Source organism: Petromyzon marinus, chromosome 15 (assembly GCF_048934315.1).
Source record: "Petromyzon marinus isolate PM22_M1 ecotype Great Lakes invasive population chromosome 15, UKy_Petmar_22M1.pri1.0, whole genome shotgun sequence".
NCBI classification, from domain to species: Eukaryota; Metazoa; Chordata; class Hyperoartia; order Petromyzontiformes; family Petromyzontidae; genus Petromyzon; species Petromyzon marinus.
This window is the reverse complement of record NC_133681.1, coordinates 13,948,337-14,072,804: the sequence shown is the minus strand read 5'-3', so window position 1 is coordinate 14,072,804 and position 124,468 is coordinate 13,948,337. Positions and strand designations below refer to the sequence as shown.

Here is a 124,468-nt window from a genome sequence, read left to right as displayed (position 1 = left end):
ATTGACAGCTTGTGTTGCCACTCATTCACGTCAAACTGTCTGAAATATTTCCTTCAGTGTGCCTCAGACGCATTTGCAGATACTGCTGCATGGACAGTAACTGCTATGTATGTCCAGGATGAGTGATTGGTACCTAATGGAGTTCGACTCATCATGTTATTGGCTGATACTTACAAACGAGTTAGGTACCAGATGTCTGTTCGTAAGTCGATTTGTTCGTAAGTCCAACATTACTCCTGTCGATTCCAAACATGTTGTTCGGAATGTACACTAAACACGGGGATGGTTTAAAAGTTGTATAATCTCCTGTAGATGTAGATGTCACTGGTTCTTCACGTTCTGCAGATGTAGATGTCACTACCGCCATCTATTGCGCGGCGGTTAAACTTACGACTCTTGGTCCGAACAGGCAACTGGACATACAGACAGGTTTGTTCGTATCTCTGAAAGTTCGTAAGCCGAATTTTCGTACGTAGAGGAGTCGCCGCTGTACATTTATTCATATAACGCTGACTTAAAAGGGAAAAAAAACATACAATAGGTGACATTTAATGGACAATGGATATTTTTCACAGGGTATAAATGATTCCCTCATAGCACATTAATTATGCTTTATAAGCAGGGCCATTGGCTGAAGTGTCGTCTATAATATATTTTTCATTTTAAAGCAGTGTTATGGACGAATGCGTGGAAGTGTTTTGTTATTTGTGCGTGTGCATAGCTTGCCAACGCAGCAATCAGCACCAAAGCAGCATAACCAAACAATTCGTTCACTTGGTGATAGCAATGTGGATCACTTCCTGTCTTGGGCAGTAGATGGCAGTCCCTAGAACGAATTTCCTTGCCCACCTCTTGGACATTTGGAATAGCTTTATTTCCCCATCCCCCTCTTCCAGACACAAAACGACGGCAGCTCTCACATCAAATCAATAAATGCATAAAGGGGGTTGAACGGCCATACGCCCGAAGTGGAACTGCTGATACACCCCCCCCTGCTGTGCTACGCTGCTTGACGGCGTTGTGAAATCCCTTCGGCCAACGTGTGTCTCGCCACGTGCTGTGGGTCAAGCTGATTTCCTACTCGAATGCATATTGTTGCGGTCTCCCGTCTACAGCTGAGCCAGTGGTGGAATTTCTACATTCACGTGGGGTGGGGGAGGGGGGTGAGTCTATCCGCAGTACAACCACCGTTGACTTGCCAATTTTATCGACCCCCCGGTGTTATGATGGGCTGGAGAGAAACCCCCCCCCCATAACCAGGATTTGAACTCGCCAACCTTGCCACTGCCAAGCTGCTTGAGCTCTTACACCGAGACACGTGCTGGGAGCCGCGCGCTGATTAGAGGCGGGCGGGTGAGATAACGCCACTTTGGCGTTATCACAATGTGGCGGTTGAACTTTACACGAACAACTTTTGTCTTTCTTCATCCACTTCTTTATTTTCATCGTTTAACCACGTCCTCCACACTCCACCGTGTCCCGGACACCGCGGCTCGCTCGCCTTGCTTCGCCCGTCTCGCTCACCACCTTGGTTCCCAGTGTCACGTCGCTCTGCTCCGCACACACACACACCACACACACACCACACACACACACGTCTTCAACTCCTCTATCCCTACGCTCTCTCCACTGCTGGCTGTCCTCCTCAGCTCCTCCGCTATACAGCGTCGTCGCACGCAGCGAAACCCAATCTCACTTCTCTGTCTCCGCCACACCTCGTCTCCAGCTCCTCTATTACTACGCTCTCTCCACTGCTAACTGCTCCGTCTTGCTTCAGCGTCGCTATCACTATGCTCTCTCCACTGCTAACTGCTTCGTCTTCTTCGGCTTCGCTATCACCATGCTCCAACTCTCTTCTAAACTCTGTTTCCGAACTCCACGTCTTCACCGCACAGCTCCCAACTCCAATCTCCCTTTCTCTCTCTCTCTCCCCCCAATTTATCCCCATTCTCATTATCGCTAATTGGTCCGCGTGCCTCCGCACGCCTCGCGTCTTCAACCACCTGAACCTTTTTCCAGACACCTCGACGCCTCCTCGGCCCCAGCAACAGCACCGACCAATCACAGCAACTTCTGGCTTCATTGGCCCGACCGTTACCTCATCCACCCCAGCCTCTTCACCTGGCTGTCCTCACACGACCCCACTGTTTCCGCCGTCTCCTCAGGCTGACCCCAGATAACCCCCACACTGTCCCTGTGATCAATACACTCGCGCAGTTTCCCCAGCACACCTTCCTACTCCACTACAACAACAACCGCCGACCTTTCTCCACCAAGTGGCGGTGACGCCACTACGGTGCTCGCGCCAGGCTAGGTGCACCTTGTGAGCAGTGGCGGGCCGTGCATGTTACACCGAGGCCCGCAATTAAACCGCCTTCGAATAACCTCAACCATGACACTAGGGCTCTCGGCTATTGTCATTCGACGTAACCACCCCACATTCACAGTGACAGTAACCTTTATCGAGTGGAATAAAGTGATTTAACACGAGGCTCAACACCTGTGAGAGTTACAATACACTAATTGCAGAGACATGAAAACTGAAACCATCAAGGATGCACCACAATTACGCGGTATGACAGGATTCTGCATCATAAATACACATCGCATTGCCCAAATCAATGTCATTACCAATTAAACAAAATCAAACTCACAACAACCAGTCACATTTACTCGTACGACCACCAAGCAAGCAGAAATGCCGTGAAACACAAATAACACAATCAGGATTCAACAGGCTTCCCCACAGAAAAAAAAACATCTAAAGTACTATACTCTTTGGTTCTATTCGGTAAAGTCACGTAGGTAAAAAATAAAACAACAAAAAATCACGACGTTTCTACGTGACTTTACCGAATAGAACCAAAGAGTATGGATCCTTGCAGTCACGAAAGCTTCAAATCTAGAATCTAAAGTACTACATCTAAAAATCTAAACGACAGGAAAGAAAGTTTAAATAAATCTTAGATGACGCTAGCTAGTTTTACTTCAGTTAGCTAACTTGCCCTCCGATCACGCCACATGAAGAATGCTAACGGAGGCGGCGAGACCAGCTAGAAGCCTCCAACATGGCAAAGAATATGACAATCGACAACATCGTCCCCATTTGCTTCAACAGCAGAGGGGATTCACTCGACATTCTGAAGGCCTCAGGGAAGATTCTTCACCCGGAGAGGCGGAGACAGCACAGGTGGAAAATCCGATTTGATAAAAGCTCTCATTTATGAGCTGCTCTGGAAGCAGCGCAACTGAGGGAGAGAGTAGCAGTGAAATGACGTTAGTAGACTGGTGGGAACGAACTTTGTAAAATACATATAGCATTATTGAAAGTGTATTTTAAATTATTAAAAATACAATTTTCTGATTCTGAGAATCTCTAGGCCAGCAGAGAAGGCCTTGCTGGCCCTGACGGCCCGCCTCTGCTTGCGAGGCATTATCACAAACAACAACAAAATTTCGATTTAAAGCTTTCGTGACTGCAAGGATTCATATTCTTTGGTTCTTTCGGTAAAGTCACGTAGAATGAGAATAACGACGTTTCGGCCACAACACAAGCGGCCTTCATCAGGTGAAGGGACGAGACTGTCTGGAGCTCCAGCGCTGTCCTCCAGACAGTCTCGTCCCTTCACCTGATGAAGGCCGCTTGTGTTGTGGCCAAAACGTCGTGAGAATTTTATTGTGTTATTTTATCAATTTATTATTTTATTCTCATTCTACGTGACTTTACCGAAAGAACCAAAGAACAACAAAATTGCCCCGTGTAGCCTTAACATACTGTTGAGGCAAGTGCTGTTAGCGAGCACCTGTGAAGTCCGGCACGGTATACTAGGGGATGGATGGCGATGTTTACACACCGCACCAGGTACTTGTTTGCATCTGAGTCAACCGTGGGGAGGCCCATGACCGGTTCAGATAATCGCCACCCAGGGGGTATCGGTTCCTAGCGCAGCGCGCTACACTTACCGCTCCCCGTTGTTATCTCAGCCACAGTGGCACACCCAGCCCCAAATCCTCCCACACCCACGAACAGAGTCCACTGGTGTCCACTGACAGCTCCTTGTGCAAGGAAACAACACCCAAACGAGTTTGCAATGCCTCACCGCCCTTCCTCCCAGCCCTCACGCCGACACTTATGTCCCATGTAGGGTTTCCACCTCAAAGGTATAAAAAAATACACAATACCAGAAGAGGGAGAGAACTACACACACACACAAATGCACCATGTCGAGTGCGAGTGGTGTATTATTTACACAACACTGGGGCATTTCATGTTCCCCTGAAGACGTACATATTTGGCAGGACACTTACCGCAAAAAAAAGTTGACGATCCCGGAAAAAAACAGGACAAGTAGCAACCATAGTCGCATGAGGCCACCCTTCTTCCAGGTCACCTTCATTTCTCCCCACCCAATATCACCCCCCCACCCACCGCCCTACCCCCCCGGTATTGTTAGGATATTCTTCTTCCCATGCTATCTCCCGGTCCTTTTGTACCTCGGGTGGCATCCTTAACTGCCCCCCTTACCAACCTCGCATGGCGCAGCCTCTCTCTGTTGCTCGACTCCCCCCCCCCCCCCCCTAGGAAATGGGTCACAGGCCCATTCCAGCCCATTAATCCGGAGGAATTTTGGTTGGCAAATTAACAACAGCTGGCGATATATATATAAAACTCCCGCAGCTATATTTTTGCGGGTCTTTTCAGTTATAAATAACACGAAAAGAAAAAAAATCTACAAATGCAAGCCTTTTTTAGGGGGGAATGCGTAGCTAACAATTGCGGTATATGAACAACATGCGAGATGCATGATTAGTTAATTTGCTATCAAAACAACGCATGGCCTTTCAGAGAATTTCTTTAAAACCAATGATATAATGTTTGTGAAAAACATGTATTTTAAGTTAAAAATGATTGAAACCACAGATGGGGTGGAGTAATGTATACAAATTGTGCTTTTCAGTCATGTGAATAGTCGGTATATGGAAGATAACATTGTGACTATTGCACCTGGAATGTTTAATCACGTTCTAAATAGAGGGCTCCAGGGCAAAATGACCAATAACAGAGGCAACCAGATTTAGGATATTACGGTAAAAGTTGGACATAATTTTTATTTCGGTATAGCTAGGATTATGGTTAGATTAAAAGCGAATTCATTACTTTAAACATGGAGTTTATGTGACCACTAAAAACTTTACGAAGGTCGTAAAGCTGTTTTGAAGACAATTTACAAACAAAACGAACCTCATGTACAACTGGTTTGCTAATTAAAATAATTGACTGCCGGAGGGACACAACTGAAAACATATCAGAATACAGATATATACACACACGCACGCAAGACGAACGTGTGTGCGTCTAGCCCGGTGTTTCTCAAACTTGTTTTGGCCCGCGGACCACTCAGCACCTGGAGACAAAACGCATTCACTTCCCGCTCTCTATACCAGTCATACTAAATGATTCATATTACCAGAACATAAAAAGGTATTTTTTTTTCATAGAGGTTTGGGGGGGGGGGCATTTCGATCTCAGGATTAGGGTACTTTAATCAGGGCAGTTTACCCAACTTAACTTTTTTAATATAAAATATCATGAGTAAAATATCAATTAGTGCCCGAAACAAAAGGTAGAATAAACATTGTCATTAATTTCCGGATCAGATCAACCTGCCTTTGCATCACAGCCCCGCGGACCACCTCGAGGACTATCGCGAACCGCACCCTGAGAACCACTGCACTGGAGCAGTGCTTCTCAGGGTGCGGTCTCGGAATTCAAACGTATTAAATCAAAGAGGCGATCAAGAACAGGATGCTGCCTTTCGGGAGGGTGGGGGGGGTGTGTGGAGGAACTAATTTGGCGAAGAAAAGCAACGTACCATTGTGTCGAAAAAAAATATTTTTTTTAATCGGAGGAATGTCGCCAGATATTGCAAATGGATCAGAACACGAACAGAGAAAACAAAACCGGAACAAAAGCTGCAAAGTGCGCAAACAGGCACGTCGCTGTACACATGGTGAGAATTGCACCATGTGTCGCAAAGAGGAGCACTTGGATCAGGTGTACAAAATCATGCAGAAAACGATAGACGCCACACCGACTGCTCATCGAGTTACGTGGGCCAGGGGAGGACATGTCGCTGGAAGGAATGACGGCCGGTGCTACAGAGCACGATGGAGACTGCCAAAGGAGAGGACAACACCACTGTGGAGGAGCAGCAGCAGCAGCAACAAGATCGGCTCATGCGCATGAGTCGGATGGATCGTGGCAGAGCAGGTTCATGAAGCACGTTTGAAGGCGTTGGGGGGGGGGGGGCTTCATCCAGCAGTGGATAGACAATGTCTGCAGAAAAAACGAAATACTAATACGCATTAAAACTGGTTAAGGTAGTCTTTTTTTTTTTTACCAGGGCAGTTTACCAAATAATAATAGACATTAAAACTGCACTTAAACTGCAAGCGAGTTCAAACAAAAAAATGCATACGGCCTGCATGTATTCAAACATCGAATGTTGCAGATACACAAGAGGTTGTGTCTAATTTATGCTGGATTTTCAAATAAGCGGGGATTTAAAGGGATAAAAAAGTAAGATAAGCAACGGTAAAAAAGGTACAGGCTCCAATATTTTAATATCCCAAGGCACTAATTCACGACAATACAAAAGTTGCAATTTTGTCCACGAACAATTCAGGTGTTACGAACCCACGCACAGGTCTGGCAGCATTTGTGTTGCACGGGAAACCTGCACATAAGCATGGGACAACTGGTAAGGGTGAACTTTTGATTTAAAGCTTTCGTGACTGCAGGGATTCATTTTCTTGGTTCTTTCGGTAAAGTCACGTAGAAAAAAAACAATCAAATAATAAAAATATAAAACAATACAATTATCACGACATTTCGACTGCAACACAAGCAATCATCATCAGGTGTGAAAACCACAGCAAGAAATTTTGAAAAAAGTGGCGGTTTTTTAACGTTAGCACCACGGAGAGCGATTTGGCAGTTTGTTAAGATCGACGAGTCCATCTATGCTCGGAAAAGAGGAGGAAGGAGACGAAAATAATGGGTGCGGTCTGAAAGCCACGGTAAGCGTGAACAATCAATTAAGACCCGAAATTGTTTATCAAATTCTTCCAATGATTGCTAAGCCAGAATCCATCTTCTCATGGTAGCCATATGGCTTGCAAATAACCTCTGTCTTGGAGAAGTCAATGTCATGTGAGCCTACTGAATTATAACAGTGATCTGCCACGGCCGAGGTGTTGGTCCTACTGTGTTTTAGGTCCGATTCAACACATTACATAAAATCCGTGATCTGGTTCCGTCTGTAAAAGATGTGATTCCGGACATACAGTACCCTGGCGTCTACAAAATAAGTTGCCTCTGTGGTAATAGTTACATTGGAGAAACCAAACGACATGTCTCGGACCGCATTCGTGAACACAAAGCAGACCTAAAACACGGTAGGACCAACACCTCGGCCGTGGCAGATCACTGTTATAATTCAATAGGCTCACATGACATTGACTTCTCCAAGACAGAAGTTATTTGCAAGCCATCTGGCTACCATTAGCGATTCGTTCATGAGGCTAATCCACATATACAAACACAGAGACAATTTCAACCGAGAAGATGGATTCTGGCTTAGCAATCATTGGAAGGATTTGATGAACCATTTCGGGTCTTAATTGATTGTTCACGCTTACGGTGGCTTTCAGACCGCATCCATTATTTTCGTCTCCCCCCTCCTCTTTTCCGAACATAGATGGACTCGTCCATCTGAATAACTGCCAAATCGCTCTCCGTGGTGCTAATGTTAAAAAACCCCGCCACTTTTTTCAAATTATCTTGCTGTGGTTTTCACACCTGATGATTATTGCTTGTGTTGCAGTCGAAACGTCGTGAGAATTTTATTGTTTTATATTTTAATTATTTTATTGTTTCCCTTCTACGTGACTTTACCGAAAGAACCAAGAATAAGGGTGGACTTATTATTATATCTGACCAGCTCATCGTCAGAGGAGCGTGTCAATGCAGGAATGCCGTGCACGCTACAGCACCACGGGGGCTAGGCAGAATGCAAGATCTAATGTAAACAAGGAGGGCCAGTGTTGGCAGAATGGAGCGCAGAAGGCAGCAACAAGGCTGGAACACGTGGCATGAATGAAGCCAGGTTTGGCAGAGGCCCCCAAGTTCTCATATTTCACCGCTTGCACTGTGACGAGTGCCACCTGTTACCTATTTCACGTGATCTTTTTCTCCCCCCCCCCTACCCACCTCTAAATTTGAAATGCTTATCAACAGTGTGCTACAGTTATTGCACGTATGTTTAGCTCAGCGTGCGCAGCTAATAAGCATTTCAAATTGACAAGTGACAAATAGAGTAAGCGGAGGGGGTGTTGTAAATGCCCCCAAACAGGTGGCGACCCCGTGTAACCTTCGTCTCTCCGCCCGCCCCCCCCACCGCCACTCGTAGGGCGTGAATTCACAAAGCGCCGTTATTCCCCAAATGCCACGCAAGAGGGCCTCACAAAGTGTCCTGAAGCTGCAAGGTCCACGCAGGAACTAAGTTCTGCGTTGTGTTTTCGGGCCGTGTTGTCCAACGTTACGCTCCCAGCACTTGCAGCCAAAGGTTGGGCATCGTGCCATAACGCCGCACGATACAATTTAAATTTGAGGGGCCCTAAGACAAAGCTAATGATGGGGCACCCATCCACGACTGACAGCCTACAATTACATGTGATAGACACTACACTTGGATGTATCATGGCTGTTAGATGATATGGTCAGTCTCTGGGTTGGTAGGCAAAGGCCATATGATTTTAAAACATACTTGTTATTTTTTTCCCTCCGAGTGGTATCCCGCTTGCGCTATTGGTGCCACGTCATGAGATGAAGTGGCCCGATCGGATCTCTCGTAAGGCACTGCAATGCTTCGTGTGAAAATAATGGCCAACGGATTTCATAGATATATCTCTGAGATCCCTTCAAGTGACTTCTTGATCACACAGTCGGGGGGGGGGGGGGGGGGCAGGACTTTCCCACTCACCCTGCCGCTATGTATAATGCTGTAGCATGGAGTCCAACCTATATTTCGCACGTTCGATTAGAACTACGTACGGTGCAAAAGAAGTTCAACGTAACAATTTTTGTACCTCAAAGCTGAAATTTAACTAAATTGAGTACAGAACCAAATTTGATACAATGGGGTTTACTTTGTACCGGCATTGGTGACCAGTCCGAGACCATCGACATGCTGAACTTGCAAACTCGGTTTTAATCACGGATGGGCTGCCTGTATTGAACCCATGCTCTTGGGGGTGCCAGCTCAGCACTCCGTCCTCTGAGCCACTCAGCCACCTCCACTGCCTGGCCTGGCCTGGTATACAGGAGGTTGCGGGTTCAATCCCGACCCTGATGCTTGTATTTCTGGAGTTTGCGTGTCTCTCTCCCTGTGGTCGCGTGGATTTTCCTCTAGGTTCTCTGGTTTATTTCTCTCCACATTTAGAATGAGCATGCGCTTCCAGTATTTGGCTACTGCTATATATTTTCACATGATAAGCCACTTCATTGGGCTATCATTTGTGGCCAGGTCGCTTCTGAAAAAGAGCTATATAGCTCAGTGGCATTACCTGGGAAAATTAAAAAAAAAGTTTAGTTTGACATATGTTCGAGCAAACACAGCGATTCCTCCCTGGGATAAGATCTCCCAGTGCGCGATCAGTTACACTTGGTTGCGGCCGTGCAGGGAAACGGAAGCAGGTGTGGGGGCCGTCTTAACCGGGGCGTGGGATGAAGCTGCTTCGCCGAGTGTTGCCTGCAGTGGCGCACACGCCAATCTATCTGGAGCAGTGGAACGCCGGAGCCGGCGTGACGTCCAACACCGTGGACGGAGAGTGGAACACTGTGGCCATTGAGTCCGGCGTCGCGGCTGGCGCGCAGGACGACGCGGCTTGCGGGCGGTGAACTGCGCGAGGCCGCGGCGGGGTCGCATCTGGCGCGCGGGGCCCTGCGTTGGACGACCAGGGTGCCTCGGTCGGTGTGCGCGGTGGGAAAAGGGCAGCAGCAGCAGCAGCAGGGCTGCTTGGCTCTCTCCACGCTCTCATCGAGTGGATCTCCTTGCCCAGGTGCAGCAGGGATTTTGCCAGCTGGCAGTCCTGTTGCCGCATTTCTAACTGCACGGTGTACAACACACACACACGCGCGCGCGCGCACAATAGACAATAATACCCCCATTTAGTCATGCGAGAGCAGTAAGCGAACGCCTGTTAAGGACTCCCGTAGCACATAAAGGTGGGGGGGGGGGGGGGGGATGTGGCTCGCACTATGCCCAGCTGCCTTTGTCTCCCCAAATGTTGATGTTTTGTATACCACACCGTGTGCTTATGTAAGGCTCAGCTGACCTAGAGGAGACCCAGGGCAAGATGAGAGACCACTTCCCACTGACGTTAGCTCTGTGGCTAAAAAAATAAAATCAGGTCGCCAGGGTTTCCGCAGTGCGCTAAGTTTCAAACAGCAGACAAAACCACGTCAAAAGCATTCAGCCTTTGTGCAAAAGCCATGACCATTTGCCTCAAGAGGTGCATTGTGGTCCTCTTCGTCTTAAGCCACCAGACACGAGTGACCTGGCAACTAAAGACACGAGACACGAGTGTGACACGCTGCGGAGAACATTACACTTCATGCCTCCATTGTGTCTGCAACTCGGTTGGAATTTACAATATAACATACACGCTGTACGAATTCGTATCATATATATAAATGATGTAGCACAAATACGTTTGGAAATATTGTTAATTTGATGGAATGCACGGCTCTTTGTCAATAGATTGGTGAATGAAGACCCCCCCCCCCCCCATCACACCGTGTCAACCATGGGGTTGTTTGACCATACTTCACCGTGCTTGTGAAGATTGTTTAAATTATTCAGATGTTTTGGCTGCTACAAATTTACATATGATACGCCACTTCGTTTGTAGACCAGGTGACTTCTAAAAACGAAGCTAATCGGGGTTTTTCCTGATACAATAAATAATAGATTAGTTTTACTTTTTAAAAAAGTTATTTGCTTACCTCTTGCTACTTTGTACTCCTATCGTGTTTTGTCTTGTTTGTTGTTGTAACTTTCTGATCCGCCCCTACTGCACATACAGTGTGTGAAAAAGAGCTTTATAGCTCATCGGATTCCTCCAGTATAAATACATATTCTGATTCTGATGATTCTGATATGAGGGGGCAGGAAGGGGGGAGGACCAGCTCAGCTTTCACGATCCATGTTCGCCACGGCTGAAAATGTAACTCTGGGGTTTTATAGCGCGATGCGCCAACCACGATGCTTTGCACCAAATAATTGTATTTCATGTATGCACGTATGTTGAACTTATTTTGCACCATATGGAGCCAACTGTGCTCATCGTAGGTGCGGAGGAAGGACAACAAAGTAAACACAAAAAGCAGTTAGACTTAAATTAGTTTTCAATCTAGATTTAAAAGTGCATAGCTCCAGTGGCCTTCTAATATTGGAAAGAAGAGCGTTCCAGACGGCCGCAGAGGCGCATCTGAAAGCGCGCGATGTGGTGACCGTCTTTGTTCGATGGTTAGCCTAAAGCCGCTGCGAGGATGATCGGAGTTCGCGTGGTGGTCTATGCTCCTTTCAAAGTGTTGACAGCTCTATAATACAGGGTGTTCCAAACGAATGTTAACACTTACATGGGACTATCGGTTTTTTTTTAAAGGAAAAGAACTGATAATAGACTGTTACATGATAACAAATGTATGTTAATAGCTTCAAAAAGTGAAAGTCTCCACTTGTTCGCCATCATTGTCAACACGTGGCCTGGAATTATCTCCACGTGGCACATTTCTCGTGGTATTGTTGCAAATTCTCAGAAGTGTTCAAACAAATTTGAAGCACCCTGTATAATTATTTTGTTAAGTAAATGGTGAAATTAACGCTGATAACATAAAAAAGAATGTATTGTTACAAACACATATTGGACAAATAATGTAACAGAAGGTAATACATTAATTATGAATTTACTTAGTTTTAATTATCACCAATGTGTCTGAAATTGAAATGCCTACTCAATAGATGTTTTTTTTTTACATGCAGAGCTGCTTTGCTTCGTGTGCTAAGAAAGTGAAACACCTGGAGAAACCCCATCACGCGCATGAGGGGGCGACAGCCGAAGCTTCACGATGCAGATGCTCGCACGAACCAAGTTGCTGTACTGCCGTCTTTTGTTTGCGACCAACAACACGCCAGCTTCCGATATGTTCATACTTCTGAGGTTGAACGCATACGGAAGTTGTCCAGCGCAAATGTAAAATAGTCGAGGTCGAATCTCTGTTTCCCTGAATCCCTGATTCAACCGATGGCAACAGATGAGGAAATGTCAGGCACGAAGCAAAGTGAAGATGGTTGTCACGGCGACACTGGACCGATACTCTGAGATACAAAGCGACGATTCATCGGTTAGCATCAATACAAAAGATAATGCACACGTTGAATTGTGTGAGAACCATTTGCGTGCTGTTCATGGAAATTGTACACACAATACATGCCCATGTGTCATATAGATTAACAGCGGTGCAAAATACGGCACGGACATAAAAAAAATACAAAATGGCAAAAACGAGACAAAAAATGATGATAGATATTTGATTCAAACTAGGATATCCAAAATTTAAGAAATTCACCAAATAACTGGGGGGTGAATCGTTACATGCCATTGCATGACTACTATGGTAAAATAATGTTGTTTAAGAGGTTAGGGCTTTAAATAACACTTGGAAATGAGGCATTAATTTGCGAACTAGCCAATAAAGCAACCACACTGCAATTATTAATTTAAATATCCGAATAAAGAATGTCACAGTGTAATTATGCTAATTGGACATTATTAGCACGTACATTAATGACATGTTTAGCCAGGCACAGTTCAAGCGAATAACATCAGCACCTCTTGTCACTAGATACCGAACGTGACGAACTTTAACACGACTCAAGATAAACGTCAATGTGGAATCAACGTCGAAGCCTCACCAGTTCAGTTCTTATCCAGCTCAAGGCCCCCTCCATCTTGGCCCTCCTCAGCTCCTCGTCGGCCTCCCGGTGCGTCCCGTGTGGCCGGCCCTTCCCCTCTCGCGCCGCCGAGCCGCCACCCGGGTGCCCTTGTCCAGCCGCCGGATTCTGGAACGCGTCCCTAAGCCGGTGGCGGATGCTCCGCAGGACGAGCTCGGAGACGGAGTCCTCCAGGTCGCCGTGGCCGGCGTTCATCGCCGCTGTGACGGCGTTCTAGAGACGCCGTCGGGCTCCGCCGTGGATCGACGATGACCCAGCAGCACTCAACAAAGCTCCCTTTAGTATGCTAAACCTCAGAATGCCACGAGGTCCCACGCGTGAATTGAGGAGACAGCCCAGGGGGGGAAGGGGAGGCGAAAAAAAACAAAAACTTTCCTCGCTGATAATCAGGATGCAAAAAAAGTCTCCACACAGAGAGGGACGAACGTCGTCTCGGTCGACCGTTAATCGAGCCCCGCACAAGAGAAGTTGGTGTGGGAAGGGAACGTTTGACAAGCTTGACCGCACACCAATATGTAGCGGCGCGGTCCCATGCTGGTTGCGTTGCCTTGCGTGGGGCGGCCGCGGATGCATTTGCATACCGGCCACATTTTTACGGTGCCGTTTGCGCGTCGTTTCGCGTGTGTGTGTGTGTGGGGGGGTGGTTTTTTTCCCATCGGAAAGCAGAGCCGCTGGAAAACCAAAATTTACTTCGCCTCCTCGACGACGAGGCGTGTGTAGCCAAACCTGTTAATGTGCCACTTAACGCTGACGTGTGGATGGAACGGCAAAATAAATGGGGCGCCTTGGAAAGGGCCGCATAGATAGACGCCGCTTGTGCGGTGGGGCTCTTTAGCATTTATTGCCAACGAGTTGAAAATCCCAGCTCAACATGTATTTCATTTGGTTTAACACGTAGGCTTTCGCGACCAATAATATTCATAATAAAGGTTTTTTGGGTTAGATCGCGTTTATTTATAAATGTGTCGTAACCCTCCACCACCCGACACGGCCAATCAGCAAAAAAAGGTGTCACGTTGACAAAAGACAAATAATTCACTACTTTAGCCCACCGGTGTGTTGAAGAGTGAATCCACATTTACAGTTTGAGTAACACACCGGTGGGCTAAAGTAGTGAATTATTTGTCTTTTGTCAACGTGACACTTTTTTTGCTGATTGGCCGTGTCGGGTGGTGGAGGGTTACGACACATTTATAAATAAACGCGATCTAACCCAAAAACCTTTATTATGAATGTATTTCATTTATAAGCGGAATGGATTAATTATAGAAGTCCGGCTTTGCCAGAGGCCAGAGAGCTGGTCCCAAAACGTTTCAGCAGTCAGGGTGGATATTGTTTGGAACGCTGCATAATTGTCGTCGCTGAATATTGAACGTGGCTAAGAATTTGATGCCAATTGTCAGTTATCAGGTGTCTGTGACTGAATTGCACCATGGCTCACAGCAGTCAATTATTCTGTGGATTAAAAACAACATAGTTTAATTTAAAAAGTTGAAGCAATTATTATAAATGACGGTAATTGTAAGTAAATTTCATAATCGCAGTAAAACATTTTTTGTCAAAATTTTTCTTATTTTAGTGTAATTAATTCTAGGTTGCTGTATGAAATTTAGGAAATTACATTGGTAGCACGGTGAACCCGGTGATCTGAGTTTGATTCTGGGCCACGGCTAACATCAGTGGTGAGTGATATCTAAAACCCTTGCTGGGCACCTGCTACTTCACCAACTTACAAACCGACCAGTGTGGTGAAGTATAGTCAAACGTGTCATGGGGAGGAGGCCTTCATCCAGCAATGGATTTGGCAAAAGGCTGTAAATTATTTATTTTTGACTTTTTTTGTCCAAATCCCGGGAAGATAGTGAATTTAAAATACTGTGACCAATTGTAACTATTGGATGCAACTGGAGTGTATTATTTAAAGTAATATCATGGACAGAGCTCGACAGAAGAAGGCCACGATCGCCAACGCGTTTGAGAAAGGACATGGCGCACATAAAGAGAGAGGTCATTATTATTATTATGACACAGGTAAACCTCCCCTCGAAATGCTTCTTCGAGTCACGGTGCGTGCACAACTTTTACGGCAAACGAATCTTCTGCACTGGGCAGCATTGTCGTCTGATTTTTTTCGCTGTTGCCAGTTTCCACGCCGTAAATAATCGTGAAGAATGCCCGAGGACACCATCGCTGTCCCCGATCCCGCGGGGGGGTGGGGAGGTCGGGGTGGGGGGTGCCGGGGAGGGGCGGCCAGGCCTGGCGGTGGTTGCTGTGGGAGAGAACCGGGCGGTGGGCAGGGCACGGCGATCGTCTAAATCAGTCATTTGCATAATCAGAGCGCCACTGTGATGCCACACTTGTGAGAGTTTCAAAAAAATAAAAAAATAAATTAGCATATTTCGGATTGTCACTAGCTGGGAGATGTTAGCTTAAGTTTAGATTGTTGTCCGTGGCAATGGATGGATGGAAGCCTACGCGTTGAACCGATCGTAACTATTGCTAACACGGTCAAGCTTGTAACAAGGCGTCGTCCCGTTCACCGATTAAAACCGATACTCGTGCTCATTATACACGTGTCTCATTGTGCGCGCAAGAATAATTGACGTGCGACATACACAAATCACATGCTCTTGTGGCATTTATTCCAATGGGTAACCATTTCTATTACAAAAAATATAATGATGATGAAAAAAGATAAACTACAGTGAAAACGTCGCAGAAATACAATCAACACTCGAATCAAATCGCTAACCCCTGAAAATCGCGACAGTTCATCCAATCACCTAGGTGTTGAATAGCCACATGCCTCGTCGAAGCCAATGAGTTTGTGTGGGTCATGGACAATGTGTGTTGGTGTACGCTCACAGAATGTGCTACAATCTGATGTTCTTCAGTCCACAGTGCATCAGCCACTGAACCATACACTTGTATATATGTACATACACACATATAATGAGATCCTTAAGTCGCCCCTCCCCTCCACAACAACTCTGTCCACCCATTCGTATAAATGTGTACAACCAACGGTGAGTCAATCGACAGGTTACATGTATTTTGATGTAAAGCTTTCGTGACTGCAGGGATTCATATTCTTGGTTCTTTCGGTAAAGTCACGTGACTTTACCAAAAGAACCAAGAGTATAGGTTACATGTAGTTGGGTAGAGTGTGGGTACTCTCAACTTCTTCAAATATATCTACCCGGTGTGGAAGAGGAGCCCAAACTACTGCACCGTCTAGAGAAATCTCTCTCCCCTGGGAGTAAAAAAGCATGGAAGTGGCAAAAAACATTTAGCAGCGCTGCATATACATTAGAGCAGAAACACAATTTAGTTCGAACGTTCATCACGATCCTAAGCCGACTTAACACAATCCGTGTCGCGTCCGGTGGCCAACACAGCACGTGGCTGACATTCGCCGTCACTCGAATGAAAAGGCGGCGCGTCAAATGTCTCTCTCGCTGAGCGCCTGTGCTGGAGTCAAGGTCAAGGTCAAGATGATGCCCGCGTCCCGTCTTGCTCTGCGAGCCAGCGAACGAGCGAGCGAGCGAGCGAGTCAGCCATTCATCACGCAACATCACCGTGGCCAATTACAGCGATGCTTTTCGGACTTTGGGATTAGAGTAAGATCTCATTCCCGATGGGTGGAGAACATTGCCACAATTGTTATGGAATGTTTGCCCTCCGGAAGCCGCACAAGTTACAAACGTATGCCGAGCGTATACGCGTGCAGCGGTATTTCGATCGTATAACAAAGACTTGTGCATTATATTTACGAGTACAGTGTACGTATATTTTTTTCGTAAGATTATGTACACTTTCCTAAGTTAAAATGTTCACGTAGTGCCGGTGCTAATAATATAATTAGATAATTTATTACAGCCCCTTGTCAATCCCGCCGATGGATGAAGCCATGTCCACAGTGTGGTGGCTGTTTGACTTCACCGGGCAGATCGGTGCGAGTTGGTGAACTTGGGGAGGCCCAGGATCGGTTTTGATATTTAAATTGCCACTGATGTTAGCCGTGGCCGAGAATCAAACTTAAGCGGCCAGATTCATACCACAGAGCGTCAACTACTCGACCGGTACTCCACATTTCCTGCGGTTTGAAAAACATCACTTGCACTTTTATTTGATTGTCTTTCCTCTGTCTATGTGCTGGTGTTTCTCTGTCAACTCATGTGCTGGTGTTTCTCTTGTTATGCCGTTTTACTTTTTTTACGTAGTTTTTGCAACTTGATTTTCACCGAGATTTCACTTGAAATAGCCTTGTATTGTCAATAGTCGATCATCATCACCAGCCATTCTCTACCCACAAGGCCTTCCCAAGCCGTTATCATCCCTCGTGGTCCTGCAATGCTACAATCTATCTCATTCCTCCACAGTAAAACGTTTTGCGTATTCTCTCCTTCGGCTGCCATTCCTACACTAGTCTTGATATTTCAGATTGTCAACCTTTGCAAACATTCAATCATATTATGTGGAGCAGCGGTGCAGTGGTTCACGCACTGTGCTCTGAAACATGGATTCGATTCCTGGACGTGGCTAACATCAGTGGCGAGTGAGATCTGAAAAAAATCCAGGCGCTCCCTTCCGTAACCCGCAATGGCCGACGTGGTTATAAATGACAAAACAAAACCCCGTGAATGACATGGCATGGGGAGGCCTTCATCCAGCAGTGGATTGACCAAAAAAAGTAGTCAATTATTATTCTTAGGATTACAATTGTTTGAAATAACTAGTCAGTTAAAAACACGCAGAAAAATCATGCTTATTGCAAAAACGTAATTGTTAATGATGTTTCAATACCATTGGAACCTCCTTTGCCAATAGCAAAATATGATAATTGTTTTTTTTACCCTTTTATCTGCCAACAAAACTGACACCTTTTTTACAAGGAGTCATGTTTGCATTGACCACAATACCTGCAGTCAGAATGCAAACAAAAAACACAACTGTGATACAATGTATGCACTGTCCTTGAAATTGATTGGTCCACACCCAAGACAGCTTTCCTTAGAGCCTAGTCTCACATGGTGTTGGACCAGATGACCAGGTGTTGGACCAGATGGCGCCTTTTGGCGTCATCTGGTCCAACACCATGTGAGACTAGGCTCTAAGGAAAGCTGTCTCAGGTGTGGACAAATCAATTTCAAGGACAGTGCATATATTATCAGAGTTATGTTTTTTGTTTGCATTCTGACTGCAGGTATTGTGGTCAATGCAAACATGACTCCTTGTAAAAAAGGTGTCAGTTTTGTTGCCAGATAAAAGGGTAAAAAAAAACAATAATCGATGTTTCAATATGTTAACGTGTTGTACGGTTTATTGCTCGACTTGATTTCTCACATTTCGCTCCACTCGCTGGGAGCTTCCTGGGGAAACTGAAGTTTCTGCAGGAATGCAGAGGAAGCTCTCAGCACGAGCCTCGAAACGTCGGCTTTCCCGCCGAACAGCACACAGGCACAATCCGGACACAACAAAAAAAAAACCTCGTCCTAAAGAGCTGCCCGGAAACAGCCGTGAAAACCCTGCGCTGTTGGCATCTTCCGTAACCACCTTGGACATCTTCGTTCGAGGCAGCGCTGTCAAGAGCACAGGAGACCCCCGTTCGCCGCGACACCGCAATCCAACCGCGCAGCTTTCAACGGACCCAGCGAAAAAGCTATTTCAATGACATTTATTCAAACGGAAAAACGATGTACTGTATAGCGAAGCCCTTTAAAGGCTGTCTGACGCGTCGCCTCCGCGACAAAGGGCCTGGCCGTTTTGTTGCTGGCCTCCTCGTGCTCGTGAAATGTTCCATTTAATCCAACCATTGAGGGCAACCTCGAACCTCCCACCCCCCTGTCCTCGCCAGGCGATAAACCCCCACACACTCAACTTAACACATTCACACGTGAAGGCGCGGCAAGCAAGCAGGGGAGTCTGCCCCCCCCCCCACTCCCCACCCACAGATGCCCCCCAGGGCGGCAGTGAGGTTTCCCACAGCCCCGCATAAAGCGTTGTTGCTTGCCCCACAGTAAACCGCTACGGGGAAAACATTAAAAACAAAAAATCCATAGGTGCAGTAAATTGCTTTGTCAAAACCTAACGTTGCGGTGGGGTTTTTTTCGGTGGGGGGGGAGGGGGGGTTGGCGTTGTTTTTTTTTTTAATATTCTTTTGTAAGCTACATTACAGTAAAGATTAATAACGCTGCTGTTGCGTAAAGGTTAGCAACACTGGGATTTGGAAATCCAGAGGTCGCCGGTATGACTCCATCTCTGCGGCGAGGCAGCTGAAACAGTAGGGCAGGCCTCTGTCCGCTCAGCGGTATGAACGTGGACACCGCAGCAGGTCACGTGGGGTGAGGATAAAACGTGGTCACCGACACGACCTCGAAGACGTGTGAAAGAGCAGGCCACATTACACTCTGCAGGGCATCTCGAGAGCTCGCTCGAGTGGAGGAGGTTCCGCCAGCAGTGGCCTGAGTGATGTAATTACTGCCCCGCACCTTTACCTTTTAACAGCAAATCAGACGTGGACATGAAGCCCGTGGCCAGTGACAATTCTACGGGGCATTGATTTATTTTTAGCCAGGTATCCCTTGAGAGATCGTGCTTGGATGGGCAACCAATATGCATAACAGGTACAGTATTAGGTATATGCTGCTGGGCTATTCTATGGGCAACAGAGAACAGGGCAGAAGCATCTATTGCATGTCCTGACGCAGTGGTAACATTTGTGCCTCAACGGTCAGAAGCTTCCCGGGTTCAATACCCGCCTCAGGTGTCTATCTGTGTGGCGTTTGTATGTTTTTTCCATGCTCCACTGTTCTCTATGATGTTACTGCGGGTTCTCTACTTTCCTCTGGGCTTTCTGATTTAAAAAAGGACAATGTAACTGGTATTGGCCACGTATCACCATTGAGAAATTACCTGCAAATTTCTCAAGGTGGATTACACATAGCAAGATCTAACCCCCCCCCCCCCCCTCCACCTTGTGAAAAATCAAATACTGTACAAACGTGATTCAATGTTAAATAATAAATTCGCTGTAGCGCAAGTCGGCTCTGGCAGGTAACTTCTTGAAACTGACCATAGTACAATTACAATAAAGTTTCAGGAATGTTCAACGGATATCGGGTGACTGTCGTGCTAATGTTTGAAAAGACACGGGCGTACATGAGGGCATGTCAGCCGCAGCTCCTGCGTGATGTCACATCGTCGGCCTTGGCTCTGGTGGCCTCATTGAAATTACATTTTGCTGCTCCGCATCCTCCTTGGAAACTGCTTCTTAACGATAGTTTGGGGGGGTGGGGGTGGTGGGGGGGGCACACAGGGAGCAATGTTGTTTATTATGTGGCCATGTTCGTAACGCACCCCCAATGCCTCACCATTGAATGACCGCTGCTTGTAACTCGTCATTGTCGAGTGCTTTCATTTGCCCCGCCAGACCACAGCTCTTGAGAAAAGAAATCTCTAAATTAAGCCACAGCACAATGTCCATTGCCTGACTCGCATTCCGAGTGGATAGCTGCCTTCGTCCGTCCGCACAAATGAAAGGAAAGGACAGATTGGCTTCAAAATTCCTGGGATCATGGACAGGTTATGAGCCTCTCTTGCAGCCTATTGAGTCTTCAAACATGTGTGTAAGCCGAGAGAACATTTCTGGAATTCCATAGAACATTTCTTTTTTTTACAACAAAATGACCCGCATAGCTGACATGAACTCACTTCGGCTGAGCGTGCATTATCAACCAAGGACAGAGGGCCCACGGTACCCTGCAAAGAGTTCAGAGGTCAGAGAAAGCTATGACAGACAGGGCAATGGCCGTGCATCTATCCAAACACGACCAGACCTCATAACGATTCACTGTTTGCTGTGCAACGAGGTTGCAGTTTAGATATGGAGTTTATTATTTAAAAACAAAACCTCTTTACAAACCGTATAGATAATCTGTAACACTGCACGGCAAAATGTGTTAGCGTTTATTGCTAAACAGTTTCATATAGATAGGGGTTATAGCCATTGGCTGAAGTTATTTACATCTTTAAAAAAAAGTAGGTCTGCTTTACTGAACGTTCCACACAAAGTTGCATTGTCTCATGAAATACTGTTGACCTGAAAAAAAGTTGATTACATCGATTGTTGAAAGTGTGTTCAATGTGCACCAACGCAATAAAAGCAAGATTGCTAAGGTTTGCACAATCGGCCTTGGTGTCATTAGCACATTTTATAGCAGCAATCACTCAGTTGGTAGACTAAAAAACCGTCAAGTTATGACTTTATGAAGGCGACTGAACGAACGTTCCAAATTGACTGAGGTCAATGACTTGCTGGGATTCCATTGTGCGTGTGGTGTATGTGCACAGCAGTGGCGCAACGGTTTGAGCACTTGTGCTCGAACCTGAGCTGAGTTCGATTCCCAGCCATGGATAAACAGGATAGCAAAGGATTCTGGAATGAGACAAATATACAGAAATAAAAAAAAACTCATAGAAGAGTGGAAACATGTTAAGTTTGGCAATGGATGGATAACGGATACAAGAGGTGAGAGTTCAGGTATCTGGGAAGACATTTAGGATGAGAACTAAAATGACCATGGGAAGGGTGGCATTCAGCAGGAATAAGTTGCTGCTGATTGGACGGATGAGAACGCACTTCAGGAGGCTGATTGAAATCCCTCGTATGGAGCGTGGTGTTGTATCCGGCACACGTGGACATTAAGAGATCAAATCGTAAATATAAAATGTTTTTTATATGTGATTTGTGGAGTTGAATGGAGAACATCAACTGGGCAGGGAGGATAACGAGGAAGCGTGGAGTGGGTTCAGCAAGAGCGGAGTTTGATCTCAACAATTCAAGGAAGGAAAGCAACGTGGATTTGGCATATTGTGAGTGACCAACGGCCTTCTGAAGAAAGCTCGAGAGGGATGGTTTGAAATAAAAACAAAAGGCATAAAAGGGAAGGCATTGCTCAACGCGTTCAAAAATGAATGGTACGGAGGACAACTTGAGCTAAGAACCTGCCCTTAGGCAAATTAACTTGAAAAAAATAAGATAGACGAAGCAGTGTCAAGATAAAAGGAATGAAGTCACTTGAACGGCCTTGTCCGAAATCGACAAATGCTGATGCCATAAAATAGATGATTAAATAAATAGACCGTTATCGGTTGTGTCACAACCTAGCTTCAAGTACGTTGAACTCGTGTTTTGAGCACACACATACACGCACACACACACACGGAGAGGCCAGGATGACAAAGTTCCCTCTCTGGGGTTGTGAGCCGAGTGCGGGGGTATGGGGGAAGGCTGCTGCTATGCCGATGTCACCTCACGCATTGGGTGGCATGGGTTTTGTGGATTCATGTCGAGGTTTGTAAAACTCCCAATCCCACCTGGCTGTGAAGTGAGCCAGAGATGGGATTCACGAAAAAAAAAGGATTCATGAACCCATCCGTTAGAAAGTCTAATTGCCATCCTCTCATACGAATGGATTTTCTCAGACTACTCTGGTTTTATTTGAGGTACATTACACAACCATTCAGATGAAGGAGCATCCTAAAAATAATTATGATCCTCATTCAGGCTTTGCTGATTCAGTGAAGAGTATTATTACATTAGATTAAACGTTCCTTTGCTATATATGGATATTTTGGTCTTCGTAGCATCGACATGGACTATGCAGATCGGGCAGGCTTATCATTTTACGGCCTACGGTTGGTGTAAATTCATTAAAGAACCAGTGCTGTTGGGATTGCATTAAACGCAATCATCACTAATATACAAAGGCAAAGACAAAGATCGCCTTATAGACGTATCAGGCTGTTGGGGCAAGTGCTGTTAACGAACACCTATTGAGGCCGGCACGGTACACGAGAGGGTGGGTGGCCAGCACCACGCCCAACCTCCTTGGTCTAGCCAGTGATGATGTTTTACACACCGTACCGGATACTTTTTTGAGGCTGAGTTGACCTAGGCGAGGCCCAGGACCGGTTCAGATAATGGTCACTGGTGTTGGCCGTGAGCGGGAATCGAACTCGGGTCGCCAGTTTCGTAGCCACCGCTCCCCAAGATAATATACAGGGTGTTTGAAAATGATGGACCCGATTTGAAATCGCTATATCTCCGCAACCACGAACCGCCAATGAATGAAACTCTTACCACTTGAAAGGGCGGGGCATAGAGTTTCAAATGATTACCGCTAGATGCCTCTCCCAGCGCACAAACAGCCCCTCGCCTCAGTCATTCGCAAGATGGTGACCCCGCAACACAAGGGGCGTTTACATTCTGCAGTTCAGCAAGACTGAATCCGTAATTTAACACGTAGCCTTTCGCGACCAATATTATTCATAATAAAGTTTTTTGGATTAGATCGCGTTATTTATAAATGTGTCGTAACCCTCCACCACCCGACACGGCCAATCAGCAAAAAAAGTGTCACGTTGACAAAAGACAAATAATTCACTACTTTAGCCCACCGGTGTGTTGAAGAGTGAATCCACAACATTTACAGTTTGAGTACGACGTTTCGCTGGTAATTACATCCAGCATCATCAGGCAATTCGCCAGAATGGTAAAGCCTTCGCTTGCACCCGGTCTTAAGTAGAGCAGCAGGGTGACGTTATCATTTAACTCATTTCAGGTGCAGTGAATTGAGGTGGAGGGGTGGGGGGGAGTATTGTAATTATGTAATCGATTAGTAATCAGTCAATGGTTATGATTAGTAATGAGTTGTAGATTAGTAATTAGTTGTAATGTGTGTTAGTGACAGACGGGACATAACATCAGCGTAAGACTAAAAGAACATCAAAGAAATATTAAATTATCTCAAACACAACTGTCGGCAGTGGCAGAACATGCTTGTCAACAAGGACACTCAATTGATTTTGATAACGTTGAAGTGTTGTGTAAAACTAATTATTACTGGCAAAGACTAATTAGAGAATCCATTGAAATTGAGAGGAATAAAAATTACTTAAATCGCTCTGACAGCTACAGGCTTAGTGCGGCCTGGAAGCGTATTATAAAATAATACATATTACAATTCCTTATAGGGGAAACACATACTAATTAACGGATTACTAACATAGCATACAATCACTAACACACATTACAACTAATTACTAATCTACAACTCATTACTAATCATAACCATTGACTTATTACTAATCGATTACATAATTACAATACTCCCCCCCCCCTCCACCTCTAATCACTGCACCTGATATGAGTTAAATGATAACGTCACCCTGCTGCTCTACTTAAGACCGGGAGCAAGCGAGGGCTTTACCATTCTGGCGAATTGCCCGATGATGCTGGATGTAATTACCAGCGAAACGTCGTACTCAAACTGTAAATGTTGTGGATTCACTCTTCAACACACCGGTGGGCTAAAGTAGTGAATTATTTGTCTTTTGTCAACGTGACACTTTTTTTGCTGATTGGCCGTGTCGGGTGGTGGAGGGTTACGACACATTTATAAATAACGCGATCTAATCCAAAAACCTTTATTATGAATGAATCCATAATTGCGATGCAGCATGCGTTTCAACGGCGTTTTGGCATTGATCCGCCAATGTCAAAGAGCATTCGTCATTGGTTCCGACAATTTGAGGAAAAAGGTTGTTTATAATAAAGATTTTTGGGTTAGATCACGTTATTTATAAATGTGTCGTAACCCTCCACCACCCGACACGGCCAATCAGCAAAAAAAGTGTCACGTTGACAAAAGACAATGAGCTCACTACTTCAGCCTACCGGTGTGTTGGTGTTCTTTTAGTCTTATGCTGATGTTACGTCCCGTCTGTCCAATATAGCATTTGCCACATAAACAATTAATCCGATATACACCTTCTGTTGATAATTTAGGTAATTCGTCTTTAGTGCAAGATACTAGTTTTTGAATTTTGTGTACTGTACCAAATCATACTGTAATGTTTTGTTTTTGCAAAACACGGGCTAATTTGTCAGTTACTCCTGAGATATATGGAATTTTAATTGTTTTAAGAATCTGATCGCTTTCAGCAGTGTTGCTTTGCGATCGTGATTTGGCATTCAGTGCTCTGTTAATTTGAGTATTATTGCAGCCATACGACAGAATGACACCTGAAATAAGTTAAATGATGACGTCACCCTGCTCCTCTATTTAAGACCGGGAGAAAGTAACGGCTTTACCATTCTGGCGAATTGCCCGATGATGCTGGATGTAATTACCAGCGAAACGTCGTATTCAAACTGTAAATGTTGTGGATTCACCCTTCAACACACCGGTGGGCTAAAGTAGTGAACTAATTGTCTTTTGTCAACGTGACACTTATTTGCTGATTGGCCGTGTCGGGTGGTGGAGGGTTACGACACATTTATAAATAACGTGATCTAACCCAAAAACCTTTATTATGAATAATATTGGTCGCGAAAGCCCACTATGTGTTAAACTGAGGTTGTTTATGTAAGGGGAAGAGCACAGGGTGACCACGCACCTCAGAGGAAAACGTGAGAAGAATTCCGGAGAGTTCTCTGCGTAGCTCCCGCAAGTCCACTCGTCGTGCCAGCCGAGAACTTGCGATCCCGCATACGACTGTCTGGCGTGTGTTAAGGCGACGTTTAATCATGAGGCCATACCGGTTGCCAATGGTACAGGCTCTTCGTGCAGGTGTCAAAGGAAAGCGTGTAGTATTTTGTGATGCGATGTTACAGAACATGGAGGACGACAGCTTCTTGCCGCGTTTGATTTTTAGTGATGAAGCAACGTTTCATCTAAGCGGTAAAGTTAACCATCACAATGTGCGCATATGGGGATTAGAGAATCCACACGAAACTGTAGAGCATGAGCGTAATTCCCCGAAAGTGAACGTATCTTGTGCTATATTCTTGGTTCTTTTGGTAAAGTCACGTAGAAGGGAAACAATAAAATAATAAAAATATAAAACAATAAAATTCTCACGACGTTTCGACTGCAACACAAGCAATCATCATCAGGTGTGAAAACCACAGCAAGATAATTTGAAAAAAGTGGCGGGTTTTTTTTTACGTTAGCACCACGGAGAGCGATTTGGCAGTTATTCAGATGGACGAGTCCATCTATGTTCGGAAAAGAGGAGGGGGGAGACGAAAATAATGGATGCGGTCTGAAAGCCACCGTAAGCGTGAACAATCAATTAAGACCCGAAATGGTTTATCAAATCCTTCCAAATATTGCTAAGCCAAAATCCATCTTCTCGGTTGAAATTGTCTCTGTGTTTGTATATGTGGATTAGCCTCATGAACGAATCTCTCATGGTAGCCAGATGGCTTGCAATGAACCTCTGTCTTGGAGAAGTCAATGTCTTGTGAGCCTACTAAATTATAACAGTGATCTGCCACGGCCGAGGTGTTGGTCCTACCGTATTTTAGGTCTGCTTTGTGTTCACGGATGCGGTCCGAGACATGTCGTTTGGTTTCTCCAATGTAACTACTACCACAGAGGCAACTTAGTTTGTGGACACCAGGGTACTGTATGTCCGGAATCACATCTTTTACAGACAAAACCAGATCACGCAGTTTATGTAATGTGTTGAATCAGACGTGGATCTTGTGTTTATTCAAGATTTTGGAGATCTTTTTTGTCATCCCCGCAATATAGGGTAAAGTGATGGTTTTGAATGGCTCCTCAAGAGGGTCCTTCTTCATGGTTGGAGTGATAGCTTTGCGGATTGTGCAGTCGGAGTAACCATTAGCCTTAAGAGTTTGGTGTACGTGCTTGAGTTCACTGGTTTTGTGTTCCTGGTCGGATATGCATTGGGCTCTATGGTGCAGAGTCTTGATGAGGGAATTCTTCTGGGATGGATGGTGGTGGGAATCCGGTTTCAGGTAAGCATCCGTGTTGTGCTGTTTCTCAAAGAAATATTTATGGCCCTTTCTTTTTCGAGGGGAACACAATTACGGGGCAAGCGTATCTCGAAATGCTGCAGAAACGGAGCACCGCCACATTGGCACCTGCAGGTTCGACGTTTTATAAATGACGCACCGCCTCAACGTTGGAGAGGTCACACCAGACCCCAAGACTTGGAGCTACACTCTTGGCCCCCAAGATCTCCAGACATCACCACACCCTGCGACTTTTTTATTGTGGGGATACGTTAAAGACCGTGGTGTTTTTGTGCCACCATTAGCGACTAATCTGGATGACCTCAAAACAGAATCACGGCAGCGGTGACTTCAGTGGAAGAAGACACTTTGAGAGGCGTTTGGGACAAATTAAACTATCGCCTGGATGTTGTCCATACAGCAGGTGGAGGGCACATAGAGCATTTATAACATAATTAGTAAAACTTGATAACTCATTAAATCGTTTGCAACTTTTTGTGTAATTGTAACATGTTGCCATCGTGAAACATACTGCTTTGAAATTTGGTAAATCTGTTTTAATCGCCCTGTAACACACACTCATCAGCTCAAACACATGTACACAATTACATTAATACATTTATGAAAACACAAGGATATATGTTGATGAAACATTCAGATATTATAACGGCTCAGCTGAGAACATTTACCACTCGCACTGATATCAGCCGTGGCCTGGGAATCGAACTCAGGTCACTGGGTATGCAGTGCAATGTCTCTTTAACACATTCACGTGTGTAACACAATTATAGCCAAATATTATCCTTAAAAGATTGCCATATTGCAGGATATTGATTTCAAAAATAAAGCTACTCATTATATCATCTTCAAGTAATCCACTAACCCCATCATCTGCTAAATTGCCAAGGTTAATCATTCCACAGGTACCTTAATTCATCAAGAACACTGGAAACATTGGAACACTATCATATGCTGTAGTCTACACCTGTTCTCAATTTGGCTGCTCTGCAGTTGGGGAAGTTGCATTTGTGGGAAGGTGGCTTTATCCTGGACATCTGTGAAAAATAGCTTCATAGCTCATCGGATTTCTCCAGGATACATTAGGACTCTTATTCTGATATTGCAACATTCGTGTATGACCGAGGAAAACATAAACATAGCATCATGAAACATCTCACCGTTGTAGATCTCTCTCTGGTGTGCTTTCATGGATGTGCCACAAGTTGTCTGGCACGAAGTGCGACTCAAACAAATAACTCTGATTGGCCTACATCACACACCGGCAGCAGCCAGCAACGCCGCATAATCCAGCGAGAACCTGAGCTGCCCAAATTATTTCCCGAAGAAGCTCCCAGCTCGTAAAACGAAACGTCTGACATCGTGCCAAACACGCGATGCAATCATAATGCAACACGCAAGAGCTACGCGGTACAACCGTGTAAATCAGCGCAGTGGAATCTCGCCGTGATGTCTTAAATGCGCTTGGCTCAGTGGCAACTCTGTTGCAGACATCAAGTTCAGTTGAATGTTTACTACAGAACGATTGTCGGGTGTCCATAAATAACTTGAGGCCCCTTAAGGAATATAGGGGTGCAACATATAGCATTCATAAACTGCTAAACGGAGGCCTCCCCACCCCAATGCCACCCTTCATGATTCCAAAATCCAACTTCCTACTTGACATGAGCTCATCTCAAATCTCCACCTCTGTGGTGGTCACCCTCTCAGGCATCTTTTCTCCATTCCATTACCGGTCATATCTATTGCCCAAGCCTGTAAGGTCACACACTCATGACACAGAAAGTGCTTGCCACAAACGATCACGGAAACTGCGGTCATCCTCGCAGCGGCTTATGCATGTATGTTGAACTTCTTTCGCAACATACGTAACCCACAGTGCTCATCGCAGGTGCGGCGTATGGCTAACCATCGGACAAAGACTGCCGCTCCATCGCGTGCTGTTGGTTGAGCTTCTGCGGTCCGTTGTGGAACACTTTTCTGATATTAGGAAGCCACTGGAGCTATGCACTTTAAAGTCTAAATGTAAAACGTATTTCCTTCGAACTGATTTTTGTGTTTAGTTTATTGTCCTTTCCCCGCACCTCCAATTCGCGTGGCTGGCTACGTGTGGTGCAAAATAAGTTAGATATGCATAGAAGCTTGACACAAAGTAGGCTTTCGCTGTTCCCGCCAAAACGCCGTTCCCGCCAAAACGTCGTTCCCGCCATTTCGGTGTCTAGCGGTGGCGCCGTTCCCGCCAAAACGCCGTTCCCACCATTTCGGTGTCTAGCCGTGGCGCCGTTCCCGCCAAAACACCGTTCCCGCCATTTCGGTGTCTAGCCGTGGCGCCGTTCCCGCCAAAACGCCGTTCCCGCCATTTCGGTGTCTAGCCGTGGCGCCGTTCCCGCCAAAACGCCGTTCCCGCCATTTCGGTGTCTAGCCGTGGCGCCGTTCCCGCCAAAACGCCGTTCCCGCCATTTCGGTGTCTAGCCGTGGCGCCGTTCCCGCCAAAACGCCGTTCCCGCCATTTTGGTGTCTAGCCGTGGCGCCGTTCCCGCCAAAACGCCGTTCCCGCCATTTCGGTGTCTAGCCGTGGCGCCGTTCCTGCCAAAACGCCGTTCCCGCCATTTCGGTGTCTAGCCGTGGCGCCGTTCCCGCCAAAACGCCGTTCCCGCCATTTCGGTGTCTAGCCGTGGCGCCGTTCCCGCCAAAACGCCGTTCCCGCCAAAACGCCGTTCCCGCCAAAACGCCGTTGCCGCCAAAACGCCGTTGCCGCCAAAACGCCGTTGCCGCCAAAACGCCGTTGCCGCCAAAACGCCGTTGCCGCCAAAACGCCGTTGCCGCCAAAACGCCGTTGCCGCCAAAACGCCGTTGCCGCCAAAACGCCGTTGCCGCCAAAACGCCGTTCCCGCCATTTCGGTGTCTAGCCATGGGGCCGTTCCCACCGACATCACCGCCTGCGGAGGGGGAGTTCCACACGTTCGGGTGGCGCCCCCCGTCTTCTGCTCGAGTCCGAGTGGCGGCTGCGGTTCGCAAGAGAAGGCCGCGTTCACCATGCAAGATTCTTGGGGGCGTCCCAGCACTCCACCTTGCCGCCCTCCGCTCTTCACAGCTTGCCAGACGAGGCGTGTCACGACACGCACCGGCCCCTGTTAACACTTCATAACATCTTTGCGTGCGCCGGGTTGGGTGTTCGTGTTTTTATTTTTTTATTTTTTCTCACCGGGTTGCAGGGCGTCAATTTGCTTTCTATAAGTTGCGTCTGGCCGTGGCGTTTGTGTCAGGTGTCCGCGTGTAACATTGTTTGTTTAATTACAGCATCGGGATCGTTTATCTTGAGGGTCCAGTTAATGATTAATTTGGTTCTGTCGAGTGTCCCGAGCTCCGTTAATATCCCGTGGGTTGCCGTGTTAATGATTCGCGTTGTGACATTTTTTTGGTTGTTATTACGGAGTTAAGCTTGTTGACGATGTACGGAATCATGTACGAGCTGTATGGAGCATTGCTCGAGATGGTTGGCTATATGCGGACTGCATATACTGCATGTACTGTATTACTCAATTTGGCAAATCTTGGGTTTTGTGTATAGTTTTTTTGCTCTTTAAATTGGAATGCCCTGAGTCCCGTGGTTAATGTTGAAGGGGATTTTGAAATGACAGGTTCGGTGTGTTTCGAACTCACTGGTTGGTTCCTGCCCGTTGTTGCACAGATGATGTCTTTTGTGCGGTAATGCCCCTTGTGTTATACATGGATCGGGGTGCGTTTCTGTTAATTGCTGCCAAATTGCGTTGCTCTCTCACCTCGGTTGGTACAGCTGCATGCTGTTATGCGAGTCTTACAGATGATGTGAACAGATAAGGAATGTGAGGTGTATTGTTGGGACCATTGGGTATTCGGGATTGTCACAAATTGTGCGTACCAGTTTGGCATTGGATCAATTCAGTGGGGGATCCTAATTCAAATTATATGTGTTGTGATGGTGTGCAATTGCGATTGTGTGGGGATGACTGCCTTGGTTTGTGACTCTGCCGTCATTGGTATGGAGCATTTAAATTGAAATGATGACATGCTGTCAGTGATTTGGAATTGTGGTGCTGGCTGTCGCCTATCTTGGGGCGCAGATCCTGACCAGGATGGCCCGGTGAGTGTTACGTGTCTAACACGAGCGTTGTGGTCCCGTCATGCTGTGTCTGACAGCTTGACCTGACGGCCCGGAGATCTAGACACTCGGTGGCGTATCTAGCCTAGTGGGCTGTGCGCTCACATTGCTCAGAGTGTGGTCCCGTCATGCTATGGCTGACGGCTTGACCTGATGGCCCAGAGGTTGAGACCCTCCATGGTGCATCTGGAGCTGTAGGCACGCCCTGACGGCCCGGAGATCGAGACACTCCAAGGCACGTTGAAACAGTGGGCTGGAGATTCGTAGTGTTCAGGTGTAGTTGTCCCGTTACGTTGGGACTGTATCCCTCAGTTGTGGGTTTTTTCAGCTCGGTCGGTACAGCTATATGCTGCAATGCGAGTCTTGGAGAGAGGCTGGGTTAAAATTCCCCCTATACGGCCGATGCGTGCGCGTCGGAAAGGTGGAGGGTGATACCGAGTGGCATGAGTTGTCCGGGTTGGTCCTCAAGGGGGGGCTACTAAGTTGTGCGAGCGCGGGAAACCACGCGTACGGCCGCCATTTTTGTGCGAGCGCGAGAAACCGCGGGGATGCGGATCATGTGTGCGGCCGCCATTTAGGCCAATTTTCACACCGAACTATTTTCATTAACTAAAATGCAGATCCTGGGGGCATCCCTGAAGCGCGACTTCTTCGCCCCAGGACATGGGTTGGCTCTGACGCATGACGTCTCGATCCGGGATGTCGGAAGACGTCCGAATTGGGGTGTGTGAGTGCGTGAGCGCTTGGTTAGTTGGGGGTCGGGGAACCCTGCCATCCGTGTTATGTGGGTGAAGGTGTTTCATATTGGGTTTCATCGCGGTGTTGGTTGTACATCCAACGCATCTGAATCTGTTTATTATTATTTTTTCTCTTTTCTCGCGCCGGCCAGAATCCCCTCATCCCCACTACCCAGGGGCCGGGTGACTGCCGTGTCTGACGAGCCGAGGCGAGTGTTCGTGGAGTGATGCCTCCGGAGGGTTTGTGTGTCTTGTCACGGGAGGCAGTATCTACCTGGCACCTTGGAGTCGCCGGCTGTGCCAACCGGCTGTGGACTGGGGGGGAGGGAGTGGAGCATACGTCAGCTACTCCTGCTCCTTCTGTTCTTGACTGCTGGGGAGGTGCCGTGCCCTTTGGGCCGCTTATGGTTCCCTAGGGCCTCCAAGGGAGGTGTGCGTACCTCCCCTGGGGAACCCGGCCACATGGACTCATTGAAGACTGGCTGCTCTACATGGCTCTCACACGCCTTGCTCATTGCCTATGCCGTCGTTCCAACGGCCACACTCACGTGGCGGTGCATGCGTGATTCTCACATGGGGCGGTTGTGCTGGGGAGTAAGCGGGTTGGCCAGTTTTCATGTATATATTTGTTGTTGTTAATTCCCCGTTTTCCATGCGTCTCCCCTCCTTTTACCCTCGTCGATTCTGTGTATATTAGGTGATGTATTTGTTATCAGTCGCCGGTTATTTATTGTTGTTGCTGGTTCGGAGGCGCACACCTTTTAGATGTTTCACAGTTGTGTGTTTATACGGGGTGGGGGGGGGGGGTGATGTAGTGACATAGGACGTCACGACTGTGTCGGCCCATACGAGGGCTAGGAGCCCCAAGGGGATGCCTGGGGGGTCACGTGGTGGAGGACCCGGACCTTCCCAGAGGTGGGGGAAGGGAGGCGTGGCCTGAGCGGAGCCAGCTATGCCGGAGCGGTTATAAGCGGGGTGTGAACGCAGAGCGGGGCTGTTCAACCCCCAAGTGAAGACGCCATCATCGGTCCTCACGTCCCGGGTCGTCGTCCGTGACCAGGCAGCCCGTTGCCTGCCTGGGTCATGCTGTATAGTGTTCTAGAGTGTTAGTGAGATGAGGAAGGTGGTCACCACCTTATGTACAGTGTTATATTACTTACCGTGTGTGCACCTAATTCGAACCCACTACCCTAGCACAGCACACCTGTGTATTGGAGAGCCAAGCCATAACATTCACAATCTGAGTACGACGTTTCGCCAGTATTTACAACTAGCTTCATCAGGCAACCCTTACGAGTTGGCTGTGTCGGGTGGTGGCGGGTTTTAACGACATTTATATATTTACGTGATCTAACCCCAAAAAAAAAACCTTATGGATACATACAAGCTCACTTAATTTTCTAAACATTCAATATTAACATGATGTCTCGAACTGTTGGGTGTTCCCTGATCCAAATATTCATCCTTCTGCCTCTCTGGTAATTACAAGCATGTGCCTCACCATGTTTCTTTGTGCAGGTTTATTGTTTCGTGTTGTTTTCTTCGTGAGTATCCATGACTATTACACTTGTATCAGAGCAGGCATTACGCGGCAACTGAGAATGCCTTCTTGAGTCACATTGGCATGTTGCTCTTGAGTGTCGAATCGAATTTTCCAAAACCACTCCAACCTGCCCTTACTCACCTCTTACTATTCATCCAAATACCAAATTAGGCATTTGGCAGAATTTTGATTTCAAGTCAAAGTAGTAACTTTAAATCTATTTTTTTTAAGTGAGCAAACAGCCATGCTCCATGCATTACATCACTCCCTGCCCTCTCACTGAACTCACTTCCCGACCCCTGCTCTAACCACTCTAAACGTAGAGGGTCTCAAGGAGGAGGGGGTGGAGTGGGGGGGGGGTACCCCCATTGCCCCCAGTGCCGGATTAAGCTAGTGCGGGGCCTGTAGCATATGTTATAAAGGGGCCCTAAATTAAAACAAACACATAAATATTAAAACACTCATTTGTAACTTGCATAGTAGAGTAATTGTATTTTTTTTATTTGCTATACAGCCAGATGATACGACAAATCGCTAACCTTAAACACCCAGTCGTTCATAAAAGTTGAAGGCAGTATAGTACTATAGTGATAGAGCAAGTGCTGAATCACTGAACCGGAATCGATAGCTTGAAAGGCGTTTAGCGCGGGGCCCTTGAAAGTGCGGGGCCCGTAGCATATGTAGCTGCTTTTGCTACGAGTATCATCTGGCACCGATTACCCCCTCCCTTCTGTCACCTACATCACTGCCCTCATTCGCCTCATTACCTGCAATCCCCTCAAACTCACCTCCCTGTCCCAGTCGAAAAATAATTCGGCTCGAGCTGACTTACGCTAAAGGGAATTAATTTATAAATTAAAAAAAAACGATTTATGTTTGTATAATATTGTCGATTTCTCATGCGGTAGTATATTTTTCTGCTGATTTATCTTTGCTTCATTGCTGCTCTTTATTTTACTTGTTTTTTGTGTTGTTGCTTTTGTAACTTTAGTGACCCAGGTCACGTTTGCAAATGAAACTTATCCTGATCTCCTGATGTTCTCACCTGGTTAAACAAAATTTACTTGACAGAATGCAAATATCTGAAAAATATCTGGTTTTCAGTCGATTTCAAAGCAAAAAGAACATTCGGTTTGTACATTAATTGAAAATCAATTGCCCTGACCCAGTGGATATGTCCCAGGCTGTATACATTATGCTATTTTATATTTGCATAGAACTTTAAACCATGGCTACATTACAAAGTATTTTTTTTAAAATGCACACACACTATATAGCCTACACAGACTGTTGGGAGACATTCCGTTCGTGAGCAAGGCATATGAGCAGGTGCCATGGCCAGCACCGCGCCAGGGTTGCCTTTGTCTGGCCAGCACCGTTGTTTCCAAACCTCGCTCGGGCGTCACGGTGATCAGATGTTGACTCCCTCGCCCGCTATGGAGGAGTTTCGTGGATTCGATCCCGACCCTGACGTCCGCTGTATATTTTTGGAGTCCACATCAGCCACTTCGTTAATCTATCCTTTGTGGCCAGGTCGCTTAATTTTTATATATATATAACTCAGTGGACCTTGCCTGGTTTAATGGTTATGTTTGTAGTTTAATTGGAATCCGAGATTACGTAGGAGGTCCAAGACCGGTTCAGATGTCACTCGCCACTGATGTTAGCTGTGGCTCGGAATCACAATCCAGAGCGCTCGCGAACATTTTGCCCACCGGGGCCACCCGCCACCTACTGATGATGCTGAGGCGCCGGCTCCACCCCACCAAAGACTTGAGCCACCAGCCGTCACTGCTTATCCCTTTTGTTTTAACACTTCCGCCGCCCTCCGTGTCGCACTCATGCTGCTACGGCACTGTCGTAGTCACGTTGCCAGATTTGTAACACAGTTGCCCTAAACGACTTTAGCGTCGCTGCTCCGCCACACAAAGGCAAAGATCCCCTGTACAGCATTTAACAGACTGTTGGAGCAAGTGCTGTTAGCGAGCACCTGTGAAGGGATGGGTGGCCAACACCACTTCCCGGCAGCCTTTGTCTCTCCAGTGGTGATCTTTACACACCGCACAAGGTGCTCATTTGAGGCTGAGTCGACCTCGGGGAGGCCCGGGACCGGTTCAGAAAATCGTCACTGGTGTTGGCCGTGAGCGGGAATCGAACTCGGGTAACCGGGTTCGTAGCGCAGCGCGCTAAAGAGTTACACCACCGCTCCCAACACTCTCCACCACACACATACACGGACACGTGCAATGCACACACGCGCGCGCACACGCACACACACGCGTGTGCACACACACACGTGTATGAGCGGAGGAGGGCACGTACACGTTTACTGACCACACATTTTTCCATTCACCTTTGGCACCGCCCCTGCCCTCCTGAGACGTGAGCTATAAAAGGGCGGTGGAATCGGTGGTTGGAGCTGCAGCACTCAATAGACTCTCAGCCTCGTCACACTCTCTCCTCTGCCCTCTGCCATGGCGTTCAACGGCAAGTGGAAGCTGATCTCAACCGATAACTACGATGAATTCATGAAAATCTGCAGTGAGTATATATCATCGCCTCCAATTGCACTTCGTTCAAATTCCACTCCGGTGACTTTGATGTGAAGGCAAAATCAGAAGCGGTGGTTCAGTGCTGACAACCAGTGATTTAATAATGCTGCGGGAAATAAAGCTGCCTGTTGTAGGTTATTGCTGATCTCTCAAATGTCATTGTAACTGCCTTTCGGGTCAAAGTTCGCCAGTTGAAGCCACATATCGTGGTTTCTTCTAGGTGTTTTTTTTACATTAGTTTGCTAAATTCATTGATTGATGAACGCGACACCATGCCAGTCGTGGGGACTGTTTGGCCATACTTGACCGCACTGGTCAATGCGAGCCTGGTGAAAGAGGGATTCCAGGACCAGTTCAGATTTCCCTCGTCGCTGTTTTCTGTGGCCAGAAATCTAAATCAGGTTGTTGGGTTAATATTTAATCGCGCCACGCGGTGTTCTACCACGCCATGCATTATTCGTATGCGTGATTTCCTTAAATAAGGGAAATGTAAACTGGATATGAATAACCGACTTGTTACATAATTCGCAACAGGGGAGCCATTGTGTCCTGGGAACGCCAGGTTTTCCGTGCGTGGCTGAGAGGTGGCTAGAAGATGGCAATGCAGCAAACAAAGACAGGTCATTCTCTTTGCGGAGTTTTGAGCGTAAAATCAACTTGCATGTGCGTATTGTCTCTGGGTATTCCAGGTAACCTCTAAACACGTCAGCGCACCCATTGCAGGAACCGCCCAAACATCCTGAGACAGGGGAAATCATACAGAAATAGTCCTGACACTCGGTGAGGCGTTCCTGAGCAAATAAAAGATTAAAGGTGCGGCCTTACGATTGCTTTCTCAAGTCACTGCTGGCGGAAGGTGCCTCCAATCAACGGGCACTCCAGAGAGAGAGAGAGAGCCCCACACTAGAGGGTTAATTGACTTTACTCACCCACGCGCATTGGCAGAGAGGGGCAACCCAAACTTCACGCCACCACGCGCGGACCTGCCGACCAACCGTGGTTACAAATGGGAAAAATAAAATTGGCAAAATACCCATGACGTGCAAATCCGATCGTGCAAAAAAAGTCACCGTTCGTCCGCGCGTGGCCTTTTCTTTCTTCCGTGAACGCAGAATTCCCCGACGACGTCATCGCCAAGGGCCGAGACGCCGTCACGGAGACGACCATCGAGCAGACCGGAGATAAGTTCGTCGTGAAGGCGGTCACCAACGGCAAGGAGGTGGTGAACAGCTTCACGCTGGGCCAGGAGACCAGCCTCACTGGGACCCTCGGCACCAGTGCCAAGGTACGAGGAGACCGCCGACCCCTCGTTGGGACCACCCCTGGGCACGTGGGGGAATTCATCACGATGGTAGCAGCAGAGGGGTGGGGGGGGGGGAGTTGCTGCGGTAGGGGTGGACGTGAGGTGTCTGGGCAACCCCAATATTGTTTCTATATTTGGCCGATGCCCACAAAATGTTGTTACGCCTGGTCAACAAACGCACAGTCGTTAACCACGAGACCCGGCCAGTGCCGGATTAAGCTAGTGCGGGGCCTATAGCATACGTTATAAAGGGGCCCTAAATAAATAAATAAAACATTCAAACACATTTTTAACTTGTACAGTAAAGTAATTGTATTTTACGACAAATCGCTAACCTTAAAAACCCAGTCGTTCATAAAAGTTGAAGGCAGTATAGTACAATAGTAATAGAGCAAGTGCAGAATCACTGAACCGAAATTGATAGCTTGAAAGCATTTTGCGCGGGGCCCTTGAAAGTGCGGGACCCGTAGCTACTACTTATGTAGATACTTTTGCTACTAGGATGATCCGGCACTGGATCCGACCATGTCCGTCTGGTGCTCGCTGAGCTGCATTGGCTACCGGTTGCCGATCGAATACATTATGAGGTCGCACTGATTACATACAAAGTGCATAAACCATCACGCAGACTCCGGTCATCCTTGCAGTGGCTTTTGGCTAACGATCGAACAAAGACGGTCACTGCATCGCACGGTTTCAGATGCGTTTCTGCAGCCGTCAGGAACGCTCTTCCTACCAATATTATGAAATCACTGGAGCTGTGCACTTTTAAATCATCTATATTGCTTTTTGTGGTTAGTTTGTTGTCCTTCCCCCGAACCTCCGATTAGCACGGTTGGCTACGTGCGGTGCGAAAGAAGTTCAACAAACATACATATAACCCTTTGCGCAAATGCATGCTACTCCAGCCACGAGACACGTGGGGGTGCATCTGTAATAAATGTGACGATATTGACTTCATCGAACAGCAGTGTGAAATTCGCACAGGTTCCCAGAAAATAAACTGTTCTGGTGCCAGTCAAGCACTATTGCCATACACCTAAAATCTGACTTTTCATTCTCATGAATGCATGAGCGTCTTGGTTGTTAGACTGAGAATGCCTCACCGGTTGATGTCTCAGTGGTTAGATTTATGGGCTCATGATGTGCAATCATGTGTGAATCACCTTTCTCTGATGTATTATGTGTCCATTCAGTGCATAGCCGTGCTCGAGGGAGGCAAGCTGATCTACAAGGTGGACAAGCTGACGCACACCCAGGAGGTGAAGGGCGATGAGCTCATCGAGGTATGACATCATCCTAAGAGGCCCCCCCGTGTGTGAGACACTCTGCAGACAATACACGTAATAAAACGTTGGTGTGCTGGCTGGTCACATGACGTCATAAAATTCAAAGTGCCACGTGTACAATAATGATTAATCAGTGTCTCTTGTCTCTAGGTCTCTCATATACCTCTTATTTATCTCTCTTACGTCTCAATAATCTGTACTCTGTCTTAGCAGGCCATATCTCTCAGAGGGCATTAGCTGGGTGGGTTACTTCAAGAGCTTTTATGGGTCAGACCCGGCCCACAGGCGGATATAGTGCTCTATATTCGTATGTATGATTAACCAGTACCACTGGCTTACCGACAACAGTCTACAGGTGCCGCGGTGGCGAGATGTTAACTCCCTCGCCTGGCATGCAGGAGGTCGTGGGTTCGATCCCGATCCCGATCCCGACCCTGACTCCTGTATATTTAGAATTTGGATGTTTCCCCCGTGGTCAGGTGGATTTTTCTCTATTTCTTTCGTTGTTTCCCTCCATATTTATAAATATGCATTTAGAGGTTTTGGCTGCTATAAATGTCCACATAAGTCACTTCGTTGAGCTATCATTTGTGACCAGGTCACTTCTGAAAAATAGCTGAATCGCTCAGTGGGCCTTTCCCAGTAAAATAAATATAAGGTTTTTAGTTTTTTTCTATTATGACTTTGAGTTGGAAATGTGTTTCAATCTGGTATATCATGAGACCATTATGCATGTGAGATATCTACCTACCTGCAGAGGCAACAGAGTTCAAATATACGTCCGTGTAGCAAATAGGCTGCTTGACATCAAAATTGTTAAAAAGTGTCATCCCCATTTGTACCAGGGTGTCTTCCCGATGGTTTTGTTGACCACGTGTTTGGTTTTGTTGTGTTTGGTGTACCCACCCTGCAGAACGTGACGGCTGGAAATGTGACAATGATCAGAAAGCACAAGCGCGTCGCATAGACGCAACACTCCATCCTGTGTGCACGAGTCAAGAGCTCCCGAAGCCACGTCCATGTCACACATTTTGTCCACGAGTTTGTTTTAAACGAAAAAAATCGGTAATGGTGACATTTCATCCACAATCACGTTACAGCTCTACGCACATTACAAAGCTTGTTTGTTTTTCTATGGGTGGCTTTTGTCTGTTTAAATTTAAAGTTGCGAAATAAAGGTTTATAATTCCAATATCTTTCCACTGGATGCGCTGTTAATGAAGTGTGCTTGTTCGTGACTTTTAAAGAATGCTAAAAATAATTTCAAGTAGCACCGAGTACAGAGATTACTCTACTTACGAACGAGTTAGGTTCCAGAGGTCTGTTCGTAAGTCGATTTGTTCGCAAGTACAACTTTACTCCTGTCGATTCCAAACATGTTGTACATGTACACTAACCATGGGGAATGGCTTTAAAAGTTGTATAATCTCCTGCAAGTGCACGATTCTCAGTCCGAACAGCAACTGGACATACGGACAGGTTTGTTCTTATCTAGGAAAGTTCGCAAGTCGAATGTTCGCAAGTAGAGAAGTCTCTGTACTTTCGAGTGACAAAAAGTATGAAAAGTATTCCTTTATTGAGAATCATGCGCCACAGTCACAGTCGTCTTTTTCCCATGAGATCAGCTATCAAATTCTGGGAAACTCAATTACGACACGTGGTGAGCAGAAGGATCTCTCGGCCCCACCTACATTTGCAGAGCCGCACCCCACCCATTCACTAGCCCCCGCCACACAGCCAACGCGGCCTCTCCTCGTTATAACGCTGGCCACGCATTGTTATTCACAACAGGCTCCACCCTACGTTTTGTTGGTTTCACTGGACGTCTGTGAAAAAGAGCTTCATAGCTCGTCGTATTCGTCCAGTATGAACAGATTCTGATGGTGCCAGCACATTTTTAACCAAGGCAAAATTTTAATTTTTACAAATTCTCCCCCACACTCCTGATCAGCCTTTCTCAAATTAGGATTGTTGTTAAATCAGGACACTCGTAAGCTGTACCCCTGAGCCCCCATAGGCTACACCTAAACCCGTTTCCGTGTGTGATTGAAAGGTCTGACGTACGCAATATTTGTACACACTCGTACAAGTACACGCACATCTCTACAGACAAATATAAGTCGCAAGACAAAATCCCCCCCGAGAGCCTTAGACTGTTGGGGCAAGTGCTGTTAGCGACGACCTTTCAAGGCCAGCAACGGCACACGAGGGGGTGGGTTGCCAGCACCACGCCCAGCCGCCTTCGTCTCCCGAGTGCCAATATTTCCACACCGCACCACGTACTGTTTTAAGGCTGAGTCGAACTAGTGGAAGCCCAGGACTGGTTCAGATAATCGTCACTTTGCGTTGGCAGGAATCGAACCCGGATGGCCAGGTTCGTAGCGCAGCGCGCTGGCTGCTACACGACCGCTGCCCACATACACACAAACACAGATCCTCGCACACACCGATAAATAAGTTCTGCCACCAGCGGCGGCACAGGGCGTGTGCACCCATGGTTGGATCATCACTCCCGTGCATTTCCTGCAATGTGTGCATCACTAAGCAGCGCCGTATAGATCAGCGGTTCTTAAGCTGGGGTGCACGCTGCACCACCCTCTGGAGTGCGAGATGCCCTTGGTGGGGGTGAGAAGTATAACGACGTTGTTTCATTAAAGCCATGTATTTGTTAAAATTATACATTTTTTTTTTACGATTGACAAACAGAGTGAAAGGCTGCAGTAAAGGTTAAGAACTACTGCAAATCGATATTTACTATCACGGATCGTGATAATTTACATAAAATAAAATTATTAAGATGCTCCATTAATAAATAGAGTAAGGCAAGTTAGATGTAATACACATGTAATGGCTCGCAGACCTCGAGATTTCAATTTAGCTTCTGAACATATTGCCATGCGCAAGTTTAGAATTGACTGATCTTAACAAATAAAGGAACCGATTAATATTAAAACAGCAATGACAGCAAGCAATATTTATTGAAAAATAATTTCAGAATATTTTGGGACATTTCAAAGAACGTTATGGAGCAAAAAAAATCCCTACATTTATAATCTTCAGGAACCATTCTTATTTGCAATTTTTTACGCTTTTTGCATTTAGGTCCCTGGACCTAAATGCGTTTATTCATGAAGAGGGGGACAGGGTTCGCGTGACGATCATGCGTTGAACTTGGGGATGCGTTGGAAAAGTCAGCATTGTTGGGGAGAGGGACATTTGAAAAGGTGGATGCGACGGGTCGTGTAGCCTCTGCCTCTTAGCAAGATTGGAAACGATTTCATTTGTTGAGTAGAATCTCACGCAACCACGAAGCTAAACAATTCAATCACGGCGTAGGATGAATCACTACTCGGGTTGTTAAGATCGTTTGCTAATTATGCTTTATAACCGCATTTTTTTAAACCGGTTTTTACCGCACATGTAGAATATCTGGCAATAAACATGCATGGTATCCTTATTAATTTGAACACAAAGGGAGCAGCTGTGGCGTGATGGTTAGCACAGTGGATTTGTAATGAAAATGACATTGGTTATATTCCATGATGGGCCAAGTTTCGTAAATACCACCACATCCCCGCATGTCCACGCACCAGTATAAAGAGTCCACCACAGTCAAACGTGTGGTGGGGTTAAGTGTGGGTATGCCTACCTCTTCGAAGATGTCTGAGCAGCGTGGAGGAGCAGACTAAACGCCCTCTTGAGCTCCCTCTAGTGGAGGCCTTTCCGCCAGCATTGTTGCGAACAGGCAAGCAAAGCAATTGATAGAGTGTATATTTTTTGCCTTTCAACTGAGAAACGAGGGCGCATGTCCCATGCGGTGACTTAGGCCGACGTGCCGTTTGTACGTTAGCGCGTGGCCAATCAGCACAATCTTCCACTGGGAAGGATCACCGGTTCCCGACTCTTGAAACCAGTGATCGATTCTGATAATGGTTACCGGCTATCGTTTGTAACAACACTAATCTTTACACCGCTACCACATGATCAGCAATATAAAACAGCATTCGGGTTTAGATTTACTATCCCAACATTATAACATAACACTGGGAGTGCCATTTATTTACTTTACTTTGGGCCACCTCCAATGGCTCAATTTGCAAACAGAAGACACCAGCATAACTTCACTCCGATTTTTATTTGAGAACGCAGCAGCACATTCCATTCAGAGCTGATCCATCATGCGGTGCGACCTTGTGTGTAAACAGTTTGAAAAGGCGAGACTCTCTCAACATAAATCTATCTGCGTGATGTCAGCACACACCTGAGGACTGATGGCAAAGAATGTTAACACAGAAGGCTCTTCATACTGCCATTTAAAGAGGGCTAACATCCCATTACAGCACCATGGTGGATATGTTAAATAAGAGCTAATGCTTAAAGGTAGTCTCGATGAAGACAAAGAGAGGTTTGCTGCTCATGCAATGCGAATACTTACCAAGAGTATAATTAATTGCATACTAATTGGCACGAAATCAGTCTCAAAGATCTTCCGCCATATAAATAAAAATTAAACTCAATAATGCAACTGAAAAGCAATGGGAACGCCAGTATGTTGGGGAGTACATGTTTTTACAAAGGCATACCACCTTCGTCCCACTTTCTTTGTTATCATCACACAATTGTGGAGCTTGTGAAGACTAGATTTTAATCACGTGGCGGAGAAATAAACTGCAGCAGTTGGCCATAGCTGTGGATTGACGCGTCGGACATGCAACGAGTGCAGCTCTCCGAAACGAAAGAATATCTCCTCGCAGGGAAATTCACACGCAACCATAATCACACAGCCCTTTGAAGGCTTCCCCGTGCTGTTGGTCATGGGGGTTGTTTGACCGTGCTTCGCCATGTAGGCGTGTGGGCTGGTGAAAGCGGTGGTTACTGGAGGTTCTGATATCACTCACCGCTGATGTTGGCTGCTTACCAGATGTATAGGTGCAGTGCCCTACCCACTGCACCACGACTCTACCCCACACCGCTCTATATATATCTTAATATTATTCTGAGTGATATACTATGTTAATGCACTTTTTTTAAAATAATAATCATGATTCCAAAAAGAATACGTTAACAACTAAAATATAATATAGATTTGAAGTTCTCAAATATAACACTTTCTGTACCATTCTTTGGCAATATGACGTCTTGACAGGACTGCAATACAGAAAAGTCACTAAAGTGTCATTCATTATTTTCTGGACAAAAATATGTTCGAAGCTTAGATGTAAAATTTCACGTTATGAAGAGAAGTAAATAATTTGAGGCGTCAACAGATGCTACCATTCACAGCACAAACCCAACCTAAAGCGATGTTTGGCAAATGACATTGAAGCCAAAGGGCAGAATCCAGAGAACATTCAGACTCCCGTTGACTCATTTTCTCTTAAAATTAGTTGATCAAGCTGTGGGTTTTCTGAATAGCGCATGCTAGGGGGTGCTATTTTATCTTAAACCACAGCACGGTACCGCAGCCACTCCACATCTGTCTCTCCCAATCTACTCCCAGGGTTTATCCGGCAGAGGGCGACAAACATTGAGAGCACTGCCGGTATGGAGTTGAAGTTGGGCGAAATATGAGCGTGAGAAAAAAAACTGATCTGGAATTTTCTATGACCGGGTCAGTAGTGTAGGAGGTGATTATAACTGCAGCACAATGTTGGGTTCCAAGTCATCTCGAATGTCAACTTTTTAAACGAGACCAAAACAATGCAGGCAACGATAACTAATTGCAAAATTAATGTTTGCCGTTGCCAGATGTGTGCGCTAAATTGAGTCCATAGCTGATGCGATGAAAACTGATGCAGGAAGATGCACAAGAGCAAAGCCCTGGGAGAGCAACGACAGAGGAGGAGGCGGCGAGAGATCGGAAGAGGCGGAGGGAAACGCGTGTCGACAGCACATGAGGAATCGCACAATGCTACCGATGACGAATGAGTTCAATGTCTTACGCAGTGGTCAGCATTCGAGAGCGCGAGCTCGAGTAACGGAATCACAACTGCATTGCTGCCGCCAAATGACAACACTGTCGACCCCGGGGAATTAATGCGGCACCCTCACAACGCACCGCACTTCCACGTTCAGACGCAGGATTTGCTCATTTCACTAATTGAGCAAATGTTGCGTTCGTTTGATATCTTCCTTGCTTCAGCCACCCCAGTCCACCGATGTGGTTATACAGAACCCCTTGGCAACGTCGTACAGTTTAAGATGCCGTGTGCGTGAGCACGGAGTGTCTTCATCAAGGGAGCGCCGTTCATTCCTCCTTGTCGGTTACATTCAGCTGCACGCGCCACAAAGCCACACGTTAGACGCAGAGTCCGATTATCCTCGTAGCAAAAGTATCCACATATGTAGTAGCTACGGGCCACGCACTTTCAAGGGCCCCGCGCTAAATGCTTTCAAGCTATCAATACCGCTTCAGTGATTCTGCACTTGCTCTATTACTATAGTACTATTACCGCCTTCAACTTTTATGAACGACCGGGTGTTTAAGGTTAGCGATTTGTCATATTATCTGGCTGTATAACAAATGAAAAAATACAATTACTTTTCTATGCAAGTAAAACAAAAATGTGTTTTAATCTTTGTGTGTTCTTTTATTTACATATGCTACAGGCTCCGCATTAGCTTAATCCGGCACTGGTTAGACGTCGCTCACAAATACAAATATCCCCCGTGTAGCCTTGACATACTGTTGGGGCAAGTGCTGTTAGCGAGCACCCACGAAGACCGGCACGGCACACGAAGGGGTGGTTGGCCAGCACCACGCCCGACCGCCTTTGTCTCCCCAGTGGTGATGTTTTTACACACAGCACCAGGTACTCATTCGAGGCCTAAGACCGGTTCAGTTAATCGTCACCGATGCTATGAGCGGGAATCGAACTCGGGATACCGGGTTCGTAGCGCTGCATAGCGCTAACAGCTACACGACACACACACAGCCCAGCGATCCCTTTGTCCTCAATATCCAAGTGTTAGCCCCGTCTTGAAAAACAGCTTCATCAGGTCGGAGTAATACTGAATCGCACAATGAAGTATAGATGGGGCAGTGCTAGAGGAGACACCCATTCAAATCCCCCCCCCCCCTCTCTCATTAACGCTTTAATAAGCCCAATTGTGCTATTGATATTGTGTATTGAAACGAAGTATCAACTCGGAATTCTCGCAGGTCAGTGCGACTCTGTGAGAGGACGGCCCTTAATCCACAGTCGAGGTAGACTTTCACACATTGCCTGCGAGACAGAAATGTCCTTCACATAACAGTGCAATGGATAACTTGACATTTTCAGAGCTGGAATTTAGCAAAAATGACTTGAAGACAAAAGTTGTATGTAATATTTTTGTGCGCAGTCATCTATTGCTGGACTGAGACCATACATTCACTACATTTGAGGGTCCAGATTTGAATTCAGGGTCGCAGCAGTGCCAGCTCAGTGTTTTGACCTATGACATCTGAGTCACCCGGCCACCTCCAATGCTGTAGATTGTCTACGGCAGTTGGCTCAGATACGTAAACAAAAATGCCAATGTTCATTAGAGTGCCTGCCACTTGAACGAACATCCTAATAGCTATAGGCGCCTCAATGCCACGATTACTGCCGACTGTTATTGTGAGTGTTTATTTAATTATAAACCATGACGAGGGAGAGTTGTGGATTCACTCTTCAACACACCGGTAGGCTAAAGTAGTGAACTATTTGTCTTTTGTCAACGTGACACGTTTTTTACTGATTGGCCGTGTCGGGTGGTGGAGGGTCGCGACGCATTTATAAATAAGGCGATCTAACCCAAAAAACTTTCTTATGAAAACAAATGTAATTAATAAATACGTCCCATTGCTGTGTCTAACTTATCTGCAGTAATCGCTGCACCTGTGTTGACCCTAGAAGAAAAAAAACTGACAAAAAAGAGTCAATTTCAGTAAGTGGAAAGGCAAGTTAAAGCAATTGGTCAAAAAGGTAAAAATCAGTTTAACATCGTAATGTCTTCAATGATGATTTAAAAAAGAATGCTTCCTAGATCATAACTCAGGGCTGCTATTGTTACACGTATATATAGTAAGGGAAAAAAGTATTTCATCCCCTGATGATTTTGTACGTTTGCCCACTGACAAAGAAATGATCGGTCTATAATTTTAATAGTAGGTTTATTTGAACAGTGAGAGACAGAATAACAACAAAATCCAGAAAAACGCATACCAAAAATGTTATAAATTGATTGGCATTTTAATGAGGGAAATAACTATTTGACCCCTCTGCAAAACATGACTTAGTACTTGGTGGTAAAACACTTGTTGGCAATCATAGAGGTCAGACGTTTCTTGTAGTTGGCCACCAGGTTTGCACACATCTCAGGAGGGATTTTGTCCCACTCCTCTTTGCAGATCTTCTCCAAGTCATTAAGGTTTCGAGGCTGACGTTTGGAAACTAGAACCTCCAGCTCCCTCCACAGATTTTCTATGGGATTAAGGTCTGGAGACTGGCTAGGCCACTCCAGGACCTTAATGTGCTTCTTCTTGAGCCAATCCTTTGTTGCCTTGGCCGTGTGTTTTGGGTCATTGTCATGCTGGAATACCCATCCACGACCCATTTTCAATGCCCTGGCTGAAGGAAGGAGGTTCTCACCCAAAATTTGACGGTACATGGCCTCGTCCATCGTCCCTTTGATGCGGTGAAGTTGTCCTGTTCCCTTAGCAGAAAAACACCCCCAAAGCATGTTTCCACCTCCATGTTTCACGGTGGGGATGGTGTTCTTGGGGTCATAGGCAGCATTCCTCCTCCAAACACGGCGAGTTGAGTTGATGCCAAAGAGCTCCATTTTGGTCTCATCTGACCACAACACTTTCACCCAGTTGTCCTCTGAATCATTCAGATGTTCATTGGCAAACTTCAGACGGGCATGTATATGTGCTTTTTTGAGCAGGGGGACCTTGCGGGCGCTGCAGGATTTCAGTCCTTCACGGCGTAGTGTGTTACCAATTGTTTTCTTGGTGACTATGGTCCCAGCTGCCTTGAGATCATTGACAAGATCCTCCCGTGTAGTTCTGGGCTGATTCCTCACCGTTCTCATGATCATTGCAACTCCACGAGGTGAGATCTTGCATGGAGCCCCAGGCCGAGGGAGATTGACAGTTCTTTTGTGTTTCTTCCATTTGCGAATAATCGCACCAACTGTTGTCACCTTCTCACCAAGCTGCTTGGCAATGGTCTTGTAGCCCATTCCAGCCTTGTGTAGGTCTACAATCTTGTCCCTGACATCCTTGGAGAGCTCTTAGGTCTTGGCCATGGTGGAGAGTTTGGAATCTGATTGATTGCTTCTGTGGACAGGTGTCTTTTATACAGGTAACACGCTGAGATTAGGAGCACTCCTTTTAAGAGTGTGCTCCTAATCTCAGCTCGTTACCTGTATAAAAGACACCTGGGAGCCAGAAATCTTTCTGATTGAGAGGGGGTCAAATACTTATTTCCCTCATTAAAATGCAAATCAATTTATAACATTTTTGACATGCTTTTTTCTGGATTTTTTTGGTTGTTATTCTGTCTCTCACTGTTCAAATAAACCTATTAAAATTATAGACTGATCATTTCTTTGTCAGTGGGCAAACGTACAAAATCAGCAGGGGATCAAATACTTTTTTCCCTCACTGTACTTACAGAAGGCCAGCTGAACGCCATAAACCCTGGATCTCAGCTTTCCTATACTTTGTTAATACAATTTAGAAAAATATACTCCCATAACTTTACGTCTGCAGTAAACACATAATTTTTTACGTCGAATACAAACCATATTGACCATTCTACTCGCTCTCTCTCTCTCAATTACCGCTCTTTAAAACGAATTGCTCACAACCGATTCATCTGCTTTGAGTGAACTAGATTCATCCGTTTCCGCGGCGCTTACATGAGGACTGCTTTAACGATTTGCACCCCTTCGTAAAAAAAATAGAGAACGGTCTCATAAATCCCCACTTGGAAACATCCCTGAAGAGATTTGTAACAAGGATCTCAGGACTAAGACGAGGGGCTCCCAAGCCAGGTTTCGCCTCCGTCTCCTTGAGAACTGAATAAAAACAAAATGTAAATATCCCCACGGATGATGACTCTTCTGGGTGGATGGAATCTGCGCTCGCTACAAGACACGAGACCCGATGCTGTTTTGTTACAGTTGAACGCGTTAAAAGAGAGGCGGTGAGGTGATGCGTTCAACTGGGAAACAATTCAACATCCGAGGCCCCTTTTAGTCTCACAGAAGCTCGTCGCAAAGTAAGCAAGGCAAGGTTTTTGTGTGTGTGTGTGTGCTTAGTCACAAAAATGCCTGTACAGTATTGGCATTAATGAAACGACGTGGGAGTTAATGACAGCATTCGTAAGGAAAATGCAAGTTCACCAACAGACAAAAAACAATTAAACAAGAATTAAGAGGCGATGAGAAAAAATACAAATCATACAAAGGAAAGACAACAACATGTTTATGAAATACAACAAATTTAATGAGGACAACAAAACAGCATGCTACAAAGTTCACAATGTCATTTAGCACAAGAACCACATGCTCATTATGTTTTAAGTGTTGAGGAGGGTTATCACTTCAATTCCAACCAAAACGTAATCATAATTCCATCATGCTAACACATCATACTCTGAGGCAAAAAAAAATTACTTGAACGATGATACCCACTTGCCAATCGATGTTGCACAACAGTGGAATACTGTCGCAATGACACGTACATATCTGACATACAGTCGAGCACACAGAAGCCAATACGGTCATGCACACAAGCACGTTCGCACGTAGGATGGAAAATTCTGGACGGGCAAATACGTTGCACATGGAAGCGTGTACCGGTGTTATGATGATATCAGTCATTTTGGACTTAAGTGAGTGTGCTAAGTGTAAATATGGAGCAACGTCCAATGGAGGGAACTTTTAAATAAAATAAATGAGAGCAAGAATGCAGATAACTCCCGAAAAATAAATCAAGCAATGAATAAATGGAGCAATGAATTGATGAAATAATGAATTAATTTCATTACTGATTTTGCAACAAGGTAAAACAAACATTACCTTTACCATGCAGTGTTTTTTTTTTTCTAAATCAACCTAAGCGGAAGTAGAGGACATATTCTTTCTTGATAGCAACGGTCGGGTGGAAAGAATTTTAGTCAAAACGGAATTATCAGCTCCGATTTATCGGCTATAAAATTGCCAGGTTTTTTGTTTTGTTTATCAAGAAATAGCACAGCAAAATTCTACTAAATATCAAATTGAACAAAGAGAGCACAGGATCAGCTGAGAAAGATCCAGCTGAAAGAAGCCTTTTCTGAAGGCCTTGAGGGGCCACTTTGAGGAGCTACTTTCTGCTGTGCGAGTACTTGGGCTTTTTTGAAGTTTCCTCAATCTCCTTTCCCTCCTTGTAGACACTTACGGTGAAGTCGGCGGTGTCCTTGCCATACTTGTTCTTCACTACGATACCATACTTCCCCGTGTCGGCCATCGTGATGTTCTGGATGATGAGGTTCGCGAAACGCCCCTCTTCGAAATTGATGATGTAGTGCTCGCTCTTGGAGAGCACTTTGTCGTGTTTCAGCCACGTGGCCTCTGGCACCGGCTCCCCCGCCACGGAACAGGTCAGGTTCAACGTCTGCACCAAACGGCAAGGAGGCAGTTTCCACGATGGCAACGCTTGCAGTGGTGGGCGCAGGTGATGCAGTTTTAATTCAGACTTAAAGCTTTCGTGACTGCAGGAATTCATATTCTTTGGGTCTTTCGGTAAATTCTAGATTTGAAGCTTTCGCAACTGCAAGGATTCATACTCTTTGGTTTTATTCGGTAAAGTCACGTAGGTAAAACAAATGAAAATACATTGAAATAAAATAAAAGAAACAATGAAAACACGACGTTTTGGAGGCAAAGCAAGCTTCCGTCTTCAGGTGGGACCAGTCACAGCAAAATCGCTGCACTTGGTACAGCAAAATCGCTGCACTTGGTGCAGCGATTTTGCTGTGACTGGTCCCACCTGAAGAGGGAAGCTTGCTTTGCCTCCGAAACGTCGTGTTTTCATTGTTTCTTTTATTTCTTTCGGTAAAGTCACGTAGATAGGTTCAAAGAAAATAACAAAAAATATGACGTTTCGATCGCAACGCAAGCGGTCGTCATCAGGAAATGAATGACGACCGCGTGTGTTGTGATCGAAACGTCGTAGTTTTTGGTTATTTTATTTGAGCTTATCTACGTGACTTTACCGAAAGACCCAAAGAACATACAGTTTTAATTTAAGAAGTGGGGCACGGAATGTTGGTATACACGTTGAGCTTCTGTCGCACCATAAGTAGCCGACCCGTGTTAATCAGAGGTGCAGGGGAAGGACAAAAAAAAAGCTAAACACAAAAACATCTAAAGAATTGAGTTTTCATTCTAGATTTGAAAATGCATGGCTCCCATGGCTTCCAAAGATTGGAAAGAAATAGCGTTCCAGATGGCAGCAGAAGCGCATCTGAAAGCGCGCGATGTGGCGACCCTGTTTGTTTTATGGCTAGCCAGAAGCTGCTGCTGCTGCTTCTGCGAGGATGACTGGAGTTCACACGATGGCTTATGCTCCTTGGTTTATCCGCGTCAAATCCCTCCAACCCACCCACAGCTGCGCAGATATCCCAAACGCCTGCGTCATTCCCTCCAAGCCACCTACAGCTTCGCAGATATCCTAACGCCTGCCTAAGCCTAAATCCTTGACTTATTTACCCTGGAGTTAATCCTGATGATTTAGCTTTATCCTCGTCTTTATCCTTATCCCTTGGCCAAAACCCTGGCTCGAGTGTCAACTTTAACTGCAGTTTTAGTCCTAGCCCAAACTAATTCACATTTAGCCATTATAAAAATGTAAGGTTGTGCTTTATGTGGTTCAGCACCTCACAGCAAATAGAGAATATTTGAGTTTGCGGCCTTGTTCAAAAACGGTAGTAATTTCATAATTCTTTCTATTTATTTTTACAGGATATTTGAAATATTCAAACATCTCCACTTTATTTAATCTTTTACTAAAGAAAACAATGCAACAACAAAGACAAAAACAGATTTCAGAGGTTCCATTCCAATTTAAAGTTCAAACAGCAGCTGCTTTGGTGAATGTCCATCAATTCCTTACCTTTCCTTCCATAATGCTGACAACATCAGGCAACCCTCCTACGATCCTGGCATTGTCTGCAGGTACAGCATCGGGTATGGGTTACAAATCCGAGACTTTTGCTTACTTCTTTTGTTGAAGATTGCTCGTTAAAAAAAAAAAACACCCACGCTTCTGAGGCAGTTATCACGACAAGGCAATAATCTATTGCGTAAAGACAAACCTTCACACTTGCAGACGATCCAACACACAATACGCATGCAAGTGTATCATGACAACTGATGTCACTTTAAATAATCCGTGCCTCGATAGCGGCAACGTATGTCTGCGGGACATGCACGCGCACTCATGCGACTTTTGATTTTCGCGGATGCACTTATCATCTCCGAGGGCCTCAAAGATTATGACACGCAGCAGCGAGATATCAGCACAAACACGATCACCGACTCTTGTGTCAGACGACATCTCTTGACAGCGGGGATCACATCATGTCACAATATAGTGCTGAAGCCAAGCTCACGCTGCCTATATTGTCAACGTGCACAAAGAATGGCACGAATGCCTTTGCCATGAGTGGCTTGGATGAGGGTAAAAGATTGCCAGGCCGCAAATCATTCTGAGAGAACAATGCGCACAATGTTGTGACACAAAGACAAAGACCCCCCCCCCCCCCCCCGTGTAGCCTTAACAGACTGTTGGGGAAAGTGCTGTTTGCGAGCACCTATGAAGGCCGGCACACGAGGGGGTGTGGGTGGCCAGCACCACGCCCGGCCGACCTTTGTCTCCCCTATAGCGATGCTTACTACACACCGCACCAGCTACTCATTTGAGGCTGAGTCGAGCTAGGGGAGGCCCCCGGAACGGTACAGATAATCGTCACCGATGTTGGCCGTGAGCGGGAATCAAACCCGGGTCGATGGGTTCGTAGCGCAGCGTAGCGCTAACCGCTACACCACCGCTCCCCACGCGCGCACACACACACACACAGGCACTGTTGGTTAAGGGCATTAGTAAACACTACTCCCTCGCCTCACTATACTCACTTTTATCTGCATTAGCAGCAAGCCTGTCCAAAAATGAAGAACATTCGCAGTCAAATTTTAAACAAAGACACAAACTGGTAAACACGACACAATGAATACATGCACAGCCAGATTTGTCGACCCACTGCTGGACGACAGCCTTATCCACGCCTGGTTAGGCCCGTGAAGTATATCTGACCAAACTTCACGCTTGTCACTGTGGGTTTTTGGTGAACAGAACAAGGCGGATAGGTAGAGGGGAGGGGGGCCTTTTGCTGCCCTGCACCTCAACTGCGCACAGCGCCTGCTACACCGCGTTGTGGTGTTCACCCATCCGAGTGCTCTCCAGGGTTAACCCTGCTTAGCCGCCCAGATCAGACGGGATAGGGCGCGTCCCAGGCGATCCGGTCGTCGGGAGGAAGCCAAGGGCGCCACGCTTCCCGATTCAGAATGCACGCGCAGCGACGGCGCTCGCGGAACGGCAAGTGAGAAGCGCGACCGCTGTTTGTGGGTTTGACCCGGCGTGAGAGTGTTGTTGTAGCAGCACGCCGACTCACTCGAGCTTCTGGTACTCTTCCAGCAAGCCAGCGAAGGCTGCGAACGAAAGGAAGTGAAAGTCACGCAATTTTGAGCGAACAAACAAAAAGGCGGTTAAAGAAAATGCATTCAGGCGTTGTTATTTCATAACAATCCTGCAAGCTATGGCTGTAAAACGAGTGGGCGCTCCCTTATGCTGTACGTAGGAGTCTATCGGAAGATAAAAAAACAGCCAGACATCCACACAGGCAAAAGCAGATAAAACGCTGTTGATCCCGTAAAGCGCAAAGGGGGGCTGAACAGAACGAAAAAAAATACGCATCTAGAAAGCGCGCAGAGACGACAAGAGAGCTCGTCGAGACCAACATTCCATTTCTCAGGTTGCAGACGGCTACTCCACCAGCGTCCCGAATGCGTGGCAAGGTTACCTTTCCCGGAGAGGTCGATGGAGAGTTTGACCGTCTCGGTGTTGCCTGTGGCCTCCAGCCTGTACGTGCCCTTGTCCTTGTCGACGGGAGCTTTCATCTTCAGCCACAGCTCCGTGTCCGAGCTGCCGAACTCAAGCCGCTCCGACTTGGTGAGCTTGCTCTCCCTGCTCCGCCATCACGTCAGCGAGGACCAGTCACCCGCTGTGCATTCGGTTTGACTGCGCAAGAGCCACTTGCGCAATATTCGTGGCGTGCAAAATAATGTTCGCTTGAAGCAAAGGGTGTGAGATCTCCGTGGGTGCTCGCGAAATCGGTCTACAAGTGAAGCGCACACCATCTCACGAAGCAGATTCGTAAGAAACGTTTTCAAATCTGGACTGCAGGATGCGAGATGCGGGTTTTTGTGACGCTGTGAACGAATCACTTACGCGTGGAACCAGACGCTCTTCACCTCGGGGAGGCAGTGCTTGACGGTGGAATGAATGCGGACTCCCTCCTCTGTGGCCTGAGCTTTCAGTGGTGCGGCCGACTTGACTGGGAGGGATGCAGCCGAGCAGAGGGCAGTGGGAACAACGGTGGCAAGGACGGCATGGGTGGGCAGAGCACGGCAAGGCACAGCGCGCAAATGTCTACTACACACGTTGCCAATCACTGACCCTACATCCCTGAAGAAAGTTCAGTTTGTAATAAATGAGTTATGGGTAGTGGAATAAATTCCAGGTCTGATTTTTTGTTATATATTCCGTTAAATGTGTTTAATTCCACATCCTCCCTCGCATCGTACATTGCGACATCCTGGCGTTCTGGACGGCATTACCAGGGGCATCAACGATATCAGGCACACCAGACTCATCAGAGCAGGCGGGGTGGTTGGCCAGGGCATTGCCGTTCTGGGCGCAGATATATAAGACTGTTCTAAGGTAAATTAATGGACCTCATGAGCTTATTGCTGTGACTCTCCAGTGCTGAGATTGGGCTCAATATATGTTACTAGCATTTTGCCCGTCCAAGGACGGTTGTATAGCAGTAAATCTGAAACTTGCAAGCGAAAAGCACAGACCACGACGTGATATATTCATTGCATCAATTCGTGTGCAATTTGTAAGGGTGCGGTGACCCAGACCTATTTCATTTAAAGGTTATAATCCCTTGTACATCACGACGTCCTTTTTACTTCTATGTCTCAATAGCGTTACGGAGATCACGTGACGTGAGGGTTCTGCCTTTGTAGTGAGGGTTGTCAGTTGACGCCGAGGAGGGGGGAGGAGGAGGCGCCTCGCCCCCCCCCATGTGGAGTGACGTCACCCGCTAATTATTATGAATGAGGGGGGCTGTTCGATGTGGGGTTACGTCACCTGCTCATGATTATTAATGAGGGGGGAGGGTGCTTCATGTGGAGTGACGTCACCTTCTCAAGATTATTAATGAGGGAGGGTGCTCCATGTGGAGTGACGTCACCTGCTCATGATTATTAATGAGGGGGGCTGGTCGACGTGGAGTGACGTCAAGAGCGTTGCACACAGACATTCTTGGCTCATTATACTAGGCAATAATGGGGGGGGGGGTTCATTTGGAGGACGTCACCTGCTCATGATTATTAATGAGGGGGGCTGATCAATGTGGCGTGACGTCACGAGCGTTAAGGACAGACATTACTGGTTTACTGTAGTAGGTTTGTTATACGGCATGGGGCGATCTCAGTAGTTCTATGATATCTGCTTCTGTGGGACAGTCCACAACACTTAAGAGTGTTGGCACTGATCTACAGTGAAAAAGTAAAACGACAAGACAAATTAAATTGCGAGAGAGACAACATTGTTGATGCCGAGGTGCATTCTGGAGGAATGCGATGAGATATAAAGTTATTTTTCATAGATGTTCAGTAGGAGAGGGTAAAAACGTTACAACAACAAACAGTACAAACACAGGAAAGTAGTGCAAAGTAAAAAAAATGTTAGCAAATCACCCACACACATACAAATACAACTTAACCATCCCCATCCAACCAGGAAAAGGTTTTTGAGAGAAGCAACCTGGCCACAAATTATAGCTAAAAAATAGTGGCCCGTCATTTGGACATTTATAGCGCCAAATTAATCGAAATAATCTCAATGCCTGTTTCTAAATGTGGAGCGACAAAACCAGAGGACCCGGAGGAAAAAAAATCCACGCAGTGGAGCGAATGTACAGTGGGGAATGGATGACTCGTCGATTGCGGGTGTTTAGTGATTCATTCAAGAACAAAAAAGTGAGATGGGGAGCTAGAAACGGCAAGGGAGAGCCCACACCAACTCACCAATCATTTTGCAGACTTCCTTAATGGCTTGATCAAAAGCTGCCAAAACAAAACCACAACAACAGAACACATTTCGCTGACAATCCTGTCATCATCTGTATATAATATCTATGACTTTCAATATCAATGACTCCCAGTGGCTACGTTTCGTGAGGTGGTTGAATTATGAACAATCATCACGCCTTATACATATATAACATTTGAACTTATTCTCTGCAGTATAGATCGGTGTCCAAACATAGATTATGTTGTTAATTGCCCACGTGGGTTACAAATCAGAGTGTTGTTGACAAACACGGTGTCGCACCGTGAGAACGTGGATGATTGTAGGTTGGTATCGCTCCATAATTGTACCTAGAGCTGGGCAGTATTTAAAATCAATTTTACTGTTTTAAATCTTAATCATCATCATCATCACTATCAATAATGCATTGATAAGCATAGTATTGACAGTGCACTGCAAGTCGGTCAAACGGTTAGAAAGTAAGGGTGGTGAAAATTGTCCAAAGTAACATTGTACGTCTTATATCCCATGTACATTTGCAAGGGCATTATGTAATTAAAATATATTTTTATTGCAGTATTTTGCAGTTCTGCATCTTCAAAATACAATTCAAAATGCAGTACGTTTCTTCATGTGGCGGCTACTCCAATTATCAAGGAATTCAGCGTGTGCAGGGTAAACACAGACAGGTGACACGTACTCTTTGGTTCTATTGAGTAAAGTCACGTAGGTAAAAAATAAAATAACAAAAATCACGTGTATATGTGTGTCTATGTGCCTACATATGTCTTTGTCTCATCTTATCTAAATGAGATTCATATAGCGCCTTTGCAAGGCAGCAATTATACAATTGCACATAGCGGGACAATAATTTGAAATAAATAATTGGGCTATTGTACGTGGTGTAGTTTTGATGCAGCTAAAGCAAGATGGATCGATAAAGAGGGATTGGGATAGGCCTGGTCGTAGTTGAGTGGGCGACAGAAAACTGGGGGGGGGGCGGCGGGGGGGGGGCTGAAAGGTCATCAGCCAACATTGCATTGGGAAGACAAAGGGGGGAAGCGAGGGGCTGGAGCCAGGAGGGAGAACGGTACCACAGCGATGGGGTCCCCAGCACCGCCGCCGACAACGTCTGCGACCTCCGTGCAGCGCAGCAGCGGACAGTTTATGTGTCTGTATTTGCGTCTCTTGGTATCTTTAATTTCATGCGCATGTATATATTTGGGATATACAGGCGGCTTCAAGTGTTTGTTTTTTAAACACTTCTGAGAATGTGCAACAATGCCGACGTGTTGGCAATGATGGCGAACAAGTGGGAGACTATATTCTTGGTTCTTTCGGTAAAGTCACGTAGAAGGGGAACAATAAAATAATAAAAATATAAAACAATACAATTCTCACGACGTTTCGACTGCAACACAAGCGATCATCATCAGGTGTGAAAACCACAACGAGAAAATTTGAAAAAAGTGGCGGTTATTTTTAACGTTAGCACCACGGAGAGCGATTTGACAGTTTGTTCAGATGGACCAGTCCATCTGTGTTCGGAAAAGAGGAGGGGGGAGACGAAAAATAATGGATGCGGTCTGAAAGCCACCTTAAGCGTGATCAATCAATTAAGACCCGAAATGGTGTATCAAATCCTTCCAATGATTGCTAAGCCAGAATCCATCTTCTCGGTTCAAATTGTCTGTGTTTGTATATGTGGATAGCCTCCTGAACGAATCTCTCATGGTAGCCAGATGGCTTGCAGAGAACCTCTGTCTTGGAGAAAAAAAACCCGCCACTTTTTTGAAATTTTCTTGTTGTGGTTTTCACACGTGATGATGATTGCTTGTGTTGCATTCGAAACGTCGTGAGAATTTTATTGTTTTATATTTTTATTATTTTATTGTTTCCCTTCTACGTGGTGACTTTACCGAAAGAACCAATAATATTAATCCCTGCAGTCACGAAAGCTTTAAATAAAAATTTAAGTGGGAGACTCTTTGACTTTTTGCAGCTATTAACATTACATTTGTTATCATGTGACAGTGTATTGTCCGTTCTTTTCCCATTAAAAACGATAGTCACATTTCAGCGTTTACTTTTTTTGAAGCACCCTGGACAGTCTTTTCAGACACTTCTAAATGTGTTTGTAAACTTATATTATACAATATGTTGCTGGAGTGGTGGAACAGCGGTTAGTGCACCAGCGCATTTGGACCTGGCAACACCAGAGTTCAATTCCCGGCCACGACGAACATAAGCGGCGAGTGATGTCCGAAACAGTCCTGGGCCTCCTCCCTTCATCAACCCGCACTGACCAGCACGGTGAAGTATGGTCAAACAAACCTCTCGACTGGCATGGAAGGGCCTCCATCCACCCGAGGATTGAAACACAGGGCAGTAAATGCTTACAATCGTTGTACGTTATGTTTAGCTACCAATGAACGGTTCCTGTGACTTGTCAGCTGTACTAGGCACCGCACTACAATAACTGCGTTAGTGCACGAAGTTCAAATTAATTATTCTGCCATTTATCTTCGTCTTTTATGCACGAAATAAAATACATTACTCAGCCTATATTGGGTCTTAAAACGGTGTTTTAGGGGGGTTCTGATTTTTGTGATCGTTCGACCGATAAAATTTCGTCATTATCAATTTTGCATCGTATTTAGGCATTCCAAATAGACGTCACAACGGATGCTTTTCAACCTTCCGCTGGTGGCCAATGAGGGCTGGATCGTGGCGTGCGCCGAGCGAGCGAGCGAGCGAGCGAGCCGCGGGGAGCTTCACTCACTCTTGCCGGTGAACTGCAGGACGCTCGAGTCGTCCCCTCGCTCGTCCTTCAGCTGCAGCTTGTACACCCCCGCGTCTCGCTTGGTGATCTGCAAACAGGCCACCGCCGAGCGTCACTCGTCATCGTTCCACCCTCACCCCCCGGCGGCCGCGTCGTCGCTCGTTCGCCATTAATCACGCTCGCGAACTTCACGCGCGCGCGATGTGTGTGTGTGTGTGTGAAATTATCTGCAATCAATGGTGGTCCCCCCGTCGAGTGATGGCGATGTTTGCTTTTCCTTCGACCGCACGGCTCACTGCCAAACTTTTTTTTTCCCCTTCCCATTCGCCCGCGTGGATTATCACCTTTTGTTTAATTAAGCGGGGCCATGGGAGAAATAACAGAGCCCCTGCCCGTTGGAACTTCGTTCTCACTCCTGCCCCAGCAGACGAGGGCTTTCCGTCGAAGCCACCCCCAGGTGACCTTAGCTCACCGGAATGTGACTCCATCTCCTCTGTTTCCACTATCATCTGGAACTGCCTTCCCGCAGCTGTCCATGCCGTCGACTCCATAAAGTAAAACAAAGTTACGTCTCATACTTTACCCAGGATACCCACATTTCCACTTGCTTTGTGCAGCATCTTGAGATTAATGTTTCTTTTCTTCATAAAATCCAAATAGTAATTTATATTGATCACGTACTCTCAGCAGAGTCCACCAATCAGTTACCTGGCCTACAGGATGAGCACCACCACGCCTGGCCACTGCCGTACGCACCGACTTTTCAAAAGTCCTCAGGCTTCGTGTCCGCTGTTCGCACAAACCTTGGCGATGTGCAGAGAGATGATTCCATCCTTAAAGTCGTGCTTCTCATCCACCATGATCTGCTTTCCGTCCTTGAACCACACGGCGCTCGTCTGCTTCTTGATGTTCGACACCTGTGCACAGAACAGGAGCTGCGTCATTGTCTCCCTCGGAACGGACTGAGCCACACGGATGTCCCCGTGCCGAAGATCGCGCGTGCACAAGCGGATTGCTGCTCGCCCGTGTGTTCGAGCATTTTGATCGATTACGGCATTTTGTTTCACAATGACGCACGGTCGTGTTTGTCAACCCGCTGCTGGATGAAGGCTTCTTCCCACCCCACGCGTGCCTGTCGCGTGGGTTTGTTTGACCGTACTCAACCACGCTGGGCAGTGCGGGTTGGTGATGGGAGGGTGGGGAGGCCCAGGACCGGTTCAGATATCACTCGCCATCTATGTTAGCCTTGACGAAGAATCGAACTCAGGTTGGCAGGTTCATAGCGCAGTGCGCTAACCATGCCTCCACCACTCCATCCACTTAATGTGTTGATTGGATTAAAGGAGGTCTGGTTGCAAACAACGTGCTCAATCATTTAGCGCCTGCATATTTCTGTGGCCAGTTACTGTAGATATACAGAGGCTGTCAACAACTCTCCACTGAAACGATGCCTGAAGTTTGTGAGTCCAAGGCACGGAGATGTTTGCCAGTATTGCACCAAGGCTTTGGATCGCACTTGCCTGTGAACATCAGCGAGTCTACGAGTGTTGGCATCTGTAAAACAAATCCCAAGACTCGTTTTTTCACACTAGTTTCCTTTCAAGAAACAGTTTCATTTTACTGCAGGAGGCTTTTGTTTTTTGTGTGTCGTCGCTTAATGTCGTCTGTTTTTTGTTTGCATAATTGTTTGTGTTGTTTATCGTCATTCGATAATGCACACCTAGATTTTTGCAAAAATATTGGAGTGCATTACAAGAAAATATTTTCGTCATTATTATTATTATTATCTGTTGTATTTTTATTTAGGCTTGCACCGTGTGCTGTTTGGCACGATGTTCGACGTTTCACTCCACGTGCTGTGAGCTTCTTTAGGAATTAGATCTCCCAGCACGTGGAGCGAAATATGGGACCCCATAGCCAACATAATAAAAATATTTATTCATACTGGAGGAATCTGACGAGCTATGAAGCTCTTTAAAAAATAAGACACGGTAGAAACCGAAAATATATCGGGCAGTTATACAGCAGAACTGCAACAAAAAAAGAACCGAGGCAGTAGTAGGACTTGTCATGACTCTCTGGTAGAGAGCACAACATTGCACCTTGCAGATGAGACGCACGTTACAGTCCTCCATGACCTCCCAGTGAGCCTGCTCCACCACGTAAGGCCCTGGATGAGAATCAGAATATTTATTTATACTGGAGGAATCCGATGAAACAATCAAGCTCTTTTTCACAGATGGTCCAGCAGATACACGGACGGGCAATAGAGCTGAGTTATTAGTAATAATAATAATGATGCCCTTATTTACCCAGGGAGGCCTCACTGAGGCTCAACACTCTTTTGCAGATAAGTCCTGCATTTTGGGCAATTTGACCAATTCTGTAAACGGATGTCTGGCTCAACGTGGAAAGAAACCGGGGAGAAAAAAAAACAATAAAAAACGAGGGGATAACCCTAAAAGCTCTGCAAAGATAAATTAAAAAAATCCATTGCCAAACTACAATCTCCTGGCCACCTCGAAGCCCAAACCTACAAGACTTGTTATTCCCAGGCAGTCTCCCTTGCACGTACTGTATTAACCAGGCTCAACACTGTTTAGCTTTGGAGATCCGATAAGATCGCGCACATTCAGGATGATATTGTCATCGATCTTTTTTTTTGGCCAGTTGCATAAAACCACGTAAGCTATTTTTCGCGTGTTCTTTTACCTTAACCTTGTAACGTTTTATTTAAAATAAACCCATCCGAAACATTCTACTTAAATGGTTCTATGCAAAAGATTCACGACTATCACACGACACAAAGACAATGTTGTTGGTTGTGGATCAACTTAACAATAAATGTGATGAATGCAACATCACAATCATTGCTAAAATTGAAACGTCTTCAATACCACACGATGACTCAGTGAAGCTAGGTGTAACGGAAATTTGAGAACAAAACATATTTTTGTTTAAGCAGTTTTAATAACAAAAAAACTTAACACATTCACCAATAGCGCTGCCTTTAAGGCGTTTAAGGCAGTGTTACTGACAAATGCGTTGAGTTTTAGTTTGTTGTTACTTGTGCTTGGGCACCACTGTCAACGCAGCAGCAGCATCACCAAGCAATGTCTTTAAATTGTTCCAATTGTTCAAAAATTATACCGTTCTACTGTCCTTATTCCCAACTAGCTGTACTACCCGGCTTCGCCCGGGACTTGGATCCACCACGCCCGGCCGCCTTTGTCTCCCCAGTGGCTATGTTCACACACCACAGCAGTTACTCGTTTTAGGCTGTGTCGACCTAGAGGAGGCCCAGGAGCGGTTAAAATAATCGTCACCGGTGGTGGCCGTGAGCGGGAATCAAACTCGGGTCGCCGGGTTCGCAGCATAGCGCTAACCGCTACACTACAATGCGTTACGCTTCCACGTGTGCGGGTCACGTGACAGATTTGACGTCACAGCTCACTTGCCGTGCAAATAATATGCATTATTGAGTTCCCCCCCCAGACAAAAACAAAAGTGTATTTTTTTTAGAATTTTTGCATGGTGTAGAGTCTGGAAAGTACCCACATGGCAAATTTCAAGTTTGTTGAATGTCAGGAAGTACGCTAAACATTTTGAACAGACACACATATTCACAACTTTGCCTTTTATATATATGGAGATAACATTTACCAAGTATTTCTCAAACTCCAGTTTTATGCTGACCTCTGTGATTACCAGTGACGGGTGCATGCAGTGTGCAGAGACTTTGATTTGCGTACGAACGGAGAATATTGGTAAACTATGGGAAAGCCGCACCATGGAGGTTCATGAGGCCTGGGGTTTCAGGATCACTGCTTATATATGATATGCAGTAGTTGCCAATAACACGTGGTATCAGAGCAGCATTCGTTTAACAGGCCTGACCCTGCTGATGAGACCCAGAAGTTTGGAAGCGAGTCCAGAGTTTGTTCGCTTAAACATGTGCAGCTGTTTAATATTTGTCTGGAAACCAGACCGATCTGCTTATTGACGCTTTTATACACAACACCATTGTTCAGTGCTCATTCTTAACTAGGTGTCGAGTATCGATTTAAAGCTTTCGTGACTGCAATGATTCATCTTCTTTGGTTCTTTCGGTAAAGTCACGTAGAATGAGAATAAAATAATAAATTGATAAAATAAAATAACGTCGTGAGAATATTATTGTGTTATTTTATTTTATCAATTTATTATTTTATTCTCATTCTACGTGACTTTACCGAAAGAACCAAAGAAGATAGGTGTCGAGTATTCTTGGTTCTTTCGGTAAAGTCACGTAGAAGGGAAATAATAAAATAATGAACATAAAGCAAGAAAATTCTCACGACGTTTCGATTGCAACACAAGCAATCATCATCAGGTGTGAAAAACCAAGAATATGAATCCCTGCAGTCACGAAAGCTTTAAATCGAAATTTAAGTGTCGAGTATTGCAATGAATTGCAAACAGAATGCTCAGACGGCACACACTCACCTTGCTTCCTCTTCCAGTCTCTCTTTGCCTTCTCCGATTGCTCCAGAAGCTTTTTGAAATCTTCATGGACACAGCACAACAATGGCACACCCATTGCCTTACCACGTGAAAGCACTTCCAGAAAGTTTCCACAGTGAAAGGTCCATACAGAGACGATGGCTCATCTTAACAATTATGTTGAAAGTTATCATGAATGCTGCTGTTTTGATGATGATGATTATTATGATATCATTGTAAATTCTTGACAATTAAGTTGAGACGCTAATACTTTTGATGATGAGGACAATGACATCAAGATTAATTTACAGGAGTGACACAGGTAAGTGCGTAGAGGATGTGCTGAATGTATGTGTGTTGAACTTCTTTCACACTGTACATAGCCAACTGTGTGAATCGGAGGTGTGGGGGACGGGCAACAAACTAAACACGAAAATCAGTTCTAAAGAAATGAGTTTTCAATCTAGATTGAAAGTCCATAGCTCCAGTGGCTTCCTAATATCGGAAAGCTGACCATCGCCCTCCTAACCCTGACACCCATGGATGGATTGTTACATGTACATTCTTAGCAACACCAATACAGCCAGTTATTGGTAATCCCTGCATCATGGAGCACACTGTGAACCCGGCAGCCACGATCGACTGCATCGCTCCAAACGCTGTCGAGCTCACCATCGCCCAGCAGCGGTAAGTTGCTCGCATTCTCCTTGCCGTCGTCCTCCTTGAAGACGACGCTGTAGGAGCCCTCATCCTCGGCAGTGATGGTCTCCACGAGGACCTCCACCAGCCCCGTGGCCACGTCCACCTTGATGTCATACTTCTGCTCGGCCAGTGAAACATCCAGAGAGGAGATTTTTTTTTTAATTTAAACTATTTTTATTTTACGAGGTAAGGCCCGCTGAGCTACGTAGCTCTTTTCCAGAAGCGACCTGTCCATAAATGATAGCTCAACGAAGTAGCTTATCATGTGGAAATTTAGAGCAGCCAAATACTCTAAACGAACGATTCTAAAGTGTAAAACCTATTCCTATATTTTGATACTGGCAATAGAGGTCCCATGATGGGACAGAGTGTGTGGAGCCACCTCATTCTTCTCAATCTCTTTGTCGTCGAAGATACACTTGACGTCGGCGGACGCGGACAGGTCTTCCAACTGAGCCGAGAACCGCACGGTCCCGTTGTCCTGAACCTCCACGGCAAGAGGGGACTTCAGCGAGGTAGCTGCACCCACCGGGAGACGAAACGAGAACAGAGATCCTCCACTTAACCCGAGAGAATCTTAGGGTAAGTGCTATTGGTGAGCACCTCCCTGCACTGTAGGTCAGAGAGGTTGTCGGGCCATACTTCACCATGCTGGTGAAGGAGGAGGGGGGGGAGGTGGGCAGGACAATCTCAGATATCACTCGCCAGCGATGTTTGCCACGGCTGAAAATCGAACGCAGGTTGCCGGGTCAACGACGCAGTGCGCTACCCACCGCACCGCTGCACAAGTTCTCAATGGTAACACAGATCGCTACATCAATGCGTGATTATTAATGTCTTTAAAGAGCTGCCAACTGTGTGCCCTACATGGCCATACAGCATAGGGAATCTTGATTCTGACCCCTGCAAGTTTATGGTCATATATGTCCACCGTAGTGTACCGTTTGTGGCTCAGACGCAGAGGGCAGATGCTACCGCCAGGGCCAGTTTAAGGCACGGGGGCTTTAGGGGCGGCAGCCCAGGGGCCTCCACCAGCTGGAGGGCCTCCAGAGATGAAGTGAAAAGTTATTCCATTTGTGAAAGCTGAATTTTATTTGTTAGCCTCGTAAAAATACATTTTTTTAATTTAACTTTGTTTTCCTTTTGAAAATATTACTGGTGGCCTCACAGTAAGTACTTGTAGCCCAGGAGCCTAAACAAATCTTAATTCGGCCCTGGCTACCGCTGCATGATAAGGGCGCATAACCACATTATCAGCTCAGGGGTGGTGGCAATCGGTCAAGTGGGGCCCCAATATTTGATGTGTCTCGCATGGTCGCACCTCGGCTGTTATATATCGCGACTCCTCGTGCCTAATCACATCGTTACGCTCACGGTCTCGAACATTTAACGCTGTAGGGGCGCTCCGTATTTGCAAAATGCAGCCACTACAGCTCCGTAGTATGGTGGTTGTCAAGGGGGCCCCAACTCGTAGCTATGGCCACCAGGGGGACCAAGGCACCCCCCCCCCCCCGCTCCCCCCGCTCGTTTCGCTACTGCGAAGACTGAATACCAATCTCTTCTTTTTATGCTTTACAGCCCCTTTCTCAATCTACCGCCAGATGAATGCCTCCCCATGCCGTGATCGGTCATGTGGTTTAACTTGACTATACTTCACCACGCCGGTCAGTGTGGGTTAGTGAAGGAGAGGGCAGAGGACTGGTTCAGAAATCACCCGCCACTGATGTTTGCCGTGGCTCGGGAACTGAATCCAGGTGGTCGGGTTCGCAGCACGGAGCACAAACCGTTGCGGCACCGCTCTCCGCCTCGATCTCTCGCGTGTTGCTTTTAAAATAGAGGAGGCATCTTGTGGGCTGTAAACTCGCCGTAAAGAAAAGTATTATTACTCACGTTTGCCCTTCTTACTCTTCTGCTCCTTAGGCTTGCTGGCCTCTGGACGTACTGGTCATGAAAATAAACACAAATAACTGAATTGGCAAGAAGTAAGTATGTATGTTGAGCTTCTTTTGCACCGTACGTAGCCAACCGTGCTAATCGGAGGAGCGAAATTGTAAACAAGTGGGAGGAGACCCTTTCTGGCAGCACAATCTCTCCATGCGGCAGCTCCTCGCAGGTGAATAATAACGTCGAAAAAGCACCCATAAAATAGCCAATTCACCCAGTCACGTGAGACGTGAATCACATTTCCGTACCTACGATTAGCACGGTTGGCTACGTACAGTACGAAATAAGTTCAACGTACGTACATAGACACTCGTAAGCAGCAGCATGCGGTTTGGGGACTCAGAAGAGGTGACGAAATAACACGTCTAATAGTATACAGGCCTTTGTTAATCCACTGCTGGATGAATATCTCCTCATGCTGGGTCCCCAATGGCGGTTGATTGACCAGAGGAGGGACCGGTGGTTTAGATATAATGCGCCACCGACATTAGCCTTAGGTGAGAGTCGAGCTTAGGTGACTGAGTCTGCTGTAGCGCGGTGCGATAACCACGCCACCACCATTGTGCGAAAGCAAAAAAATATAAGCCCGATGACATTTCGAGTGGTGTGAAAACGCAGGCTGGGCATGCCACAGGTGTAGGTGTGCAGCGATCGTGAGCCAACGTGGGCTATACCTGCCAAGCCACGAGCCACCACGGGCCCATACTCTTCCGACATCTTCCCACGGCCTCCCGCGTTCTCCGCAAACACACGGAAGAGGTACGGTTGTCCGTCCTTGAGGCCTCCCACCTGCACACACAAAATCACACACAGGCACCCATGTGGAATCATAATCAGAAAATTTATTTACACTGCAGTAGGAATTCGATTAGCTATTAAGCTCTTTTTCACAGATGTCCAGTACGGGGCGGGTCAGAACGTTACAACAACAAACATTACAAAAACACGATAGGAGTGCAAAGTATAGGAAATGTAAGCAAACCACGTAAAAATATGTACAAATGAAACTAAACTTTTTTTTCCTTTGCAGGTAAAGCCCACCGAGCTATTAGTTGATTTTTCAGAAGCCTCCTGGGCAAGTGCCATTCATCGGCGCATATCGCAACTTTTTCCTGATGACGACCGCTTGTGTTGCGATCGAAACGTCGTGGTTTTTATTTTATTTTTCTTTCTACGTGACTTTACCGAAAGAACCAAAGAAAATATCACAACCTGCATGGCACACGAATGGGGGTGGTGTCGCCAGCACCACACCCAGGTACCTTTGTGCTGATGTTCACACGCTACAACAGGTACTCATTTATGGCCGAGTTTACCTAGGGCAGGCCAAGGAATGGGTCAGATAATCACCACTGATGTAAGCAGATGCTGGGAATCAAGCTCGGTCCACTGGGTTCCTCATGCAGTGTGTTACCCACGATTTCAAAATACACACGCAAACACAAAATAACAAAGATAAAAGATTTCTGTTACCCACGATTCCAAAATATACACGCAAACACAAAATAACAAAGATAAAAGATGTCCCGTCTATCTTTAACAGACTGCTGGGGCAAGTGCTGTTAGTGAGCACCTATGAAGTCCGGCACGGTATACTCGTTCATGGATGGTCAGCACCATTCCCGACCGCTTTTGTCTCCCCAGTGGCGATGTTTACACACCGCACCGGGTACTTATTTGCACCTGAGTCGACCTAGGGGAGGTCCAGGACCGGTTCAGATATTCCTCGCTGGTGTTGGGCGTGAGCGGGAATCGAACTCACCGCTACACCCCCGCTCGACAAGTAAACACACACGTGCACAGAAACGCAAACACGCGCAGGTCCACGTGTCCACGTGTTCCTCCGCCGATTTAAATTGCTTAAGAGCCCTCCTCTCGCGTGGCCTCGCCTTGACGTGCGTGCTGGCGGAGGGCTTCTCGTCCGAGCGTCTCCAGCTGACGGCGTCGGCCTCCGTGAGCTCCACGTGGTAGAGGGACACGGCCGAGGTCCCGGCGTACAGCGGAGGCTTCCACGACACCACCATCGCGCCGTCCTTTATGTCCGAGAAGGCCAGGCCAAACGGGGGACCTGCAGCACCCCGGGGAGCGAGGCCGCCAGCGACGTTACTTTAATCCTAGATTTGAAGCTTTTGTGACTGCAAGGATCCATACTCTTTGGTTCTATTCGATAAAGTCACGTAGGTAAAAAATAAAACAAGAAAAATCACGACGTTTCGGCCACAACACAAGCGGCCTTCATCAGGTGAAGGGACCAGGCTGTCACTCCAGCGCTGTCCTCGGGACAGCCTGGTCCCTTCACCTGATGAAGGCCGCTTGTGTTGTGGCCGAAACGTCGTGATTTTTCTTGTTTTATTTTTTACGTACGTGACTTTACCGAATAGAACCAAAGAGTAAGGCGTTACTTTAGTTTAGCACGAAGGTGGAAGGCTTTCGCGACCAATGTTATCCATAATAAAGGGTTGGCTTTTTTGGGGGGGGTAGAGGTTAGATCGTGTAAATATGTGTCGTTAAACCCACCATCGCCCGGTGCAGCCAGTAAGTAAGGTTTGTTACGTAAACAAAACGTGCCAATTAGTTAGTACTTCGGCACACTGGTCTGTTGTAAATATTGTGGGTTTACTCTATGACACAAAGGTGTGCTGAAGTAGTAACGAATTGGCCACGTTCTGTTTACGTGACAAACCTTACTAATTGGCTGTGTCGGGTGGTGGCGGGTTTACCGACACATGGTGTATTATGGAGTGTTACTATAGTCAGCAGTCTTCTCACTTTAGTCGACGTCGAGCTGATGCAACATTTGGAATATTTACGGCCCCCTTTTTTGCCACGATCAAAAAAGTCCCGTAAATGTAGCTGCGGGGGGGGGGGGGGTGCCCTTACCGGGCTCGGGGAAGGTCCACTTCTCGCACGGGAAGGTCTGGCTGGGCTCCGACGGACAGCCCAACCCCCCCGGGTTCTCCGCACTCACGCGGAACTGGTAGCTGCTGTGCTCCGCCAGGCCCTGAACCTGCACGCGGTGGGGAAACGCGAGCAGTGTGGTGTCAGCGAGCTCTGGGTCTGCGCCGCCACGCACGTTCCGCCTTTGCGCAGTAACAGTTTCACTGTTTGACCGCTACGGTGAGGATTTATTGCTCCTGGGAACAGCCCTTTGTCAATCCACTGCTGGATGAGGGCCTCCCAACGGGAGCGCGGGGATCACGGGAGTTACTCGATCATCGTGCTTCACCGTGCCGGCCGGTGCGGGTTGGTGAAGGTGGGGATAGGGTTACCCCCTATTCGGCTATAAATCAAAACCCGGGCATATTTCTCAGTCAGCCTAGGTCAGGGGTCAGCAACTTGTGGCTCTGGAGCCAGATGCAGCTCTTTAACGACTGCTTCGCGACGTTATTTATTACGGAGCACCGTCTCCTAGTCACACGCATTGCAGCTCTTGAAATATCGACTGTTTTTTTTGTATTACCGAAGTCTAAAAAAATGGCTCTTCTTGTTATTTTGGTTGCCCAACCCCTGGCGTAGGTCTATCGAGCTGTGCAGTGCGACTGTAATAAAGTTCAACACAACGCCGGTACCAGATCTCGGCACAAATCAATTCCTGGCGCCCGAAGACAGATGCCAGCACCAGGGCTGTCCAGGTCAACCTGGATAGGTGGCAACCCATGATGGGCAGCGGGGCCAACATTAACCCCCTCTGGTCTTGGCACCTGATAGACCCACAGTGATGACATCACCTTGACTCCCTCGATTTAAGTCCGAAACAGAAGGACTTCTTCACAAATCTGGCAAATCGCCTGATGAAGCTGCCTGTTGCAATCACCAGCGAAAAGTCACAGTACTCGAATTGTAAATGTTGTGGGTTTTACTCTCCAACACACCGGTATGCTGAAGTAGTGACTAATTGGCACGTTTTGTTTACGGGACAAACCTGACGAATCGGCTGTGTCGGATGGTGGCGGGTTTAATGACACATTTATATTTACATTTATATTTACGTGATCTAAACCAATTTTTCAAAATGTTAAAAAGTACAATACAGCAATGGATTTAGCTGCATTGTACTGCTGCCCACCATGCAATCCTTTGGATTTTTTTAAATATTATCTAGGATGTTATATAGCGCTTTTATCAAAGCACTTTTATCAATCTAGATTTGAAGCTTTCGTGGCTGTAGGAATCCACACTCTTTGGTACGTTCGGTAAAGTCACGTGGGTAGAAAAACAATAGATCACGACGTTTCGATCGCAACACAAGCGACCTTCATCAGGTGGGACAACCACAGCTGAAGTAGGCCTACTGATGACGACTGCTCGTGTTGCGATCGAAACGTCGTGATCTATTATTTTTCTACCAACGTGACTTCACCGAAAGAACCAAAGAGAACGCTTTTATCAAAGCGCTTTTATGAAAGCGCTTTCCGAGAATTATAATTTGTACATTAGCATTGGCTGATGGGGAAAAGTGATGGGATTTGAGTGCTGGGGAGCGGAGTGGAAGGGATGGCAAGGAAGGGTGATGATAGGAACAGCTGAGGGGATGACTTTAGGAAGGATTTCAATCTGAAAGCGTGTCTGTGTGTGTCAAAATGCAATGGATTATTGAACCTACACGTACAGGGAAGTGTTACCCCTCGTGTGTATGTGTGACGCGTTGTCTCCAGGTACACATTGGTTTCCCTCCGACTCGCCAAACCTCATCAAGTGCAATTCGCCGAACACCCTCATGCTTTGTTGGATAAATAAAGGCAATCATTGTTATTAATTTTAATTCAACAACTTCTGAATCTCGCTCAAACAGGCGGAATGGTTTAATATTCATCCGCTCCTTACAGTCCTAAGCCTGTGGCATGCACTCCACATTCCAATGTATCCATTTCAGCAGTGAATTCTGGCAGGAGCTACAGTGAGGGAAAAAAGTATTTGATCCCCTGCTGATTTTGTACGTTTGCCTACTGACAAAGAAATGATCAGTCTATCATTTTAATGGTAGATTTATTTGAACAGTGAGAGACAGAATAACAACAACAAAATCGAGAAAAACGCATGCCAAAAATGTTATAACTGATTTGCATTTTAATGAGGGAGATAAGTATTTGACCCCTCTGCAAAACATGACTTAGTACTTCGTGGCAAAACCCTTGTTGGCAATCACAGAGGTTATACGTTTCTTGTAGTTGGCCACCAGGTTTGCACACATCTCAGGAGGGATTTTGTCCCACTCCTCTTTGCAGATCTTCTCCAAGTCATTAAGGTTTCGAGGCTTACGTTTGGCAACTCGAACCTTCAGCTCCCTCCACAGATTTTCTATGGGATTAAGGTCTGGAGACTGGCTAGGCCACTCCAGGACCTTAATGTGCTTCTTCTTGGGCCACTCCTTTGTTGCCTTGGCCATGTGTTTTGGGTCATTGTCATGGTGGAATACCCATCCACGACCCATTTTTAATGCCCTGGCTGAGGAAAGGAGGTTCTCACCCAAGATTTGACGGTACATGGCCCCGTCCATCGTCCCTTTGATGAGGTGAAGTTGTCCTGTTCCCTTAGCAGAAAAACACCCCCAAAGCATAATGTTTCCACCTCCATGTTTGACGGTGGGGATGGTGTTCTTGGGGTCATAGGCAGCATTCCTCCTCCTCCAAACACGGTGAGTTGAGTTGATGCCAAAGAGCTCCATTTTGGTCTCATCTTACCACAACACTTTCACCCAGTTGTCCTCTGAATCATTCAGATGTTTATTGGCAAACTTCAGACGGGCATGTATATGTGCTTTCTTGAGCAGGGGGACCTTGCGGGCGCTGCAGGATTTCAGTCCTTCACGGCGTAGTGTGTTAACAATTGTTTTCTTGGTGACTATGGTCCCAGCTGCCTTGAGATCATTGACAAGATCCTCCCGTGTAGTTCTGGGCTGATTCCTCACCGTTCTTATGATCATTACAACTCCACGACGGGAGATCTTGCATGGAGCCCCAGACCGAGGGAGATTGACAGTTCTTTTGTGTTTCTTCCATTTGCGAATAATCGCACCAACTGTTGTCACCTTCTCACCAAGCTGCTTGGCAATGGTCTTGTAGCCCATTCCAGCCTTGTGTAGGTCTACAATCTTGTCCCTGACATCCTTTGTGAGCTCTTTGGTCTTGGTCATGGTGGAGAGTTTGGAATCTGATTGATTGATTGCTTCTGTGGACAGGTGTCTTTTATACAGGTAACAAGCTGAGATTAGGAGCACTCCCTTTAAGAGTGTGCTTCTAATCTCAGCTCGTTACCTGTATAAAATACACCTGGGAGCCAGAAAGATTTAATTAAAATGCAAATCAATTTATAACATTTTTGGCATGCGTTTTTCTGGATTTTTTTGTTGTTATTCTGTCTCTCACTATTCAAACAAACCTACTATTAAAATTATAGACTGATCATTTCTTTGTCAGTGGGCAAACGTACAAAATCAGCAGAGGATCAATACTTTTATCCCTCGCTGTATCAGTGATGAATATCAGCAGAGGATGACTGCAATGGCAGATACTGGTGAGTACTTCCTGATATTATAAGATTTTACCAATTATCAATGAGATGATACTGGATACCCTTACAAACGAGATCTTCCATCGCAAGGAAGTGTCAAGGTGTGATATCGTAATAAATCGATTTAACATAAAGGACATGCTGGCCAAACAATGTTGTTTCCATTAGACATGAAAATTCCGCAAACTAAACAAAAAATAATCTTTTTATTTCACCAGGTAAGGCTCACTGAGCTATATAGCTCGTTTTCAGAAGCTCGCCACAAATGATAGCTCAACTAAATGGATTGTCATGTGAAATTTATAACAGCCAAACACTCTAAACGAATGATTTTAAATAAGGAGAGAAAAAACCGGAGGACCGGGAGAAATAACCATTATGACCACAACGACAGAGAACACACACACTCCAAATATACAGGCGTCATGGTCGAGATCGAACCCACGACCCCCGGTATACCAGGCGAGGTAGTCAACATGCCGCCATCGCGGCACCTGGTGACGTGTAGACCGCAAAGAAAGAGGAAGATGAGGAAGATGAGGATGAGGCGTGCGCTTGCCTCATACACCGTGTCCTCGATCCGTCTCGCCTTGGCATCGTGCCATTCGTCCGGGGAATCACTCCCTCCCTCGGGCACGGCACGCGCCTCCACGCGGTAGCCCGTGGCGAGCGGAGCCTTGCCAGGGGCGGGCGGTTGCCAGTGCAGCACCATGCCGACGCCGGAGCAGTTCAGCAGCGAGATCTTGCTCGGCGGCGGAGCGGTGGCTGGAGGATCAAGGGGTGGCCGCGCGGGTTATAACAAGCGCGGGAGAACGATGACACGAGGGAGCCGAGTGAGGGCTTCTCGCGACACGCACGAGCCCATCCATCGTCAAGAACGATGGACGGCTAGTTAGATCGCGCAAATATTTACGTGTGAAAATATAAATACAGTATATCGATATTTACGCGATCACTTATGCCACCTAACCCACAAAAACCTCTATTATGGATAATATTGGTCGCGAACGCCTACACATTCATGGGCAATCTTATTCAGTTTTTGACCTAGGCCAGTGTTGGAAATTCCACCACTCCGCATTGCTATGTATTGATGTTGAACTGCTTTCGCACCATACCTCGCCAACTGTGCTAATCAGAGGTGCGGGGTAAGGACAATAAACCAAACACAAAATCAGTTCTACAGCTGTAAGCTGGCATGTGATTCTGTGAGGCAGGACGGTTCTCAACTCCACAATAAAAGCTAGAGGGGGCCTTCATCTAGCAGTGGATTGACAGAGGGCTATGAATTTATTATCAAATATAATTGCACGTGGTTTTCTTTGTAATTTGATCCTCATGGCGGTACCACGGGGTACCAAATAATAAAAAATCAGCCGAGGCAATTAGAAATTTTATTTCTGGGACACTATTTTCTTCCAGGGGTGTTACTGAACTCCGCGACTGAGGTACCAATCAATCCGAAATCAGTGCCACACTCCGCGATGTCGAAACGCAGCGAGGACGATTGTGCTGAAACCCTGAACGCTCGCGGTACGCACCACAGTGGTGGTGGTGCATCGTGAGTACAGCTCGTCGAGATGAGTCGATTGCCGCATCGCCGACCATCAACAGACTAAAAACGACTGCATCACGGACATTATGCGAGAGCCGGGGTACTATGTGACCCCGGGGTACCGCCATAAGGTAAAATTCTTCTAACACAGGCATTCTAATGTAATAGTAAGGTCGTGTTTGCAAGTCACACAAAGTCTGTAATTTCTCACACGTCCTTAGAATGCGATGGCACAAAGATAAGGTGGAATAGGTCAATTGCTCGAGTGCCTTTGGAGGAGGCGAAGGCATCCGGGTGGGATCACGAATCCATAGAGAGACACAAATCATTGTCCCCTGGCCCATCTGAACGTTAATGGCCTCAAAACATCGGCGGAAAAAACACATGGATACAAATTCACGGTGGTGCCCTCCCGTCCACATCCTTGCGTGTGTGTGTGTTGTGCAAATTCACGGTGGTGCCCTCCCGTCCACATCCTTGCGTGTGTGGGTGTTGTGCGCTTGTACGCGCATCACAAAAATACCGCTATTGCTTTTAAAATTAGATCGTGATGAATGTGGTTGACACTATATTTCTGTACTCTATTGATCATTTCCATCTTCGCAATGGTAAACATACAGGACATGCAATACCGCCATGTAACTTAGCTCAATGTCATGTATAGCTGTCTCTGATGCGAATTGTCGAGTTGTCCGGAATGATTTCGGACAATTTGCCCGACGTGCCGGCAGCGTCTTCAGGACACCACGTGTGTGTGTGCGTGTGTGTATATGTTGACCTTCTTTCGCACCGCGCGTAGCCAACTGTGCCAATCGGAGGTGCAACAAGTTGCAACGGCCCGGAGAACACCGCAGAGGGCTCTAAAGCGCGGCCGCGAAAAACCGACGTGGCAAAGCCATATCGTTTACGGGCGCACCTCCCTCCGTATTTCGATCCCTCGTCACGCCTGCATTGGAAGGGCTCCGTGCTTGACACCGCCCGATCTGTATTATTCTCCGGAGTCAGAAACCGTGCACTGTTTGACAACGAAGCGTTGGAAAAGCGACGCGATGGAATGCGAGCAGCCGAAGCTTTTTTTTTGTTGTTGTTGCGGAGGACGGCGCTGCCACTTACGGTGCGGGGAGCCGGCGCGGACACTCGCAGCCGCAGGTTGACCAACGCTCTTCCCGGCGGCAGGAGCAGATTTAGCAGCCTCATGCAAACTCACTCGTGAAGCCGGCTCAGGGGTCGGCGGCTGATGCCCACTCGTGGGCAAGTCTTGGCAACACAATTATATATTTGGATCTCAGTTACGTCGCTTGCCACACACACACACGGTGATAAAAGCAGCAAAACAAGCATATGAAATGCGTTGCACAAATCGCAACTATGAATATGGGGAGTTACACATTGAGAGCTTACGGTGCAGTGGGTAAGCACACTGCGCTATGCACACAGTGACGACCAGAGTTCAATTATGTGCTTAGGTTTTCATCAGCGGTGGATGATTCCTGAATTGGCCCTGGGTCCATTCTATACCGCTCTGCACTGACCAGCGTGGTTAGGTATAGTGAAACCATCCCCGCATTAAATCAACAAACACCATTACTGTTCACGTCACCACATTCTATCCGAGCCTGATGAAACTGGCAGCTTATACCGCATCAATCTTATCACATTAAAAACACATGGAACACATTTACAATACGCTGGGAGGGAGGGTACAGGGATTTCCCTGCAACCGATCGCCACCATTTAGTACCGGCAAATACCTGTCAAGTTAAACGACCTTGTAATCAACCATTTCATTTCTGCATAATTTGTATCTTCTACATTTGAGCGTGCTCCAGTTTTCATCGGTCAATATTGACGTGATCGATACTTCAACGGTCAATATTGACATTGTTAATACTTAATCATTGTTATTGGTGGCAAAGGGCGAAGCATTTTAGTTCACGTTCTCCGCCGACTGACCGACCGCGCACGAGCGGCTTCAGGCGGCGGGAGTCGGGGGTAGAGAGGTGGGGGGGGGGAGTTGCCGTGCGGTGCTCTCGTGTTTCACCACGGGGTCCGACCACCCGTGCCGTGAGCGATGGGGACAGTGAGGGGTTGCGATGGTGCCGGTGTGAGTGGTGAGTGAATCTGTGTGTGCCCGCCACACCTCCCTCCCCACCACCACCCTAACTCTCACACGTGTATTCCGTTCTGCCGAGTACTAAATGTCCTCCACCTTCGCAAACCGATATTCACGAACGTTGGTCACCCTTCCGAACATCTGTGCCGTCTTTGGTTTTGTCTCTTCACGAAAAAGTTATTTTGCGTGCGACCTCATTTCCGCCCATTGGCAACTAAAACCGTAACTTTAAGGACACTTTCCAAATGTGTTTGGATCGTTTCAGTATTTTATACTCACCAATTTGTTTGCCTTTCTAAGGGAGAATTTATCTCGACCCAAACTAAACGTAATTAACAAGCCCTAACCCTAGCTGTAATGCAACAAAACTATTTCGCTGATTGGAACAAAAAATGTTGTTGGTCTGGGGGGTTCAAATAAGTAGGGGTGGGGAAGTTCTGGTGGGAACAAATATTGTTCCTTCTCAATATATTCGTTTAAGATAATAGGGTTTTCCCCTTTATGGCAATAAAACAGGTGTTCAGATGTTAAAACACCAAACTGAAACCTCTGCAAGAAATCATGTCTGCATTAACCACAATACTTGTGGTGAACATGCAAACAAAAAAAACATGCTCTGACAGTATGTGCATTGTCTTTGAAACTGATTAGTCCACACCAGAGACGGCTTTCTTGAGAGCCTCGTCTCAAACGGTGTCAGACCAGAGGACGCCAAAAGGCGAACAGCACAAAGACAATGCCACTATCAGGGCATTGAGAGCTCGCGGTTGAGCAGCTACATCATGGGACCTCCTCCTTTGCCAGTATTTGTTGAGACCAGGAAAGGTGTGATCTTGGGCAGTGCATTATTTCTCCTGTGCTTTTACGAGTATATTTGTCATTTCTCGGAATTGACATTTCACGTTGAATTTCCAAAGTGCGTAAAGACTGCGTGCATGAGTTTCGCAAAACAACAGTAATTAGGTGCGACTGTACCGATTTGTTTTTTTCAACACCCTACACTTCGTGTTGAAACAAAACAAGACACCGGGTTAATTTCTTGTTGTTGTGAAACTGACAAAAAGAAGCAGTAAACAACAGGAAGAGTAGTGAGGACGTTCCTTTAGAAACAAAAGTTTAAACTCACGGACATTACCTCACGATAGATTAGAATTGCACATTTTGTGAACAGGAATCCACATACAAAACAAACGCCACCACCAAAAGTCAACCAACATAGAAACCGTCAGGAAACATTATCATCTCGGGATCTTCAAAGTCAAAAGTTAAACGTTTAAGCAAAAAAAAAAAGTTAACAACGTTTGTGTAACCTCAAAGTGCAATCTTTAGCCCACGTGTGCGACGAGAGGAGCCAGCTTGAGTTTTCCAGAAAGCTCGTACCATCTGTGTCCAATACGGTTATTGTTGGCTGAATGCAAAGTTATTCATCATTCAATTACCGTTCCTTGACACATCGGACACATTGTGCCATCATCCAGGACACTGCGGGAGCTCAGCTGACTTCATCTCGGCCCCACAACTCGGTGGGGTCTGTTGACTGGTGACTTTACACTACGCACAGTCATGATGGCATGTAGATATGTACAAATGAGAGCGGCTTTAAATATGATGTTTTTATAACATTACAATTTTTTTAGTCTTCTGCCAAATAATATGTCTTTGGTCCGAACTGCCTCCATCATGTGCGATATTGAGCTTTCTCAACACTAGAAGGAATACAATGTATGTTTTATGTTGTTAACGTGCACTCAAAAGTTTTGCCTCTTTTTATATGTAAACAATTTTGCGCACAGGGAAATATATGAACACATTGGCGCAGTGAACAGTTCTCTTGTGCAATTACCAGACAACAAAACACTCACACACAGCTATCATGTCATGACGGTACATAATCCACAGTGGATAGAAAACTAAACTATATTTGTACAAAAAAAATCCCATTACGGGAGAATGGGATTGTCACGACTTTAGAAGCTCAACCAAGGTCTACACTTTACATATAGTTTCAGGCTGATCTGACTTGAGGCTCACGCAGGACACACAAACTACCCTATTTCTAGGAGGTTCGGCCAGAACACGTGGTTGAGCTGGCCGTCCCCATCGCTACTTCATCCACAATTAATGTGACATAACCGAAGTCCGCTCACCCTCAACTGTTGCTCACAGGCTCTCCCGTGCCAACTGCGCCCACTGCTCAGGTAGCCCCGCTCATGTCACGCGTGGATCGTGAGGCCAGAACAATTTTCAACGGTGGTTACTAAATTGCAATAAGCCCCAATGTTTCGAGACGCCGGGGGGGTGGGGGGGGGGGTTAAAAACTGTCTGAAACCACCAGCGGACCGTCCTGGCCAAACCAGGACATTTTGGTAGCTGTAGCCTCAAAGTCAACACATTTATTTTTTTCTTGGCGAACACGCAGTCGCCTTTCCGGCACAAAATCTGCCAATCCAAACTGCGCCATCCCGCCATTACACACGCGTGAGGAATACAATAATTACGTGCGGTTAACGAAATCATTCGAGGCAAGGTTCTGTCTCCGAGAGAGACCGTCTCGTTCATTGGCGGAGGCACTGGCTGCGCCTTTGCGCGCAGGACTCACCCACAGGTGCCTCCACCTTGAAGGGTGCCGACTCCTTGGAGAAGCTGCTGAAACCGGCGGCGTTGACGCCCCGGACGCGGAACACGTACTCGCCGCCCGTCTTCAGCCCGTGCACCACAAAGCTGCCGGGTCAAAAGCGCGCATCGCCGCCCAAATTAATCGCGACGCGTTCGAGGTAGCGGTTTCTGGCCACAATTCACCCGTTGGTGAAAGTTAATCAGAATCAGAATATTCCTTTAACAATTGATGGACAGTTGGGGCAGGTCAGAACGTTACAACAAAACAATACAAAAAACACGATCGGAGTGCAAAGTATAGGAAAAGTAAACAAATAACGTTCCAAAAAAAAATCTAGAAATGAAACTAAACTATTTGTATCTTACCAGGTAAAGCTCACTGAGATATTGGCTTCTTTGTCAGAAGCAACCTGGCCACAAATGATAGCTCAACAAAGTGACTTATCAAGTGGAAATTTATAGCAGCAAAATCGTCTAAATAATCTAAACGCATGTTTCTAAAGGCGCAGCCCTGTAATTGCCTGCTCGCACTACTGCTGAAGGGTCTCCATTAGAGGACGCTCTAGAGAGCCCCTCTAGAGAGGGTGACTGTGTGATCTACTTTCCCACGTTGGCCGGACATTTAGGAAGAAGTTGGCAGTACTCACACTTTACCCTACCACACGCAAACCTGCCGATCGACGAACTGCGGTGCAACCGTTCATAACGCTGGGTGGACAGAGGTGGTGGTGGTGGGGTGGGTGGATTTAAAAAACGTGTCCATCGTTTCAACCGCTGCGCTGGGAGATTGAAGCGGCAACCACCGGATTGCAGGTCCTGTGTGCCAACCATTCCACTACAGTGGGCAGCGTTGCCAACGGACTCATTATGAAACCCTGGGGGCATGAGCTGCTTTTAGAATAAGCCCGTTTCGTGGGCCAGCACACATGGAAATAGGTGTGGAGCGTTCACGTTTATTTTTCCTTTTTGTCAAGTCCAAGTGCTCACAGCACGGACTGTTCTCAGCTTTGCACAAAATCTCAGAGTTGAGCTTCTATATTTAACACAGGAGATTTAATGAGGTGCATTGTATACAGTCCTTTGTCAATCCACGACTGGGTGATGGCCTCCCGATGCTATATGGAGGTTGTTTGACCATACTTCACCATGCTGAGCAGTGCATGTTGGTAAAGGGAGGGAGGGGGGGGGGACCCAGGAACGGTTCAGATGTCACTCTCAACTGATGTTCGTCTCAACCAGGAGTCGAACTGGGGTGACCAGGTTCTGAGCTCAGAGCATTGACCGCTGCGCCACCGCTTCACACCAAAACACAAACGCTGTCGAGACTCAAGTAAACAGGTGCACGGAGCGATAAAGCGTCACGTTAACGGTCGGTGAAGTTCCAGATCAACGCCATGGCCTGATGTAACCAACAGCCAGGGCAGGCCACAGGCAGGGCAGGCGATGGGGCCGAGACGATGAGGGACATATCCCTGGACGATGAAACATGAATGGAACCGTGGAACGGCGAGCAAGCCTCCGCATCCTTAACGGCCAATCATTTATCTCCTCCGGGGATCAGGGTGCCCTGTGAGGACGCAAAGAGCAACAACAACAACGACGACAACAACAACAACAACGACAACAACAACGACGAGCAGGGTGTGGTGGTGCCATGTCGCCAGGCCGTTTTGGTCCCCCCCCCCCCCCCCCCCCCGGACGGATCGCACTCACTTGTTGCGCTTGACAGGGTTGTTGTTGCTGATTTGCCACTCCTTGGAGTCGCAGGCGCGAGACTCCGTGTAGTATCCCAGCAGCCCCTGGGTGTCGGCCACCTCCTTCCAGTTCAGCAGCACCGAGGTGGCCGAGTCCTTCTCAGGGGTCACGCTCTCCGGGGCCGAGGGCGGAACTTGGGGGAGAACGACAAAGAGGCGCGATTGGTGAGCGCCAACTATGGGGGAGGGGGGCAGGGGGGCAGGGGGGGGGTCCAGCCGGCCACAAGGAGGGCCCTCCGAATGAACAGATAAACAAGTAGAAACAAAACTAAATTTTGAATAAAAATTTGTCAACAAAAAATTGATTCCAGCAATTGGCCATGAATGCCAAAAAAAAAAAACATCGGTACAAATGAAGATTATTATTTCCGAAAAAGTACTCACTGACATGCAAGTGAAAGCAAGACGCACAGAAACTTAATTGTGAGTATTGTACCTTTAAATCGTTTAATTAAGACTGTCACTGCGAGACTGTCTTCCTCTGAACCCGATACACTGTGCAACTAAAATAATACATACGGTATTATCTAGATTTGAAGATTTTCGTGACTGCAGGGATCCATATTCTTTGCTTCTTTCGGTAAAGTCACGTAGGTATAAAAATAAAATATATTAAATCACGACGTTTCGATTGCAACACAACAACACAAGCAATCATCATCAGGTGGGAAAACCACAGCAATATTTTTTTTTTCTGCAGTGGGAGAGAGATACCGTGGTAAGAGGTTATATTGGTAAGAGAGGTCCATGATTTGAATATCCCTCTCCCACTTCAGGAAAACAAATTATTGCTGTGGTTTTCCCACCTGATGATGATTGCTTGTGTTTCGATCAAAACGTCGTGATTTAATTTATTTTATTTTTATACCTACGTGACTTTACCGAAAGAGCCAAAGAGTACACATACAGTATACATAGTTATAGCCAACGTAATATTGTATACGGGGTTAAAACCATCCGTAGATATTTCAGTAAAAGTGGGTCGGGAGAAAGGAGGGGGGGCCACAGTCGCATCGTGTATAGCCCCCCCCCGCCCCGCTGAAATAATTAGTCGCGTCCCTGGGCACGAGTATCGCGAGCCCCCTTGCTGCACACACGTCACCACGCTGTGTCATCCATCACGTACCGTACTTGTGATTATTTTTTTTATTAATAATACATAGTTACACATTCAAAGAAGGTGCTGTCACGCCCAAACAAGTCGACCGTGCTGAGCAGCTTCCAAGGTAGCAGGTGGAGCTTCTGGGTCACGATCGAAGTCACCCTTTCTCCTCCACTTCAGTGGCAGCGACTTCCGACCGACGGGTCCACCGACTGAGATCTGTCTGCTTAACACGTAGGCTTTCGCGACCAATATTATTCATAATAAAGGTTTTTGGGTTAGATCGCGTTTTTTTATAAATGTGAAGTAGTGAATTATTTGTCTTTTGTCAACGTGACACTTTTTTTTTGCTGATTGGCCGTGTCGGGTGGTGGAGGGTTATGACACATTTATAAATAACGCGATCTAACCCAAAAACCTTTATTATGAGATCTGTCTATTTGCCTAGATGTGTCCACCTATTCCAACACGTTTGGCCAACTTGGAAGAGCAGGCCAAATAGCCTCCAGAGGGCCTCTCTAAAGCTCCCTCTCATAAAGGCCATTCTGCCAGTGGCATGAGCAGGCAATCGAAGGGCTTTCAATGGTTCATTAACATATATGTGCAAATTTGCTCGGTGAGGTTACACAATGAAGTGTGTGTTGTCAAATAGAAAGAGGCTAATGATGATGATGACGATGATGGATAAGAATGAGAATTATGATGATGAATCGGAATGATGGATGAATTAACAATGATCATATTTGATGTCGATCATAATGGTCCAGAACGATGGCCGGTTGAAAATGATGGATGATGGTTGAATGACGACAACGACGGTGGATAAGAATAATGGATTCAGAATGATAAATAATGAACAATGAAGAATGAGCACGATAGTCGGATGATGATGATGATGATGATTAAGTGGTTTTTTTTTTCATATTAAACACCAAAGAGCCATACTCAGTTTGTCGTGGGCCGTGACGGGCAGCGTCTCCTCGGAGGGCTCGCTCAGGCCGGTGGAGTTGCAGGCCAGCACGCGGAACTGGTAGCTCTTCCCCTCCACCAGCCCGAGTGCCGCAAAGTGCGTCGACTTGACCGCGACGCCTCCATTGAGCCGCTCCCACGACTCCCCTCCGTCCGTCGACTGCACACACGGCACCGTCGGCACAGACCTGCGTGAACGCCGGCCTAGAATCCACAGTGACTTCGCTTGTCGAGTTCTCGCGTTTTCATAATTCAGCTCATCGTGAAGACAGACGAGTAGCAATTTGAAACCGTCTCTTCGTAGTGTCCTCGGGGCATAATTTTTATTCGTTTAGACTATATGAAAAAATTTGTAAGTGTGAAATACTGCTGCTCTGACAAAATTAATTCAGGAGCCACTCAGCAGCTGTAACCCTTTTCCTAACCCCAAATCTTGTTCATCGCCTCTCTCCCATACTTGATTAGTGCACACCGATTCATCTTTCGTATGGCGGGAAGTCCTTCACCCGCGTTTGTATGTTCATGTTGAGGTTGGTAAGCTGATTGGACAGCCTCAAGAGCAACCTGGTGAACATCTGAATGCTGCTGGAAAATGACCCAAGCAGGCATTGGCGTGCTATGTGGTCCATGATTTGATATTGATGACGACAATTGCACTGTGGGTGCACCCATTAACATTCCTAATGTTATACCACCTGGGGTAAATACACAATTGTGATTGGAGGCAGTTGTATTTTTCTTAACGGTGGCATTCTCCACCACAGCGCTAATCGAGGCTAAGCATTTCACATGTGTGCCTTTAAATGCTGTGCTATTAATAGGCATGTAATAATTCGTCAAATCGGTGGTTAAAATGTTTTATTCTGCTCACAATTCCTGCACCAAACTGTGCATGTAAGATTCAATTATCCGTGATTTGTGAAGATTATATAACATTTTAGGCTCATGTTGTGTTTAGGCTGATGAAGAGGACAAAATATGTACAAATGAGACCAAAATAAGCAAGATACATTAAAAAAAAGAATGAATTCTTGAATGGAATCTGGACCCCAACATAGTGACAATTGAATTGGTGCCACAGGGAATTGTTGAATACCTGGCTATTAAAAGAGACCGAAGCGACAGCCAGTAATAAAGTCGGTGTTGCGTTTTGTTTATTGCCGGTGTAATGGAAAGATATTCCCAGAGGGAAGGTTAAGTGAAAGGGGGGTGAGATTACTTCAGCCCTAATTGCCAGGACCGTTTGTCTGCCTAACCGATCTACCCATGTCACAGTGGGCCGCGTGGAAGACTTTAGCGAAGGACCTCGTGCTGTCTACCGGTTTGTCTGCCAACTCGTTCCCAAATGAACATCAACATTAACGATTGCTCCACCACACACCCTTGCCTCTCTTGCTACCCTAACCACAGGTTGTGCTAACGTACGCAAAGGAACCATAAATAAACTCGCACGCGCACACCATACACGCACGCTGGGGGGGTGCCCTAAATAAACGTGACAGAGTCCATGGAGGGAAGGTGTGAGTGAGCTGGGGAACAGGACGACCTATGTACAAATTAGGGCCTTGTTGAAAGACGGTACTGGTCCTGAGGGAGCGCCTCTCACGCCCACACTCGACAGCCTCCTGGCATCGTGATCCAATCGATGCTCTTAACCAATTATGATCCACAGCAATGCATATTGTTTCATGTTGCGTCCAACTTGGCCCATTTTCGTTCAGACCGAGTGTCCTTCTTGCCAACGGTATCTGCCAACCCAGCAGTATTTGTTTAACAAGCCAGGCCCTGATGATGAGAACCCAGAAGGTGGAAACCAGTCCAGAGATTGCTTGCTGAAACAAATGCCGCTGGATAATATCGGTCTGGAAAGCCAGTAGTCCGATGGACAAGAAAATAACACAGTATTCGTGTGTGGGCATACACAACGGAGTCCTGCTGATATTTGCATTTAGCCATAAATGCTCCACACCAACGCGGTGTTTGCTTCCTATCAATGTTGAATACATTTGTAAAAAAAAAATGCTATCATTTAGGGTGGAGAAAGCAGCGAGTACCGCCCCATACGATGACTATTGCGCCGGCGTGGACCAGCTGCCTTCGCTGTGAGATGACACCGCTTCTGTAAGTGGGGAACGCAGCAAGTGCTCATCATGCGTGCCACTGCAGCGCGATTGGCGGCTGGCCGCACTTTAATTGCACGTAATCTGACCACGCGAAACCTTTGAAAAGTGCTTTAGAAGTGTCGTCATTGAGAAACGAGTCCACGCCTCCCACCACGATGCCAATTCATGTCGGCTACAAGCCATCGTCTTGTTATGTGCAAGACAGTTGCCCGTTGTCCGCCGTTAGCTGCCCTATGCCCGACTGATTGGCTTCTACGTACTGGGGTGGTGCGATGTCGTGACTTGGGTGATCCTCCCGCGTCGGCCTTTCGCGGTGGCACTCCCGGTGAGTTTTACGGTCGTGCCACGTGTCGCACGGCCCGATGCCCAACGTTTCGCTCCACGTGCCGGGGGCTTCTTCAGCAATTGACCGTTTACACGCCAGTGCACAATTACTTTTCTAAGTAAGGTCAGTGTGATTGGACACACATATACGAAAGTTTAGGTTATCTCGATTACTTGTCTGCGAGAAATGTCCACGTGATAAGCCACTTCGTTCAGCTTTCATTAGTGACCAGATTGCTTCTGAAAAATAAACTAATAGCTCAGTGGGCTTTACCTGGTAAAATAAAAAAAATGTAAAGACCTTTATAGCTCATCGGATTCTGCAAGTATAAATAAAAGATTCTGATTCTGGTCACGGCGTGTTGTTTTATTGTGGGACAACGTCATGCCATTTTTGACAATGGATAGCGAAATTACAGTACTCGCTCGTGTCGAGCCGAGCACCAGCCCGCGAACTCTGCGAACCGCGTGAACCGAGAACCGCGGCGTACCTTCTCCACATAGTAGGTGACGGCCTCGGAGCCGGGGGAGACCGGCACCTTCCAGCCGAGCACCGCGTAGCTGCGGCTGATCTCGGTGACCGCCACCTCCTGCGGGCAGCTCGGCACCATCGCGTCTGCAGGGCGGCACGCGCCGGGTTTAACACGCCGACGAAGATCCATTGAATTCGTATAGACTGTTGGGCCAAGTGCTGCTAGCGAGCACTGAAGAGGGCCAGCGCAGCAGACGAGGGGGCTGTGTGTGGCCGGCACTGACGTCCAGCCACCTTTGTCTCCCCAGTTCTGGTGTTGCACGCACCAAACCGGCTGCTTATTTGAGGCTGAGCGGAACTAGGGTAGGCCCGGGAACGGTTCAGACATTCGCTGTCAATTTTAACCGTGGGCACGAAGTGAACTCCGGCCACTGGGTTTTGCAGTACAGTGCGCCAACCACTACACTACTGCTCCCCGCACACGTGCATGCACAGACACAGCAGTGTAATATATGTGCGCAGCGGTATTATACACAAACAGAGGTGTAATACACATGCACGGCAGTGTAATTCACTATAACCTATCAAAGCCGTATTTGATAAAGTTGGAATTCAGGTATGCCGCAAAGGCTACCTATTCCACGTGTTACTGGGAATGTGGTAGACTGATGCAATCAGTAAGCCGGTGTGCTTTGAAGCCTCGGTGGACCAAGTTTTCTGATAGTGCTCTCATGTTTTCCACGTTAGTTTGACAGGTACTTTACAAATTAATAAAATCTTCAGGCCTGTCACAAAATCTTCAGCCATTCCCATTATAATGCAGGGGAAGGTAAACAAACTAAGCTAGAGCAGTGGTAATGGGAATGTTGTGTGTTCGTATTGTTTGCCATTTGATAACTTCAGCAAAAAGTAATTGCGGGAGGCCAGTAACGACGACGATGATGATGCTGATGATGATGAAAGCAAAACAACAGCTGCAGTTCAGAACATTCCTCTTACCGGTCGGCTCCTCTTCGGTCACAAAGATTTGTCCAGTCCATGGGGCAGCAGGGGTTCCTAATGCGTAAACAGCAACAGCAACATCAACAACACGCCGACGCTCGCATGACACATTCACACCCGCGGGATACGCGCGCGTGTAAATATATCCGCCGTGTCCTTGCAGCCGACACGGGGACGGGCACCCTTGAGCTTGGCGGCCTCGTCCGGGTGCAGAGCGATGACGGGCTCCGAGGGCCGCGACGGGAGACTCAGGCCGGCCGAGTTGACGGCGCGCACGCGGAACTGGTACGAGTGGCACTCGACGAGACCGGCCGCCACCCAGCGCGCGTACAGCACCGGCGCGTCGTTGCAGCTCACCCACTTTTCCGTGTTCACCTCGCGCCTGCCGGGCACAAAGGGCCGTCACGTTGCGTCACTCTCCGCGCAGGAGTTGCCAGGAGCTCCATTCGCACTCTGTTTGTTGTTGTTTGTTGTTGTTGTTATTGTTCGCGAAGGTTTTATGAGTTTAGAACTTGATTTGGAGCTTTCGTGACTGCAGGAATTACTCTTTGGTTCTTTCGGTAAAGTCACGTAGAGATAACATGGTTTCTTTATAATTGTTTTTTTCTTTCTACGTGACTTTACCGAAAGAACCAAAGAGTAATTTATGACTCGTAAAAAAACTTTGAGTAACAAAAAACCATTGAGAAATTTATGCAGTCACGAAAGCTTTAATTCTTTATAAGTAATTTATGAGTTAGATCGCGTAACTATAAATGTGTCGTGAACCCACCACCACCCGACACGGCCAATTAACATGAGGGTTTGTAACAGAAACAAAACGTGCCAATTCGTTACTACTTGAGCACAACCGGTGAATTGGAGCGTAAACCCACAACATTTACAATGTGAGTACGACGTTTCGCTGACGATTACAACCAGCTTCATCAGGCGATTTTCCAGATTTGTGAAGAGGAAAACTATCCTCCCCATAGAGATTAGTTAGTTTAACATGTAGGCTTTCGCGACCAATATTATTCATTGAAAACCGTTGTTGATGTTGTTGTCATTTCCCACAGCTGGGCAATGGCCTCTCTTCCCACGTCTTCCATTCCTTCGCTTTGCTGATGTTTAAAGCGACCACATTTCTGGGAGGCTCAGCCTGGACACGTGGTGAGCCGACAGACCCTCTCTCTCCATCGGCCCCATCATCCACTTGCATAACTCTACACCAACTTGATCACGAGCTCTGCCCCACAGCGAGTGCTCTTCCGACATTGGCCCCGTCTAGTACTCACAGGGCTCTGGCTTCCATCTTTGCCAACTGTGCCCAAAGCTCAAGGAGGGAGCCCTCCGTCCGCATCGTGAGTCAAGTTTGAGCCAAGAACATTTTCAACTTTGGGACAAAAATAGCATTTTTCGCAAATGCTTGGATGACACTGGAACAGCCCCTGTGAAACAGGGAGTGTTGTCCGCCAAACCAGTACATTTGGTATCTTTATTTATATGATGTGTGAAAATACGAGCACAGAAACCGTTCCAGGCACATGTGAGAAATATTTGCGAATGCCTCAGAAGCCAACAATGCGCTTTACTTGTTAGAAAAAAAAAACTCAGTGAAAGTGATTCTAGATTTGAAGCTTTCGTGACTGCAAGGATCCATACTCTTTGGTTCTATTCTATACGTGACTTTACCGAATAGAACCAAAAATTCAGTGAAAGTGGTTTTCCATTCCAACTTGCTCAGGACGGCTATTATATCCCATTTATAGCCTTGAGTCAGCGGTTGAACTTACACATTCCTAAGACGGAGGTAAGCTAGTCAATAGGACAAAGGCTGTTGCCTTAGCACAAAGTGGAACATATCTGATTGACTCCAAATAGATGAAAAGCTAATTTGACCTCTGACCTAACTTTGCCCTCACGACCTTCTGGTCGCGATATGCAATGCCCTAACCACGTAGACACGGGACTCATTCCCCCTACGCTGGGATGTTAAACAGATTGCAGGGAACAAATGAATGAGAACCATCTCGTGTTGCACAAGAGAGGTCTATTGCAGTGACTTAATAAGTAGTTCTGTGGTGCCATCCTCTAGAGAAATCTCATGATACAATACGGGCGCCATGGTGACGAGATGTTAACTACCTCGCCTGCTTTACACGGAGGTCGTCGGTTCGATCCCCACCCTGACACATGCATATTTGGAGTTTGCGTGTCTCTCTCCCCGTGGTTTTCCCCTCCACATTGAGAAACGTGCCTTGAGAGTGTTGGGCTGCTCTTAATTGCCACGTGACAAGCCACTTCATTGGGCTACCATTTGCAGCCAGGTCGCTTCTGAAAAAGCGCTATATAGTTCAGCGGGCCTTCCCTGGTAAAATAAAAAAATAGTTTATAGTTTTATTGAATTAATTTCAAGAGTATTTTTTTTTATTCTTTTTGCCAATGTTATTCGAAACGTGTCAAAGATGCGATGGAGTCGGGCAGAGCAGTGCATCATCCCGTGTGAGAGAACGGCCCACTGAGACAACTATCGCGAACTACATCCGAGGTCTCTTCAAGCAAACATTCTATCTACGCACGGGAGGGTGCATTTTTCGTGCGATGGGGTTTTTGGTGCGCAGTCGTTGGCGACCAGACTGAGACCATCAACTCACTGCACTTGAAGGGCTCTCGTTTATCACCAATTGCTAAAACCCATGGTTTGAACGCAGAATCTCAGCAGTGTTGGCTCAGTGCTCTTGACTTCTGGGCCAACTGCTCACCTCCCTCCGAGAGGACACATACACATCATGACTTGGCCCTGATGGGATAATTTGGAGAGAGAGAAGAATAGTCTGCTTGCAGCACTGACCTTTCCACAAAGTAGCCGGTGATGGGGCTGCCTCCTTGGCCACTGGGAGGCTTCCATGAGACGATGACGTAGTTGCGGTTCGGGTCGTGGATCTCCACGCCAAGCGGAGCAGGAGGTGCACCAGCAATTTCAGCTGCCGCATCTGTAACGCCGCCGGTGGGGTGGCGGGGAGGGGATGTGTGTGTGCGCACACACAGGCACATGGGAAACCTTACAGGCACGAGTGAGTACGTGTAGACAAAGATTCCCTATCACGTGTAGTGGGCGTACAGACAGGACGTTCACATTGGTTGTTATAATGGCAAAAGTCGTAAGCAAAGATGAGCTGGCTGATTTCCCTCTCTCTGCCGATATTTACGCATTCATTTCTCCTGTCCAATTTGTGGCAAAATGTATTCTCGTGTCGGTGTGAATAACGTTGGTGAAAAGTGTGTCGCCTTGTCCTCGATACTATGGAGCATAATATATTATGTTACCAAGTTAATTGTGTTATTAAACTCTTACAAACTTCACCCCTTTGCTAAGCAAGGGCCATAATCGAATAGAGAGTCCTTCAAAGAGGTCAGCAACAAATTGAGCTCGAGTGAGGGCAAGCCAGCAAGAGCTGACAAGCCTCTTGAAACATTTTTTGTAGTTGCTATTAGACGCCATATCAATCAAATTCGTGTTTTATACAAGATAGGAAAGACAGGCGAAACAAAGCAAGATCCATAGACCGAGATGTGTGCAGGACAGGTTATTCAGTAAACCCGTGTGCACGGTGGGGTCCCATAGTGAAGTGCCCCATGGCATGGCCTTTGACGGTCTTGTTAATCTCGGTTTGGTGTTTAGGTGGCGGGGTGGCTTAGGGGTCAGGGTATCGAGCCAGTACCACAAAGAACCTTGGGTTAAAATCCGGGTTTCAGTCACCTGTGATAAAACAAAGTTCTCAAGTCTAGCGAGATGATGATGGTCTCAGCATTGTGATCAATAACTGAACACACAAAAAAAACATTACATGCGATTTGGCTTTTCACTTAGTTTGGCACGAAAGAAAAATGCACCTCTGAAAGTAAAACAAATTGGGTTGCAACATGTGTTGCCCAGCACGATAAATTCAGATCCACTAACAAGCTGCCGGCGCGGGCGGAGATGAAACGTCGGGCCAGCGTGCCGAACAACATGCGCTTTGCTCCCCGGCGAAGACGTCGGGGAGCAAAGCGCGCTGAGCCACCGCGTACCGCGCACGAAGACGTAGGCGGAGTGCCGAGCGGCGCCTCCGGTGGTGACGACTCGCACCGTGTAGAGCCCCTCGTCCTCCTTGTTGAGGTGGGCCAGCACCAGCGTGGCCTTCTCCCCACTCCAGTACAGCTGCACCCACTTGGACTCCTCCAGCCGCACATCTGCGCGAGCACAGCGCACACGGCCGTTGGGTTGGTGGGGGGGGGGGCAAGTAATAACTTTCAAAAGGTAAAGGCGCATCCCTGCAATGTCCTGCTTAAGCCACTGCTGGCGGAAGGGCCTCGACTACACGGGTTTTTTGGCCTACTCTTCCTCGCTGGCCAGGCGTCTTGGAAGAAGCCGTAGTACCCACACTTTGCCCCACCACACGTGACCTGCCGATCGATTAACTCTGGTGCACCGATTTATACTGCTGGCTGGACAGAGGCGGGGAGATTAGCGAAAGCTGCACCGCCGCTTCGTCTGCCACGTCGGGATAACGAGCCGGCTAACCGCTGTGCTAACCATTGCACCAACAACAGCAATTCACAGCCCTTTGTCAATACACACTTGGGTGAAGGCCTCTCCACACCAAGTCATACGCCAACACGCTGGTCAGCGTGCATTGGGTGGCAGGAGGGGAGTCCCTGGACCAGTTCAGGGTCTCGCTCACCGCTGATGTTAACCCTGGCCAGGGATTGAATTTAGAAAGCAGAGCTCGTAGAGCAATGTGCTAACCACTGCACCGCTGCTCTACCCAAAGGTAAAACCCTCCATGATCAGGATACAAAACCTTGAGATTTGCATCTCACTTACGAGGGACACCCTGCTGGCAAAAAGGCAGAAATCCATTAGTTCCATAAAAAAAAATGTACAACATCAGCAGACATCGTGCGTTAATAATGCACGCCAGAGTAATACATGATATTAAACAGTCTAACTGTGATACATTAAAATAAAATACTGAAGCAAAGAATGGCCTAGAATGGTATCAAATGTCATAAAAGGTACCACTTTGATTTAAGAGTAAGCATTGTACGCCAAGGGGAGTTACGTGGCATATGTTATACATTGCTCCGCATAATGTTACAATTATGTATTCGTTCCTGCGGCCGAGGTTGGCATTGCGAGTGTACAGAGAGTGCAGTGAGGATGGGTGGCCGATTAGAGCTGGGGTTAGGGCAATAAGCCAGCTTCACGGTCTCAGTGAAGTCACCAGTAACTGCAAACATAAAAAATCCCCCTTATCGCCTATAAACAGACTGTTGGGGCAAGTGCTGTTCGCGAGTAGCACCTATGAAGGCCGGCACGGCACACGAGGGGGGTGGGTGGCCAACACCACGCCCAGCCGCCTTTGTCTCCCCTAGTGGCGATGTTTACACATCTCACAGGTACTAATTTGAGGCTGAGTCGATCTAGGGGAGGCCCAGGACCGGTTCAGATAATGGTCACTGGCTTTTGGCTGTGAGCGGGAATCGAACTCGGTTCACCGAGTCCGTAGCGCAGAGCGCTAACCACTGGAGGATTCCAGGCGTGCGTTGACAACGATGGCGAACAAGTGGAGACTCTTTGACTTTTTGAAGCTATTAACATTACATTTGTTATCATGTTACAGTGTGCTATCCTTTCTTCTTCGATTAAAAGCGATAGTCCCATTTAAGTGTTAACATCTTTTTGAAGCACCCTGTATCTTAGCGTGCAGGTGGCTGGGTCATTATACCGTGGCCCGATGGCTGTTTCCCCATCAAATATCCGTCGTATGAGGATTACAACGGTTGTACAAACACAAACCGTTATCATGGCCACAAAGACAGTGGCCAAAAAAATGCCTGGGCACGAATCTGACATCTGTTTATTCTGTAAGTAATTTTTTTTTGTCATCCAAGCGTAATGCGTGGCGTGCGTTGAATTTAAATTATTTTCACATCGTGTTCATGCAAGTGCTGCAAAACGAGGTACGATATGGCAACAAAAAAAACATGAATAATTTAAAGGGGGGGAAAAAACACAACTCGTGGGATTAATGGAAATCATTCGTGATGGAATGAACTATCTGGATGTAATTGGTCACAATGGGGAGCGAGCATGGATTTCACCGAGCTTCTCAGCCGCTGTCCCAGGCGATTTCCTTTCTTAGTGACAGTCACTTTTTTTTCTCTCTCTTCGCCATCACATCCGGTCGTTCTCTCCGTGTCGTGTCATGAAACAAAAACACTCTTGCAGCTTATCATTGAGTCCACAGCACTCTCTGCGGCAGCCACATCAATAGGCCTCTGTATCCATACTCGCGACAGACACCTTTTACATGTGGTGGGGATATGTTAACTACCTCGGTTGGTATATGGGAGGTCGTGGGTTCGATCCTGAGCCTGACCCTCACGCCTGTATATTTGGGGTTTGCATGTTCTCCCCGTGGTCGCGTGGATTTTTATCCGGGTCTTTCGGTTTTTCCCTCCACCATTTATAAACATGCGCTTCGAGTATTTGGCTGCTACGAATTTACACGTGACAAGCCAATTTCGTTGGGCTATCACTTGTGGCCAGGTCACTTCTAAAAAAAAGATCTTCATAGCTCAGTGGGCCTCACCTAGTAAAACAAAAAAATAGAGCTTTTTACATGACCTTGAAAAAGAGTACAGGCGGTCCCCGCTTTTTACGACGTCACAACGTGTTCCACGAAACCCCGTCGGAAATCGAACCCTACTTCCCCATTGACTGTAGAAACAGTGAAAACATCACTTTCCGATGTTGTTTTTTATCCTTTTATCAGACATATTTAACAAGGTTTAATGGGTAAAAATCCACACAAAAAACACTTGAGGATAACAAAAGCTACACGCCAAATCACATCGGAAACCAGAGTGACTGTTCAAATGTGTTCAGAGCCATGTATGAAGATGCGTCGTAAATAATACATTTGCATCGTAAATGGATTCTTGGTTGAATTATATAAACGTCGCAAATGTGGACCATCATAAATCGGACAGTGGTAAAGTGGAGACCATCTGTCTTTTTCCCGTGTGAATAAAACTGCAACATATAATTACTGGAACCACAATACATTCAACTAGTAAACAATAAAATGACTACGGGTGCTTTTTTTTTATACAGTCAATGGTAACCAGGTTTAGACCCTAGTACTCATTGGTGTGGGGCCTTGTGCCCCTGCCACTCCCTCCTTAGGCTGCCCTGGGAATCGTTTGTGCTGCCCCGGCTGCCCCTCGGGATCGTTGTTGTTGTTGTTGTTGCTCGGCCCAGGTTGCTTCATCCCGGGCTGTGCCCGTGGTGCTGCTGCCTCTTCCCTCTCCGATGTTTCCTCGCCCTGATCTCCCCCCTTGTCACCTTGTTCCACAACGTAGTCCCCGCTTTTGTAAAACTTCTTCTGACGTAGTTGACTTTAGACGCTATATATATTCAATTTGGTCTTTCTTCTTGTTATACTTTAATTCTAACCTAGCATTTCAAGGGTGCCAGTTCATTGCTCTAACACAGAACTCGCCACCTGAGTCACACGGGCCCTTCCACGTGTGTGCGTGTGTAATGCACTTTCATTATAATTAACGAGAGACCCCTACCATCACGGAACCACTGAATTTCCACGCGAGCCTTGTGCAAGTTTGGCACGACCACGACGGTGCAGCACAGGGACAGCGTCTCTCCCTCCCGGCCGAACGTGACGCCAAACTTCTCCATGATGCGCACGTCCAACTCCAGCCCTGACACCGTGGGCAGGAGCGGCACTGCAGCGGAGAGGGTGAGATGGGGAGAAAAGTGGGTCGGAGAGCGAAGGAGAGAGATGAGCAAGAAGGAGACAACAAGACATTTCATCCGCAAATGTCCCTCCGTATATTTTAATCAGCTGCTGAAATGGGGACCTCTTCACGCCGTGCGGCTCATGAGGGTTATTTGACCATACTTCACCACGCTGATTCCAAGTGCACCCGCATCATATCCCACAATGACCTGTGAAGATTGCCGGGGCAAAAACGACTACTATTACAAAGATTAATGCATTCTCCAAGGGTATAGAAATTTGATATTTGCATCACGATTTATCACAGCCATTCTCAGAATGAGATTTTAAAAATCGCCCTCATTAAGTTTATCATGAAGTTTATCTCAACGAACTTAAACCGAGCAACATTACTTCGATTCCTCTCCATGGCCAACATCAGCGGCGAGTTATATTGGAGCCCCGTTCTGGCCATCTCCTACACCAAACTGTGGTGACCAGCACGTTAAAGTGTGGTCAAACAACCCTAAATGACCGATACGGCATGAGGAGGCCTTTAAGCTATCAGCGGATTGACAAAGGACTGATTATAATTATTTTATGTAATGGGCGCAGTTCACGCAATTCAAAAGCTGAATATATGTATATATCTGTGTATACAATACACACTTACAACTTTGCAATGGCGTCGGTAACATTTGCCCAGTTCTCGTAGGTCACATTACTCGTGCTAATTTACATTTTATTAACACTCTTCAGTGTGCTCGGTGTCAAGGGTGCAACCATTCCACAGTGGCAATATTTTCCATTCCATTATCTCCGACTTTCAAGTGGCCGCGCGGTGAATTATTCTGCGCAGGAGCCAAACTATTTTTAAAAGGCATCTCCGTTGATATAGTGCTGCAAGCAAATTGTGTGGCATTAGTCAGGGACTGACATACGTATCATACTTCTAGCTCCCATACCTTCTCCTACTGTGACCGCATGCCCGACATTTATAACAGATTCGCATTGAAAAGAAATTCTATTACACTGCAAAGCTATAAATATGCTAATTCGTCTGGTTATATAAAGAGAGAGCTATTTTCACGAGATTTGGAAACAAATTAAATCCTGTGACAGGTCTGTACTGAAGAACTAAGGAGAGACAAGTACACTTAAATGCATGCACAATATGTTACACGTAATTTTTTTTGATAGATTATTTTACTGTTCATTTCTCGTCTTTCTTTTTCCGTATCACTTTAAAGTGGTTGTGTCGGTGGTGCGTGCCTGTGAGCCGCCACTTTCGAGGCACGGGTTGGCGTATCACGCGGGTTTTGTGAAAACCCCCAAACCCACAGGGTTGAGAGGCGGTCAGCGGACGGCAGTAGAGCGAATGAGCTGTTGAACCCATCTGTGTGGACCTTATGAGTTTTATTTCCTAATATGCATGGGGTTTCTGCAGGTACTCTGGTTTACTTACGAATGCAAAAGGCTGTTCATAATATTTAACGTACCTAATATTGCACTTATTTATCCAGGAGAGGCACATTGGGTCACGTAACTCTTTATCAGGAGGATCATGCCCCTTTTGGGTTTTCATCTTAATATGTTTTCAGCCAATTAAATGATGAGTGTTTATTATACAAGTGTGGGAGTGAACCGGAGAAAACCCGCGTGCGTCAGAGGTGCAACACTCTATCCCCATACAGACGGAAACAGAGGGCGATGAGTCCACGTGCTGAACTGCCCTCTCCTGGCGAGACAGGGCAGAGGCACGGCGACGCCCACGGGATCACAGGCCACGTGCGGAGCCACCGACCGCACGCTTAAATGAACACAACCAAACACCCTAATGCGGGACAGCTGCGGATAAACCACTGTGGCTTGTATATCATCATGAATGACGCTATCGTAACTCTAAAGGGAGTCGCACGTATTTTTTTGCGGGGATTTTGACACTTAACGAAGGGGCTCATCGGAGACGAATTCCAAGCACGCACGAGACACACAACGTCTCGAGAAAGAATATTGAAATCAGCGCTTCTGAGCAATTTGTACGAGAGCCCACGCGCTCGTCCTCAAAGCAATCGCTCGCAACAAGTACCACGCTGGCTTTACGAGTCAGCTTGAAGAAGGCCTTCGTCAGCTCCCGAATGCGCGTTCTTCGCAAGAGGCACTCTCGGGTATGGACGGCATTTAAATCAATCCCCGGAGCAGACGCCAAGGGCTCAGTTCGCAATAAAAAAAAATCCGCCATCTGGCACGACCGTCCAGGAATCTGTGAGAACATCTTGAAGCACGTTCTTAAATTTGTAATTTTTTTACATATTTATATAATGTGATTCATGGAGTTACTTACACTTTTTTTATTTATATGCTATCGAGAAGGTGCAAAGGTAATAGTGCAACCCTGCTCTTTCTTTCCTGTGCCACTGGTGGCTGAGCTCTGGCATGGGAACCCCTCTAGCGGGTACTTGGCCTGCTGTTCCACATTGGCTAGACATCTCGGAAGGAGTGGGAGTACCCACACTTTACCCCACCAAACGAGGCCTGCCAAGGAAATATCTGCGGTGAACCAAATGACAGTGTTAGTTGGACGGAAGCAGAGGGGGGGGGGTGGTTTAGGAGACTTGGCTATCCCCTTGAAAATGAGTTTCTCTTAAAAATTGCTATCATAACCGTGATAAACATTCTTCAATAAAACCCATGCATACAGAGACATTAAAAGATCTGCAGTAAATAATGCATGAATGATGGTGATTGACTAGAGAAGGAGGCTGATGGATAGAAGTTATGGCGGTGGTGGTAGTGGTAATGGCGATGATTATCTACACTAATGTGTTTTAGGGTTGTTGGAATGATGTCCGACGTTTCGATCCATGTACCAGGAACTTATTCGTGCCAAGCAACATGCGGTATGGTCCAAAAACAACATATGCAGAGCCTTGCAGCACAACCGCAAAAAGAAACCTACGCAGTAGATTCATGTGTACTCATGGTCAGAGAACAGAAACTTTCTTTTAGGTTTGCAAATCACCCCAGGCTAATACATTAAAAATTAGGAAACCAAAAAAACATACTTTTCTTATCCATATATATGTAAGTAAAATAAATGCAATGGGAAGCATTGCGCCTCCAATTTCCCACATCGGAAGATTTGCAAACCCAGGCCAAATTGTTTTTGTTAACTGCCTCTGAGCAAAGAGGAGGTTCTCCGAGCTCAAACGACTCACAGTCGAAGGGGAAAGTGGAGATCCCGGAGTAGAAGCTGGTCTCGTCAAACTCGCTCCTGAATCCTGCCGCAACACAAAACACCGGAGTTGAGCTCCGACCAAAGGGAGAAATGCCCGAAACTGCTTCGCTCGTTCGTTCGTTTATCCCCCCCCCCCTCCGCCGCGATCACTCCCTTCAGCGATCCGAGGTTACAAAGCCGAGCGGGACAAAAAGTTGGATGTTCCCCATTGATTTGTGGAAATGGTGAACGTGAGGCCTGGAACAAACCCACAACGCTAGCCGTTTGATTGAATTGTCACAAATATTTATGGTGGCGATACGATTCAAGACCAAATAGGTTTTTCGTTTCATTGTTTTACCGTCTCTCTCTCTCTCTATTTTGTACTCGCATCTCACGTTTTGTCATGTTCGTATTGCTTTTGTACACTCAGTTAGCTCGTCATATGATTTACATATAATTTGCATAAATCGTCAACAATCAGTTCGCACGTGCACAATTTGATCGATGTAACGTGAGCGCAGTAATAAATTCAAGTCAATATATCGATGTATGAGTATACGCCTACCCCGACATCGTACCTAATGTAACTGCAATTACACAAATGATCATGAACCTTCATTTTGAGTACCACGTCTGAGCGGTAAGATTAATTCGACTGAAGGCGAGAGGAGGGTGGTGTGGTGAGGTGGGTACTCACTTTTCACAACCAGAGTGGCAAAGCAGGACGTTTCTCCTCTGGTGCTAATGGCCGAGACGCGGTACTGAGCCGTGTCATCCTCGCTGCACCTGCAATTTCATGAGACGTTAACTGAGCAGCCGCCCATGGGCAACACTGTACAGTGATAGGCAAAATAATTTTCATGGCGTGGCGGTTGGTGGCTGGGACAAAACACTCAGCCCTGCTGCGGCTACTCCTTTCGCATTGTTGATGGTTCCATTGGTGTGAATGACCTGCGGACTGAACCTATTTGCTGTACGGACATCTCCTGGCCATCTCGCAGCCAAGTATGCACTGATGGTTGCCCATGCAAGTACTAGTCACAGTCAACCCTATTTAGCTTCTAAGAGCCCAGAGAGATTGGGCACATCAACGGTGAATTGGTCACGGGCAAACACACATCAGATGGGCTGTGAAGAATGGGATTACCTACACGTTACCATAACACGATCAAATAATCAGTATCCAGAATTTGCCAATGGATAGAAGAGACAGAGGATGATTTATACCTCAATTTAAAATGTGGTAATTACAAACCCTACGTGGTGAACTCTGACACCCTGTGCATTGTTATTGGCGAAGTGATGCAGACAAGAAAATAAATAATAAGAGAAAACTAAATCAACGTTATCGTATATTGTCCTTTGCAATGCAGAGTTATGTAACACAGTTTTACTGTTTAGGACTAAGCGCCAGCCACCGACTAAGCTGTTGGGGAATTGGAGTGGGCGTTTTTCTACTTGTCTCGCATTCATCTAATATTACAGATCATCCATCGTATCTAATATTACAGATCATCCATCGCAAGGCCTGTGGACATCCCTTCAGCCTGGCCTGCTGATGACTGCGGAGCAGGCGCCCCCCTTTACACAGGACACGGACAACGCCGATGGAGCTGTGAATTCAGCTCCAGGTGCGGGTACTAGATGGATCGTTAAATCGCAGGACCCTGACGCATGGCGGCAACTTGGGGACGTCTTCATCCAGCAGGGAATTGATCATGCCCAGGAGACCTACGTCTCCGGAGCCGCATGCGGCTGTTTAAGGATGATAAGTGACGTTATTTATTAAGGACCCACCGTCTCGTATTCACATGCATTGCGGCTCTTGAAATATAAACGTTTTTTTGTTTTTAAGAATTCGAAAAAAATGTCTCTCCTCGTTACTTTGGTTGCCGACCTATGATCACGGCTGATGATTATGATGACGATCATGATGACGATCATGAACTTGACAACAGAATCCCTCCTCGATACGAGCATCGGACTCCTCGACTGGAGTCAGGATGTCCGAGTGCGTGGCTTCTGGGCTCTTGGCCTCGAGGAGCTGGGGGCCCCTACCAGTTGATCTCCAGCGCGTGGACGCCGTAGTTGCTGCTGATGCGGAACTTTCCCGGCTCGCGGTGCACATCGATGGGCTTGTTGTTCTTGAACCTGCAGCGCGACAGAGACGCAACCGCGCACGTTAAAGACGCAACCGACAAGACTAAACTAAACTATTTCTTTTTTACTGGGTAAGGCTCACTGAGCTGTATAGCTCTTTTTCAGAAGTGACCTGTCCACAAACGATAGTTAAACGAAGGAGCTTATCGCGTGGAAAATGATATCAGGCAAATACTCTCAACGCGTGTTCATAAATGTGAAGGGAAAATCCGAAGGACCCGGAGGAAAAATCCACGTGACGACGGGACGAAATGCAAACTCCAAATATGCAGGCGTCAGCATCGAGATTAAACCCACGACCTCCTGCATACCAGGCGAGGAAGTTAACATCTTGCCATCGACAAAACAAACGGTCCTTACCTCGTAGAGCTCTAAATAAAGAAAACATTCCGGCCGTTTGCGAATCCACTCGTGGGTAAAGGCCTCCCCTCGCCGCGTTGGAGCATGGGGATAGTGTGACCATACTTCAACGCGGTGCATTAGGCCGTTGGTCACATTCTGCAGGTTCCATCTATTTTCATGGTTTGGCAGATTGGGCAAACGGGACACCGCAGCAGCCCCGCGGCAGGCAACACTCTAAGGCCTCACCACTTGACGTGGGGTGTGGGCCTGCCCTGCACCGTGCAGTTGAAGCGCGCGGTCGACTTCTCCCAGACGACGTGCGACCGCGGCTTCATGAGAAACTCGGGCGAGTGCTGCACCTTGTCATCCCGCACGCGCTCCTGGTACTCCTCGCTGTCCAGGATCTGCACAGTACCCATCGGGAGTCATCGTCAAGCAGGGCCACGTCAACAGGGAGACATCAACAGGGAGACATCAACAGGGAGACATCAACAGGGAGACATCAACAGGGAGACATCGACAGGGCCACATCAACAGGGTCACATCAACAGGGAAACATCAACAGGGAGACATCAACAGGGGGACATCAACAGGGAGACATCAACAGGGATACATCAACAGGGGGACATCAACAAGGCCACATCAACAGGGAGACATCAACAGGGCTACATCAACAGGGTCACATCAACAGGGAGACATCAACAGGGAGACATCAACAGGGAGACATTGACAGGGTCACATCAACAGGGAAACATCAACAGGGAGACATCAACAGGGAAACATCAATAGGGAGACATCAACAGGGAGACATCAACAGGGAAACATCAACAGGGAAACATCAACAGAGAAACATCAACAGGGAGACATCAACAGGGAAACATCAACAAGGAGACATCAACAGGGCAACATCAACAGGGAGACATCGACAGGGAGACATCAACAGGGCTACATCAACAGGGATACATCAACAGGGAGACATCAACAGGGAAACATCAACAGGGCTACATCAACAGGGATACATCAACAGGGAGACATCAACAGGGAAACATCAACAGGGCTACATCAACAGGGAAACATCAACAGGGAGACATCAACAGGGAAACATCAAGAGGGATACATCAACAGGGCTACATCAACAGGGAAACATCAACAGGGAGACATCAACAGGGAGACATCAACAGGGCTACATCAACAGGGCTACATCAACAGGGAGACGTCAACAGGGATACATTTACAGGGCTACATCAACAGGGCTACATCAACAGGGTCACATCAACAGGGCTACATCAACAGGGAGACATCAACAGGGAAACATCAAGAGGGAGACATCAAAAGGGATACATCAACAGGGAAACATCAAGAGGGAGACATCAAAAGGGAGGCATCAACAGGGAGACATCAACAGGGCTACATCAACAGGGGGACACGTTAAGAGGAGACATGCCGATGTATTTATTTATTTAAATCACACTTGCTAAGCCACAGTTCCGAATGCCCAAAATGTCAAGTGTCCAGCAACAAGCAGTCCTATTAAAGTTGTAGCAGATGAGAGTTTATAGGTTTTCTAGAATTGAGTAAGGTTATTAGAATATGTTTGAAACAACAACCAACAAAGATGATGGGAGGGAATTCCAAAGTCGAGCGGTGCGAGGGAATTTGCAAAGAGAGAAGGGAAGTGAGAATAGGTTTTCCCCTCTTTTCTGGCAACAAAACAGGTGTTGAGATGTTAAAACACCAAACTGAAACCTTTTACAAGGAATCATGTCTGCATTAACCACAAGGCTTGTAGTCAGAATGCAAACAAAAAACATACTCTGATCATATATGCATTGTCTTTGAAACTGATTGGTCCACACCATAGACAGCTTTATTTGGAGCCTAGTCTCAAAGAGGTGTTTGGCGTTCTCTGGTCTAACACCTGTTTTGTTATTCATATTCTTGGTTCTTTCGGTAAAGTCACGTCGAAGGGAAACAATAAAATAATAAAAATATAAAACAATAAAATTCTCACGACGTTTCGACTGCAACACAAACAATCATCATTAGGTGTTCATCATCATCATCACACCTGATGATGATTGCTTGTGTTGCAGTCGAAACGTCGTGAGAATTTTATTGTTTTATATTTTTATTATTTTATTGTTTCCCTTCTACGTGACTTTACCGAAAAAAACAAAAATATGAATCCCTGCAGTCACAAACGCTTTAAATTAAAACCTGTTTTGTTGCCAAAAAAAGGGGAAAACCTATTCTCATATTTTGGTACTGGCAAAGGAGGTCCCATGCTGTTAGAGAAGGGAAGTGTTTTGACCTCCGGCACAGCGGTGACTGAACACGGATTGGATGAGACAGAACACTCGTACAGGGATGGCCTAAGCAACTCAAAAAGCGCCTGACATCACGTCTAGCCAAGGGGACCCCAGTGGCAGCTGTCCCTGTGTGGCGCAGGACGAATGTAGCACCGGCCAGCACATAGACATCGGTCCTCCCGGCAGGGGACGATGTTCCTCTGCACGAGTAATTTAAGTATAACCAAAATACATTATGGACCCAAGCTGGTGACACACATTTCCTTCCTCTTTCTTACTGAATAACTATTCATGGGATTTTTTTTTAAATAACGTCCACGGTGAAGCTGATGGCGGTTATGTATGGTCAATACACGCGCAGCATTAACCGGGGCGGCCACTGGCCTCGAACTGGGAATCCTCCGTAGCGAGCGGCAAATGTACGCCAACGCAGACCCACGTCACCACTCCAGGTGTCATTGCTCCTAGGACACCTGAAGAGCAGATACTATGTTCCTTCCCTTATTCGCTCGCTCTCTCTCTCTCTCTCTTGGTTGCATCGCTTGACTTACGGGTTCTCTGGTTGTGGAGGATTGCAAGCTGTGCGCACTTACTACAAAATGACCAAACAGGGTATTGTAGTATGACGGGGCGGTTAACTCACAGCAGTAGTAGTTAGCGGTTGCAGTTAGGCAAAGGCACGCTCCAGTCTCAAAGTGTCATCAATGTGCCCCGACGCACCTTCCTGCGCAGAGCGAGCTGGGCGGCTTTCTTGCGGATCTCCTTGCGGGACGATCTGACGGTGCGGGCGATCTCCTCCAGCTCCTCGTCCTCCACAGCGTCATCCACGCACCACGCGTGGACGCCCTGTTGCTTCCCGTACCCCTGCGCGTCCCCCACCTTGTACCCCTGCGCGACCCCCAGCCCGTTCCCGATCACCTCTTGCTGCTGCTCACGCAGCTTCTTCTCATGACAATCAAGACACACCTCCACCACATGGTGCTGCTGATGATGCTGATGATGATACTGCTGCTGCTGCTGGTGATGATGATACTGATGCTGCTGCTGCTGCTGATACTGCTGCTGCTGAAGATGATGATGCTGCTGCTGCTGAAGATGATGATGCTGATGGCTGCTATCATCATGGACCAAGTGGCTCCCGCTGTCGAGCTGCCGATGCAACCCTTTCACCTGCTGCTGCTGCTGGTGCTGCAGGTGCATCCCCTCGACTTCCCGGTGCTTCAAGCTGCTCTTGATGTGCTGCTGCTGCTGTTGGCTGCTGGAGACTTGCAGCTGCTGCTGCTTGTGGCTGCTCGTCAAGTGGAGGCTCTCCCGGTGCTTCTGGCTGACCTCCTGCTCCTGGCGACTCAGGACGCTGCTCCGCTGCACGAAGCCGCCTTTGGACTCGGCGTCATCTTCAAGGCTGCTCGCAAAGTTGAGAGAAGCGGACGCGGAGCACGGACGCAAGCAGCGGTAAAGTCGTGTGTTGAGAACCGCACGTGAAATGTGTTCGCAGTTGCAGGCACACTACGACGTCGCACATCTGGCCACATACATCCCACCCAGATGACACACCAATGCAGTGTTTGTGCATGGCGTAGGTGTCCAGTTTCAGGTGTATTTCATCTTAATCAAATGAGAACGGAAGAGGCCGGGATAGTTACGGATAAAGTTCACGTACCTGACCTTTTCACCTATTCGCCTGTTCCTCAGCGCCCAGGTTGTGGGGCCAATGGCTTGTGTAAACATTATTTTTTTTACTTTTGTATGTGGTGTGCTTCGCACGCCTGTAATCCAGCGATTTGAGGGCGAGGGTTGGTGAATCGCACAAATATTGTGAAACTCCCTTCCTGCTGGCATCGACGAGGTGCCATACCCTTGCTCCACCAGGAGATGGCAGGACAGCAAGCGGGCTAATCACCATCTGTGTCCATCTGTATGCGTGATTTTTTTTTTCCTTCCGGACTCTCCGGTTTCCCTCCCACGTGCACAAGCACTCGTGCATCGGCTTAAAACAACGCAAAAATAAAATAAAAAAAACTCAATGCCGGAGCATCCTGAAAAACGATTCTAATGATTTAGTGTGGCTCTCATGGGTAAATTAGTTTAAAAAAAAAAAACAACAACAACCACCACAATTTTATATAACACAGCCTCACAAAAAGACTCGGAACGGCTCCACGATGCCGAAGCGCTCGTGACACCACGCCCTGTGTCAGTGCGCACATGGCCCTGTGGGCCTCCCCCACGTCCGCCCGCTCACCGCTTCTTGTCCTTTCGCAGGTACTTCTGCATGATGCTGCGCGTCTCCGCGTAGCGGTAGCTCCGGTCGAAGTGCTCGTGCCGTTTCTGGTAGAAGGGAAGAGCGGCGGTGGTCTCCATCCTGAGCCCGGCGGTCGTTGCAGTCCCCCTCTGAAATCCCAAACTCCACGGCGCTGCAAATCGACGTTTCACGCAACGGCCATGATTTTTGGGAACGCGATTTGACTGAGTCACCGTGTCCGTCGCACGCCCGACCATCCCGCACGCACGTTCTTATCGCATTCGTTTTGTCTCGTTTGTGTCGGCTCCTGTTTTCTCCCCTGGCCTAAACGTAACACGGGGGGGGGGGGGGTATCGTCTCGCGTGCTATTTTCATGCATCGCTTCAAAAGGGTTCTCGCAAGCGTTATTTGTTGAGTTTATCTCGACCGTAGGACTCAATTGCAGTTGATGAACTACTGCACCGTTTCACGCCGACTGTACATTTCATCACAATTTATTGATAGGGGATGTCAGTCAGCCCGTCAAACCCTTTATTTATACGGTCTGTTCGCCTATAAAGCGTGTTGTCTTCACGACGCGAATTGGATATAACGCGATTAATGTATTAGAGAACATTTTTGGTTCATAACGCAAGATGCGAATCGGATATAACGCGACCGATTGAGCGAACGGAACAACGTTGCGCGAGGAGGAATAAGCGGCTGTGCGGCTGCCTCGGCGTAGCAGCGTCGCACGAGGCAGCGGGATGCTGCTGGATGCTTCTATACGCATCTCACGTGTTATCACGGACTGTGATGTACCCCTGCGTTATATTTTTTGTTTTATTTTAACGCGATTTTTTTTCCATGAGAACAGACTTTCTCGGTTTTGCCCGTTGTCATGAGTGAGGATTACACCCCGAGGTTCTCAATGTTGGCACAATGTCACCGAGCAGGTGGTGGCCCACTTCTGAGAGAACGCACTCGGTCGTTCCGCGGCTCGCAGGTCCATGGCTCAGATCAACCGGCGAAGGACGCCGACACATCTAAGTGGTTCTTTGTGCTGACCTCGCCAGCGCAACGCCTGTGGCAGGGGACTTCGCCGGGAGGCAATTCAACCGAGACGAGGGGCAGTGCCGGCTTAAGCTAGTGCGGGGCCCTGTAGCACATGTTATCAAGGGGCCCGACATTTTCTTAAAAAAAAACGTAAATATTTAAACACATACATTTTTTTTTACCTGCATAGTAGAATAATTATGTTTTAATTTGCTACACAGCCAGATAATACGACAAATCGCTAACCTTAAACACCCAGTCGTTCATTAAAGTGGAAGGCGGTATAGTACTATAGTGATAGAGCAAGTGCAGAATCACCGAACCGGAATTGATAGCTTGAAAGCGTTTAGCGCGGGGCCCTTGAAAGTGCGGGGCCCGTAGCTTATGCAGCTACTTTTGCTACGAGGATAATCCGGCACTGACGAGGGGTCAGCACGCTCCGATACCCCCTAAGCCACACCCGAGGCTGGGCACGGTCTATATATGGGGGCCGTTACAGCGGCCACGTTTCTAAAGCCCTCCGTTCACCAGGCGTCCGGAGACAGCTCCTAAAACGATACCGTCCCAGCCCAGCAAACACCCCGCGGGGAGTGACGATTGCGCGCCGGCTTTAGGTCGCATCACAGCTGCCGAGTGCGAATTGATGGTGGTGGTGGTGGGCGGGGGTAGGGGGTGGATCCTATCCGAATCGCTCGTGAGAATGGGGCACAGCTGTAATGTGAATGTATTAAGTAAGTCAAAAAAATACCCCCCACTGCATTTAATAATAGTACTTTTATTTTACACAGCGTCATTTATGCTACCGGCATCCCATAACGAAGTACATTCATGAAACATACATTTATATTTCCCGCACCTCCAATTAGCACGGTTCGCTACGTACGGTGCGAAAGAAGTGCAACATACATCTATATGCACCAAATCCCACATATAGCCACTACCGAGCAAATGTAAACCCCTACTAATACCAAGCAAATTTATAAATCAATATACAAATAAAGAATCGGCACCAAAAAACTAAAAGTACCAACAACAACAAAAAGTTAAGACAAAGAAATGAGTCCACGAGGTCGAACTACTTACACAACCCCAGGCCACAGTCCAACTTTCCCAACTAAGCCTGGAAACCTTCAAGGGAGGGCCAGTGATGGAGTCCCCAAAAGTCACCATTCATGTCAATCGCTCCATGGCAATTGCAGTACCTGTCACAAGCACCACCCTTCTGGTGAGCCCCCCCCCCTCCCCCAAGCCCACGCCGTGCAGATCGTGAAGGTTGACTGACGAGACTGCGCCACGCCTGGTTAGTGTGGGTTGGTAAAGGCGGTGAGGAGCATAGACCTGGGAGCGTACAGGTACAGTACAATAATAGATGATGCTGGACTGCCCTCTGCTGCCTACCGCCCAGTACAGCAACCCTATGGGACCTACACGTGTGTGGTGATCACCTCTCGGTGCACTATCCAGACTCTCACCCGGCTTAGCTTCCCAGATGAGACGAGATCGGGTGGATTCTGGACGATTTGGTCAAAGGCATTAATACTTGCATGCTGCGAGCACCGACTGAAAACACCACATGCTCTTTGATAATTTAAAAAAACAAGTGCGTGCATAAGCTAATAGGCCTCTGCTGAATGCCTGCAAAGTCGTTTAAATGTTTCAAGGTTATTTTCTCAAGCATATACTCTAACAGCTGTTCAACTGGGATACAGATTGACTCCGTTGAAATATGCACACACACAGAATTGAAATATGATTATCCATAGGCCAGGCACTGCAACTAAATAACATTGCAATTTATAGATCATTGCCATTTGCTTTGGGTAATATTATTGTCGTTCATAGTGTGTATAATATTACAAATTGAAATTAATAGATTTCAAGAATACACCTGCAGTGAAGTCATTTAAGTGGATGGGACGCCTTCTTTGAAGAAAGGGGTGTTCTTGAGATCATGTCCATAATGTATGATAAATGTGGCTCTTAAGCATAATTATGAATGTTTTAAAACATAAGTTCAAGCTGTTTAGCTAAGGACCACTGAAGAAGGGAGCAAAGTGGATCCAGATTGCTATTTCTCAGGTTCCAAAGTGCTCTACTGAGAAAACATGTGTTTTGGAAAGACAATATCCAATGGTGCTAACGTAAGCCATCAACATTTACCGTAATGCGGAATATTGCGGGAAGCCAAACCGTGAGTAAAAATCGATAGAAAATCTGTAAACGCACTCAACTTTCCTTGAGAATGTGTTGTGGCATCTTGGGTTAATTAAAAACAATACAATAATTAGTAAGTGGAAAATTTCAACTGCCATAAATTAACGAAAACGAGAAATTCCTCATATTTTCCCAAATATCATTCTAAATGTTCTGCCAGTGTCGTATCATGAGGTGAAGCATTCATTCGAAAAGCTGTTGTAGGAGTGCGCATCACCACATGTATTCTTAGAAAACATCCCACGGTCATTTACGTCCGTGAAATATTGTGCGCGTTTTAAATTGCATTACCGCTAAAGAACGACTTCTGAGATTTCTTCATTTAACCTCTATAGGGGGCGCACTTTCCCACGCACCCTTCTACAGAAGTGTTTAATGTCATATAGCATTACAACCCATATTTTATATTCCCGCAGCTGAAATTTTTGTCAAGGTCAGTGAAAATCCAAATGTGTGTTGTCACTGGTGCCCAGACTTACATCATTGACTTGCGATGTGTTAACAACTTGGTTTATCGAGTGACTGCCTGAATTCAAACCCAGGGTGTCAGTGGTGCCTGGTCACGGCTCAGCGCTCTGACCTCTGAGCCAAAAGGCCACCTCAAATACATTTGTATCCTATAGGAACACCTAACATAACACTCAAACCACCGTGGTCTCTCGAACCACCAACACAACACGACAGACTTCACTTTCTGTATCCTGTCCTCCCAATGCACATGTAAATCAGGTGGATATGTTTTCACAAGTCAGAAGAAAAAAAACGTGCACTGCACGCATTTATCGATTTACAAACATGAAATCGGTCCCGAGAGGCTGGGGATGGAGGAAGCATGTTGAAGGTTGTTTTGAAAGCCCATTATCCGCACTGTGCATCCTTGATAGAATTACTGCCGTGTCAACAAATGAACCAACAACTCTTGTATAGTTCCAACATCACCCGACTTGACTTTGGTTCCACTCTCTTTTTGATTTCCCATTAATGTGCGGGATTTATTACAGCTACTGCAAGACCGTCTGTAAAATAATAATCCTACCAAAAATCCTCACTGGTGTTTCACGTAACCATTAGTTAATGCGCTATAACGACCATTTAAAGCCCGAGGTAATCCACTGCTTGAGGAAGGCCACCCCATTCCGTGGCAGTATATGAGGGTTGTTTGACCATACTTCACCACGCTGGTTCAGTCGAGGTTGGTAAAGGCAAGGGGGCGGGCGGGGACGGGGGACAGCTTGGTGGACCAGTTGCGATATCACTCGCCACTCAAAGACTCAAACAAAAGGTTAATCGCGCAGTGTGCTAACCACTGCGCCACCACTCCACCCCAACCATTGCATGTTGCTACGAAATTTGGAATATATCTAAAAATAAAACTCAGGGCCATCAGGGGAATTGCATTTGAGCCACAGTAAATATGTATTCAGCAAAATGCACGCGGGATGTATTTCATGTGGGAGCATCGGCACATTTTTAGTTTTTTTTTAATCGGGACCACTGACATCTCTTCCCAAGTGAGTTGGCAGCTACAAAGTCCGATCCCTGTGCTGACGTGACCAATCGCAAGTTCGCCGATTCACACCGCCTCCTAATCAAGCGAATCCCATTCACGTCATCTCCTAATCAAGCCTGCGAGAGATGAACACTCACTCAAGCGGCCCCATCAATGCATCATTTAACAACAGGGGTCACTATTCATCGCCCTTCTCACGATTAATTCCATTAATTAGTGCGCTCCTCGGGTCAATTGTCTTAAAATGCATTACTAATTACGTAACCACCTGACTCACCCTAATTACAACCACAGGTCTTTGTTTTACGAACAAACACATCTAATTAAATAAATAAAGTGTCACATTACCGGTTAATTATGCTCGGATAACTTTGACGAACTATTCATTAAGCCTGCCGATTGCATTCCATGTAGGGTTGAATTTCAATTCCCCCCCCCGCACAAAAAAAACTCATTATCACATACAATTAATATCGTACAATTACTCTCTAACGCACGAAGATAAGCGATTGGTGGGAGCATTCACGATGTGCCAATTTAACTGATTCGTCACGAGTTGCGGCCAAGGTTCAATTCAAGGGTAGAGGATTTCGCCTCGTTTGTGTCCGTCTCGTTTGTTACGGTTATGTGCGCCATCCCGCCTCAATGCAAATAATTGGCTTACAATGAACAACGTAATCGATTCTTACGCAGCTGAATTGATGCATTGCACCGCGAGCAATTAGAATCTCGATCAATTAATGACTCGATGCGCGGTTCGTTTACGCCGTCATCCGCATACCCGTGAATGTATAAAGTCAAAAAAGTTTGGAGATGAAGTCATCGAAGTGCAAAGTTTAATGACCGTTTTGAAGTTTTCAAATGTAGCAATCATTCAAAGAAATATAATACTATATCCTATTGTAGTTTGTCAATACAACACAGTGCCGCATATAGAGTAGTCCATAGGGATAGTTAGGAAGACAATATAACTCTAATAATGCATTGAGCAACTATTCTATTTTGATACCTCGGTCAAAAAACTTCGACTGCTCCTGCATTGTAGACAATTCCAATACGCTGACGAATACTACTTCAGCTATTTTCAGATATCTTAAAATACCCAAATACCTATGTGTAAAAACTAATATTTAACTTTCATACAAACGAATACTGTATCCGATACGACTCGATGCACACAACAACACTGTGCTGTTTTTTAAATCTGAAATTCGAAGTCTTGGAGGTAAACATCGGCACGACAGGTTACATTACCGTCGACAGGATATACGAAGATTCCACGCCGACGCAAACTCGTTGAAGGTTTGGGAACAGGCTCTGAACAGCCCCCACTCACTATTAACATGGAATCCCTTTTATCACCCTGCAATGACGCATTCGCTTTTACCATCAATGCACTTTTTAATTCTGTTGTTACGTAGGATGTCAAATACACAAACAACAGACGGATTAGCAAGTCTCTCATTTGATAGCGACTAATATAAGCATGATCATTGTTAACACGAATCTCATTGAATTGTACACATGCGTTTGCTATTATGTAACGTCTATGTACGCTACATGAATTATATATGAACAATTGGAAAAAAAACAGTCATTATTATACCAACACACATGTAGTAAATGTGTACTGTCTACACTTCGCAGTTTTCTAATATTCTTTATTTGCTGCTTGAGTTGCCTTGTACATCATGGATTGATAGAAGTAAAAATTAGTTTTTTTTATACTGTCACATGAAATGACTAGGTCGTCGTTTCGGCCGACTAGCCTTCTTCAGGAAATGCTGACACTGAAGTTTACCGCTGATGAACCAATCAATGTGTGAAAAACAGTTTCAAGACGCATTATTGTAATGAACCGCTTAGCATCGCTGACGGTAACAACTATCAAGTTTTGCGACGCGCACAGCTTTGTCTGTGTTGATGTGCAACAGGTACACGATTCACACCTCGACCCCAGCCATCAGCAACCGCTCGAAACGTGCCGAGAGTGGCCGGGCGGCTCAGCGGGAGAGCGAGCAGCTCGCAATCGGAAAGGTTGCGAGTTCAAGACCTGGTCGAGGGGGTGGATTGACAACCCATCATCTCTCTGCGATAGATAAAATAATTCCCCACTTCGTGGGAAAGTCAACTGCGGTTGTCCTATGGATAGACTCGCCCCTGGCACAGGAACTGGGCATTTCCACCACCGACTCAGGGCTGTTAACGTGTGACGAACAGCGCCCCAATGCACAGTTGTGTTTAGCTTGTTGTCCTCTGCCCTCCAATTTAGCACGGTCGGTTACGTGCGGCGCGAACGAATTTCAACACGCGTGCGTTTGGGCCGGAGATCGCTTTGACTTGCCCGACCAAACTTTGCCTTCTTGAGTGCACGCAGAGCGATTGATGTCGCTGCTCGCGAATGCTCGAGCGTGAAACTCACCGGACGCGAAGAGCAGCTCGCGGTCCAGGACTCGGCGATGGTGGTTGTGGCACCCGAGCAGGCGCGCGTTAGGTCTCAGCAGTTGAAGGGCAAGGGCTGTGGCTTTCGGATGGGGGCGACGAGGGCGATGATGCTGCGATGGGATGAAGTGGTGTTGGTACTGCTGATCGTGCTAGTGGTGACAGGTGGGTGGGGTGCCTGCGGATGGTTGGTTGGCCGGTAGACATGCACTCCAAGCTGGCACCAGCAAAGCGGGCTGGAGAGGCAGGAGTGATAGTAGTAGTAATAATAATAAACACTGTAATACCTCTGGGTCGCATCTCGGGCATGCGAAGACTTTCACGGCCTTGTATGGTGGCGCGCGGCGGAGGAGGTTAAAATATAGCCCGCAGAGCTCCCTGGATAATAACGAAGAAACTCTGCGTCTGCGCAAGGCTGGTTTGGAATGGGAGAGCGAAAAGGGTTCCCAGAGCCATGTGTGGTCTCCGTTTCGTCCGAGCTCAGCTCTTTGTGCATAACTTAAACTGTTTTCGCACAGGCCCATCCAGAGCGAGAAGCTTACAATTTAGGAACTTTGCTGGCAAGCATAAAAGGGCACCGGCACAATTTATATGAATTTGTTATCAACATTACCATAAACCGCGTCTTAATTGTTAGCCGTCAATCATGTCCCGGCAAATTTAGGGATGACCTCCCAGACTAATTCCCAATTGCCAGCTCGGATTATCTTCCCATAGGCGCAGTGGTAAATCAGGCGGCTCCATTAGTGGCCATCATATGAGCCCTTTTAAGAGGCTGCAGCAGTATTTTAGGTCCAGGCATGTCAAAACGACGAGACTTTCGTAAAGAGTAAAGCCCATATAGCATTTTAGCATAAAGGTTATAAAGCCCCATCTTCATCTATACACAAAAAAATGCTTTACATTTTTTAAATAAAAACGTATGCATGAAATCCTGCAAGTGGATCAGAATCTGCATCGTTATATCTATCGGAGTAATCCGATGAGAAAAAAACATCTCTTTTTAAAGATGGTCCAGTAGGAGCAGGTCAGCAGCAAGTGACAGTATTGAAAATGTCTGAACACAGGTATCTATCTATTGACAGACCCTGAAAAATACAGTGATAAAATTATTACATCAGAATTGAATACCAATGCACACAGGGGCGCTGCCCTGAAAATGAATGTAATATTTTAATTTTTATGGAATTAAGATACGTGAAGACCCCCCCCCCCCCCGCCCCCGCCTAACGTTATGCAGCAGCCCTTTGTTCTTGTGTGCAGCAAAAGTCTAATGGAAATATTTTTGTTCGAAGTAACGTGAACACTTTTTTTTTTAATGCTTAATAGCATTTTCCAGGCCTTCAATAAACCCTCCCGCAAACGGCTACGAGGTGACACAAAGACAAATGTGCAGGTGACCTTTTTTTGCTTTAGCGTGTGTGGCATATGGTGACCTCCGCTGCAACAGATGGAGAACATCCTTGATCGCGAGCTTTACACAATCACTGCTGTCGAAAAAAATAGGTCAGCCGAGGCAAAACAGCAAGCACTGCAGTGCAGCAGCAGAGCCGACAGCTAACGAACAGCAATGTTCGCAATTCATAACGCGGCTTGGGGAAAATGCGATTGCGTGATAACCAGTTTATTGCCGCACATTGCCTTCGGGGAGAGAGTCAAACCTGACAGCAATTTGTGGCAGTGTTTAACCGCTCTCGCAGCGGAAGTGCTTTATTACAACTCTTGTTATTAAAGTATTATGTTTGCAATACACGTTGGTCACCAGCGGGAGCAATGAGCAGTGCAATCTATGCCAATATTCTCGCCAGCTAAACGCAGAGCGACATTTTGCGAATTGGTGATCACGCCTTCTGTCTGATAACAAGAATGTAATGTTATTATTACATCTAGGAAATAATTACTGAAAAACCATTATCACAGTGTATGGTGTATATACAAATATAACATAACCTTTTGATTTAAAGCTTTCGTGACTGCAGTAATTCATATTCTTAGTTTTTTCGGTAAAGTCACGTTGAAGAGAAACAACAAAATAATAATATATATTTTTATTGTTTTATATATATTTTATTATTTTGTTGTTTCTCTTCAACGTGACTTTACCGAAAAAACTAAGAATATAATAACATAACCTGTTAGATCGCAAATAATTTGCAAATAAATGGCTATTGCATTGAGCAACAAAAAAAACAATTCAATTGTACAAATTATTGGTTCTTTCGGTAAAGTCACGTAGAAGGGAAACAATAAAATAAAAATAGAAAACAATAAAATTCTCACAACGTTTCGACTGCAACACAAGCAATCATCATCAGGTGTGAAAACCACAGCAATATTTTTTTTTTTAAATGGCGTTTTTTCCCACTTTTTTCAAATTTTCTTGCTGTGGGTTTCACACCTGATGATGATTGCTTGTGTTGCAGTCGAAACGTCGTGAGAATTTTATTGTTTTATATTTTTATTATTTTATTGTTTCCCTTCTACGTGACTTTACCGAAAGAACCAAGAATATTAATCTCTGTAGTCACGAAAGCTTTAAATCAAAAATCAATTGTACAAGTGGAAAAAAAAACTCAGACAAGAGAAATCAAGTTCAAAACTTTATTTAAACAAATGAATGATGGCGAATGTGGCCTTTATGGCAACAACTAGTACTCAAATGTACTGCATAGAAGGCAACAACATACAAGGACATTTACATATGCCATTCTAACATTCAGAAAGCCACAACTGTGCACTTCTAGGTTAAGCTATTGTTACTTGTAGCAAAACATATTTTATACTGCACAACCAGTTAAATTACATGTAAGTGCCTTAACAATTAAGCCAATATAGTAACAATTGGAACCTGTACACAAATTTGTGTACAATGCTCTATTTCACATTTAGTTTCACATAGCTTTGGATCCAACTGTGCAGCGCAAAAAATACTGCTCTCAAAAGTATGTATCCTTTCTGCAACATGCAAGTAACTTCAGGTGACACCAGTTAAGGTTACCTACAGCTCAAAACAATATTTACTTGGTTCACCAAAAAAGTGTTGTTTTGAAGTTAATTCTCCGTTAACAATACGGCGCTTCGAAAGTTACAAGGGTCGTGATGTGCATTACCCATTCAATGCTTATTGTGGCCTTGCCAACCAGCTACACTACCACCAAATGATTACAATGTAAGTTACAGAACTATTTTGAGCTGTATTGCACCACCCTGTTATTCTGGCAGACAGGAAAGCTTCTGATCAGGAATGTGGTTATTATCTGGAGATTGTAGCAAAATAAACAACTACATAAAACCAAACAAAATAGTACAAATAACAAATACCAACACAAGTGAGGAAATACATAACTTTTACTTGTACATTAACAACAGGCTCAAATAGCAGGCAATAACATTACTATTTTTTTCAAGTTTATTGTCAAACCCTATTCAGTGAGGCAACGATATATGCAGATGTTTGGCAATTTGAACATGTAACTCAAAATTCACAAACCTTTCATGGAAACCACCCAAAAGCCCAATGATAAAATGCTGTTCACATTAAAGAAGCGTGTGTATCACTGTATCCAGTTCCATTCAGTACAGAATACAGATTGACTTGCCCTTCATCCCACCAGCTCCTCCTTCAGCTCCTTATTTTTGCGGACCTCTGCAGCATGCTTCTCCTGCACATCACACAACCAGAGACACATTTTCAGACAAAGATGTCTAATTTTAGTTGGCTACATTTAAAAGGTGATGGTTAAAGCACTGCGCTATGGACCGGGCTAACTTGGGTTTGTTTCTAGGGCCACAGCTAACATCGGTGGTGAGTGATATCCAAACTGGTACTGAGTGCACCCCCCCCCCCCCCCTTCACTAACCTGAACCTGCATTGACCAGGATAGTGAAGTATGGTCAAACAACCTCAATGTCTCACACAGCAAGGAGAGGCCTTTACACAACAGTGGACTGACGAAGGAATGTATACCATTCCATTATTATTATTAAAAACTGCACTCGACCAGACCTTAGTCTTGTTGCCTGGACAGTCCCAGCTCTGTGACGGGTGTGATTTTAACAGATCTCTGCTCTGAATCTATCATTCCAAGCTTGCACCAACACAAATAAGTCAAAGCCCATTTTTGCAAACAAAATATACCCCAAAGCCAGCTGAAATGTTTTGGTCAAATGCTAACATACGACGTTCAAGGGCTACCGTTCACACCAACTGGAACAGATATATATGTATTGGGTTGCAATGGAGCGCTGCGATGGTGACGGACGTGGCCGGGCAGCGCAGGGCTGTGGTGGTGCATTCACCTTCTCCTTCAGCCGCTCCATGAGTGCGGCTATTTGGGCTTCCCGCTTCTCCTTGGTCACCTCCATCTTCTGGGACAGCTTCTCCTCGGCCATCTTGCTGAAGTTGTTGTTCTCCTCCATCACCTTCTGCTGCACCTCCCGCTCGTGCTCGCGCTTCTCGGCCAGCTGCTTCAGCACCTGGGCCTCCTGCGACTACGCACACAAATTGTTCGCCCATTGATCGCCGGTGCCGTCGGCATTCCGAGTGTGCCCAGTGCTTTAACGGGTCTAGAGTTCTGTGCTGTACTATTGGTCAAATGCATTTTAAGATATTGCTCGGATCCACTACCATTGTGGCATAGAATTTGTTTTTCATATCAAGACTGCCCTGTCAATATATACCATTTCTGCATATCAACCAAGTATTAATCAATCTATGAGCATATTTTTTCTTGAACGTAAAAAAATCATACAAAAATAAAGCTCAGTGAGCTTGGACAACCAAAACTCAAATATCTTACGGATGTGAGGTTTGTCTGCCCATTAGTCAAATTAAGAGATACAAATACAACTCTTAGCTATGGGTTTACAAAATTATAGTTCACTTCAAATATTTACTGTAACACCCAACGGTCTTGTAAATATATTCCACCACAAAGTATACATCGTCTGCGGTTCTGTTGAAACCCTAGGAACCGTACTGCATGAACTCTTCATGTGAATGTTCTATGCCAGTCTCATGTGCCTCCGGGTTAAAGGGCAACTTGGGAATGTTTCCAACTCCCCCAACGGTTAAAAACATGTCCTTCGTGCCAGTCATATCGAATTTGTTCAGCCATACCTTCCTTCTCTCTTCAGCAGCCTCCAACTTCTTGAGGATCTCCTCCAGAGAAAGATCCTTCTTTCTTGGGGGAGACAGTGGGATTTCCGCATTGCTAGCAGATGGAGGTTTCAGGATAACTTCAAAAGCATGGCCCGAAGCTCTCTTGCTCAGCTCCTTCACCTCCATGTCTGCAGGCAGTTGAAGTTAAATGTTAGCATGAATACATACATCCAATTTGCTGGAATATAGTGAATGTACATGTAAAAAAACGATGGGGTTTTTTTTTTTATACAGCCATGAAAATAAGCATGCATATTCAACATTCAGAAACTTAACAGAAACACAATTACAAAACCAAAACGGACTCACAGTCGATTGTCAAATGAACAATAAGTTAATCCATGCATTACAATACGAAGAGCATGCATGAAACGTACATTAGCTGCACTCGTAATTCAATCCATGACTGCAATCCTATTAAAAATGTTTTGTGGTGATTATGGGAAAGATTACATCTGCTCATATTTATCGTATGTTTGTAGATATAGCATTGATGTGATATGCAGCATATCCATGTCAGCAATAAACAGCCTCAGCTGAATGTTAAGCAGCTTGATTGCTTTATGCATTTAAAACCAATCTCTGCTGTTGGTATTTGGGAATAAATGCAATTGTGCACATTTCAAGTACAGTATGTGCAGACTCATGCAGGCTCGTGTTGACTGTACAGGTCTCGTGTAAATCGCCAGAAAACAAAAATGTCTCCGGTCCTAGAGATTTCGTGGAAATACTTTTGGTTCACAGAAGCAGATAGGGGTCAGTTATGGCATTACAGGGACCTCACCAATAAAACATGTCAAGCAGCATCCTTCCAAATCACTTTACCCTACAATGGGACAGATGTATTACATCTAGGGTGGTGCAGTACTGTATTATGAAATACCAAATCTTCAGCCAAAACATGACTACAGCTGTTTAACATATTAAGCCATATTTATAACAGCAAATCAACTAAAACTCGCTGTATGCGCCAAGGGCCACATTCAATGATATCTCCAAACATACATTTAGACCAATCTCTTGGAAATGTGTTTATAAAATATGAAAAGGACAACACATTACCCGCAGAAACATGCAAACAGCATGCACACAAGAATGTATGACGTTTGGAAGTTACTGACCACCATATTTATATACAGACCCCGGCCGAGGTTCAGAATAAAAACAAGAACACAGAACCGAAAGCATGGAAAGTTCCTTCATTTTGTCCTTGTAAGCTAGACGAAGAGGAAGCAAGAGACGGAGGTGTTAAGGATATTACAATCAAGTCCACAATATACACTATCGAATCTTTAGACGTGCAGTAAGAAGAGATAAGGGAAGGCTGTGGGGAGGCCCAGATTCGTAAGAGACCTGCAATGGGAGACCACGCCCAGCATGTGACAATGAAATCACGACAGCTTTTACGAATTCAATCATGACAATCATTACCATCAACTGCATTTTTACACCTTAGAAATTATACTGCACACACTACCGAGGCTAATAATACCACAGCCTCGCGAAATCGGTAACAAAAATACGTTATCTATTGCATTCAAAGTCAATTATATACTGCCTCAGAAAAATAATCATCTAGAAATCTCTTTGGATATTTTAGACACCTGGTAAACAATCACTACAAATATACCTCCACTGTATCTATACACATTTATTTAAAAAAAAAAAAAGCATTGCGTAGGTGAAATTGTCGATCGGTTACCATTTAAGGCAAGCAGCATGGAAGAGTATTAACCATTAATCTATACAGTATATATGGGAAATGTCGTGTGTATAACGCATGTGGCCGCTCTTGTGCCATTGCGGTGGCAATTAAACAGCATAATCAGACAATGCGTTGTTTATACCCCCGCTACACCCGAGCAAACACATTTTAATCGCGAGACATTTTCAATACGGTACCAAAACCATTTTACGAAGCCGAGCTCCTGCACCATTAAAAGAACCGATACATAGCAATTACACCGTACCAACGATTACATCTCTTGTAACGTAGTTTAACACTCACAATTATACAATTTATGCATCTAAAAGCTTAACGGGGGGGGGGGGGGGTTTCTAGTTTTATGGGTTACACAAATCGGTATAAATTACAATCGCTTTAACACATGCGACTGCGATTGGCATCGCTCTTTGCTCCAGGGTGTGGCAACAGCCCCAATGAGAGGAAGCTGCTGTCCATGGTGCTGACTGCAGTGCACGCATCAGACATTTCGTTCCGACAAAACACCCCCCCCCCCACTCCCACGGTACGCAATTCGGGTTTTTTTCTCACACGCTTAATATTATCCCGACTGTATTTTGTTAACATTGATGTAGCATGATTTTTAAAACCATCTAAAAATGTAAAGGTATTAAATAAAATCCCGCATGTAATCTCGTGATATTATGTACAATAGCAGCTTGGTTGGAGACAACACAGCGCTAAGGAGCCGCTCCTATCCCTGTTGAATCTTACCTGCGGTCTTGGAGATGGTAGCCATGTCGGATAACGGTGGGATGAAGGCTGAGAGTTCTCAACACTGCAGTAAGGAATGCCTGTCTTTATTCAGACACTGACTCAGCAGCTCTGGGCTGATACACTGCAGTGGGGGAGAAACCATCAGAAGCAAACCATCACAAGGTCATTATAAAAATACCAAATCAACATCTTCCACCACTATTCATTATAAGCTATTTAGCTTACAATTTGTATACACGTGTTACAATTTGCGCCGACTTTCATTTATAAAATAAGTGTATTGTATTGGTGTTGTGTGACTCCCCCTGAACATAATGGTATGGTCCTACACGTAGCATTTGCTGTCTTGAGCTTTTTTTTCCTTTTTTTCTGCAGAGGCAGTTGATCAGATATTGCCCTTTGTGTATTCGTAAAACTGATTCAATATTGTGCCACTTCATTCTATACTTTTAAGAGTTTGTTTGACCCCATGTTCGGGAAAAAAAACTATTACTAGATACTATTACGAATGGAAATGTTAATGCCACACCCATGCATCTTGCAGATGTATTAATGCAAGTGTAAAGTACACCCAAATCTGCATTGTAATGCAACACCTTGAACATTAATACGTATTATTCTGCAAACTATCGAAGTTGCAATAACATGTGCTTATATATATATAAACAGATTAGCCATTTGTGCTTTATAATCTCAACAAACAATTAATCTGGCAAGTACTGCTGCTTTTAACACCGATTTAAAATATGCAATATTCTTAGTATAAAAATAGCTGGGGAAAAAAATACGTATTAATGTATTAGATATCATTACAAGATGTCTGTTAGTATACATACAGGTGCAACGATAACATTAAAACAGAGGTACACAATTAAGACGTGAATATAACCCCCCCCCAAAAAATCTCAGTAAACTGCAGTATGGAGAACACTAAGCAGGTGTAGTGCAACATGTGAAATGCAACCGCAGTACTAATATTACAATAACCTTCAAACACCAGAGGCGTTTTAAAGTACAAACATGAATGGATCACAGTAGACCTGCGTACACAACCATACATATTGGGTGTGCATCCGAATATTTTATACTGGAGGAATCGGATGAGCTATAAAGCTCTTTTTCACATATTGTCCAGGAGATGAACATCTGTGGACATATCACCAAAATGCACAGGTGGTATTATTATGTAGTCTGTAGTTTACATAAATGCCAAAAATATTGAATGCCACAACAAGCACTCCCCTCTTAAAATGCAAACTAAAATATTGGTTAGGGGACATTTTCTGAAATTGTAAATGTTGTGGATTTACTCTCCAAGACACGGGTGGGCTTAAGTAGTAACTATTTGACGCTCTGTTTACATGACAAATCCCTTACTAATTGGCTGTCGGGTGGTTGAGGGTTTCGACACATTTATACTTGCGGGATCAAACCCAAGGACCTTTATATTGGTCGCGAACGTGTTAAACTGCATCTGATTTATCCAAGCATAATAAGCCAAGTGTAATCTATTGTTGTGAGGCTTGAATCGCTTTTCACTTTTGGTAGAATGGCCAGCAAGTGCCAACTGATAAACACGAATTACGAATACAGTATTTTATTTAAAAAAAAACACTGCTGTTGACCGATACTAATCATTATAATTAGTAATGTAATATAAGTGAAGCCATTTTGTCAATTCACTGCTGCGGGATGAGGGCCTACCCACGCCGCATGGGTTTACGTGACCATACTTCACCACGCCGGTCAGTGTGGGTAGCAGTGCAGGACATCCACGGTAGCATAACACAGTAGAAGATTGTTCAGCAATGTCCTCTGGGCTACCGACAACACAGCCTCGCAGCAGCCTGTAGCGCCTGTTTTTTTCAACAAATCACTATCCACGTTCCAACCTGCGTGGCTTCTAAGAGCGGGATTTAGTCACAGGTACAGTACTGTACTGTATATGAAAGCTAAAATGTGTATTGTTTAAAATGTACTTAATTTTGTATAATTTTAAAAACCAGCATGTAAAGTGTTTATTCAATAACAAGTCATCGATAACCCTGGCCGATTGAATATTTGGTTAGGGGACATTTTATTTCACTGAAAAGGGCGTCTTAATTGTATTCTATGACAATGTTAATGACACTTATACAGCGAACCATTCATCATCGGCCACGGCGAATCCACTGCTGGATGGAGCACTCGATTTGTTCGCACACGATGGGATTTGTTCGCTTTATTCACGGTGGGAAAAGCCTTGTATAGTTTCGGTTTAAAAAAAAAACTGGAGGATACGTCTAATTAAAACTAAAATAACAGATTTTTTTTTTAAATGGCTCAAAAACCCAAGAAGCCTAGTAAAAATCGGGGCCTTCTCAAACGCCAACCTCGAAAAGTAGCTTTTTTTTAAACCAACAAATATATATATTTTAGCGTACAGTTTTTAAACGTTAGCTACGCTATTGTGCTTGGAAGTAAACAGATGCGCCGTGCTAGTTTAAACTCAGCAACAGTGATAACGAGGGACAATAAGGGTGGGTGCATCATTTAAAACTCCCACGACGTTTGGCCCTGAAGCCCTCTCTGGTTCAGAGCGCGCTCCGACTCAACGCCTCAACATAACCCCCAACCCCCCTCCCCCCAACCACAGTGTACGGCCGCGAAGATTTAAAATAAAACGCCTGAATAACGCCGGTGATTTCACAATTGCGACGATTTTTGGTAAGGGTATACGCAGTATATATTTATATTTTTTTAAAGGCTAAATATTGACCAGTTTTGCGCAACGCGGGACTCTACAGCAGCGACGCCACAGCAAACGGTTTTTTTTTTGGGTCACGCGACGTCCGACACGCCGCCTCATTGGTTGGGCGTACAGGCGGAAGGGGAGGGGTAACGTGGGGGGGGTGAGGGGAGGGGGCTGGTGGGGGTGGAGGGGGGAAAGGTGGGGGTGGAGGGGGGAAAGGCGGGGGTGGAGGGGGGAAAGGTGGGGGTGGAGGGGGGAAAGGTGGGGGTGGAGGGGGGGAAAGGTGGGGGTGGAGGGGGGAAAGGTGGGGGTGGAGGGGGGAAAGGTGGGGGTGGAGGGGGGGAAAGGTGGGGGTGGAGGGGGGAAAGGTGGGGGTGGAGGGGGGAAAGGTGGGGGTGGAGGGGGGAAAGGTGGGGGTGGAGGGGGGGAAAGGTGGGAGTAGAGGGGGGAAAGGTGGGGGTGGAGGGGGGAAAGGTGCGGGTGGAGGGGGGAAAGGTGGGGGTGGAGGGGGAAGGTGGGGGTGGAGGGGGGGAAAGGTGGGGTGGAGGGGGGGAAAGGTGGGGGTGGAGGGGGGAAAGGTGGGGGTGGAGGGGGGGAAAGGTGGGGGTGGAGGGGGGAAAGGTGGGGGTGGAGGGGGGGAAGGTGGAGGTGGAGGGGGGAAAGGTGGGGGTGGAGGGGGGGAAAGGTGGGAGTGGAGGGGGGAAAGGTGGGGGTGGAGGGGGGGAAAGGTGGGGGTGGAGGGGGGAAAGGTGGGGGTGGAGGGGGAAGGTGGGGGTGGAGGGGGGGAAAGGTGGGGTGGAGGGGGTCAAAGGTGGGGGTGGAGGGGGAAGGTGGGGTGGATGGGGACAAAGGTGGGGGTGGAGGGGGGAAAGGTGGGGGTGGAGGGGGGGAAAGGTGGGGGTGGAGGGGGGAAAGGTGGGGGTGGAGGGGGGAAAGGTGGGGGTGGATGGGGACAAAGGTGGGGGTGGAGGGGGGGAAAGGCGGGGGTGGAGGGGGGAAAGGTGGGGTGGAGGGAGACAAAGGTGGGGGTGGAGGGGGGGAAAGGTGGGGGTGAAGGGGGGGAAAGGTGGGGTGGATGGGGACAAAGGTGGGGGTGTAAAAGGTGGAGCGGGGAATGGTGGAGGTGAGATGTGGTGGAGAAGGTGGAATGTGGAGGAGGGAGAATGTGAGAGGGGGTTAGTTGAGGTGAACCGATAACCGGATTAATATTGATTCATAAACTCAACAATACACGCATCGAATATTGTTTAAAATGTTTTTTTTTAATTCGTGGCACGCAGTGGGTCTGTGGATTGTCCATGGCTAGAGGCCGCTACAATCAATCAGCAGGCGCGATATATCCACTGCTGGATGAGGGCCTCCCCAGTCCGTCTCCATCTCCTGCGACGTTACCGATCCACGTTGGACGCGAGCTAAATGGATCGCTCAAATTCCCACCCTGGACGCGTTTTCGGGGATGTTTGTCTCAACCTGGAGAGTTCAATCCAAATGCTCACCAGCCCATTCCTTTACTTCGTCGTCCGCTCTTCCCATCCCCTCTTGCAGACTCATCTCCGTCGTGTCACCCAGCTGTGATCCTCTTAGGATACGACCTTCATATGCCACAACAACAGCAGCAGAAGCGTCCAACAAATGCAAAAGGACAGACTGCCATATACAGCAACGCACCATCCATTACATTGCTACAGGGTGAAGTCATCCAATCCATAGATAATGCCACCAGACAGGCAAGATATATCATTGCCAATTATATCGATACTTCTTCATAATTAGCTTCGCAGATTCCATCATACGCAGCAACACACCATGCCTTATTCTCTTACGGACACCATCACCGCTACATGGACGACTCACGCGATCCATGTGACGAGATAGAGAGGGAGACACTAATGTAGTCAATCCAATGGACATTTGCGTTCATAATGAGACTCATAGACACCACCACACACAACAGCAGCCCATCTCTCACACTCTGCCAGGCACAGACGCATCACAATTGCAGGTGCAGGTCGCATGATCCATACCTAATGCCGCCACACACAAACACGAGACACTAATGCATTCTAAGGACATTGCACCACATCGATACGTATGTTTGCATTGCGATTCACTCAGACGCTCGCACAGTAGTTAATTTAATTTAGAATGAACGAAAACAGTAATTTCCATCATCTGGTGGCATGTGGGAGCGCACGCATTAACAAAGTGCTCAGATGTACTTTACAGACCTGCACGCAGTCAAAATAAAACAAGGATCTGTGCCTATCCCATGTCAACATCCATGCGGCTTTGGCAATGAAAAATAAAACGTATGGCTTCTGTTGCCCTGTATTAAGGGCACAATGCCCAGAGACATTGCCCTGTGTCATCGCCGCCCCTTGAGCAAATGCCTAAGCGTACATAGACACCGTGTAAAGTAGGGACTACGTACGCCAGTGATACTGTAATACTGCAGTAATATTCGACTGTGCCTATTTATGCCCACAACTTGCAATCCAGAAGCAATAAATCCGATCTCCGGGCAAAGGCTGTTA

General features: G+C 46.4%; 3 protein-coding genes across 6 annotated transcripts; 1 reads left to right on the top strand and 2 right to left on the bottom strand.

Moving 5' to 3' along the window:
* Window positions 1-35,734: 35,734 nt before the first annotated feature.
* On the top strand, window positions 35,735-39,682 carry LOC116942705 (fatty acid-binding protein, liver-like). The gene is made up of 4 exons (XM_032954965.2): window positions 35,735-35,887; window positions 37,011-37,183; window positions 38,398-38,487; window positions 39,404-39,682. Exons 1-4 carry the CDS (start codon window positions 35,821-35,823, stop codon window positions 39,455-39,457), a joined length of 384 nt encoding a protein of 127 aa, XP_032810856.1. The 5' UTR covers window positions 35,735-35,820; the 3' UTR covers window positions 39,458-39,682.
* A 2,926-nt stretch (window positions 39,683-42,608) lies between these two features.
* On the bottom strand, window positions 42,609-111,866 carry LOC116942703 (myomesin-1-like). 4 transcript variants are annotated; one of them, XM_032954962.2, is made up of 36 exons: window positions 111,562-111,857; window positions 104,381-104,552; window positions 102,859-103,540; window positions 100,076-100,233; window positions 99,386-99,478; window positions 98,025-98,113; window positions 97,326-97,388; window positions 93,950-94,114; window positions 90,395-90,556; window positions 89,175-89,316; window positions 86,524-86,723; window positions 86,339-86,395; window positions 85,359-85,483; window positions 82,397-82,580; window positions 80,309-80,483; window positions 78,579-78,700; window positions 74,980-75,123; window positions 72,871-73,076; window positions 68,682-68,808; window positions 67,691-67,869; window positions 66,476-66,590; window positions 65,748-65,798; window positions 64,240-64,376; window positions 63,828-63,975; window positions 63,159-63,218; window positions 60,776-60,843; window positions 59,477-59,590; window positions 58,674-58,761; window positions 55,888-55,926; window positions 54,020-54,125; window positions 53,592-53,755; window positions 53,184-53,220; window positions 52,648-52,670; window positions 51,626-51,681; window positions 49,910-50,125; window positions 42,609-44,764 (listed from the first exon to the last, which is right to left on the bottom strand). In XM_032954962.2, exons 2-36 carry the CDS (start codon window positions 104,497-104,499, stop codon window positions 44,738-44,740), a joined length of 4,641 nt encoding a protein of 1,546 aa, XP_032810853.2. In that variant the 5' UTR covers window positions 104,500-104,552; window positions 111,562-111,857; the 3' UTR covers window positions 42,609-44,737. The 4 variants fall into 4 exon arrangements, with proteins under 4 accessions (XP_032810853.2, XP_032810855.2, XP_032810852.2 ...); XM_032954964.2 differs by lacking the exon at window positions 49,910-50,125 and having other exon boundaries at window positions 111,562-111,866; XM_032954961.2 differs by lacking the exon at window positions 42,609-44,764 and having other exon boundaries at window positions 48,952-50,125; window positions 111,562-111,851.
* A 2,302-nt stretch (window positions 111,867-114,168) lies between these two features.
* On the bottom strand, window positions 114,169-119,330 carry LOC116942702 (stathmin-2-like). Its single transcript, XM_032954960.2, has 5 exons — window positions 119,201-119,330; window positions 117,864-117,959; window positions 116,701-116,870; window positions 115,881-116,072; window positions 114,169-115,243 (listed from the first exon to the last, which is right to left on the bottom strand). Exons 1-5 carry the CDS (start codon window positions 119,223-119,225, stop codon window positions 115,184-115,186), a joined length of 543 nt encoding a protein of 180 aa, XP_032810851.1. The 5' UTR covers window positions 119,226-119,330; the 3' UTR covers window positions 114,169-115,183.
* Between the last annotated feature and the right edge of the window lie 5,138 nt (window positions 119,331-124,468).

Excerpts from the sequence above, each read along its gene's own strand:
- LOC116942703 (XM_032954961.2), bottom strand. The coding sequence starts at position 104,499 with ATGGAGACCACCGCCGCTCTTCCCTTCTACCAGAAACGGCACGAGCAC. Across the intron at positions 85,484-86,338 it reads GACCGAAGAGGAGCCGACCG|ACGCGATGGTGCCGAGCTGC; the intron begins GTAAGAGGAATG and ends GCCGCCCTGCAG. Across the intron at positions 65,799-66,475 it reads GGTGGCTCGTGGCTTGGCAG|TACGTCCAGAGGCCAGCAAG; the intron begins GTATAGCCCACG and ends TTTCATGACCAG.
- LOC116942702 (XM_032954960.2), bottom strand. The coding sequence starts at position 119,225 with ATGGCTACCATCTCCAAGACCGCAG. Across the intron at positions 116,871-117,863 it reads GTCTGTATATAAATATGGTG|ACATGGAGGTGAAGGAGCTG; the intron begins GTCAGTAACTTC and ends AACTGCCTGCAG. Across the intron at positions 115,244-115,880 it reads TGGAGCGGCTGAAGGAGAAG|GAGAAGCATGCTGCAGAGGT; the intron begins GTGAATGCACCA and ends TGTGATGTGCAG.
- LOC116942705 (XM_032954965.2), top strand. The coding sequence starts at position 35,821 with ATGGCGTTCAACGGCAAGTGGAAGCTGATCTCAACCGATAACTACGAT. Across the intron at positions 37,184-38,397 it reads CCCTCGGCACCAGTGCCAAG|TGCATAGCCGTGCTCGAGGG; the intron begins GTACGAGGAGAC and ends GTGTCCATTCAG. Across the intron at positions 38,488-39,403 it reads AGGGCGATGAGCTCATCGAG|AACGTGACGGCTGGAAATGT; the intron begins GTATGACATCAT and ends CCCACCCTGCAG.